Source organism: Cetorhinus maximus, chromosome 28 (assembly GCF_964194155.1).
Source record: "Cetorhinus maximus chromosome 28, sCetMax3.hap1.1, whole genome shotgun sequence".
Taxonomy (NCBI): Eukaryota; Metazoa; Chordata; class Chondrichthyes; order Lamniformes; family Cetorhinidae; genus Cetorhinus; species Cetorhinus maximus.
This window is the reverse complement of record NC_135906.1, coordinates 490,916-635,094: the sequence shown is the minus strand read 5'-3', so window position 1 is coordinate 635,094 and position 144,179 is coordinate 490,916. Positions and strand designations below refer to the sequence as shown.

General features: G+C 48.2%; 2 non-coding genes and 6 pseudogenes across 2 annotated transcripts; 5 read left to right on the top strand and 3 right to left on the bottom strand.

Annotated features, from left to right (window-relative positions):
• The first annotated feature begins 8,203 nt into the window (after nt 1-8,203).
• Nucleotides 8,204-8,374, top strand: LOC144669179 (U2 spliceosomal RNA; annotated as a pseudogene).
• Nucleotides 8,375-63,584: 55,210 nt separating this feature from the next.
• On the bottom strand, nt 63,585-63,755 carry LOC144669210 (U2 spliceosomal RNA; annotated as a pseudogene).
• A 19,730-nt stretch (nt 63,756-83,485) lies between these two features.
• LOC144669062 (U2 spliceosomal RNA) lies at nt 83,486-83,662 on the bottom strand (annotated as a pseudogene).
• Nucleotides 83,663-91,831: 8,169 nt separating this feature from the next.
• LOC144669139 (U1 spliceosomal RNA) lies at nt 91,832-91,975 on the bottom strand (annotated as a pseudogene).
• A 3,037-nt stretch (nt 91,976-95,012) lies between these two features.
• Nucleotides 95,013-95,200, top strand: LOC144669242 (U2 spliceosomal RNA). The gene has a single exon (XR_013573649.1). It is a non-coding gene; the product is annotated as a U2 spliceosomal RNA (small nuclear RNA).
• Nucleotides 95,201-102,029: 6,829 nt separating this feature from the next.
• On the top strand, nt 102,030-102,211 carry LOC144669057 (U2 spliceosomal RNA). Its single transcript, XR_013573591.1, has one exon. It is a non-coding gene; the product is annotated as a U2 spliceosomal RNA (small nuclear RNA).
• A 6,778-nt stretch (nt 102,212-108,989) lies between these two features.
• LOC144669250 (U2 spliceosomal RNA) lies at nt 108,990-109,164 on the top strand (annotated as a pseudogene).
• A 3,346-nt stretch (nt 109,165-112,510) lies between these two features.
• On the top strand, nt 112,511-112,685 carry LOC144669248 (U2 spliceosomal RNA; annotated as a pseudogene).
• The last annotated feature ends 31,494 nt before the right edge of the window (nt 112,686-144,179 follow it).

Sequence of the window (144,179 nt, the reverse complement as noted above, 5' to 3'; positions counted from 1 at the left end):
TCAGTAAAGTATAAATGTGCTGTACACTTGTAATTTAGCAGAGTGCGATCTCAAGCTGCCTTGAATTGGTTCTCTCCTTGCAATTGCTGGAATCAATGATCGTGACCTGTACCTGAGCCTCCTGTGGTCCGTTTGTCAATAGGTTTCGGGATTGTAATAACGTTAAGGCAGATGGGGCTACTTGGGAAAATTGGCATTGATTGGATGATCAGCCTTGCTCGGTTTGAATGGTGGAGCATGCTCAATGGGCCGAATGGCCTACTCTTGCTCCTGTTTCCTATGTTCGCCACAACAATCATCTCAGCAGGACGAGTTCTGTTTGCTGAAGGAAGAATTCCTGACAGATTAATATGTGGTCATGGAATGCAGTTCACATCCAGGGAAGTTTTGGAATTTGCTGAACAGTATGGGTTCAACATCATCAGCTCCCCAGCCCTACACTGCCTTCGAGGACATGGGTTTATAGAAAGACAAGCCCAGACAATCGAAGGAATGCTTGTGAAATGCTGGGGAACAAGCAAGACCCAAACCTTGCCTCATTGTCACTCCGATCCACACCTCATTAAATTGCCTGCAGTCTTGTTGAATGGAAGAAAATATAAGACTGCTCTGCCAAACAAAACACATCCTCTGAGTGACCAGGAGAACGTGAGGCAAAAACTCACTAAAGCACAGCAAAGGGGAGGTCACTTCAACAAACATATTAAATCCCCACCTGAGCTGCTGAAAGGACAAAGTACATATACAGGAGGCAATCATGAAAACCTGGAGCCCAGGTTGTAGCTGAAGCAGAGACACCAAGGTCATATGTAAGAAGACTGGAACTGGTAAGCAAATGAGAAGAAACAGGGTTGATTTTCGACCTACACCAGAGCTGGAAAAACAGAAAAGACCATCGACAACACCGGGAAAGATCAATATCCAGAGAGACAACATTGACAACATCAGCAGAAAATGACCCAACATTAGCAACAGCGATCATAACTGCTACAACGCCAGGAACAACACACACATCATGGCCTGTGCAGCATGCTGACTTACCACCAAGAGCAATGAATGGCAAATTTACATCATTGAAGCGATATTGTGAATAATATTTTTAGGAAAGAATACATGTTATCCAAGGCTTTAAGAAGGGTTCAGTTAATTTCCAAAAGTCGATTAATAATCTTCTTTAGTTTCGAAAAGACAATGATTAGAACAGTTACATTGATAGGGTCTGTAAGTTTTAAAGAAAGAAGGGTGTTCTATATTGTTGTATTATCTATAAATGTCTGTAAAGACCTGGGAACTAATTGTGAAGTATAAGTGTTCCAGGGGACCACATTTCACAGTTGCACTAAAGAGTTCCATGATGTGTAGCAGAACACGTTCAAACATACCAACAAGGAGCAGGAGGAGGCCATTCGGCCCCGTGAGCCTGCTCTGCTATTCAATAAGATCATGGCTGATCTGATAGTAACCTCAAATCTGCATCCTGTCTACTCCGATAGCCGATCACCCCCTTGCTTCCCAAGAATCTATCCAGCTCTGCCTTCAAAATATTCAGACTCTGGAACCTTCTCCCTGAAAAGATGCCAGAAGCAAAGACTCATGAACCTCAGAGAAAACATTTCACCTCATCTCTGTTTGAAATGGGCGACCCCTTATTTTTCAACAGTGACCCCTGGTTCTCGATTCTCCGGCATCCTCTCTATATCCACCCTGCCACTAGTGGCCAGATTCCAGTCGGGTTTCTTAGTCTGGAGTACAGAAAATAGATGTTTCAATTCTTGTGTTGCTGTTGCTGTTGTTTAAAAAGAATCACTGCAGTTGCAAGCTCTTTATTCTGAATGCAGCATTGTCAGGTTAGAACCATTCAAGATTAGCTTTGCATCCATATTGCTGCTACTTTGTAACTAAGCTTTGCTCTGTGCTTTAATGTACATTTGAACAAAAGGAATCAGGTTTGGAGGAGTTAGGGCTGCACTCCAAATCCAGCTGGGAATGGGCAGATAAGAACATAGGAACAGGAGGCCATTCAGCCCATCGAGCCTGCTCCACCATTCAATACCATCATGGCTGATCGAACACTTCAATGCCTTCTACCCACACTATTCCCATTGTTAATCAGAAATTTACCAATCTCTCCCTTCGTCATACTCATTGACTGAGCTTCCATGGCCCTCTGGGGTAGAGAATTCAAAAACATTCACAACCCTCTGAGTGAAGACATTTCTCCTCATCTCGGTCCTAAGTGGCTTCCCCCTTATTTTGAAATTGTGTCCTCTGGTTCTCGACTCCCCAACCAAGGGAAACATCTCACCTGCATCGACCCTGTCTATTCCTTTCAGTATTTTGTAATTTCAGTCAGGTCACCTCTCATTCTTTGAAACTAAAGAATACAGGCCCAATTTCTCCAATCCTCCAAGGTGATCAGGCACTCAAATCTCAAAACAATAACTGGGGTTTTCGCAGCTCTCTGGAGACAGGCTGGGAGGTGAGAGGGCTGGAAAAATTGCAACAGGTGTCAGGAGGTGGGAATGGCAATAGTTTGCATCTTAATCCAATGAACTGGCCCATTAACAGCCATTTTAGAGCCTCTCCAGCACTTTGGAATGGTCCCTCACCCCATGGAGAGGCCGCTGCCACGGACATTGAGGTGGCAGGTGGATGTGGAGAGAATGTTTCCTCTTGTGGGAGAATCTGGAACAAGGGGTCACTGTTTAAAAATAGGAGATCACCCATTTAAGACAGAGATGAGGAGACATTCTCTCTCAGTGGGTAGTGAGTCTCTGGAACTCTCTTCCTCTAAAGGCGGTGGAAGCAGAGTTTGGATGTTTTGAAGGCTGAGGGAGATCGGTTCTTGATTAAGAAGGGGGTGAAAGATTATTGGGAGGTGACAGGAATGTGGGGTTAAGGTTACATTCAGACCTGCCATGATCTTATTGAATGGGGGAGCAGGCTCGAGGGGCCGAGTGGCCTACTCCTGCTCCTCATTCGTATGTTTGTATCTATGTTGGTCTCACTGTAGGCGGTAGGCACTACAGGTAATTTCTTAGTCCTCTTCCTTCAGCTTATGGAAAGATGAATTGTATTTGCAGCAAGTATTCACACTGTGCAGCTGACATCAATTGTTCCGAAAATTAAATACCCAGCAGAACCAGCATCAGACCGTAGCTATTAGACTTACCTTTTATACATCTGTTTGTACCAGGGCTCACAGTCCATCCAGAGCGTACACAAATATTAGCTCTGAAAGCAAAATTTGTCTGTGTTAATTATGAAATTCTTCTTCAAACCACTATTCATTTCATTTGTTATACTTAGAAAAGGTGTTTGTTTATTTTCCTTTGGCTGTGTTATCTATTGGATCATTCACATCGCCATTATAAGTTATACATCAAGGTACGCCCTGATGTGTTAGCAAGTCTGTCCAGTGAGCAGCAATCCCTCCCAGGCCCCAGGTGCAGTTTCTGTGCTGTATGGGTTGGCTGATCTTCGTTGGGCTGGTAGTTGGAATAATGGAACTGGCCTCTGAGTCATCAGAAAAGGAGAATATTGGCCAACTTGCCATTCCTGCTTGGTATCGAGCTATTCCCTCCAGAATGTGAGAACAAGATTGGGCTCTGCTGTGATGCCTCAACAATCAACCAGGTGCTGCTTTCCATTGTCAATGTCCACATGTCATCGGGTGACTGAGAAGTTGAAGCTAAAGAATTCTTCAAAAATGCTAACTGTATAATCCTCAAAGCAGTTTGAGATGCCCTGGGCCTGTTTTGCCCCCAGCGTTCTAGTGTTCAACATGCTGATTTACTCAGGCTGATGAACAAGTACTTGCTTCTCCTTCTGTAGGTATTCATAGGAACATAGGAACAGATGAAGGCCATTCAACCCGCTCTGCCATTCAATAAGTTCATGGTTGATCGAACACTTAAATGCCTTTTACCCACACTATCCCCAGAACCCTTTACGTTATTGTTAATCAGAAAACTATCAATCTCTGCCTTAAATATACTCAATGACTGAGCGTCCATGGCCCTCTGGGGTAGAGAATTCCAAAGACTCACAACCCTCTGAGTGAAGACATTTCTCCTCATCTTGGTCCTAAGTGGTTTCCCCCTTATTCTGAAATTGTGTCCCCTGGTTCTAGACTTCCCAACCAGAGGAAATATCTTACCTGCATCTACCCTGTCTATTCCTTTAAGTATTTTGTAGGTTTCAATGAGATCACCCCTCATTCTTCAAAACTCGAGAAACCCAGTTATAAATTGGTTTAAGGTGGGTGGGGGGGGAAGAGACACATTGAGGGTGTGGTGTGAGCAGATAATAATCAAAAGATGTCACAGACAAAAGGGTCAAAGAGGTGTTGAAGGTGGTGGTCTTTGTCTGAGAAAAGTGCTAAAGCACCTTAAACCAATTTATATTTCTCCCTTGTTGAAACTATGCTGCAGTTCTGCCGAAGGGCCATGGGGGCTCGAAACGTTGACTGATTTCTTCTCCACCGATGCTGCCAGACTTGCTGAGTTTTTCCAGGTAATTCTGTTTTTGTCCTCTCAGGAGACAAATGGATTGGAAATCAAAACAGGGAATGCTGGAAAAACTCAGCTGGTCTCTCTCTGTGGAGAGAGAAACAGAGTTAACGCTTCCAGTCTGTCTGACTTCTTCAGAGCTGCATTTGCAATACTTTGTTGACTTTGACTCTATAACTTATTCTGGTAATGATTCCTTTTCTGACACTTACTCCTGGATTCCCATTTTTCGCAAAAGTGGGCTGAACTCAGCAGAATTTCTGTAGCAAAAACAAAAAGAACTGGAAAAGCTCAGCAGGTCCGACAACATCTGCGGAGAGGAACACTGGGAACCTTTCCAGTCCGTCTGACTCTCCATCAGAATTTCTGTAGACCTGTGCTCGATCTTTCTGACGATCTAACCCAACATTTCATTTGTTTTTCAGCATTGTATCAACATTAAAAGTGAACAAAAACTACTGATGATTTCAAACTAGTTTCTACATGAGCAACTGTTAATTCCACCCATTATATATCCATGTAACAATGTTTCCCCTCATATGCAATGTTCTGTTTACCAAAGTATATTGTCAGTCATTACTAACGCCTTGTCTGCCAACTGACCTGCCTGGTTCATGGATTGTATTCCCAAGGCTGCAAAAGGATTCACTAGGTTCTGAATTTCCATAAGCAGGTGTGTCTTTCTGAAGTCACGTCAACCTTAAAGGGACCCTGCTCACAAACTGCTTAAAGGGACCCTGCTCACAAACTGCTTAAAGGGACCCTGCTCACAAACTGCTTAAAGGGAACCTGCTCAAAAACTGCTTAAAGCAGTAAAGGTGATAGAATGGTTGCCTATAAAAAACATGCTTAATCACAGAGGGTTAAATAATGAATCTGTAAAAATCAAGATGTTTTTCATCCTCAAAGGCGTCCAGAAAGCTAGAAAGGAATGGAGGGAAATGTCTCGACTCCAGAAAAACATGCAGAATCTGCTCCGGCTGCAGTCGATGGGGGTCGATGTCAAGGAGGAGCTCCAAGAGGTGAAGAGCCAGCAAGCCTCGCACTTTGCCTAGGAGGCCTCCAAGATCGACTTCCGTTCCAGAGTCCGCTCCGTGGAGCAGGATGAGACGTGCTCACGTTTCTTCTTCCAAAAGGTACACAGAGAGAGCTCTGTGATCAGCAGCCTGAAGGAAGAAGACGGCTCAGTAAAGTCATCACGGTCGAACATTCTGAGGATCAGCAAATCCTTTTATGACAGATTGTATGACGTGAAGCCCACAGGCAGCAAGGCCTCCCAGTCCTTCCTGTCCTCTATCATGGAGGTCTTAGACGACAGTACACGGGAGAGCCTGGACAAACTGCTAACTCCTGACGAACTGACTAAGGCCCTTGAGTCCTTCGAGAAGAGTAAAACTCCCGGAAGCGATAAGCTTGCCGGCTGAGTTGTATTCGGCTCTGCGGGACTGGATGTGCCCAGGCCTGCTAGAAGTGTACGAGAGTATGCTCCTGGCCGGCAGCATGTCAGAATCCATGAGGAAAGGCATCATCACCCTCATCTACAAGCACAAGGGGGAAAGGGAGGAAATTAGAAATTGGCGACCCATTTCACTGTTGAATGTGGACTATAAGATTCTGTCCAAGGTCATCACCAATCGGGTCAAATCTACTCTGGAATTGGTGATTCACCCTGACCAGACCTGCACTGTGCCGGGCAGGAAGATCTCTGACAGCCTCGCGCTGCTCAGGGATACGATTGCCTATGTACAGGACAGGGGTGTGGATACCTGCCTCATCAGCCTGGATCAGGAGAAGGCCTTTGACAGAATATCGCACACCTACATGGTGGATGTGCTCTCCAAAATGGGGTTTGGGGAGGGAATTCGCAACTAGATCCAACTGCTCTACACTAACATCAGAAGCGCAGTCTCAATCAATGGGTGGGAATCAGATAGCTTTCCTATTAAATCTGGAGTCAAGCAGGGCTGTCCTCTCTCCCCTGTTCTTTTCGTGTGTTGCATAGAACCCTTTGCTAAGTCCATCAGGAAGGATCCTGGCATAAGAGGAGTGACGATCCCAGACAGTGGAGGCGCTCAGGTCAAAGCCTCCCTGTACATGGACGACGTCGCCGTCTTCTGCTCGGATCCGCTGTCGGTGCACAGACTGATCCACATCTGCGACCAGTTCGAACTGGACTCGGGAGCCAAGGAAAATCGTGGGAAGAGCGAGGCCATGTTCTTTGGGAACTGGGCTGACCGATCCTTTGGCCCCATCACCGTCAGGGCTAACGGCCTGAAGGTGCTGGGGATATGGTTCGGAGGGACCGGGGCAAGCGTTAGAAACTGGAAGGAGTGAGTGTCTGTGGTGGAAAGAAAACTGGGTATGTGGGAGCGACACTCCCTCTCCATTGCGGGTAAGAACATGGTCATCAGGTGTGAGGCACTCTCGCTGTTGCTGTACGTGGTGCTGGTCTGGCCCATTCCACACTCCTGCGCGATGGCGATCACTCGAGCCATCTTCCGCTTTATCTGGAGGTCAAAAATGGATCGTGTCTGCAGGGACGCGATGTACAAGCCTCTAGATAAAGGGAGAAAAAACGTGCCCAACATCGCCCTCATACTGATGGCCACCTTTGTGTGTGGCTGCATCAAGTGATGCGTAGACCCTCAGTACGCAAACACCAAGTGTCACTACGTGCTGAGGTTCTACCTGTCCCCGGTGTTGCGAAGGATGGGTCTGGCCACGCTGCCGCGGAACGCTCCAAGTAGTTGGACCGTGCCGTACCACCTGTCCCTGGTGGAAAAATTTATGCAGAGAAACACCTATGCCCACAAGTCCATCAGGCATTGGTCGGCACGTAACGTCTTAGAGGCCCTGTCGGGAAAGGAGAGGGTGAATCCTGTCGGATGGTTCCCGAGCAGACTGTCAAAGTCATTTGGCAGAATGCCTCATCGTCAGAACTTTCCAACAAGCACCAAGACGTAGCTTGGCTGGTGGTGAGAAAGGTCCTCCCCATCAGATCCTTCCTACACGCCAGGAGTCTCACCCCCTCAGCACGTTGCCCTCGAGGTGGCTGTGGTGGGGAAGAGACCGTTGTTTACCTCCTTGTAGACTGTGCCTTTGCAAAGAAGGTCTGGAGAGAGATGCAGTGGTTGCTGTCGAGGTTCGTCCCGAGCAGTTCTGTGACACAGGACTCTGTGCTCTACGGGCTGTTCCCAGGGACACACACCGAGACAAACATCAACTGCAGCTGGAGGATCGTCAACTCGGTGAAAGACGCTCTTTGGTCTGCCCGAAACTTGTTGGTCTTCCAGCACAAAGAGTTGTCCCCGAACGAGTGTTGCAGACTGGCACAATCCAAAGTCCAGGACTACGTGCTGAGGGACGCACTGGTCGCTGTCTAAGACCTTTCTGCCACAGTGCACCGAGGGGCTGGGAAATGTTGAGAGCCCCTCAGGCTGTACAGCTGAAAATGAATGTCTGCAGTGAATACTAATTGTATTGAAGCACCTCAGAGAGCAACATGATGTATGTTGATAACTCCGATACCTTTGTCTGATTGTCTGCATTGACCAGATTGAACTGATTGTAATTATCATTGATTGTATTGATGCATCTTGTGATCCATGTGTAAAAGTTGAATCTGATTGTAGTTTTGTGATGGTGATTTTGAAATGTTTGTAATGTTCTTCCAGATATTTTATGAATAAAGTATATTTTTCAAAAAATAATCTGTTCTTATCAGTTTAATATCTGATACGTCCCTTATCTGGGGACCATATATTAAATTGATTTTTGGAGCAGGGAGATGGATCAGGATCTTTCTCCGTCCATTCCACACATCGACCTGGTATTGCAGCGTCTTCAGGAATGGTGCAGTTTTGCCCTCTACAGGGTGAAAGGGAAACTGAAAAGAAGAAAAAGTCATTCAGAGCATTGTCCTGCTTTCCATCATTGATCTGGTTGAACTGAACTTGTGCTGAGTGGCAGGACAGGCTCATTGGTGCCAGACTGACTGATGCCCCCTGTTGGATTTTGGTGCAACTGCAGGGCTGCTGCTGGTGTGCACTTTTGCTGCTTGTCAGGGTGGAGCCCGGGACTGGACGATGCCCCCTGTTGGGTTTTGAGGCTGTTGCAGGCGCTGCTTCAGTGAGGCAGCATCAAGCAAGAAAGGTCCTGATGCTCAATGCTGGCTGTCGGGTCTTCAGCCCGTGTTCGGCCACACACAGCAAAACGGACGGTGAAGCCGGAGGCTGGGGAAGACGGGACGGGCGCATGGGTTGCTGGATTATCGCTTCTCGGCCTTTTGGCTGAGATCAGTTGCAGTGAAGCGATGGCTAAAACCAAAGGAGCCCCAAACCAGGGGGTACGTAACACCGTTCGGGTCACGGTGAAGGATAGTGAAGGAGGAGCACCCATGGATCGGGACTTCCTCATCAAGCGGATCCTGTTGAAGGCGTGTGGATTTGAAGCGTAGGAGCTCTACTCCCTGCAAAACATCCCCAGCGCTGGATATTTCGACGTGAACATCAGGAATGTTGCTGCCTGCGTCAAGTTCCTAAAGCTGTTCGAGGAGAAGAGAGACCAGCCGGAGATGAAGATCCTGACGGTGGAGCTGCTCTTTGTTCTGCTGTTGCAACGAGACCGTGTGGTGATGGTGCATCTCTACAACCCCCACGTCCCTGTTATCGACGTGTTCACCTTACTCACCAGGTACGTCGACAAGGTTGGGAGCTGCACCGAGGTTAGAGACGCCTTTGGGATTTGGACCAGCAAACGCCAGGTTAAGTTCACACTTAAGACCGACGGTAAGGGAGCCATCTTCCACCCTCCTTCCAGCTTCACTACCGGGGGAAGCCGTGGCAACTTTGTCGACGCTGGGAAGCCCAAACTTTGTCGCTCATGTGGCAAGTCTGGTCATGTGGCGGCCAACTGCAGCGCCGCCCTCTGCAAGAACTGCAAACAGGAAGGGCACCAGACAAAGGACTGCAAACAGACGAAGTCTGCAACCTGTGTGGCGAGGCAGGCCACCTCTACAGGACCTGCCCCAAACGCTGCCTCACTTATGCACAGGCAGCCAACGCCAACGAGGGGGAAGCAGAAGAAATGCTTCGTGTCAATAGTACAAAGGACACTCGGAACACTCCAACCACCATGGCCCCCAGTGAGAACAACGGGACAAAGGAGGACGCAGAGAGAGACAAGTTGGAGGAAAAGATTGAGGCAGCAGACAGCCAATCAACAGCACTGCCCCCTGAACCTCCCACTCCTCAGGAGAGCGAATCAATGGAGGAGGAGGAAGCAGCGGAAAATCAGCAGGGGGAGTGGCAGCTGGTGAAGAGAGCCAATAGGAAGAAGGGGCTAAGAAGGGACCAAGCTATTTCCCAGATAAGTGGCAAGAGGCGTCTCACATCCAACACGGATGACAAGCGCAGCTGCTCTTCGGACGAAGATGTGCCAGGGCGGCACCTACAGAAGAAACGGCAAAGCTCTAGGGAGTTGGAGGACGAGACAACCGAGCTCCAGAACATAGGAGACAATGAGGAGACCAGCGCTCCCCAACTGTGCCTACAACCCGAAGAGGCCAGCGCACCCCAACCCCAGCAATCTGGGAGCAGTGAAGCGCTCAGCGCACCCCAGCTCCGGGAAGCCGGGAGCAGCAATGCCCCAGAGTGGGAGAGGATTGGAGAAGCTTCTCCAACAGAGGACATTTCAAATCCCGTTCTCTACACGAATCCCCAGATGCCACCTGAGCAGAACATCTCCAATGGGGAGGTTCAGGACAGTTTCCTCAGCCCAACCAAAGTGAGGCAATTTGTGAACACTATGGGTATGCAGGAGCAGACCAAAGGTCTGGGACTCTCAGAGGCAACAGGTTTGGTAAGAGACTAAATGTTTTAAAATGGGGTAAAGATTGTATCCATAAATGTGCGCAGCATTAAATCTACTACGCGATGTGTTGCGACCTTGGACTACCTTGCCAAGGTCAAAGCTGACCCGTTGTTTCTGCAGGACTGTGCGATACCGCACCTCAGCTCCTACAGGGGTCCAAGTGAGGCCTCACCCTCCCACTTCAATCCAGCTTCACTCTCTTCAACATCAAACATTCCAGTTAGAAAAGGGAAAGGGGTACGTCCAACATCTAGAGGATCAATGTCCCACCAGCTTCAGGTACAAGATCTCTCCTTCCTCTGGGACCTAACCACAACTCCCTTGTGGCACCTCAGTTACCCACATGGCAACAGGCACAGATGTCAATGCTCGATTCCTCCAATGGGGTCCAGCTAAACAAGTGAAAGAGCCCATCAACCAGGTTGTGCATCACATCCCCACACAATGTCCCTGATGGAGAGAGAGGGAACTGACACATTCTGCACCTTCTGGAAAGTACAAGCTTTGTTCCTGGAATCCCTCTGATCCAATGGAGCAACTTTCAGGTGACAGGTGATGAAAATCTGAGGGACACATTCAACACACGTCATGATTCAGTGACTCCCTCCCAACATGGAGACCCCAATGATCAGCTTCCTCTTACCAAGGAACGGTCATCTCCAAGGAAACGGAACGCATCCAGGTCAAACCGGAGCTTGTCCAGCTCCCGCTCGTCTCTTGGCAACACAAAGGTTGAAAAGGAGTCCTCAGCTTTGCTGTCCAGGAGGCAACTGAAGAAAGATTAAAAAAGGGACAGGAAGTGAATCAAGTGAAGCCATTGAGATGGGACCAGCTGGAGAAAGCAGAGAGATCCTTACTCATTGTGGTCAATGAAGCTGTACCTCGGGGTGGGGTCCTTGTCTGGGCTCAATGTAGCTACACAGCGGTCAATGTGGAGCTTCAGGGGCATGTGGTTGGTCATTGAAACAGAGGCCTCAATGTGAATGAGCTCACCCAGGTAGTAGACAGTCGAAGTGCGCTCTGTAAGCCAGTCACCTGAAGTACAAGAGGACAAGGGTTAGAGACAGTGGCTGTAACTCCCAGTGAGTGACTACAGGAAATCACTCCCCATCCACCCATCACATACCATTCATTAGGCGCAGAGAGAATGACAGATTCCCTTCTCCAGACTTGGTGGAGCTGAATGGGATCCAGGTGGGCTTGATGGGGTCACTGCTCACATTGCCCTTCATGGAAAGGCAGGGAAGTCATTTTAGGACATCTTCAGAGACCACCAGCAGCTGTAGATCTTATTGACAAAGCGAGTAAAGATTCTCATCTAAAATAACGACACTCAATGGGAACGACAGCTCCATTCGTTCTCACAATGACAGATCCATGATACTCTGGGGTGTGGTTCAGGTGGGTGGTGTAGATGTGGAAATCTCCAGTCATCTGAAAGAATCAGATTAAGGAATGAAGAACTGATCTAAAATGAGAATGTTCTCCACAGGGGTTAACAATGAAGTCATCCCATCCCCTGAAAACAATTCTGAGGAGGATTGACAGGGTCAGTGTGAAGAGGCTGCTTCCCCCCAGCCGGAGGAGAGTTGATTATTAGGGGTAGGCATCTCAGGTCAGGGGGTCACTTAAGATTAATGTGACAGGGAATTACTTCATACAGCAGGTGGTGAACCGTTGGGGTTCTATCCCAGAGAGCTGTGAATGCTCAGTCACCGAGTACATTGGAGACAGATGGATTTTTTTGGGGAATGAAGGGAATGTTATGATGTGGCAGATGATGCTAGTCAGGTGGATCAAATCCACGAGGGAAACTTGATCTGGCACTCAACTGTTTTACAATTAGTATTTTATTTTGAGATCAGTGCCCGGAATTCAGGAACAGCAAAGACTGCCACAAATTCAGGAGGCTTAGATAAAAATGTAAACATTTAAAGAAAAGATTAAGCACATCCATTAGGTCTACAAATTAACATAAGAACTCCCAAAATTCTGATTAATCCGGCTCCCAGTGACACCTTCATTAAGGCAACAGTTAAAAAACAGATTTGTACAGACCCAGGCAAAGCAACACCACCTGGACAGGAGAATTCAATACGAGTTAACACATCCTTGGTTCCTTTAGACAGGAACTTGATGCAGAGGCTGGAGGCTTCTCACATTTGTGAAAGATCTTAGGATGACTTCCCCACTGACTCAGCCTCATCCCCTTTATAGGTAAATTCCATTGTTCCCATATCTTGTTGCAACTTCACTTTTCATAATCTAAAACTTTAGTATTAATTTATCAGTAACCTTTTGAAAAAATTAAAACTTCAGCTTAGTTTCTGAAAGCTGGGTGTCACATCCCACAATCGCTTGGAAATTCAAGCTATCCAAATTTATATGAAAAAGCAAATTTTCATCACATCTCATTCTAAACCTGGTTTGATTACACTGGACTGAAGCCTCCAGTTAGATTGATCTGAATGAGGGGAATGGAGCTGAAAATCCTCTAAACAACAAAAGGCAAAGCTTGGAGGATCCAAAGAGAAGGTTCAAGACCAATGGGGCTGATGTCATAGGTTGGAGAGACTCAGGGATCAGTTAAAGCAAAGTACAATACAAGATAGAAAGCTAATTTGTAGTTTTATAAAGCAGGAGACAGCTATCTCCTCAATATCATTGACATGTCACCCAGTGTTGGAATGAAGAGTGGGGAACAATCTACAGCACAAGCTTAGAGCAAGAGCTGAGGATTCCCATTACCTTCAACCTGCTGCCACACTCATGGAGTTCATAGTCAAAGAGGACAGTGTGGTTCTGAGAGTAGATCCTGGTTGGCCAACAACCTGCTGTCCCCAGGGTCAGGTCAGCAGCTTTGATCAGGTGCCTGGTCCCAAATAAATCCAGCTGGACCCTGAGCAGCAGCTTGTCCTCTCCACACTGCACCACCACAGTCTGCAGTGGAGACACACTCCCACCCTCAGACACACGGAAATGGGAACCAAAGGGAGGCTCAGGAGGAGAGACTGTCTGAGGCACAGGGGTGGCTTTGACTCTGGTCAATGGAAACCTCTGCCTAGAAACAGTTGCCAAGTATCAGAGCCACAAACAGCTCCAACTAACACCAGCACTGGGAACAAAGCCCTCACTACAAAATCCCCCATGATACCAAACAACTCAACCATCCCTTCAGCCACTGAGCAGCATCTTTTATACACACAAGCTGCACTCTCCTGACACCAATGAGACCAGAAGCAGCAACGTTGAACCAATTAACCAGCCCCAATCTCCACAATCTCCACCAATGACAGAACTCATGGATTTATTACCAGGAAGGCCGATTCTATTTGGACCAATGGGAATCGCTCTGAGTTGCTCTGGTGTCACCTGACTGAATTCAGCTCCACAAGTTCTCATGTTGAAGGCACCATTAATCCAATCATCTCACGTGGTTTTGTTCATTGATCCATGAGGATGACTGGTGGGCACTGCCCACACTGACCCAGGGAGCTTGGCGTGCAGACTGATAAATGGAGTGATGGGAAATGGAGACTCTCACACTGCTATAACAACAACAACAACTTGTAATAAATCCCAGGAAGTTTCGAAATGTCATAGGTTTTGAGCAAGTGGTCGGGGAGAGGTTTGGAAGAACAGGAGGGAAGGTGTGTGATAGGGAGGAGGGCAGGAGAGATTAAAGGGTAAAAGGTTTCATGGTACAAAAGCTAACAGCATTGGTAATGGGGAAAGGAAAGAAACAGAAGATGTGTCCAGATGAGGTGTGAATGGCTGCATAGCAACCGTCTGAATGTAAAATGAAGGAGTAAAGAAAGAAAAGAGTCTCAAACAAACCAGCAAAAAAAAACAAAATTAAGGCAGAGGGTCTGATCTAAAAGTGTTGGCCTCAGTGCTGAGTCCAGAAGGCTGTCGAGTGTCCAGTCGAAAGATGATGTGCTGTTCCTCGAGGTTGCATTGACCTTCATTGGAAAACTGTAGCAGGTCAAGGACAGTAAGGACAGAGTGGGAGCAAGGTGGAGAATTGAAATGACCAGCAACAGGAAGCTCAGGGTGATACTTGTGCACTGAACGGAGGTGTCCGCAAAGCGGTCACCCAGTCTGTATTTGAACTCCCCAATGTAGAGGAGACCACATCGGGAGCAGTGAATACCGTATACTAAATTGAAAGTAAAGGAAATCGGTGTCTGAAGCCTTTTCCACTTGAAAATCTGAACTTTTTCCTTATTCCTTCCTTATCACAGAAACGCAGAATCACAAAGTGCAGAAGAGGCCCTTCGGCCCATCGAGTCTGCACCGACACGTGAGAAACACCTGACCTACCAACCTAATCCGACTTACCAGCACTTGGCCCATAACCTTGAATGTTATGACATGCCAAATATTCATCCTTGTACTTTTTAAAGGATGTTAGGCAACCCGCATCCACCACCCTCCTAGGCAGCGCTTTCCAGACCGTCACCGCCCTCTGGGTAAAAAAGTTTTTCCTCACATCCCCCCGAAACCTGCTGCCTCTCATCTTGAACTTGTGCCCCCTCATGACAGACCCCTCAAATAAAGGAAACAGTTGCTCCCTATCCACCCTGTCCATGCCCCTCATAATCTTGTACACCTCGATCAGGTCGCCCCTCAGTCTTCTCTGCTCCAACGAAAACAACCCAAGTCTATCCAACGTCTCTTCATAGCTGAAATGTTTGATCCCAGGCAACATCCTGGTGAATCTCCTCTGTAACCCATCCAGTGCAATCACATCCTTCCAATAATGTGGCGACCAGAACTGCACACAGTACTCCAGCTGTGGCCTCACCAAGGTTCTATACAACTCCAACATGACCTCCCTACTTCTGTAATCTATGGCTTGATTGATAAAGGCAAGAGTCCCATATGCCTTTTTCACCACCCCACTAACATGCCTTCAGAGATCTATGCACACACACACCAAGGTCCCTTTGTTCCTCAGAATTTCCTAGTCTCATGCTGTTCATTGAATACTTCCTTGTCAAATTACTCCTTCTAAAGTGTATCACCTCACACTTTTCAGGGTTTAATTCCATCTGCCGCTTATCTGCCCATTTGACCATCCCGTCTATATATTCCTGTAGGCCAAGGCACTCAACCTCACTGTTAACCACCCAGCCAATCTTTGTGTCATCCACAAACTTACTAATCCTACCCCCATATAGTCAACTATGTCGTTTATATAAATGATTGATAATAGGGGGCCCAGCACAGATCCCTGTGGTACGCCACTGGATACTGGCTTCCAGTCACTAAAGCATCCTTCTGTCATCACGCTCTGTCTCCTACAACTAAGTCAATTTTGAATCCACCTTTTCAAATTACCCTGTATCCCATGTGCATTTACCTTCTTTACAAGTCTCCCATGTGGGACCTTGTCAAAGGCTTTGCTGAAATCCATATAAACTACATCAACTACACTACCCTCATCTACACACCTGGCCATCTCCTCAAAAAATTCAGTCAAATTTGTTCGGCATGACCTCCCTCTGACAAAGCCATGCTGACTATCTCTGATCAAACCTTGCCTCACCAACTGGAGATAGATTCTCTCCTTCAGAATTTTCTCCAATAATTTCCCTACCACTGACGTGAGACTCACTGGTCTGTTGTTCCCTGGCTTATCTCTACAACCCTTCTTAAATAGCAGAACCACATTAGCTGTTCTCCAGTCCTCTGGCACCTCCCCCGGGGCCAGATAGGAATTAAATATTTGGGTCAGAGCCCCTGCGATCTCCTCCCTTACCTCCCTCAGCAGTCTGGAACACAAATCATCTAGACCTGGAGATTTGTCCACTTTTTAAGCCTGCCAACACCTCCAATACCTTGTTGCTACCTATATCAATTTGCTCAAGAACCTCGCAGTCTCTCTCCCCGAGTTCGATACCTTCATCCTCATTCTCTTGGGTGAAGACGGATGTGAAGTATTCATTCAACACTGTACCGATGTCCTCTGGCTCTACCCATGGATTGCCCCCTTGGTCCCTTATGGACCCTACTCTTTTGCTGGTTATCCTCTTCCCTTTGGTATTATCTATAGTTATCCCATCTACTTACTCCTCTTGTACCTTTTCAATCCCATTCTCTGTGGAACTGAAACAAAATCCTCATTTTGCTTTTAATGTCTGTGCTTATCCACAAAACCTCAGGAGATCAAGGTGATCGAGACACATTTCATGTCAATTGATGAGTGCTGACTAATAGAAAAACAAAGTTAAACCATCGTTCTGCTGCAATGCTTCCCCTGTCTGAGGATGGACGGAAAAAGATCTCAGTCTTGTTATCTGCAGTTGTCCCAGCATCCACAGCCTTTTGGGGGTAAATTCCAGGTTTCTTTGTGTGAAAAGTTATTTCTTGATTTCCCTCCTAAATGACCGAGCTCAATATGTTCCCTCATTCTTCATTCCCCCAGCAGAGGAAATAGTTTCTCCGTATCGACCTCTTCAATCCTTTTAACATTCTAAACACCTCAATCTGATCATTGCTCAATCTTCTAAACTCAATGGAATTCAAGGCAGGCTTATACAACCTCTCCTCATAATTTAGCCCTCGAAGCACCGTTTTCATTCTGGTGAATCTACCCGGCACTTCCTGAGCTGGGTGCCCAGAACTGAATATAATATCCAGATGGGGTTTGACCAAGGTTCAATACAACTGAAGCAGAAATTCATTCCTTTTACAATCCAGCTTCCTTGAGGTAAGGGTCAACATTCCACTCATTGTTTTTTTATTGCTACCTTTACCTGACCACCAGCTTTTAATGATTTGTGTCTTTGGACTCTCAAACCACTTTGTTCCTCTCCAGTTCCTGGTTTCCAACCATTTAGAACATTTTGGAATTTATTTTTTCAATTCCAAAATGGATGACCTCACACTAACATCACAGTTACACAAGTTGTAAACACAAATATCTATTGCAAAGAATGTTTGGGTCTGTTTTTGCACCCTCAGTGGGAATGTTAACAGAGTGAACGCGGTCCTTACCATTGGCACTGAAGACTGCATTCTGAAATCCAGCTCTCATTGACACCATCAGGAGCCAGGGTGTGCCCATGCATGTCCAGCAGTGGAAGGCTGTTTCCTTCTCCAGACCTTCAGATAAGGCTGTAATAAGGGTTGTGGATTGAGATGCTCCTTGCAGCATTTCTTGTCCATCAATGATCAGACTCAAAGATCAGATGGAGTTTATCAGGTGCACTTCAACCATGAGTGCTGTGTTGAAGGCAGTCATCCACATGTGACTGTTACACACTGACAAAAGACGATCCCCACATGTCAAGATGCCGTGTATGTTCCAGGGAAAATGTTTGTGTGGTTTCTCCACTACACTTGAAGCCTTTGTCTTCTCGGTGGTAGAGGCTGTGGGTTCACAGGGAAGCCGAGGGGTTTGGCAGCACTGCATGTTGCAGATGTCACACACTCCTGACACTGGACACCGGTGCTGGATGGATCATGTGGAAGGTAGTTGGAGGAGTGGTGAATCAGTCTGTGTGACATCACCCTGCTCAATGTGTAGTCACTGCAGTTCTGTTCACATATACAATCATATTTTACTGATGAACATTCCCAGAGAGGAGTCACATCTGCTCAAAGTGCATGCTGAGAAATTACCATACATGTCTGTTTGTGCAAATGGTGGACTTTATAAGATTGTTATGTTTAAAGTTCCTCCTTTAATTCAAGATAAAATAGATTAATTTGGATAGGGGGATGTGACCTCCTGTGAAATCTGCCTGGAGACCTCGCTACGTGACTTCAATGAAATCTTGGGCAGGGAGAAATATCTTGTTAAAACCAGGAAGGATTTGGGCTTTTAAAAACAAGACTACGTTTTTGCTGAGAGATCCATGTAATGTATAAATGTGGTGTGGTGTTTTTGGCTGTGTTAAGAAGTTAATGGCGAATACCTTTTCTCTAGTTTGGAGTATTAGTTTCCTATTAAGTAGTGTTTAGTCTGGGTTGATTTTGGTGTTTTGTTACAGCAAAGGTTTTTAAACATGAACTCTTGTCATGTGATTCTTTGTGTTGGTTACTGGGAAGTTCATATCTTTTTTTAAAGTTATCAGTCTCTATGGGAATCATAAAACTATCCAATAAAATTAATGTTTTACATTCTTTAAGTGAATAAAATTTTTCAGCATTGCGTACAAGCCAACAATTAGAAACTGAGTTTACATTACAAAGCTCTGTCCAGTGGGGTTTTTACAGGTCACTTTGTACAAACTTGCTGCTTTGATTTTTTATTGGCGAGGGAGGGTCCTCCAGTCTCCTGAATTATACAGATATTTTTATATTGATTCATTCTAAAGTAGTGGAACTGCAGCTCATTATTGTAAAGAGCCATCGCAGACACAATGGGCCAAATGACTTCCTCCTGTGCTGTTTGATCCTATCTTGCTCTGTGGTCTGACATTGTGATTCTGACCATTAAAGGTGACCTTTCAGTCTCCAGCTATAGGTCAGTAATTGGCCTTTTGTCATTGTTAATCTGTACGGTCCTTCCCCAAACATCAGGCAAGGTCCACAACCAGAATCAGGAAGTCACCAATACAAATTTCAACTCCATTTAAAACAATTGTCAAAAATGCCGGGTGGAAGATGGGGAGAATTTTTTTTTTTTCACAGGGAGTTATGATGATTGTCTGAAAGGGGGATGGAAGAAGATTCAATATCAATTAATAATTCACTTTCAAATAGGACGTGGATATTTATTGAAAAAGGAAAAATTTGCAGGGCTACAGGGAAGGAGTGAGGGGATGGGATGAATTGGGTCCCACTTTCAAAGACCCTGAAAAGCTCAGTGGGCAAAATGGCCTCTTCCTGTGCTGGAAGATTCGATCAACATTTTATAATTAAAGACTTTACATAGCAGACCATCCATTCGGCCATGTTATTGTGCCTGGGATAGCGTGGGTGATGAGGTAATATGGTCAACTTCCCACTTTTCACACATCACCTTGAACGGTTTTCCAGAATATTGGGCTCCTTTGTCCGAAACAACTTCTTACGGTGCCTCAAATAGGCTGAAGATTGAACTCAATGGGCAGAATTTTACAGCCCTGTCATGGCCTGGGTGGGGCCTTAAAATGCCGGGAGCCTTTCAAAAGTCCCTTAGTTTTGGCGTGACTGTAAAATGCTGCCGGCATAAAATTCCACCCAATGCGTTGGCAGTGGCTGCGCTGGATGTATCGTGGAACTGATAGATAATGGGGAATTTGGCGAAATCATCAGCATCATGGATGCTGAAGAGATCAGTCAAAATTCTTATTATTGGATGTATTGCTGAAAAAAGAGACATTTATTTGTCAAAGCTTTTCGTCTTGCTCTCGTCAGGTCAATTTGCAAGAATGGCAATGAAAGGGAAACAACAAATTTATACTGTTTGAGAACAGAGTGCTTATTGTTTGTCAAGTGGACTCTGATTGGTTGAGGCATTGCCATGGAGAATGCACCAGTTGATGGTGATTGACATTAAACGGCCAAGCATTGTTTGAAATTTAAAATAGGGCCCAAGCCATTTGCTCATCATGCAAGCTTGATGCGTAAATATGGCTCATCAAAGGCATCCTGCAGGATAATGGCTACCCTGATCAGATTATTTCGCACTGTTTATCAGGCAAAATCAAGAACGGGCCTAAGACTGTCTCCTTTGGCTGTGAAAAGTGCCCAATCTACCTCACACTACTCTAGAAGGGCAAGGTATCTCAAAATTTGAGCAGCAGGTGAAGCTAGCTGTTTCACACTGCTACAATGCAATAGCAACACGAGTGCTATTGGCCACTAACAAGATGCTGCCATCAAGCCAAAAAGACGTTCTGCCTATCACACAAATGAGTAATGTGGTATATGAGTTTCAGTGCCAGAGCAATGCTAGGGATATAGGCCGTATGTCCCAAAACCTGGCGGATCATATCAAACATCATGTCCCATCCACTGTTCACAACGGGCAAGGTAAAGGTTGTATCCAACCAGCCCACAAACCATAATGTCCAACATTAGATATGATTCACGACTGGAGAACATTTGCTAAACAATCTTCAGTGTGCTAAGAATTATGCTGATGATCAATTTAAGATTGTCAGGCAGCCTCGCAGTGTGGCCCATTTATGTGTACTGGAAGCTACATATATTTATACACAGGGCCCTGTTCATTGCAGACAGAAAAAACATTTACACACGTTGCGCCTGTTTAACTGAACAAAATAAGTGACAGCCATTCACTCGTTTATTCCTCAGGGCAATGTCTTGATCAATCAGAGTCAAGCTGCCTGGTTTACATTTCAAACAATTCTTAGCAGTTAACTGTAAGTCACCATCAACTGGTGCATTCTCCATGGCAGCATCTCTACCGTCAGAGTCTACTTGACAACCAATCAGCACTCTCTGCTCACACAGTATAAATTTGTTGTTTCCCTTATATTGCCATTCTTGCAAATTGTCCTGACGAGTGCAAGATGAAAAGCTTTGACAAAATATGTCTCTTTTTTTCAGCAATACTCAAGTTCTGGACCATCAAATGGTTATTGGATATGTGGGTACCTTGTGAGGTAATAATGATACTTCTGATGTCAGGGCATGTTGACTTGGCATGCCTCACATTCCCTCTGGCAGGATGTGAACAAGTGGAGACCCACAGGGTCCTGTGCTGAGGCCTCAACTTTTTACAATTTACATCAATGACTTAGATGAGGGGAGTGAAGGCTGGTAGCTCAATTTGCAGATGACACAAAGATAGGTAGGAAAGTATTTTGTGAAGAAGACATAACGAGGTTCTATGTGTGAAGTTGTTCACTTTGGCAGGAAGAACAAAAAAGCAGAGTATGACTTAAATGGAAAATGGCTGCATAATTCTGAGGTGCAGAGGGATCCAGATGTTCTAGTACATGAGCCACAAAAACTTAGTGTACAGGTACTGCAAGTAATTAAGCGGGCTGATGGAATGCTATCCTTTATTATGGGGTGAACTGAACATAAAAGTAAGAATGTTTTGCTTCAGTTATATAGGGCATTGGTGAGACTGCACCTCGAATGCTCTGCGCAGTTTTGGTCTCCTGATTTAAGGAAGGATGTAAATGCATTGGGGGCAGTTGACAGGAGGTTTACTAGGTTGATACCTGGAATGAGTGGGTTGTCTTTTAAGGAAAGGTTGGACAGGCTGGGCTTGTTTCCACTGGAGTTTAGAAGAGTGAGGGGGGTGATTTGATTGAATTATACAAGATTCTGAACAGCCTTGACAAGGTGGGCCTGGAAAGGACGTTTCCTCTTGTGGGAGAGTCCAGAACTAGGGGGCACTGTTTTAAATTTAGGGGTCACCTTTTTAGGATGGAGATGAGGAGAACGTTTTTCTCTCAGAGGATAGTGCGACTTTGGGACTCTGCCTCAGAAGGTGGTGGAGGTGGGGTCATTGAATATTTTTAAGGCAGGGGTAGATAGATTCTTGTTAGGCTAGGGAATCAAAGGTTATCGGGAGTAGATGGGAATGTGGAAATCGAAACACAAGAAGATCAGCCATGATCTTATTGAATGGTGGAGCAGGCTCGAGGGGCTGAATGGCCAACTCCTGTTCCTATTTCTTATGTTCTTATCATTCGATGTCTAGATTCATCCCTGATCACTATACTGTTTCTGCAGCCTGTCTCCTGGTTAAGTCTATCCACATCTATGTCACAGTCGTAGCCTTGTATTTTGATGAGTAAATGATGGAATCTGGATGGTGCACTAGTTAACAGCCGAATGTCAATTGTACACATGAGGTGTGGACTCACTGGATTCTGTAATCACAGGTTCGGATAATCATACAGCCTGGATGGAATTCATTTGCTCCATTGTGTCTGTACCATCTTTGAAAGAGCGATTTTGCTTTGTCTCTCCTGCCTGCTCTTTCCCCATAACCCTGCAAATCCCCCCTATCGGTATTTATCCTGTTCCCTTTTGAAACTTACTATTGAATCTGTTTCCAGCATGTCTTCAGACAGTGCATTCCAGATTGGAACAACTCACTGGATAAAAGGAATTGTGTCGAATTCTGGGTGTTTCATATGAGAAAGCATGTGAGGGTCTTGCAGGGAGTGCAGCAGATATTTACTGGAATGGTACCAGGGATGAGGAATTCAGTAATATGGAGAGATCAGAGAAGCTGGGATTGTTCCCCTTAGAGCAGATAAAGTCAAGGGGAGATTGAATGGAGGTGTTCAAATTAATGTGGAAGATTGACAGAGTGAGGAGAAACTGTTCCCACTGGAACAACACTCAGTTACCAGATTTCAAATAATTGTCAAAAGAACCATAGGGGAGAGAAAGAGAACATTTTTATCCAATGAGTTGTTCCAATCTGGAATGCACAAATCTTTGAAGGTGGCAGGAGAAGTTGATCAAATTGTTAAAAATCCCTGCAGGATATTTGGTTTAGACAGAGACAGAGGCCAGGATTTTCCAGCCACGCCATGGTGGGACCTGCTGCGGGAGATTTGGTGGCCCATCCAAAAGCCCATTGACTTTCGATGGGAGCAGACGATCCCGGTGGTGGATGGGCCTGGAAATTCCCACCCATTGAGTGTAAAAGCCTTCGAGGATTTGCGTACATGTTCTCCACTGTCCCTGCACCTCATTTAAAATGACCTGATATTATTTATATCATCTGTCCTCATTCTTCCTTCCACATGAATCATTCACATTGCTCTGCATTAAATTTCATTTCTCAGGTATGTTTTATATTTTATATCTCAGATTGATGTTGATTTTCAACATGTCCAACAGATTTTATTCAGTGTTTTAAATGTCTGCTCCATGCTTCTGCTCCAGCTTCCAGCACTTTCTCCAGCTTTATTTACTTTTCTCTGAGTCCACACCCAGGCTTAATTAATCAAGCACCATGAGCGTAGGTCAGTCAACAGACAGACATAATCAAATGCAGAACAATTGAATCATTGCACACCACAAATTCTCTCTCCATTTCACCAATCTATGTCCTCCAAAAGCCTATTCCCCTCACTGTTTACATTCTGTATTCCTGTTATCTACAAACAACAAAATTATATCCTTTATATATAAGTCCAGGTCATTTAACGGTATCAGAAGGAGCAGTGGTCCTAATACTGACTCGTGACGAACATCACTGTGTACTCCTCTCCATCCTGAATTGTCACCGTTCGCCACTTCTGTCTGCTTTCTGTCCCATAGCCAGTGTCATATCCACAATGTCACTGCCCCTTTAATCAATGGGTTTCACTTTCCTAACATGTGACAATTGAAAGTCCATATACATAACATGAACCAGGCTGAGCTCATCAACCCTCTCCATTACTACATCAAAGAACTCCAAGTTGGTCAGACACGATTTCCCATGAACATACCGGTGCTGCTGCTCATTTATTAACTCATGTTTTCCAAGCCACGTTTTAAGATGTTGCAGATTTTAGAAGTTAGAAGTTTCCCCCAGTGTTTCACTGATGTGAGACTGGCTGGTTTGTAGTTACAGGGTTTATACCCCTCTCCTTTTTTAAACCGGGTGGAACATTTACAGCCCTCCAGTTCTCTGGCATCACCCCCATATGCAAGGAGGATTGAAAGGTTATGGTCAGTGTGCCCACTATTTCCACCTTTCCTTCCCTCAGTGACCCTCACACATCCCATCCAGACCGGGTAAATGTTCTACTTTATTGTGGTATAAAAAGTGTTGGATTGGAAGGGGTTAACTGAACTTGTTTGTTCAGTGACTGTAATTAATGTCACTCTCCATGGATCCTAATTGTGTCACTGGAGGGTTTCCCTCTTCTGTTAATAAGGGAATCCGTTCACTGTGTTATCCCATAATGTCAGCGGGAACATCACCACCTGCACTGACAGGGATCAGCAGCTCCAGAGAGAGGGAGAGGATGGATCGGAATCTGAGAACAATCGATCGGAATGTTACAACAATGGACAGAAGTTTCTCCTGGGATTTTTACTTTCTTTCCACATATTATGATCGTCTATCGTTAAAAAATCGGATCAAATATTCACTTTACATTGTTCAGTACTTTTACTATCCCATCCTGGCTATTGTTGGTGTCTCCGGTAAGTCTCTCTATTAACTCTGTCCACCATGTTTAACTGTATTACTGTTCCCATCATTTACTCTGCCCTCTTTGCTGTTGTTGCTGCTGGTGATTCTCTATAATCAGTTATTAACTCTATACCCCATTGCTAACTGCATTCCTGGTTTTGTAATTTTCTTTCACTTGTGTTGCAGTTGGTGTCCCTGATAATTCTGTAAACCATGATTCATTCTCTTATTCTTTCTCATTAAACTCTTGGGAAGACTGAAGTCAGTGTCATCGGTCCCCACTATAAACTCCAGTCCATACCCATGAACTGCATCCACTTCCCTGGCCAATGTCTGAGGCTGAACCAGGCTGATGCAACCTTTGATTTCTATTCGACCCTGAGCTGATTTCTGACCCCATACAAACTACTGCTCATCCCAAACTCTGCTTCCCATGTCCTACCTCACACCGAATCCCATTCACTCATCATCCCTGTGCTCACTGACCTCCACCGACTCCTGGTCTGGCAGCTCCTCAATTTTAATATTCCCATTCCTGTGTTCAAACCTCCCCATGCCTTTTCCCCTCCATTAAGTTTCATTCCCCTGTTAATTTCCCAAGTTCCTGCAATTCTTTCCCTTCAAGTGTTTATCCAAACCTCTTTATAAAATCAGTTTCTTTCCTTCTCTTTCTCTCTTGGTCGTGAATTTTGTCTCTCCAGCATCAACAGTGTTCCAGAAGCCTTGATTCTTAGAATATTGTAAACTGCACAGCCAGCCACTCCCAGGATGTGGACTTAGACAGCTTGAGTGAGTGGGCAAATACATTGACATGGTTTCACTGTCTCCAGCTCCTTCTCTTGGACCACTCAATTCTTGTACAAGACCAGAAAGCACCTCCTCCCTCACTTCCCAGAGTTCAGTTCTCAGCCTCACTCCATTCAGACAAAGTTTCACCTTTCTGCTACTTATTTCATAGGTCTGTTAAACCTCCGGTATTTATACCAGCTGAAATCCTAGTCAGCTGATTCAGTCACTTATGGCTAGGAAACCAGTTCTGACTAACTATCTAATTAACAAATTACAAACAAAGGCAAGTGGAGTGCAGCTGAGATAACTGAGTGAAGACTTGGAATTTGGTGGTTGGGCAGGCGGGGGTGTTAAAGTGTTAATTTTTACTCTTAAATTTTGTTCTTAAAAGCTAATCTAGTCTGTAATTAGCAGTAACTGGAAAGTACTGTGCAGGCAGGCTAAGTTCTTTCATTCTGGCAATTTAGACAAGGTAAACTCACTCTCAGCTGTAGGAGCTGAGTAGTTAACTAGCTAAGTGCCTGAACCTGGTTACTGAAGCCGCAGTTCAGTCTACAATGGATTCAGGATTCTTTAGTGCAGCCAAGGCAAACGTAGTTCAGCTGAGCTAACTGAGTGGAGACTTGGAGATTGGTGAGAGGGGAAGTTCAGTGAAGCAGGGAAGGAGGTGTTTATTTCCTCTTTCTATCTTTCTCACCCCATAGGAATTGGTTCTTGCTCCAGTCCAGGGAAAGGAGTGAGCAATTTGGTGAGTATCCGCCTAGTGAATAAGCTCCATTCTATCCCTAAGGCTTTAAAAGGTACACAAATTTGTGGTAAAGTTAATAAAATATACAAGGAAACGACATAGGTAAATGATTATTATAATTGAGTAATTATTTAAAACACGTTAAGGATGGCAGGGCAGGTGATGTGTCGAGGCTGCAGCATGTGGGAGCTCCTGCATAACATTGTGATCCAGGTCAAACACGTCTGCAGTAAGTGTTTGTAGCTTGAGGAGCTTTGGCTCAGAGTCATTGAGCTGGAGGCTGAACTGCAGACACTGCGGCACATCAGGGAGGGGGAAAGTTACCTGGATGCTTTATACCAGGAGGCAATCACACCTCTTAAGACAGGGTCTTCTGATTTGGTCAGTGGCCAGGGACAGGAGGGTATGACTGCGAGTGAGGAAGATAAGGGGACCCAGAGGGCAGGAGTGCAGGAGTGTGAGCCTCAGCAATTATTCAACAGGTTTGAGGTTCACTCAGCTTGTTTGGATGAGAGCAGAGACAGCAGTGTGGATGAGCAAACAGACCACGGCACCGTAGTACAGGAAGCCATTCAAATTGGGGGAGCAAAAGTGAACATAGTGGTAGTAGGGAACAGTATAGTGAGGGGGATTGACACTGTTCTCTGTAGCAAAGAGCGAGAGTGCAGATGGTTGTGTTGCCTTCCCGGTGCCAGGGTTCTGGCATCTGCTCAGGGTTGGAGAGGAACTTGCAGTGGGTGTGGTGGTTCCAGTGGTCGTGGTCCATGTGGGTACCAAGAAAAAGGCAGGATGAGGAGGGAGGCTCTGCATAGTCAGTATGAGTAACTAGTCACCAGACTAAGAAGCAGAACCTTAAAGGTAATAATCTCTCTGTGGTAATTATAGTTTAGATAAACTTAGGACTGTAGCTTTAAGAATGATCCTGTGTTGTAAGATCACATGATTTGTGTAAATCAACATCTCAGCAGCGCAGGGAACCTCTAGGGGAGAGTTCATCTTTAGTTATGGAGTATGATGCACATATGTAAGTTGCTGCTGCTGTCTTGTAAATAAAGTTCACTGTGTCCACTCAGAAAAGTTGTCTGGAAGATCAACTCTAACAAACTGGCGATGAGGAAACATCAGATGCGCTGCTGTAACTTGCCCAGAGATTGTCGGTATCTAAGTTCATTAAAAAGAAAAGAAGATATTCTGATCAGAAATGCCACAGTTTGGCAGAACCAAACCCTTTGAACCAATCACAAACGATTATTCTCAATATATAGATCAACTTGCGTTCTACTTTCAAGCCAACAAAATCACAGAGGTGGGAAGGAGGAGAGCGATTCTCTTGAGTATTTGTGGAGGCAAGACCTACAGTTTAATTTGAAGCATGAAGGCCCCCAGTGCCCTGGATTCATAGACTTTCATTCAATTAATAGACCTCATTCAGGGACATTTTCAACCCAAGCCCTCAGTCACAATGCAGAGATTCCGGTTTAATTGATGGAATGGAGTCCCAGGAGAGTCCATTGCTATCTACATGGTGAAATTAAAACAACTAACGGAAGAAGGTGAATTGGGTGAAACCCTGAATGACATGCTCAGAGATCATTTGGTATGTGGCGTGCAGGAGGATGCTATTCAGCGAAGATTGCTGGCTGAAGTGGATCTTGATTTTAGGAAAGCGTTAGAAATAGCGCTGGTGATGGAAAGCTCCGGAAGGGATTCACAAGCAATTCAAGGGGCACAAAATAGCGCTGTCCTCCTAGTTGGGCGGGAACAGTCAGCAGAAAGTGGCGTGAAAAGCCAGAACTCTGCTATGAAGTGGGAAACAGCCCCTGCAAACCAAAAAATGCGAGGAAATCGCTCAGCAACGAAATCAAAAACGAATTTGTCTCGACATGGAAACAATCATTCTTCTAGCGATTGGCAATTTAAAAGTAGAGTGTTATTTTTGTCACAGGAGTGGACACATATTGAAACATTGCAAAGTGAGATTTAAACAGGCCTCCAAACAACAATCGAAGTTCAATGAAGTCTGTAGTGTAGAAGAGCCGGAAAGAACCAATTCTGACATTTATTCATTATTCAACATGAAAGTTGGAAAGACAGAGCCAATTATTGTCACAGTGCAAATGAATGGTAAACAATTAAAAATGGAAGGAGACACAGGTATTTCTCCCACTGTAATAGGAGAACACACTTTCAGATATTTAAATAAAGGTGATCAACAATTAAATTTGGAACAGACATCTGCCAAGTTGAAAACATATGCAGATGAAGAAATCCAGGTAACAGGTATCACTAGAGCAACTGTTCATTCTAGACACCAATTGGCACAGCTACCAGTGATGGTGGTAGGAGGTGAAGAACCAAGCCTTCTAGGGTGTGATTGGTTGAAAGAGATTAAATTAAACTGGTCCGAAATCTTCCAGTTACGAGCAGGGAGACCACTCGAGCTGCTAATAGAATATGACACTGTCTTCAAGGATGAACTGGGAAAAATCCAAGGCCTACAGGCCAGGATTTATGTGGGCCCAGAAGCAACCCCTCGCTTCTTGAAAGCAAGACCGGTGCCATACGCCCTGAGAGAGAAGTTTGATGCTGTGTTCAATCGGCTAGAGTGGCTGGGTATCATAAGATTGGTCCAGTTCTCAGAGTGGGCAGCACCCAAGGTCCCTGTCCTTAAACCAAACCAGACCATCCGGATCTGCGGGGACTATAAACTAACAATCAACGGAGCAGCCAAACTGGACAGGTACCCCATTCCCAAGATTGAAGACCTATAGTAGGAAGTACAACGTATACAAAGCTTGACATGAGTCATGCATATCAGCAACTGGAGTTGGAAGATGCCTCCCGGGAATTTGTGACCATAAATACCCACAAAGGGTATCAACATACATGCCTGCCCTTCGGTGTCTCCTCGGCCTGTGCCATTTTCCAAAGGACAATTGAGAGCTTACTACAGGGCCTACCTCAAGTAATGGTCTACCTGGACAACGTACTGATAACTGGGTTCACAGAAAAGGAACACTTGGCGAACCTGGAGGAAGTTTGGGAACGATTTATGGAAGCAGGAGTGTTCCTGAAGAAGGAAAAATGCACTTTTCAGGCAAACAAAGTCATTTATTTGGGCCTTTGGGTAGATGCCCAAGGGTTACACCCTGTTGTGGAGAAAGGTAAAGCAACAAGAGAGGCACCTGCACCTAAGAACATCTCTGAACTTAAATCATTTTCAGGGATGGTAAATTATTATGGGCGATTTCTACCAAATTATTCCACAGTTCTAGCCCCTCTACATTCTCTGCTAGGAAAAAAACAGGGTTGGTTTTGGGAGTCACCCCAAGAAGAAGCCTTTGTGAAAGTAAAACAGCTCTTATACTCTTCAAATTTGTTAGTGCATTATGACCAGACAAAGGAATTGGTGCTAACCTGTGACGGGTCCCCCTATGGATTGGGAGCGGTCCTATCTCACAAAATGGATGACAGCACCGAGAGGCCATTAGGCTATGTATCCAGAACACTTATCACAGCTGAAAAAGGATATTCTCAGCTCCAAGAGGAAAGTGTGTTCATTATTTTTGGCGTAAAAAATTCCACCAATACGTGCACAGGCGACATTTCACGATCGTATTAGACCACAAACCACTTTTGGGTCTTTAGTGAGGAAAAGGCTATACCACTCATAGCGTCAGCACGAATATACAATGATGGGCCCTAATTTTGGCAGCATATGAATAACATTTGTACATAGACCAGGGATTCATATAGCAAATGCCGATGCCCTAAGTCGCCTTCCTTTACAAGAGAACAATGACCACATCCCAATTCCTCAAGCACTCATATTAGTGATGAATTTCCGAGATTCCTCGCCAGTCTGTGCCAGGCAGATAAGAAACTGGACGAATTGTGATCCAGTCCTGTCTCGAGTGAGAGACTAAGTGTTACATGGCTGGTCCCAGAAATCAGTCTCTGATGAATTGAAGCCATTTTGCAACCGAAGATACGAGATGAGCAGTCAAGATGGTATTCTATTATGGGGTGTACGAGTGGTAGTTCCTTCACAAGGAAGGGAACCACTCTTAGTAGAGCGACACATGCCCATCCAGGAATCTCACGTATGAAGACGATAGCGCAAATTTATCTTTGGTGGCCGGGGATGGACGGTGATATTGGACGGGGGGTAAAACACTGTGTGCAATGTCAACAGCTGCAAGAGTTACCAGTGGCAGTCCCGTTACACCCATGGGAGTGTCCTGGTAGACCTTGGGTGCAATTGCACAGAGATTACTTTGGTCATTGCCTCGGAATCATCTTTCATTCCAAGCACTTAGACGTATTGTCGGAAAGGCAGATGAGCTTAGGGCGTGGATTGGCACGTGGGATTACAACATTATTGCTATTAGTGAGACTTGGTTGCAGGTGGTGCGGGACTGGCAGCTCAATGTTCCGGGGTTCCGTTGTTTCAGACGTGATAGAGGGGGAGGGATGAAAGGGGGAGGAGTGGCATTACTAGTCAGGGAAAATATCACAGCTGTGCATAAGCAGGACAGCCCGGAGGGCTCGTCTACAGAGGCCATATGGGTGGAGCTGAGGAATGGGAAAGGTGTGACCACACTAATAGGGTTGTATTATAGACCGCCCAATAGTCAGAGAGAATTAGAGGAGCAAATCTGTAGAGAGATAGCAGACCGATGTAAGAAACAGAAAGTTGTGATAGTAGGAGATTTTAACTTTCCACATATTGACTGGGACTCCCATACTGTAAAAGGGCTGGATGGCTTGGAGCTTGTCAAATGTGTTCAGGACAGTTTTCTAAATCAATATGTAGAGGTACCAACGAGAGAGAATGCAATACTTGATCTCCTATTAGGGAACCAGACAGGTCAGGTGACAGAAGTATGTGTAGGCGAACATTTTGGGTCCAGTGACCACAATGTCATTAGTTTTAAGCTAATTATGGATAAGGATAGGTCTGGTCCTCGAGTTGAGATTCTAAATTGAAGAAAGGCCAATTTTGTGTAAATGAGAAAGGGTCTAGGAAGAGTGGCTTGGCATAAGTTGTTTTCTGGCAAGGATGTGTTCAGTAAGTGGAAGGCATTCAAAGGCAAAATTTTGAGAGTGCAGAGTTTGCATGTTCCTGTCAGGATTAAAGGCAAAGTTAACAGGCATAGGGAACCTTGGTTTTAAGGTAAAATGGCGATCTGGTTAAGAAGAAGAGAGAGGTGTATAGCAGGTATAGGCAACAAGAAGAAAATGAGTACTTGTAGAGTATAGAAAATGTTAGAAAATACTAAAAAAGAAAATCAGGAAGGCAAAAAGAAGACATAAGGTTGCTTTGGCAGATAATATGAAGGTAAACCCTAAGGGTTTCTACACGTATATTAAGAGTAAAAGGATAGTAAGGGACACAATTGGTCCCCTTGAAGATCAGAGTGGTCGTCTATGTGTGGAGCCTCACGAGATGGGGGAGATCTTAAACAGTTTTTTTGCATCAGTCTTTACTCAGGAAACTGGCATAGTGTATAAGGAAGGAAGGGAAATAAGCAGTAGTTTCATGGAACATTTAGAGATTAAAGAGGAGGAGATGCTTGCTGCTTTGCAGCGAATAAATGTAGATAAATCCCCCGGGCCTGTCATGATATTCCCTCGGACCTTGAGGGAGACTAGTGTAGAAATTGCAGGGGCCCTGGCAGAAATATTTAAAATGTCCTTAGCCACGGGTGAGGTGCCGGAGGATTGGAGGGTAGCTCATGTTATTCCGTTGTTTAAAAAAGGCTCCAAAAGTAAACCAGGTAATTACAAGCCAGTGAGCCTGACGTCAGTAGTAGGTAAATTATTGGAAGGTGTTCTGAGAGATCGGATATATAATTATTTGGACAGCCAAGGGCTGATTAAGAATAGTCAGCATGGCTTTGTGCGTGGTAGGTCGTGTTTAACGAACCTTGTAGAGTTTTTCGAGGAGGTGACCAAGAAAGTAGATGAAGGAAAGGCTGTGGATGTTGTCTACATGGACTTTAGTAAGTCCTTTGACAAGGTCCCACATGGGAGGTTAGTTCAGAAGGTTCAGACACTTGGTATCCATGGAGAGGTTGTAAACTGGATTTGAAATTGGCTGTGTGGGAGAAGACAGAGAGTGGTAGTGGATGATTGCTTCGCAGACTGGAGGTCTGTGACTAGTGGTGTGCCTCAGGGATCTGTACTGGGACCATTGTTGTTTGTTGTCTATATCAATGATCTGGATGATAATGTGGTGAATTGGATCAGCAAGTTTGCTGATGACACTAAGATTGGAGGAGTTGTGGACAGCGAGGAAGGCTTTCAAAGCTTGCAGAGAGATCTGGACCAATTGGAAAAATGGGCCAGAAAATGGCAGATGGAATTTAATGCGGAAAAGTGTGAGGTGTTACATTTTGGAAGGTCAAACCAAGGTAGGACATACACAGTAAATGGTAGGGCACTGACGAGTGCGGAGGAACAAAGGGATCTGGGAGTTCAGATACATAATTCCCTGAAAGTGGCGTCACAGGTAGACAAGGTTGTAAAGAAAGCTTTTGGCATACTGGCCTTCATAAATCAAAGTATTGAGTATAGGAGTTGGGATGGTGAGGTTGTATAAGACATTGGTGAGGCCAACTTTGGATTATTGTGTGCAGTTCTGGTCGCCTAACTACAGGAAGGATATCAGTAAGATTGAGAGAGTGCAGAGAAGATTTACTAGGATGTTGCCGGGTCTTAAGGAGTTGAGTTACAGGGAGAGATTAAACAGGTTAGGACTTTATTCCTTGGAGCATAGAAGAATGAGGGGAGATTTGATAGAAGTTTACAAAATTGTGAGGGGTGTAGACAGAGTAAATGCGAGTAGGCTCTTGCCACTTAGATTAGGAGAAATAAATACGAGAGGACATGGCTTTAGGGTGAAAGAGGAAAGGTTGAGGGGGAACATTAGGGGGAACTTCTTCATTCAGAGAGTGGTGAGAGTGTGGAACGAGCTACCATCTGATGTGGTAAATGCGGGCTCACTCTTAAGTTTGAAGAATAAATTAGATAGATACATGGATGGGAGAGGTCTGGAGGGTTATGGACTAGGTGCAGGTCAATGGGACTAGCGGAATAGTATTTCGGCACAAACTAGAAGGGCCGAATGGCCTGTTTTCTGTGCTGTAGTGTTCTATGGTTCTATGGTTTATGAGGTAAAATCACCAACGCCAGAACTTCGCCAACCATGGACTGCCAGAGGTAATTGTCTGAGATAATGGTACTACGTTTATGAGCGCTGAATTTCAATGATTTATCAACATCAATGATATCAACCACGTGAAGACTGCACTGGACCATCCGTCATCTAACGGACTGGCAGAAAGGGCAGTACAAACTTTTAAAGTGGGAATGAAAAAGTTAAAGTGAATCACTGAAAACTAGACTTGCTCATTTCCTATTTCACGACAGAACAACCCCCCCACCCCCACCACTACAACAGGAGCAACCCCTGAGAATTACTGATGAGGCGTTGTCTTCGAACAAGATTAAGCCTGATACTTCCCAATTTTGGAGGGGAGGGTGGAGAAAAGTCAAGGGATCCAAAAAGAGACTCATGATTTGCATAATCGTGAGCTACAATTTACTGTTGGAGAAGCAGTATATGTAAGGACTTTCGGTCGAGGACTGAAGTGGATAGCTGGTAGAGTGAGCTCCGTCACTGGTCCATTATTGTACCACGTGGAAGTGGAAGGCCGGATCAGCAGTAAACATGTGGATCATTTAAGAAAAAGAGAGATACCCCAAAAAAAAATGTTCCACATGTAACCATTACTGAACGAGTGGTTCCTGTTGAAGTCGCTCAACCAAGGACAGACATGACCAATGCCTCTGTTAGAGTGGAAGACACTGAACTGCATGTGCCTAATGAGGTATCTGATGTTAATGCAGTTCCAGAGAATGTGTTTCCTGCAAAAGAATTGAAGTCGTGAAGCTATGGATCAGAAAACCACCTGAAAGACTGAACTTGTAATTTCATGACCTGTGTAAGTATTCTAAGTTCATGAGATAAATATCCTTGTAAATGCAAAATGTACAGAAATGTTAAAGGGGGAGGAATGTAGCAATTATAGTTTGGATAAACATAGGACTGCAGCTTTAAGAATAATCCTGTTTTGTAAGATCACATGACCTGTGTAAACCAATGTGTGAGCAGCATGGGGAACCTCTAGTAGAGAGTTCTTCTTTAGTTATGGAGTTTGATACACATCTGTAAGTAGTTGCTGCTGTCTTATAAATAAAGTTAACTGTGTCCACAAAGAAAATTGTCTGAAAGGTCAACTCGATTACATGCTGGATTATTACCTAAGCACATGCAAATTGGCCTAGGACAAGTAAGATGAGAGAAATGAATATGTGGGACAAAGACTGGTGTGTGAGAAGTGGGTTCTGGTTTGTGGGGCACTGGCATCAGTATTGGGGAAAGTGTGATCTGTACCATTGGGACGGTCAACAGCTGAACTGTGCTGGGGCTGGTATCCTCACGAGCTGCATAACTATGGAAATAGAGACGGTTTTAAACTGAATAGTGGGGTCAAGGCATCAAATCTGGGAAAATGTGGTAAACCAAAGAGTACAGATAAGACAAGAGGGAAAGCTATTAATGTGGGAAATGATAAACCGTCCATGACAGAAAGGGACAAAGAGTGCACTCTGAGAGTAAATCAGCAGATAAGGCTATACACTACAAAAATAATAAATGGACAAAACTAAAGTCTCTGTATCTAAATGCACGTAGCATTCAAAACAATACGGATGAACTGATAGCGTAAATAGAAACAAATAAGTACGATCTGATAGCAATTACAGAAACATGGCTACAGGATGATGTAAGATTGGGATCTGAATATTTAACAGTGTGTGACATTTAGGAAGGACAGGAAGTTAGGAAAAGCTAGAGGGGTGGATCTGTTAATTAATGATGATATTAACACATTAGAGAGGGATGACCTAAGTTCAGGAAACCAGGATGTTGATGCAGTTTGGATTGAGAAGAGGAATGATAAGCGCGAGAAGTTACTTGTGGGAGTGGTTTGCAGGCCCCCCACACAGTAGGACAGAGTATAAAGGAAGAGATAATGGGAGCTTGTCAGAAAGGTACGGCAATAATCATGGGGGATTTTAATCTACATATAGACAGGAAAAGTCAAATGGGCAAAGGTATCATAGATGAGGAGTTCATAGAATGTTCTCGGGATAGTTTCTTAGAACAGCACGTTCTGGAACTAACCAGAGAACAGGCTATACTAGACCTGGTATTGAGCAATGAGATAGGATTAATTGATAACCTCTTAGTGAAGGCACCCCCTGGGTAACAGTGATCATAATATGATTGAATTTTATATCCATATTGAGGGAGAAATGAGTACGTCCAAGACTAATATTTTAAACTTAAATAAAGGCAATTATTAGGCCATGAAAGCAGAGCTAGTTAATGAGCTGGAAAATGAGGTTAAGGGATAGGTCAATAGAGGTTCAGTGGCAGACATTTAAAGGGATATTTCAGAATATACAGAATATATACATTCCAATGAGAAAGAAAAATTCCAAAGGGAGGGCCCACCATCCGTGGTTAATTAATAAAGTTAAAGACAGTATCAAACTTAAAGAAAAAGCATATAATTACGCAAAGATGGGTGGCAGCTTGAAGATTGGAAAGAATATAAAGAACAGCAAAGAATGACAAAAAGATTAATAAGGATGGAAAAATTTGAGTATGAGAGTAAGCTAGCTAGTAACATAAAGACAGATAGTAAGAGCTTCAATATGGATTTAAATAAGAAAAGAGTTAACAAAGTGAGCATTGGTCCTATAGAAAGTGTGTCTGAGGAATTGCTAATGGAAAATAATGGATGGTGGATTAATTAAACAGGCATTTTGCTTCGGTATTCACTTTAGATGAAACAAGTAACATCCCAGACATAGCTGTGAATCAGGAAGTGGAAGGGAGGGAGGAACTCGGGAAAATTACAATCACCAGGGAAGTGATATTAAGCAAATTGTTGGGATGCAGGATGACAAGTCCACATGTCCAGATGGACTTCAGCCTAAGGTCTTAAACGAAGTGGCTAGTGAGATAATTGATACATTGGTTTTAATTTTCCAAAATTCCCAAGATTTGGGGAAGGTTCCATTAGATTGGAAAATAACAAAGGTTATTTATTTATCTTATTCAAAAAGGGAGGGAGACAGAAGGCGGGAAACTACAGGCCAGTTAACATCTGTCATAGGGAAAATGTTAGAAGCTATTATTAAAGATGTTACAGCAGGGCACTTAGAAAAAAATCAAGGCAATCAGGCAGAGTCAACATGATTTTGTAAAGGGGAAATCATGTTTCACCAATTTATTGGAGCACTTTGGAGGAGTCACATATGCTGTGAATAAAGGGTAGCCAGTGGATGAACTTTACTTAGATTTCCAGAAGGCATTTGATAAAGTGCCACATCAAATGTTATTGTGGAAAATAAAAGCTCACGGTGTAGGGGGTAACATTTTGACATGGATAGAAGATTGGCTGACTAACAGGAAGCAGAGAGTAGGCATAAATGGGTCTTTTTGTGGTTGGCAGGATATGACGAGTGGTGTGCCAGCGATCAGTGCCGGGCCTCAACTTTTTACAATTTATATAAATGACTTGGATGAAAGGACCAAAGGAATGGTTGCTAAATTTACAGATGACACAAAGATAGGTAAGAATGTAAATTATGAAGAGGACATGAGGCTACAAAGTGACATAGATCGGTTATGTGGGTGGGAAAAGATCTGGCGAATGGGCTAGAATGTGAGCAAATGTGAAATTGTTCATTTTGGCAGGAAGAATAAAAAGGAAGCTTATTAATAAATGGCGAGAGATTGCAGAGCTCTGAGATTCAGAGGGATCTAGGTGTCCTAGCACATGGATCACAAAAGGTTAGTGTGCAGGTACAGCAGGTAATTAGGAAAGCTAATACTATGTTATCATTTATTGTGAGGGAAATTGATCACTAAAGTAGGGAGGTTATGCATCAGTTGTACAGGGCATTGGAGGGACCACATCTGGAGCATTGAGTACAGTACTGGTCTCCTTATCCAAAGAAAGATGTAAATGCATTAGGAGCAGTTCTGAGAAGGTTTACTAGATTAATACTGGGGATGGGTGGGTTGTCTTATGAGGAAAGGTTGGAATTTCGAAGAGTAAGAGGCGATTTGCTTGAAACCTTTAAGACCCTGATGGGTCTAGTCAGGGTGGATGTGGAGATGGTGTTTCCTCATGTGGGAGAATCTAGAACTAGGAGTCACTGTTTAAAAATAAGAGGTCGCTCATTTAAGATAGAGATGAGGAGAATGTTTTTCTGTCAGAGGGTAGGGAGTCTTTGGAACGCTCTTCTTCAAAAGGCGGTGGAAGAAGAGTCTGAATATTTTTAAGGCAGAGCTAGCTGGATTCTTGATTAACAAGGGGTGAAAGGTTATCAGGGGTAGGAAGGAATGTGGGGTTGAGGTTACAATCAGATCAGTCATGACCTTATTGAATGGTAGAGCAGGCTTGAGGGGCACACAAATGCCCACCATCTTCACCAAGAGAGAATCTAACCATCCCCCCTTGATATTCAATGGCATTACCGTCATTGCACCCCCTCCCCCCTGTCTATCAACATCATGGGTGGAATTTTCCCAGGTTGGCACTAAGTGCGGTAGCGGGTGGGTAAAATGATGTTTTACCCGTGGGCCTCGATGTCGGGTTTTCACACTGTATCATCCCAAACCCAGCACATTATTTCTGCATTCCTGGGAAACCCGCCGTTTCCATGGCGAACGGGCTCCCATTCACCCGCCTGCCACCACCCAGCCGCTGCATCTCGCCAGGCGCCATGTTTAAAGTCCAGCCACAAGCACATATCTCAGTTCATCCAGACCACCACTGCTGTATGGAAGACATGGCCCTGAAACTAAAGAGGACTGCAGCCCCAGATTCAGCCACACGTTCCTCGAGAATCTTTTGGATGCCGTAGAGACCTGCCAGGATGTCCTCTACGCCCACTGTGGCCGCAGGATGGACAGCAACAGAAACTGGTGCTGAAGGTGGATAAAGGATCAAATACTTTAACAGTTTTATGGCTGCGTCTCTATGATATGACCCTGATCACAGAGAACAAGTGAGCTGCCCTCAGCCAGACAGGAGTCAGACATTCTCAGAGGCTGTGTGAAGATTTATGGAGTGTGCGCAGTGCATGGCCATCATCATCTTGCTGCAATTGAGTGACCATTAGGGCCTCCCCTGCGTCTCCATGACAGGAGCATTCTCACATTCTGCCATAAGCCAGACGGGAGTCAAACGTTCACAAATGCGATGTGAGGGACTATGGTGTCTCCTCACTGCATGTCGTCATCATCCTCCACAAATCTAGCAACTATGAGGGCCTCCCAAGCGTGCCTGCCTCGTCTAGCCTGTGCGAGGTCCTCATCCCCGTCATTGTTGCTTCCGAGGACCTCCTCAGCCTCATCCCCTTCGGCGTCCTCCTCATCGGAGGAGATCTGCAGCTCCTCCAGCTCCTCCTCATCCAGCTCGGCTCCCTGTTGGAGCGCCAGGTTGTAAAGGGCACAGCAAACGATGACGATGTGTGACACCCTCTGTGGACTGCATTGCAGGGCTCCACCAGACCGGTCCAGGCACAGGAGCCTCATCTTCAGCATCCCGATGGTTACTTCCAGCAAGTTGCGAGCTGCAGCATGAGCCTCATTATACCGTCGCTCTGCTGCAGTCTGAGGCTGCCGCTCGGCATCATCAGACACAGACTCTGTGGGGAGCCCTTGTCCCCGAGGAGCCATCCCTGCAGCCTCTGTGGATCCTGGAAGACTCCAGGGATCTGTGACCGACTGAGGATGTAGGCATCATGCACACTCCCTGGAAACTGAGCACACAACTGCAGGATGTGTTTCTGGTGGTCGCACACCAGCTGCACATTCAGCGAATGGAACCCCTTGCGGTTGATGTAGTCCACCGTGTGTTGTGACGGATATCTGAGCACCACGAGTGCAGTCGATCGCATCCTGCACCAGTGGGAAAACCGAGGTCGGGGCAAATCCAATCGCTCTTGCATCCTGACTATCCTGGTCCCGGGCAAAATGCACAAAGTTGTGTGCCCTCAAGAAGATGGCATCCGTGACCTCATGGATGCATTTATGGGTCGAGGCTTGTGATGTCCCACAGAGGTCACCTGTGCAGCTCTTAAAGGAGCCACTGGCGTCGAAATTGAGCGCTGTGGTCACTTTCATGGCCACTGGCAGTGGGTGCCCTCCATGTCCCCGTGGTGCCAAATCCTGCAGTAGCTGGCAGATGTGACCAACCAGTTCCCTAGACATGCACAGTCTGTGGAGATACTGGTTCATGGTCATCTGCAGGAATGAAAGGCGGCGTCTATAGACCCTGGGTGTCGCTAGGCGCCAACCAGCCAGGGCTCGCTCTGGTTCTTGGGCTGCGTGTGCGGGAGCCACAGCCCCACTTCTTCCTGAGGTTGCTGGTCCCCTCCTCTGCGCAGCCAGGAGCCTCAGTCACTCTCTCCTCCGTCGTCTTCGCTCTCTGTAGGCCATCAGGCATACAGCTAGTTCACCAGGCTCCATGATCCTAATGTACTCCTCCTGCTGGGTTAAAGAGAGAGACACCTGGTTAGCATGGGTGTACTAAGAACCTGTCCTGGTTAAGTGTGACGGCCCCTTAACATTTCCCGGAGAGAGCTGATCCCCACTTGGATGGCCAGAGATTAGTGCGCTGCATGGCTGCCCTGTTAGCTTGAACCATGGGGGAGGCTGGTCCAAACCGGGATGTTTACATTGCAAGAGGCTGTGAACACCTCCAGCAGTGACTGCTCCATGGCCAGCTTTAGCGAGGAGATTGTACAACGTGTGCAGTCCAACTGCTCTGCAGTCCACTAAAGTGCTCCTGAATGTGCAGTCTGTGCTGGGGGGAGCTCTGGAGAACTTGGTGGCTCTTTGATGCCTCTGCGTTGCTTGAGTGGGCAGATAAGCTCGGAGCCTGACCCCAATCATATCAATGTGGCTGTGCCTGAACTGTCTGAATTTCAGAGGAATGGTCACTTCATACAGGTTTCCCTAATACGAGGTATTCAACTCCGAATTCCCCTCAAAGTGCAGCCGCCAAGTGCAGGTCGTTTCTGTGCTGTTGTGAAACACGTCGGCGTGCTTTCCCACCGACCTGGACGCACAATCCAGCGGGAGAGGCGGGGGGGGGAGGGTGATTCCGGCGACCTGGCCGGAAAATGATGGGCTGATGTATGACAATGAGGTTCCCGATGTCCGATGGCGGGAAACACGGCCGCTGTCGGCAGGCTGAGCGGACGATCGAGAACTGGTTTCCCGCCATCGTGGCCATTTTGTCCGCTCATGCCACCGATCACGCCCAGTGCCAGCGGGCATGGAAAATTCCACCCCATGGGCGGCAAGTCCGGAGTGTGATGGAATACTCTGCACTTCCCGAGGTGAGTGCAGCTCCAACAACACTCAAGAAGCTGGACACCATCCAGGACAAAGCAGCCGGCTTGATTGGCACCCCATTCACCACCATCAACATCCACTCCCCCCACCACCAACGCACAGTGCCCGCAGTGTGTACCATCTACAGGATGCACTGCACAAACTCACCAAGGCTCCTTCGACAGCACCTTCCAAACCCACAGCCACTCCCACCTTGACGGACAAGGGCAGTAAATGCATAGAAACACCACCATCTTCAAGTTCCCCTCTAAGCTACACACAATTCAGATTTGGAACTATATTGCTGTTCCTTCACTATTGCTGGGTCAAAATCCTGGAACTCCCTTCCTTATAGTACAGTGGGTGAAGCTACACCACATGGACTGCAGCGGTGCAAGAAGGCAGCTCAACACCACCTTCTCAAGGACAATTAGGGAAGGGCAATAAATGGTGGTCCAGCCAGTGAAAGAATAAATGACTAACACTGAAAGAAACTACAATATACTGTTACACTTAAGTTAAACATAAAATGCAAACTCAACTAGATTTTAGAAACGAATCAATCCTTAAAATTCTTTCACTTCCCAAATTCCCGGAGCTAAGCACTTGAGCTCGGTGCACTCAGACAAAGCTTAATGCTGTGGACTCCTTGTGTGGCTCCAGTGTCACCTTTTGTTTTATAATGCTCCTGTTAAGAGTCTTGGAATGTTTTAATACACTGAAAGTGCTGTGTAAAGATGTTATTGTTGTTGAAATAGTCAGCATGGCTGGAAGAATCTATGGAGCGAGAAACAGAGCTAATGTTTCCGGTCCATGGATCTACATCATTACTGGGGGCACTTGGGGAATTTTAATTATTTTAGCCAGACATTGAAAGGCTGGAGAGGAGCATTTGGATCAACACTGACATCATCAACAATTTCAGTATCATCCTTTTACCATTTAATCTGTCCTGCCTTCCATCATATCATAGACCTTCCCTTTGAAAGAACATTTGTTCTTTCAGGTAGAATCATTTCAATGAAATGACAGCAAAATGCTGCAGATGCTGGAAATCTGAAATAAAAACAAAAACTGCTGGAAAAGCTCCGCAGACCCGGCAGCGCCTGTGGAGCAAGGAGCAGAGTTAACGTTTCGAGTCCGTGTGACTCTTCTTCAGAGCTGCTTTTTTTGTGAGGACTAAAGGAGGTGCTGATAGCGGCAGAATGTGTTATAGCAGAACAAGGGTCAGCGCTCTGTGAAAGCACAACATAGAAACAAGTGACAGAAAGCCCTGTGGGAGCAGGGGTGGGGGGAAAAGAATTTAAAAATCAATGAATAAATATAAATAAATAAATAAAAATAAAAATGAAAATAAATAAGAAGAAAAATTTTCATTAAAATTGAAATAAAGAAAGTGGGATTAATAAAGGATTAGAGATGGTTGAGAGAGTTTATGGTCTGAAGCTATTGAACTCAATGTTCAGTCCGGAAGGCTGTAAAGTGCCTAATCAGAAGATGAGGTGATTTTCCTCCAGTTTGCGTTGAGCTTTACTGGAACATTGCAGCAGGCTAAGGAGAGACATGTGGGCATGAGAGCTGGATGGTGTGTTGAAATGGCAAGCGACAGGAAGGTCTGGGTCATAGAAACATTGAAAACAGGAGCAGGAGTAGGCCATTCGGCCCTTCGAGCCTGCCCCACCATTCATTATGATCATGGCTGATCATCCAACCCTGCTCCCGCTTTCTCCCCATATGCTTTGATCCCTTTCTCCCCAAGTGATAGATCTAACTCCTTCTTGAAAACATACAATATTTTGGCCTGAACTACTTTCTGTAGTAGCAAATTTCACAGGCTCACCAGTCTCTGGGTGAAGAAATTTCTCCTAGCCTCAGTCCTAAATGGTCTACCCCGTATCCTCAGACTGTGACCCCTGGTTCCGGACTCCCCCACCATCGGGAACATCCTTCCTGCATGCACCCTATCTAATCCTGTTAGAATTTTATAGGTTTCTTTGAGATCCCCCCTCATTCTTCTGAACTCCAGCGAATATAATCTTAATCGACTCAATCTCTCCTCATATGTCAGTCCCGCCATCCCAAGAATCAGTCTGGTAAACCTTCGCTGCACTCCCTCTATAGCAAGAACATCCTTCCTCTGATAAGGAGACCAAAACTGCACACAATATTCCAGGTATGGTCTCACCGAGGCCCAGTATAATTGCAGCCAGACATCCCTGCTCCTGTATTCGAATCCTCTCACTATGAAGGCCAACATACCATTTGCCTTCTTTACCGCCTGCTGCACCTGCATGCTTACCTTCAGTGACTGGTGTACAAGGACACGCCGGTCTCGTTGCACATTCCCCTCTCAGAATAAATAAAATTTATTAACTCATTCAACAGATTTATCTTTAAATCTGTCGCTAGGTTAAAATCCGGGTAGGGGGAGGGAAAGAGGATCTGATTCTCCCACTCAAACAACCTCCTATCCACCAGTCCTCCAATAGCCCAGCGTCCATCATGCTCCTCATCCTCCAGTCAATTTATCACCATTCAGGTAATAATCTTCCTTCCTGTTTTTGCTACCAAAGTGGATAACCTCTCATTCATCCACATGATACTGCATCTGCCATGTATCTGCCCACTCACTCAGCTTGTCCAAATCACACTGAAGCATCTCTGCATCCTCCTCACAGCTCACCCTCCCACCCAGCTTTGTGTCACCTGCAAATTTGGAGATATTACATTTAATTCCCTCATCTAAATCATTAATATATATAGTGAATAGCTGGGGTCCCAGCACCGATCCCTGCGGTATCCCACTAGTCACTGCCTGCCATTCGGAAAAAGACCCGTTTATTCTTACTCTTTGTTTCTGCCAACCAGTTTTCTATCCATCTCAATACACTACCCCCAATCCCACGCGCTTTCATTTTTCACGCTAATCTCTTATGTGGGACTTTGTCGAAAGCCTTCTGAAAGCCCAAATAAACCATATCCACTGGCTTCCCCTCATCAGCTCTGCTAGTTACATCCTCGAAAAATTCCAGTAGATTTGTCAAGCATGATTTCCCTTTCGTAAATCCATGCTGACTCTGTCCGATGCTTGTGGACAGGCCGAAGGTGTTCCGCAAAGCGGTCACCCAGTCTGCGTTTGGTGTCCCCAGTGTAGAGGAGACCGCGTTAGCAGCAGCGAATGCAGTCGACCAAATTGAAGGAGGTGCAAGTGAAGCACTGTTTCACCTGAAAGGAGCGTTTGGGCCCTTGGACGGTGAGGAGGGAGGAGGTAAAAGGGCAGGTGTTGCACCTTCTGTGATTGCATGGGAAGGTGCCGTGGGAAGGGGATGGAGGAGTGGATCAGGGTGTAGGGAGGGAACGGTCCCTACGGAATGCTGATAGGGGGGGTGGGTGAGGGGAAGATATGTTTTGTGTTGGCATCATGTTGGAGTTGGCGGTAATGGTGGAGGATGATCCTTTGAATGCGGAGGCTGGTGGAGTGAAAAGTGAGGACAAAGGGGACACGATCATGGTTCTGGGAGGGAGAGGAAGCGGTGAGGGCAGAGGTGTGGGAGAGGGGTCGGACATGGTTGAGGGCCGTGTCAAGGAAGGGAAGGGAAGTGTCAGAATGGACCATGTGAAGGTGAGAGAGGGGTGGAAATTGGATGCAAAATCGATAAATTTTCCAGGTACCGATGAGAGTACAAACCGACACCGATACAGTCATCAATGCATCGAAAATAGTGATGTGGGAGGGGGCCTGAGTAGGACTGGAACAAGGAACGTTCCACATATCCCACAAAAAGACAGGCATAACTGGGGCCCATGCGGGTACCCACAGTATCACAGTATCTTTACAGTGTAGAAGGAGGACATTCGGCCCATCAAGTCTGCACTGGCTCTCTGAAAGAACATTCTACCTCTTCCCTCTCCCCTGCATTATCCCCATAACCTTGTACATTCTCTCTTTTCCGTTAGCAATCCAATTGCCTTTTGAATACCTTGATCGAACCTGCCTCCACCACCCTCTGGGTGAAAAAAATTTTCCTCACATCACTTCTACTCCTCTTGCCCATTATTTTGAATCTGTGCCCTTTGGGTCTTGATGTTTTCTTGAGTGGGAAAGGTTTCTCACTATTTACCCTGTCCATATCCCTCAGGATCTTGAATACCTCTATCAAGTCTCCTCTCAGCCCTCTTTCTTCCAAGGAAAAGTGTCCCAACCACTCCAGTCTATCCTCATAGCTGCAGTTGTTCATCCCTGGAATCATTCTCATTAATCTCCTTTGTACTCTTTCCAATGCCTTTACATCCTTCCTCAAGTATGGTGTCTAGAATTGGTCCCAGTACTCCAGATGAGGCCTAACTAGTGTCTTATGCAAGTTCAGCATGATCACCTGTACTCAATGTCCCTATTAATAAAGCCCAAGATACTATATGCTTTATTAACTGCTTTCTCAACATGCCCTGCCATCTTCAATGACCTATGTACGCATACACCGAGGTCCCTCTGTTCCTGCAGCTCCTTTAGGTGCTCTCCATCTTTTTCCTGCCACTTCTCTCTTCTCTGCATTGAACTTCATCTGCCACTTGTCTGCCCAATCCACCAACATGTCTATGTCCTTTTGAAGTTCAAGACTATCCCCATCACAGTTGACAACATTTCCAATCTTCGTATCATCTGCAAATTTGGAAATCAAGCCCTGCACACAACAGTCTAGGTCCTTAATATATATCATGAAGGACAAGTGTCCCAACTCTGATCCTGGGAGACTTCACTACAAACCTTTCACAATCAGAAAAACCACCATTTAACACTACTCTCTGTTTCCCGTCACTCAGCCAATTTCTTATCCAAGTGCCTACTTTCCCTTTTATTCCATGACCTAGAATTTTTCTCACAAGTCTGTTGTGTGGCACTGTATCAAAAGCCTTTTTTAAAAATCCATATACACCACATCAACAGTGTTTCCCTTATCAACCTTCTCTGTTACTTCCTCAAAAAATTCTAGCAAGTTAGTTAAACATGATTTTCCCTTAATGAATCCATGCTGGCTTTCCCTCAATATCATGTACTTGTCTAAGTGACTATTGATTTTACCCCATACTGTAGTTTCCAGAAGTTTCCCTACCACTGAGGTCATTCTGACTGCTCTGTAGTTGCCGGCTTTATCCTTGCACCCCTTTTTGAACAAGGGTGTAACATTTGCAATTCTCCAGTTGTGTGGCACCTCCCCTGTGTCTAAGGAAGACTGGAAGATTATCATTATTTCCTCTGCAATTTCCACTCACTTCTCTCTGTACTCTTGGATGCATCTCATCCGGTTCTGGTACCTTATCTATTTTAAGTAAAGGTAGTCTTTCCAACACCTCCTTCCTCTTGATTGTAAGTTTTTCTAGTGTACCAGTTACCTCCTCTCTCACCTTGGCCTGGGTAGGATCCTCTTCCTTTGTAGAGACAGATGCAGAGTACTCGGACAACACCTGCACTCTTTCTCCAGCCTCCATATGCAAGTCCCTTTTTTGACCCTAATCAACCCTACTCTTTCTTTTACCACCCTTTTATTATTTACATGCTTGTAGAAGACCTTGGGATTTCCTTTTCTGTTCGCTGCCGGCCTCTTTTCATGCTCTCTCTTTGCTTTTCTTATTGATTTTTAAATTTCCCCCCGGTCCTGCTATATTGAGGCTGATTTTACATTGTATTTTCGACCTGACATCTGTTGTGTGCACACTTTCTCCTTTTCATCTTCTATCTCTCTCATCATCCATGGTTCTCTGGATTTATTTGTCCTAACTTTCCCCTTCAGGGAATATCCCTTGACATTTGCTGCAATACTTTTTCTTTAAAGGTGGCCCATTGTCGGCCACCGTCTTTTCTGCCAACATTTGATTCCCACTCAATCATCTCAGATGCCTTCTCATCCCACCGAACTTGGCTTTCCCACAATTAATTATCCCCGCTCTGGATTGTTCCCTGTCCTTTTCCATGATTAACCTAAACCTTATGATACAATGGCCACTGTCCCCTAGAGGCTCTCCCACTGATATTTGATCCACTTGGGCCAACTCATTCCCCAGAACCAGGTCCAAAAGTACATGTCCTCTAGTTGGACTGGAAACATACAGATGCAGAAAATTATCTTGAACACATTCCAGGAACTCTTGCCTACTTTTCCCTTTGTACTATTCCTATCCCAGTCCATATTCGGATAATTGAAGTCTCCCATTCTGATTACTCTATAACTCTTGCACCTCTCCATAATTCCTTTGCAAATTTGTTTCCCCATATCCCTTCCACTAGTTTGTGGTCTGTGTCGTATATAATCAATGTTACTGCACCTGTTTCATTCCTTACCTCCAGCCAGAGAGATTCTGTCCTTGACCCCTCTGGAACATCTTCTCTCTCCAATCCTGTAATGCCATCTTTAACCAGAATTGCCACTTCCCACTGCCACCCTAACCCCCACCACCACATTTTCTTCCTTTCCTGTCTCTCCTAAACACCTTGTACCAGGAATATTTAACCCAGTCCTGCCTTTCTTTGAGCCAGGTCTCTGTTATAACAATAGTATCATAATTCCATTTGTTAACCTGTGCCTGCAGTTCACCAATCTTATTAACCACACTCTGTGCTTTCACACACATGTACATTAGCCCTGATTTAGGCTTTTTATCCTCTCCCCCTCATTCTGGCCCCACCTAATGACTTGCTGTTGCCTACTCTAGTTCTAACAAACTCTCCAAGGTTCTATTAACCTTGATACAACTGGCTGATATATCCTTGGTATCAGTTGATGCTTCCCTACTCCCCACTGCCAGTTTTTCTCCTCTCCACTCTGAATTTACCCTCAGGGTCCCATCCCCATACCAATCTAGTTTAAACCCTCCCCAATAGCACTAGCAAAGCTCCCCGCGAGGACATTCGTCTCAGTCCTATTCAGGTGTAGATCGTCCAGCTTGTACAGGTCCCACCTCCCCCAGAACCTGACCCAATGCCTCAGAAATCTAAAGCCCTCCCTTCTCCTCCATTTCTCCAGCCATGTGTTGAACTGCTCGATCTTCCTATTCTTGTGCTCGCTGGCACGTGGCACTGGGAATAATCCTGTCATTACTGTTCTTGAGGTCCTGCTTTTTAATTATTTTCTTAACTCCCTAAAATCTGGTTTCAGGACCTCATCCCTTTTCCTACCTATATCATTGGTACCAATGGGGACCACAACCTCTGGCTGTTCACCCTCCCCCAAAAGCATGTTCTGCAGCTGCCCTGTGACATCCTTGACCCTGGCACCAGAGAGGCAACGTACCATCCTGGAGTCATGTCTATGGCCACAGAAATGCCTGTTTGCTCCTCTAACTATGGAATCCCCTACTACTATAGCACTCCCGCCCTTCCTCCTCCCCTCCTGTGCAGCTGAGCCACCTGTGGTGCCATGAACTTGGCTCTTGATATCGTCCTCCGAGGAACCATCTCGCTCACCAGTATCCAAAATGGAAAAGCAGTTAGAGAGTGAGGTAGCCTCAGCAGATTCCTGCACTACCTGCCTGCTTCTCCTAGATACTCTGCCGGTCACCCATTCCCTCTCTGTGTTCTTCGAACCTGCTGTGTGACTACCTCTCTAAAAGTGCTATCCACGTAATCCTCGGCCTTGTGGATGTACTGCAGTGACTCCAGCAGCCACTCAAGCTCCGCAAATCAGAGCTCAACTTTCTGCCACTAGTGACGCTTCCTGCAAATATGATCATTGAGTCCACTCTGTGCCTGCACGACTTCCCACATCCCACAGGATGTACATTCCACATGGCCGAGCTGCGCTGACATACCTTAAACTTTGTATGAAGCATTTACTACGGTATTTATTTCATAATTTATTCTAAATTACTCATTTAAAACAATTATTTTCTTAATTAATTTGGAATATTTCCCACGTATAGTACAGTACTGTGTTTATTAAAGGCTAGCATCACCCACAATTACAACTAAAAGTTACACATTCCTTAATTACACGGGAATGTGTTTTAAGTATTTATTTTAATTATTTTATTTTAGCTATTTTATTTTACTTATTTTGCTGTATATATATATTTTTTATTTTAAAGTTTTACTTCTTGTTATTTACAAGACCTACTTTAACTCCTGCATTCTAAGCTGGCTTTTAACACACTAACCCTTACACCAAGCTCTTACCAGCCAATCAGCTTACTGGTTTCATGCGATGTCACAGTTGCTTTTACCACTCAGCTTCTACAGAAGCTGAAATTCTCCTGGTTCCAGACTTGCCTCTGCTCCGCTCTCAGGCAGGAAAGGCTGTGCTCTGAGCCCAAGTATCTATTTATGCTGATCCTGGTTCCTGACCTGCCTCTGCTCCGCTCCCATAGCCACACCTTTTAGTTGGAGGAAGTGAGACAAGTTAAAGGAAAAGTTATTCAGTGGGAGAACAAGTTCAGCCAGACAGAGGAGAGTGGTGGTGGATGAGCATTGTTTGGGCCTCGTTTCAATATATGACTGAATTCAATAACAAATGTTAAAACCTTAATAAGTTCTCAATCAAGCTAGTAACTTTGTTCTCAACCTGATGTATTTTACCCCACTTTATTTTCCTTCTTCACAGTTAACTTAATGGCGATTAGAATACTGTCTCAGCAAAAGTGCGGTCTCTCCAAATGTGTTACTTGCTACCTGGTGGCCATGGCAGTGGCAGATCTACTGGTCATTATCTTGGACCTGATATTAAGACACATACCAATTGTTTATGTGGAGCAGTTCCGGTTCCTGTTTTCCATTCCCGTGTGTAACATACACGCTGTTTTCCTGTATGCAGCCACTGACTGTTCTGTCTGGTTCACTGTCACTTTCACCATTGACCGATTTGTGGCCATTTGTGTCCAGAAGCTGAAAAGTAAATATTGCACTGAGAAAACAGCGACTGTGGTTGTGGGAACAGTGACTGTGCTGAGCTGTTTAAAGAACATTTTCTGGTATTTTATGTTCATAGGTGAATATTTGCTGTTGAACGTCCCCTGGTTTTGTGATGTAACAGGGGGTATTCAGTATTCTCAAGTCTGGGGATCAATCGAGTTCCTCCATAATATTCTAAACCCAGCGGTCCCATTTGTTCTGATTTTGCTGCTCAACGTTTTCACTGTCAGACACATTTTAGTGAGCAGCAGAGCCCGCAGGAGACTCCGGGCTGACAGCAGTGGGGAGAGTCCCAGAGACCCAGAGATGGAGAGTCGAAGGAAATCCATCATTTTACTGTTTGTTATCTCGGCAAATTTCATCCTGTTATGGACGACGTTAATGGTTTATTCCGTGTGGTACCGGATGTGGGACTTGGGATATGGTTCTGTTTGGATTGATGAAGTTGTGCTGGAACTGGGCTTCATGCTGCAGCTCCTGAGTTGCTGCACAAACACTTGTATTTATGCCGTGACCCAGACTAAGTTTAGAGAACATCTGAAGGATATGCTGAAATATCCCTTCACCCAAATTGTTCGACTCATTCATTGATCAGAAAAACGGAATCACTGAGAGCTTCAGGCACCTTCTCATTTTATTTCACATTTCCAGCAGGGGCCATGTCCTGTTCCCCATGGTGATAGGGAATGGGGGTGGGTCCTGTTTCCCACAGTGACAGTGAAGTGAGGGTACAGCCTGCGGCCAATAGTGATGGGAGACTGAGGGTGGGGCCTGTTCCCATGGTGAAAAAGCATTAGGGGAGAGGCCTGTTGCCAAGGTGACATGGAACTGGGAATTGGGGGATTTCCACATGGTGACAGGACGTAGGGGAGGGTATTGGGTGATCTCTGGCACGGGATCAGCTCACTCAACGCAGGCCCGGGATGGAGCCAGGGCCCATCCTGCTCCGTGTGTGACTCAGTATCACACACAGGGGGATCAGCTCACTCAGCACAGGCCCGGGACGGAGCCAGGGCCCATCCTGCTCCGTGTGGCTCGCTATCACACCACGAGACTTCAGCTAACACAGCATAACCTGGAGCCTGGGCCTGTCCTGCTCTGGGGGCTCAGTAACAAACCCCATGAGATGAACTTTTAATAAACACTGCAGTGTATTTAACTCCTTGTCCAACACTGTGAGGCATCTTTCAGTTTTTAGGTTGATTTCACAGGCGATCTCCAGCTCTGAATTCCTCAGCAGAGAGCTTCTGATCTTCGGATAGTCGGAGTCCGGATGGATGTACCCCGGAAGATGCGCCATGGGACATTATCGGAAGTCCCAACGCACTGACTCTGCGGGAACTGCCAGGGAAGTTTGAACATCTGATGGGCAATTCACCTGCTCACTGGGACCCTCCGCAAAAGTCTCCAACTTCAGACAGTTCCCACGTACTTACCTGAATAGATACCCAGGAAATGTTAGACCGATGAAAACCTAGTCTAACTCCTGGGTAACTGCACAGCTGACCGACCAATCACTCACAATGTCCCCCCAACTTGACTGCCTCGTGACCCCCAACTACCCCCGACCCCTGACTCCTCATTGACCTCCCAAAACCCCCAACTCGACCTGACTAGCTGCTCCACCCGACTCCGCCGACGCACCCTATTCCCCCGACTCAACCTGACCACCCTTTGCCCCAGCTACCTGCTTACCCACCTGCCAAACTACCCACCTCACCCACCTGCCAACCTTCCCAGCTTCCACCTTACCTACCTGACACCCTATCCCCTTACCCATTTACCTCACACAACCTACCCCCTTGCCCGCCCACCCCTATTATTCACTTACCTTCTCTCCGTAGCTTTCCAAAGAAGCTTTGGGACATTTAAACTCTTTACTTACTGGTCAAAGTCCTGGAACTCCCTTCCTAACAGCGCTGTGCGTGTACCTACACCACGTGAACTGCAGTGGTTCAAGAAGGCAGCTCACCACCTCCCTCTCGAGGGCAACTAGGGATGGGCAATAAATGCTGCCCCGGCCAGTGAAGCCCACATCAAGTGAATGAATAAAAGAAAATCCGGCAGCTGGTGTTGTAAAAAGGGGGCGTGGCCTGTCCTCTCCCAACGATCCGACGCTAGGAAGAAGCAGTTCCATTTCAGACTCGCTCCGCATTTCTGGAGAAGCCGGGATGGGAAGACCTGGTCAGGAACGCCGCGCTCCTGTGTGCTGGAGGAAAGTAGGAGTGGGGTGGCAATCCGACAGTGATTGACATTCCTCGGAAGACTCCGGCCTCATCTTTCAATTCGATACTTTACAGCCTTCCAGACTCAACACTGAGTTCAACCATTACAGACTGGAATCTCTGTCTCCATTTCTTTTCATGCTTCACTCTTACTCTTGTTCTCACATTCGGAATGCAGCACAACTGCCCGAGGCACATCTTTTGTTTCTTTACTTGTCCCATTTCCACTCCCTTTGACTCCGCACGACTAGCTCTTCTGTCATTTAATCTCTCCCTGTCTTACACCCAATCACAGAGCTTCCCTATTGTCCTTTTTCTCACCCTCCTGTTGCTTAAAGTCGATGACATTTCAAACTTGTCCAGTTCTGATGCCTGAAATGTTAACTCGATTTCTCTCTGTACAGATGCTGTCAGACCTGATGAGTATATCCAAGGATTTCTGAATGTATTCAGAGGAATTCTCTGTTACTCCAGCCCGGGATCACGGATGCAATGGATGTTATTGAAAACAAGTTCCCTGGGCCATTTTGTTAGAGCTTGGTTGCTTCTAAAATTGTATTTTTACTCTTCTGACATTGTCTCAAATTAACCATTAAACTTCTGACATGGATCCATGCATCCATTTAGCATGGGTGGATGATTGGACAATGGAGAAGTAGCAGAGAGTAGGGATAAACGGGACATTTTCGCTTTCTCAGCCGCTAACTAGGGGATTTCTGCAAGGATCAGAGCTGGGGCCTCAACTATTTACAATCCCTGTTAATGATTTAGACAAAGAGATCAAGCTGAGAGAAGTAGGGAAAGCGGAGGGGTGAAATCAAAAAGGAAATTAGGACAGTAAAGAGAGGGCATGAAAGAATATTGGCAAGCAAAATCAACACAAAGATGGTTGATCAATTTAGAGTAAGAGGATCACGAAGGAAAGAGTGGTGCTCATAAAACACCGAAAAGGTAACCTGTGGGTGGAGGCGGAGGATGTGGGTTTGGGTCTGAATGAATACTTTGCGTCTGTCTTAACAAAAGAGGGGGAGAATGCTGACATTGTAGTTCAGGAGGAGGAGTGTGAAGTATTGGATGTGATAAACGTAGGGAGAGAGGAAGTATCAAGGGGATTAGCATCGCCAGAAGTGGATAAATCACCAGGGCTGGATGAAATGTACCCCGGGCTGTGTCCGCTCCAGTCAACAAGGATCTGACTACTCTAATCCCATTTTCCAATGCTTGGCACATAGCCCTGGAGGCTATGTCAACGCAAGTGAATATCTAAATACTTCTTAAATGTTACGAGAGTTTCTGACTCAATCACCCTTTCAGGCAGTGAGTTCTAGACTCCCACCACTGTCTGGGTGAAAAAAATATTTCTCAGCACCCCTCTTAGCCTTCTACCTCTTACCTTAAATCTATGCCCCCTGGTTATTGACCCCACTACTAATGGAAAAAGTGCCTTCATATCCACCCTATCTATGCTCCTCATAATCTCATACACCTCTATCAGGTCCCCTCTCAACCTTCATTGCTCCTAGGAAAACAACCCCAGCCTATCCAATCTTTCCTCATGGCTCAGACACACCAACACAGGCAGCATCCTGGTAAATCTCCTCTGCGCCCTCTCCAGTGCAATCACATCCTTCCTATAATGTGGTGACCAGAACCGCACACAGTACTCCAGTTGTGGCCTAACCAGCGTTTTATACAGTTCCAGCATAACCTCCCTGCTCTTGTATTCTATGCTTCAGCTAATAAAGGCAAGTATCCCTCATGCCTTCTTAACCACCTGATCTACATGCCCTGCTACCTTCAGGGATCTATAGATATGCTCACCAAGGTCCCTCTGATATTCAGTGCTTTTCAGGGTCCTACCATTCATAGTGTATTCCCTTGCCTTGTTAGCCATCCCCAAGTGCATTACCTCACATTTTTCTAGGTTGAATTCCATTCGCCACTGCTCTGCCCACCTGACCAGTCCATTGATATCCTCCTGCAGTTTACGGCTATCCTCCTCGCTATTTACCACTCTACCAATTTTCCTCTTATCTGCAAACTTCTTGATCATACCCCCTACATTTAAATCTAAATCATTTATGTACACCACAAACAGAAAGGGCCCCAGCACCGAGCTCTGCAGAACCCCACTAGAAATAGACTTCCAGTCACAGAAACATCCCTCTACCATCACCCTCTGCTTCCTGCCTCTCAGCCAATTTTGGATCCAACATGCCACTTTGCCATGGAACCCATGGGCTCTTACTTTCATGCCCAGTCTGCCATGAGGGACTTTATCAAAAGCCTTGCTAAAGTAAAATGCATTATCCTCATCAACACTCCTGGTTACCTCCTCAAAAAATTCGGACAAATTTTTCAAACACGACCTTCCCTTAACAAACCCATGCTGACTGTCCCCGATTAATCCTTGTCTCTCCAAGGCCAGATATATTCTGCCCCTCAGAATTCTTTCTAGTAACTTCCCCACCACTGAGGTTAGACTGACTGGCCTGTAATTTCCTGGTCTATCCCTTCCTCCCTTTCTTAATATTGGAACAATTTTAGCAGTCCTCCAGTCCTCTGGCATCACACCTGTGGCCAGAGAGGATTTGAAAATTATTGCCAGGGCCCCTGAAATCTCTTCCCTAGGCTCCCTCAACAGCCTGGGATATATCTCATCCGGGCCTGTGGATTTATCCATTTCTAAGGCCGCTAGACCTGCAAGTGCCCCCTCGCTCTCTATGTTAATTTCCTCTAATATTTCACAGTCCTCCACCCTGATATCTGTATCTGCGTCGTCCTTTTCCATTGTGAAGACCGACGTAAAGGATTCATTGAGGACTGCACCCATGTCTTCCGGGTCCACACACAGATGTTATCCCAAATTGGCCCTACTCTTTCCCTAGTTATTCTCTTACTCTATATATATTTAAATAACCCCTTTGAGTTTTCCTTTATTCTATCCACCAATGCTTTCTCATGCACTCTCTTAGCTTTCCTAATTTCCTTTCTAAGTTCCCTCTACACTTTTTACATTCCAGGAAGGACTCAGCTGTATTGAGCCCTCGGTATCTGCCATAAGCTTCTCTTGTTTTCTTCATCCTAACCTTTATGCCCCTTGACATCTAGGATTCTCCAGGATTGGTTCCCCCCACCCGTTGCCTTTATGGGAACATAATTGCCCTGTGCTTTTGCTATTACCTCCTTGAAGACCCCCCACTGCTCTGACAGTTTTATCTGCAAGTAGCTGCTCCCAGTCCACTTGTGCCAAATCGCATCTCATCTTAGTAAAATTAGCCTTTCCCCAGTTTAGAACTTTTATTCCTGGCCCAACCTTATTCTTTTCCATAACTATCCGAAATCTAACTGAGTTATGGTCACTATCTCCAAAATGTTCCCCTACTGATATGCCTTCCACCTGCCCGGACTCATTTCAGAATATTAGGTCCAGAACTGCCCCTTCCCTTGCTGGGCTTTCTATGCACTGTCTAAGAAAGTTCTCCTGGATGCAACTTCAGAATTTTACTCCCTCCCTACCTTGCACACTGAAACTATCCCAGTTAATATTTGGGTAGTTAAAATCCCCTACCATTACTGCCCTATTATTCTTACACTTCTCTGAAATTTGTCTACATATTTGATCCTCTATCTCTCCCTGACTGTTTGGGGGCCTATAGTACACAGGTCATATCTGACTAATTAGATTGAAGTTTTTGAGGAAGTAACAAGTAGGATTGATGAGGGTGGTGTAGTTGATGTGATACACATTGATTATAACAAGGCTTTCGACAAGGTTCCACATGGCAGACTGCTTAAAAAAATAACAGCCCATAGGATCCAGGGGAACGTAGCGAGCTGGATACAAAATTGGTTCAGTGGCAGGAAGCAAAGGATGGATGTTTTTGTGACTGGAAGGCTGTTTCCAGTGGGGTTCTGCCGGGCTCAGTACTGGGCCCCCTGCTTTTTGTGGTCTATATTAATGATTTGGGCATAAAAGTAGAATGATCAAGAAGTTTGCAGACAGCAGAAAAATTGGTTGATAGCGAGGAGAGTTGCTGTGGACTGGAGGAAGATATCAATACACTGGTCAAGTGGGCAGAAAAGTGGCAAATGGAATTCAACCCAGAGAAGTGTGAGGTGGTGCATTTGGGGAGGTCAAACAAGGCAAAGGATTACACAATAAATGGGTGGAGACTGAGAGGTGTAGAGGAAGTGAGGTGTCTTAGAGTGAATGTCCACAGATCCCAGAAGGTAGCAGGACAGGTTGAGAAGGTGGTTAAGAAGGCAGATGGAATCCTTTCATTTCTTAGCTGAGGCATAGAATATAAGAACAGGGAGGTTATGCTGGAACTATATAAAACATTAGTTAGGCCACGACTTGAGTACTGTGTGCTGTTCTGGTCACCTTGTTACAGAAAGGATGTAATTGCATTCGAGAGGGAACAGAGGAGATTTACCAGGATGTAGCCTGGGCTGGAAAATTGCAAATATGAGGAAAGATTGGAGAGGCTGGGGTTGTTCTCCTTAGAACAGAGGAGGCTGAGGGGAGATTTGATTGAGATGTACAAAATTGTGAAGGGCCTGGATAGACTGGATGGGAAGGGCCTATTTACTTTAGCAGAGAGCACATTGACGAGGGGATATAGATTTTAAGAGATTGATAGAAAGATTAGAGGGGAGATGAGGAAAACCTTTTCTCACCCAGAGGATTGTGTGGGTCTGGAACTCACTGCCTGAAAGGGGAGTAGAGGCCGGAACCCTCAACTCATTGAAAAGGTGTCTGGATATGCACCTCAACTGCCGGAACCTGCAGGGCTACGGACCAAGTGCTGGAAAGTGGGATTTGGCTGGGGGGGTGGGGGTTCGTTCTTCAGCCGGGGCAGACACGATGGGCCGAGTGGCCTCTTTCTGTGCTGTAAACATTCTACGATTCTACGGTACATTCAGACGGTTGCTATGCAGCCATTCACACCTCATCTGGACACATCTTTTGTTTCTTTACTTTACCCATTACCACTGCCTCTGGCTTTTGTACCATGAAACCTTTTATCCTTTAATGTCTCCTGCCCTCCACCCTATCACACACCTTCCCTTTTGTTCATCGACATCATTCCCTCCCCAGACCAACTCCTATTGGTCCAAATAAAATCGGCCTTCCTGGTAATAAATCCATGAGTTCTGTCATTGGTGGAGATTGTGGAGATTGGGGCTGGTTAATTGGTTCAATGTTGCTGCTTCTGGTCTCATTGGTGTCAGGTGAGTGCAGCTGGTGTGTATAAAAGGTGCTGCTCGGTGGCTGAAGGGATGGTGAGTTGTTTGGTATCATGGGGGATTTTGTAGTGAGGTCTTTGTTCCCAGGGCTGGTGTTAGCTGGAGCTATTTGTGGCTCTGATACTTGGCAACTGTTTCTAGGCCAGAGGTTTCCATGGAGCAGAGTCAAAGCCACCCCTGTGCCTCAGACATTCTCTCCGCCTGGGCCTCCCTTTGGTTCCCATTTCCGTGTGTCTGCGGGTGGAAGTGTGTCTCCACTGCAGACTGTGATGGTGCAGTGTGGAGAGGACAAGCTGTTGCTCAGGGTCCAGCTGGATTTATTTGGAACCAGGCACCTGATCAAAGCTGCTGACCTGACCCTGGGGACAGCAGGTTGTCGGCCAACCAGGATCTACTCTCAGAACCACACTGTCCTCTTTGACTATGGACTCCATGAGTGTGGCAGCAGGTTGCAGGTAATGGGAATCCTCAGCTCTTGCTCTAAGCTTGGGCTGTAGGTTGTTCCCCACTCTTCATTCCAACACTGGGTGAGATGTCAATGATATTGAGGAGATAGCTGTCTCCTGCTTTATAAAACTACAAATTAGCTTTCTATCTTGTATTGTACTTTACTTTAACTGATCCCTGAGTCTCTCCAACCTATGACATCAGCCCCATTGGTCTTGAACCTTCTCTTTGGATCCTCCAAGCTTTTCCTTTTGTTGTTTTGAGGATTTTCAGCTCTATTCCCCTCATTCAGATCAATCCAACTGGAGGTTTCAGTCCAGTTTAATCGAACCAGGTTTAGAATGAGATGTGATGAAAATTTGCTTTTTCATATAAATTTGGATAGCTTGAATTTCCAAGCAATGGTGGGATGTGACACCCAGCTTTCAGAAACTAAGCTGAAGTGTTAATTTTTTTCAAAAGGTTACTGATAAATTAGTACTAAAGTTTTATATTATGAAAAGTGAAGTTGCAACAAGATATGGGAACAATGGAATTTACCTGTAGAGAGGATGAGGCTGAGTCAGTATTGAAGACATCCTAAGATCTTTCATAAATGTGAGAAGCCTCCAGCCTCTGCATCAAGTTCCTGTCTAAAGGAACCAAGGATGTGTCAACTCGTATTGAATTCTCCTGTCCAGGTGGTGTTGCTTTGCCTGGGTCTGTACAAATCTGTTTTTTAACTGTTGCCTTAATGAAGGTGTCACTGGGAGCCAGATTAATCAGAATTTTGGGAGTTCTTATAGTAATTTGTAGACATAATGGATGTGCTTAATCTTTTCTTTAAATGTTTACATTTTTATCTAAACCTCCTGAATTTGTGGCAGTCTTTGCTGTTCCTGAATTCCGGGCACTGATCTCAAAATAAAATACTAATTGCAAAACAGTTGAGTGCCTGATCAAGTTTCCCTTGTGGATTTGATCCACCTGACTAGCATCATCTGCCACATCATAACATTCCCTTCATTCCCCAGAATAAATCCATCTGTCTCCAATGTACTCGGTGACTGAGCATTCACAGCTCTCTGGGATAGAATCCCAAACATTCACCACCTGCTGTATGAAGTAATTCCCTGTCACATTAATCTTAAGTGACCCCCTGACCTGAGATGCCTACCCCTAATAATCAACTCTCTTCTGGCTCGGGGGAAGCAGCCTCTTCACACTGATCCTGTCCATCCCCCTCAGAATTGTTTTCAGGGGATGGGATGACTTCATTGTTAACCCCTGTGGAGAACATTCTCATTTCAGATCAGTTCTTCATTCCTTCACCTGATTCTTTCAGATGATTGAAGATTTCCTCATCTACACCACCCACCTGAACCACACCCCAGAGTATCATGGATCTGTCATTGTGAGAACAAATGGAGCTGTCGTTCCCATTGAGTGTCGTTATTTGAGGTGAGAATCTTTATTCGCTTTGTCAATAAGATCTACAGCTGCTGGTGGTCTCTGAAGATGTCCTAAAATGACTCCCCTGCCTTTCCAGGAAGGGCAATGTGAGCAGTGACCCCATCAAGCCCACCTGGATCCCATTCAGCTCCACCAAGTCTGGAGAAGGGCATCTGTCATTCTCTCTGCGCCTAATGAATGGTATGTGATGGGTGGATGGGGAGTGATTTCCTGTAGTCACTCACTGGGAGTTACAGCCACTGTCTCTAACCCTTGTCCTCAGGTACTTCAGGTGACTGGCTTACAGAGCGCACTTCGACTGTCTACTACCTGGGTGAGCTCATTCACATTGAGGCCTCTGTTTCAATGATCAACCACATGCCCCTGAAGCTCTACATTGACCGCTGTGTAGCTACACTGAGCCCAGACAAGGACTCCACCCGGAGATACAGCTTCATTGACCACAATGGGTAAGGATCTCTCTGCTTTCTCCAGCTGGTCCCATCTCAATGGCTTCACTTGATTCACTTCCTGTCCCTTTTTAATCTTTCTTCAGTTGCCTCCTGGACAGCAAAGCTGAGGACTCCTTTTCAACCTTTGTGTTGCCAAGAGGCGAGCGGGAGCTGGACAAGCTCCGTTTTGACCTGGATGCGTTCCGTTTCCTTGGAGATGACCGTTCCTTGGTAAGAGGAAGCTGATCATTGGGGTCTCCATGTTGGGAGGGAGTCACTGAATCATGACGTGTGTTGAATATGTCCCTCAGATTTTCATCACCTGTCACCTGAAAGTTGCTCCATTGGATCAGAGGGATTCCAGGAACAAAGCTTGTACTTTCCAGAAGGTGCAGAATGTGTCAGTTCCCTCTCTCTCCCTCAGGGATGTTGTGTGGGGATGTGATGCACAACCTGGTTGATGGGCTCTTTCTCTTGTTTAGCTGGACCCCATTGGAGGAATCGAGCATTGACATTTGTGCCTGTTGCCATGTGGGTAACTGTGGTGCCACAAGGGAGTTGTGGTTAGGTCCCAGAGGAAGGAGAGATCTTGTACCTGAAGCTGGTGGGACATTGATCCTCTAGATGTTGGACGTCCCCCTTTCCCCTCTCTAACTGGAATGTTTGATGTTGCAGAGAGTGAAGCTGGATTGAAGTGGGAGGGTGAGGCCTCACTTGGACCCCTGTAGGAGCTGAGGTGCGGTATCGCACACTCCTGCAGAAACAACAGGTCAGCTTTGACCTTGGCAAGGTAGTCCAAGGTCGCAACACATCGCGTAGTAGATTTAATTCTACGCACATTCATGGATACAATCTTTACACCATTTTAAGGCATTTAGTCTCTTACCAAACCTGTTTCCTCTGAGAGTCCCAGACCTTTGGTTTGCTCCTTCACACCCATAGTGTTCACAAATTGCCTCACTTTGGATGGGCTGAGGAAACTGTCCTGAACTTCCCCATTGGAGATGTTCTGCTCAGGTGGCATCTGGGGGTCCGTGCAGAGAACGGGATTTGAAATGTCCTCTGTTGGAGAAGCTTCTCCAATCCTCTCCCCCTCTGGGGCGTTGCTGCTCCCGGCTTCCCGGAGCTGGGGTGCGCTGAGCGCTTCACTGCTCCCAGATTGCTGGGGCTGGGGTGCACTGGCCTCTTCAGGTTGTGGGCAAAGTCGGGGTGCGCTGGTCTCCTCATTGTCGCCAATGTTCTGGAGCTCGGGTGTCTCGTCCTCCAACTCCCTAGAGCTTTTCCGCTTCTTCTGTAGGTGCCGCCCTTACCTTTCTTCGTCTGAAGAGCAGCTGTCCTTGTCATCCGTGTCGGATGGGAGACGCCTCTTGCCACTTGTCTGGGAAGTGGCTTGGTCCCTTCTTAGCCCCTTCTTCCTTTTGGCTCTCTTCACCAGCTGCCACTCCCCCTGCTGATTTTCCGCTGCTTCCTCCTCCATTGATTCGCTCTCCTGAGGAGTGGGAGGTTCAGGGGGCAGTGCTGTTGATTGGCTGTCTGCTGCCTCAATCTTATCCTCCACCTTGTCTCTCTCTGTGTCCTCCTTTGTCCCGTTGTTCTCACTGGGGGCCATGGTGTTTGGAGTGTTACAAGAGTCCTTGGTAGTAGTGACACGAAGCATTTCTTCTGCTTCCCCCTCATTGGCGTTGGCTGCCCGTGCATAAGTGAGACAGCGTTTGGGGCAGGTCCTGTAGAGGTGACCTGCCTCGCCACACAGGTTGCAGCACTTAGTCTGTTTTCAGTCCTTTGTCTGGTGCCCTTCCTGTTTGCAGTTCTTGCAGAGGGCGGCGCTGCAGTTGGCCACCACATGACCAGACTTGCCGCATGAGTGACAAAGTTTGGGTTGTCCAGCGTAGACCAGGTAGCCACGGCTTCTCCCGATAGCAAATCTGGAAGGAGGGTGGAAGAAGGCTCCCTTACCATCGGTCTTGAGCGTGACCTTAACCTGGCGTTTGCTGGTCCAAATCCCGAAGGCGTCTCTAACCTCGGTGCAGCTCCCAACCTTGTCGACGTACCTGGCGAGGAAGGTGAACACGTCGGCGACAGCGACGTGGGGGTTGTAGAGATGCACCGTCACCACACGGTCCCGTTGCAACGGCAGAGCAAAGAGCGGCTCCACCGTCAGGATCTTCATCTCCGGCTGGTGTCTCTTCTTCTCGAACACCTTCAGGAACTTGACGCAGGCAGCAACATTCCTGAAGGTCACGTCGAAATATCCAGCGCTGGGGAAGTCTCGCAGGGAGTAGATCTCCTCCGCTTCCAATCCAAACGCCTTCAACAGGATCCGCTTGATGAAGAAGGCCCGATCCATGGGTGCTCCTCCTTCACTGTCCTTCACTGTCACCCGAACGGTGTTACGTACCCCCTGGTTTGGGGCTCCTTTGGTTTTAGCCGTCGCTTCACTACAACTGATCTTAGCCAAAAGGCCGAGAAGCGATAACCCAGAAACCCATGCGCCCGTCCCGTCTTCCTCGGCCTCCGGCTTCACCGTCCGTTTTGCTGCGTGTGGCCGAACACGCTCCGCCCTGACAAGCAGCACAAGTGCACACCAGCAGCAGCCCTGCAGTTGCACCAAAATCCAACAGGGGGCTTTGTCCAGTCCCGGGCTCCACCCTGACAAGCAGCACAAGTGCACACCAGCAGCAGCCCTGCAGTTGCACCAATATCCAACGGGGGGCATCATTCAGATATAAAAACAAAGAACTGCGGATGCTGGAAATCCAAAACAAAAACAGAATTACCTGGAAAAACTCAGCAGGTCTGGCAGCATCGGTGGAGAAGAATAAAGTTGACGTTTCGAGTCCTCATAACCCTTCAACAGAACTGAGTAAAACTAGGAGAGGGGTGAAATATAAGCTGGTTTAAGGTGGGGGGGTGGGGGGAGAGAAGTCGGGCGGGGGGGGGTGTGGTTGTAGGGACAAGCAAGCAGTGATAGGATCAGATAACCAAAAGATGTCAGAGACAAAAGAACAAAGAGGTGTTGAAGGTGGTGGTATTATCTAAACGAATGTGCTAATTAAGAATGGATGGGAGGACACACAAGGTACAGCTCTAGTGGGGGTGGGGTGGGGTGATATAAGACTAACAGGGCATAAAAGGTATAAATTTAAAAATAATGGAAATAGGTGGGAAAAGAAAAATCTATATAAATTATTGGAAAAAATAAAAGGGAGGGGGAAGAAACGGAAATGGGGGTGGGGATGGGGGAGGGAGTTCAAGATCTAAAGTTGTTGAATTCAATATTCAGTCCGGAAGGCTGTAAAGTGCCTAGTTGAAAGATGAGGTGCTGTTCCTCCAGTTTGAGTTGGGCTTCACTGGAACAATGCAGCAAGCCAAGGACAGACATGTGGGCAAGAGAGCAGGGTGGAGTGTTAAAATGGCAAGCGACAGGGAGGTTTGGGTCATTCTTGCGGACAGACCGCAGGTGTTCTGCAAAGCGGTCGCCCAGTTTACGTTTGGTCTCTCCAATGTAGAGGAGACCGCATTGGGAGCAACGAATGCAGTAGACTAAGTCAGAGGAAATGCAAGTGAAATGCTGCTTCACTTGAAACGGGTGTTTGGGCCTTTGGACGGTGAGGAGAGAGGAAGTGAAGGGGCAGGTGTTGCATCTTTTGCGTGTGCATGGGGAGGTGCCATAGGTGGGGGTTGAGGAGTAGGGGTGATGGAGTGGACCAGGGTGTCCCGGAGGGAACGATCCCTACGGAATGCCGCCAAGGGGGGTGAAGGGAAGGTGTGTTTGGTGGTGGCAGAACTGTTTTTGAAGGTAGCAGCATCAGAACAGATGCGACGGACGCAAAAGAACTGAGAGAATGGGATGGAGTCCTTACAGGAAGCAGGGTGTGAGGAGCTGTAGTCAAGGTAGCTGTGGGAGTCGGTAGGCTTGTAATGGATATTGGTGGACAGTCTATCACCAGAAATTGAGACAGAGAGGTCAAGGAAGGGAAGGGAAGTGTCAGAGATGGACCATGTGAGAATGATGGAGGGGTGGAGATTGGAAGCAAAATTAATAAATTTTTCCAGTTCCCGACGAGAGCATGAAGCAGCACCGAAGTAATCATCGATGTACCGGAGAAAGAGTTGTGGGAGGGGGCCGGAGTAGGACTGGAACAAGGAATGTTCCACATACCCCATAAAGAGACAGGCATAGCGGGGGCCTGTGCGGGTACCCATGGCCACACCTTTTATTTGGAGGAATTGAGAGGAGTTAAAGGAGAAATTAAAGGTAAAGGGGGCATCACTCAGTCTGGCACCAATGAGCCTGTCCTGCCACTCAGCACAAGTTCAGTTCAGCCAGATCAATGATGGAAAGCAGGACAATGCTCTGAATGACTTTTTCTTCTTTTCAGTTTCCCTTTCACCCTGTAGAGGGCAAAACTGCACCATTCCTGAAGACGCTGCAATACCAGGTCGATGTGTGGAATGGACGGAGAAAGATCCTGTTCCATCTCCCTGCTCCAAAAATAAATTTAATATTTGGTCCCCAGATGAAGGACGTATCGGATATTAAACTGATAAGAACAGATTTTTTTTTGAAAAATATACTTTATTCATAAAATATCTGGAGGAACATTCCAAAACATTTCAAAATCACCATCACAAAACTACAATCAGATTCAACTTTTACACATTGATCACAAGGTGCATCGATACAATCAATGAATATTACAATCATTTCAATATGGTCAATGCAGACAATCAGACAAAAGTATTGGAGTTATCAACATACATCATGTTGCTCTCTGAGGTGCTTCAATATAATTAGTATTCACTGCAGACATTCATTTGGAGCTGTACAGCCCGAGGGGCTCTCAACATTTCCCAGTCCCTGGGTGCACTGTGGCAGAAAGGTCTTAGACAGCGACCCTTCCCCATTGCGCCTTTGCGGTGGCTGCCCCAAGCTTTAGTGCGTCCCTCAGCACGTAGTCCTGGACCTTGGAACGTGCCAGTCTGCAACACTCGGTCGGGGACAACTCTTTGCGCTGGAAGTCCAACAAGTTTCAGGCAGACCAAAGAGCGTCGATCACCGACGTCCAGACCTTCTTTGCAAAGGCACAACCACAAGGAGGTGAACAACGGTCTTGTCCCCACCACAGCCACCTCAAGGGGAACGTGCAGAGGGGGTGAGACTCCTGCCGTGTTGCGGAATCCCTCCCCAAATCTCATTTTGAGAGCACATCCACCATGTTTGTCCAGACTCTCCCATGTACTGTCATCAAAGCCCTTTGTAATGGAGGACAGGAAGGACTGGGACTCCGTACTGTCTGTGGGCTTCACGTCATACAATCCGACATAAAAGGATTTGCTGATCCTCAAAATGTCGGACTGCGATGACTTTACTGAGCCGTCTTCTTCCTTCAGGCTGCTGATCACAGAGCTCTCTCTGTGTACCTTTTGGAAGAAGAAACGTGAGCACGTCTCATCCTGCTCCACGGAGCGGACTCTGGAACGGAAGATGATCTTGGAGGCCTCCGAGGCAAAGAGCGAGGCTTGCTGGCCCTTCACCTATTGGAGTTCCTCCTTGACATCGACCCCCATCGACTGCAGCTGGAGCAGGTTTTTCTGGAGACAGGAAACGTTCCCCCAGCCTCTCCCTCTCTCTCTTGCCTTCTGAATACCTTTGAGGGTGAAAACCTCTTCATGTTACTAACAAAAACACATGAACATATGAATTAGCAACAGGAGTCGGCCTCTCAGCCCTTCAAGCCCACTTTGCCACTCAATAAGCTCCCGGCTGATCTGATCGTAACCTCATTTCCACATTACCCCCTACCCTCAATAACCTTTCACCCACTTACTTCTCAATAATTAAAAATATTCAACGATTCTGCTTCCATCGCCTGTTGAGGAAGAGAATTCCAAAGTCTCACGACCCTCTGAGAGAAAAGAATTTCCCCTCACCTCTGTCTTAAACAGTGGCCCCAAATACAAGATTCTCCCACAAGAGGAAACATCCTCTCCACATCCACCCTCTCAAGGCCCCTCAACTTCTTGTATGTTTTAATCAAGTCGCCCCTTACTCTTCTGAACTACAGCAGATACAGGCCTAGCCTGTCCAATCCTTCCTCATAAGGCAATCCGCCCAATCCAGGTACTAGTTGGGTAAACCGTATCTGAATGGCTTCCAACGCATTGACATTCTTCCTCAAATAAGGAGACCAATAGTGTACACAGTGCTCCAGATGGGGTCACACCAATGCCCTGAATAACTGAAGCATCAGCTCTCTACTTTTCTATTCAACAGTGAGGCCCGAGTGCGCAGGCGCAACTGTTGCTGACGCCTTTCCAGTCAGCGGAAGGAGTTACAGTATTTTCAGTGGTAGCAATAGAATCAACATCAGTGCTGCCTCTATTAAATAGCTCAAGGAACGCTGCTTATGGAAAACAAAGAAAAGATTGCTTTCTATTATTCTGCCTGATTGCGTTGGTTGATCTTAGATTTTTCCTTTCTGATTGTGCAATTTAATTAACGGTAACTCGAAGCATAACCATACCAGTGCACTTTCAAACGCTATTTGGGCCCAATTTCCAGATGACAGTCGAACCGGAATTGTCCCGGCCTGTTTCTGTGCTGTAAACTTGTGTGCAGACGACTGAGATGATATTTACACCAGGGAATGGAAAGAAACATTAAAGATTTTCAAGACATCAGCAAAAAAAAGTCAATGTGAAAAGCTAAGACACTGATGTGAGGGGGGCAGTGAGACAACTGAAAACAAAGAGGACATGTCGCTAAAGTCTGAATTTAAAATAGAAAATTCTGGTCAAACAGGTTAGGGACAGTTGCAAAAAACAACACAGCTTCCCCCCCTCCCCCACCCACCCAGCCAAAAGCTGTTTACAGAATGTCTGTGAAAAGAGCTACGCAGAGATTTAAAGAGACACTCCATTCAGCTGACTAAAAGTATCTTCACTTACATCAGTATAGCTCCAAACTCACGATCCAGCTCCATTTTCTCCTGTGCTTCACTTGCTGACTCTGTAGCCTCTCAAGCAGAAGGTTGTGGGTTCAAATCTCACTCCAGAGATTTGTGCACTTAATCCAAGCTGACAGTCCTGTTGGAGGAGATCGGAAATCAAGGCTTTAACAAGTAGCTGAAAAAGATCCCAGGTACGATTCAAGCTGGGGAATTCTCCCTGGTTTCCTGCTGAACATTTATTCTTCAACCAACATCAGTTAAAAGAGGTTATTTGTCATTATCCCGTTGTTGTATATGGGTCCTTGCTGGGTACAAAATAACTGCCACACTTACAACAGCAAAACACATTTCAACACTTCAAAAGTGCTTCATGGAGTAAAGTGTTTGGAATATTCAGTAATGAGCAGAAACAGAATATCTCTGTGATAATACACACAGAAAATGATGGAAATACACAGCAGGTTTTCAGCCTCTGTGTGGAGTAACAGAGTTAACGTTTCAGGTTGTGATGAAAGGTCATTCACCTGAAAAGTTCACTCAGTTTCTCTCTCCAAAGTGATCAAGGTAAGCATCAAGAGGTTTTTCATCCTCAAAGGCACCCAGAAAGCTAGAAAGGAACAGAGGGAAATGTCCCGACTCCAGAAAAACATGCAGAATCTGCTCTGGCTGCAGTCGATGGGGGTCGATGTCAAGGAGGAGCTCCAAGAGGTGAAGAGCCAGCAAGCCTCGCTCTTTGCCTCGGAGGCCTCCAAGATCATCTTCTGTTCCAGGGACTAAGGCCCTTGAGTCCTTCGAGAAGAGTAAAACTCCTGGAAGCGACGGCTTGCTGGCGGAGTTGTATTCGGCTCTGTGGGACTGGATCGGCCCATACCTGCTAGAAGTGTACGAGAGTATGCTCCTGGCCGGCAGTATGTCAGAATCCATGAGGAAAGGCATCATCACCCTCATCTACAAGCACAAGGGGGGAAAGGGAGGAAATTAGAAATTGGTGACCCATTTCACTGTTGAATGTGGACTATAAGCTTCTGTCCAAGGTCATCGTCAATCGGGTCAAATCCGCTCTGGAATTGGTGATCCACCCTGACCAGACCTGCACTGTGCCAGGCAGGTAGATCTTTGACAGCCTGGCGCTGCTCAGGGATACGATTGCCTATGTACAGGACAGGGGTGTGGATACCTGCCTCATCAGCTTGGATCAGGAGAAGGCCTTTGACAGAATATCGCACACCTACATGGTGGATGTGCTCTCCAAAATGGGGTTTGGGGACGAAATTCGCAACTGGATCCAACTGCTCTACACTAACATCAGTAGCGCAGTCTCAATCAATGGGTGGGAAACAGATAGCTTTCCGATGAAATCTGGAGTCAGGCAGGGCTGTCCTCTCTCGCCTGTCCTTTTCGTGTGTTGCATAGAACCCTTTGCCGAGTCCATCAGGAAGGATCCGGGCATAAGAGGAGTGACGATCCCAGGCAGTGGAGGCACTCAGGTAAAAGCCTCCCTGTACATGGACGACGTCGCCGTCTTCTGCTCGGATCCGCTGTCGGTGCGCAGACTGATCCACATCTGCGACCAGTTTGAACTAGCCTCGGGAGCCAAGGTAAATCGTGGGAAGAGCGAGGCCATGTTCTTTGGGAACTGGGCTGACCGATCCTTTGTCCCCTTCACCGTCAGGGCTGACGGCCTGAAGGTGCTGGGGATATGGTTCGGAGGGTCCGGGGCATGTGTTAGAAACTGGAAGGAATGAGTGGCAATGGTAATAAGAGCACTGGGCATGCACCCAAACCCATTCTTAGGAAGGATGAGTGCCCATGAGTAGCATGTTGGCATGGGTCAGTGTGGAGAACAGTTAGGGGCTGGCCATCCCCCATGGACCTCAGGGGTGTTACAGTCAGTGGCAGCTGCCAATGATGCCGAAGTTCGCCAAGGGGGTGAGCCCTGGCTGCATGGACTGAGTGCCTTGCGGGTCGAGTGCCACGAATCGGATGTGCCCTGCGAGATGGTCCTCAGCTGGGGTTGGACTGGCTGCAATGGCGCTGCAGGTAGAGAGTGGACTCACTGCTCCTCTATACTTTCAGGAGAAGACATCCCATAACAATATTGAGAGGTCACAGACTGGCGGGGAACCCCACACCTCCTCATCCTCATTCACTATAAGCAGAAGGCCTTGGAACTCGAGGGGCAGCAAGTACCTCGGTCAACCAGCCATGGTGAGGTTGGGGTATCAGACGAAGGTCAGAGTGCAGCGCACTGAGGTGAGAACTTCAGCTTGTGCAACCATTCTAGTGTAGCCTCTTCATTGATGTGCGCCTCGAACCTGGAGTCCCCATTGACAATCAAAAGACGAGGGCACCATGAAGCAGATCTCCGTTGTCTCACCAGGGTGCCTGGCATGTACAGTGAGAGTCTGATGACTTTCACTAACGACATGTTCATCTTCTCCCTTTTGGGTTCAGCAGCAGGCGCTCGCACTCAGGACCCTGAAGGGCCACCCCTGACCCCGGAAGATCACCATGTTCCCCACGCGCCTGCCTCACACCCGCTCTGTCAAGCAGGCACCAGCGCAGATACCAGCATTAGATGGCCGTCCAGTATCTCAGTGCACATTGGTGAGGGCACTTCACACTCGTTTGAGGTGCAGGCGGAGGCAGAGAGTGCCCAGGGTGCTGGCAGTCGGAGGACTGCTGGAGACCAGGACGATGCTCAGTCGAAGGCTGATGATGAGCCTCTGGAGTCGTCCATTAGGAAGCAGATGCTGGACGTCCAGCGGGGTGTGCGGGAGGATCTAGCGGAGATCTATGAGGGTATGTGCGCCATGGTCTCCGTTATGGAGGAGTCCATGCGGAGCATGACCACTGAGCGCACTGCCTCAGCCAAGGAGAGAGTGGTGACTGTCAGGGAGAGGCTGCCCCAGGGACAGGATCAGGGGTCCCTGGGGATACACTCGGACCTGCAAGCGCTCACACCGGCAATGACCTCAGGTGGTCAGTGTCCGTGTGTGAGATGGATGGGGTACCCAGTATACCAGCTAGGTGCCCGTCCATCAATGGTGAGCAGGGAGGTCCTGAGTGACCTCACGTTGGCGCACGAGCTGCCTGTTGTCTCTGCGGGCTCCTCTCAGGGCTCTACGGATGATGGCAGCAGCCCCTCTGCCCCTCTGCCAGTGACCGTGGCATCTGATGAGGCTGCGGCGACTGGGGAGATGGCAGCCATGGCACTGGCCGCTCCCTCCCAGGTGGGGACAGCACAGGCTCCACTGGCCAGAGGACGACCGCCAAGGTCACCCAGGCCAACAAGGCAGCAGAGTCAGCAGGCTGCCTCCAATGCCAGTGCCAGCGAGGGGGCAGCACCTAGACATAGCACCCACAAATGTAAATTTAAAGCACCTTAAGCACAAGATGGTCTTGTCACGGGTGATGTTTTGTTCCCCCATTTTGCTTTGAGTTTTTTAATGGTGTGACAAACAACACCGGTTAATGTTCAGTTCAGGAATCTGTCACCTGCAACATTAAATGACATTTGATTTTGTGTTATTGGCCTGAGTTTGCTTCATTTGTTCTGCAGGTGCAGCGTAGGCCAATATTTAATGATGCACCGAAATATCGCGAGAGTGCGCGTTGACGTTGGGACGCTCGGCTGATGTCAACATGTTTCATTTCAGGCTCGAGCGAATCGGACACGCGCCCGCCCACCAAGCCAAAAATTCTGCCCATTGAGTTCAGTCTTTAGCCTATTTTGGGCAGTGAAAGAAGTTGTTTTGGACAATGGAGCCCCAAATCCTGGAAAACCGTTCATACAAAAGCACCATTCACTTGCAAATACACCTCTCCACCACTCTCTCTCTCTCTCTCTCACTCCACTGCAGCTTTTACCTCACAACATTTTAAACCAGTTCTCTGCTGCCGCTGCTGATACCGCTCTTAAAAGTACAGCAAGCTCCCAGCTCAAAGCTCATAGACTTTACACAGCTGCTGACAAGCGTCTAAATTCACGATCACACAATGGTTACGGTGCATAAGCAGGCCAATCGGCCCATCGTGTCTGTACTGGCTCTCTGAATGAGCATCTCAATACCCAGTGCCATTCTCCTGCCCTCACCCAATAACCCTACAGATTGTTTCTTTTCAACTAATTATCTAATTCCCTCTTGAATGCTTTGATTGAACCACACTCTCAGTCAGTGCATTCCGGACCCTAGCCACTCACGGTGTGAAATCGGTTTCTCTTATGTCACTTCTGCTTCTTTTACCCGTTGCTTTAAATCTGTATCCCCTCATTTTCGATCATTTCACAAGTGGGGACAATTTCTCCCTATCTACTCTCTCCAGACCTCTCATGACTTTCAATACCTCTATCAACTCTCTTCTCAGCCTTCTTTTCTCTCAGGAAAACAGTCTCAACGTCTCCAATCTTACTCCGTAACTGATCTTCCACATCCCTCTTCGGCACTCTCTCCAATGCCTTCACATCCTCCCTAAAATGTGGTGCCCAGAACTGTACGCAGTACTCCAGCTGTGGTCTAACTCGTGTCTTATACAAGCCCCTATTAATAAAGCCTAGGATACTGAATGCTGTGTTAACTGCTCTCTCAACTTGTCCTGCCACCTTTAATGACTTATGCAAATACACACCCAGGTCCATCTGTGTCGACGCCCCCTTTATTTTGTGCTGTCTCTCTATGTTCTTCCTACCAAAATGCATCAGCTCATATTTCTCCACACTGAACTTCATCTGCCACATATCCGCCCATTCGACCAACTAGTCTGTGTCCTTTTCAAGTTCTCCACTGCCCTCTTCACGGTTCACAGTTGCTTCCAAGTTTTGTATCGTCTGCAAATTTTGAAAAATTTTCCTCTACTCTAAGGTCTAAACCATTCATATATATCAGGAAAAGCAAGGGTCCAATACTGACCCCTGGGGAACTCCACTACAAACCCGCCTCCAGCCCTAAAATCATCCATTAACTATTACTCTCTGTTTCTTGTCACTCAGTCAATTTTCTATCCACATTGCTACTGTCTGTTTTATTCCATGAGATATAACTTTTCTCACAAGTCTGTGTGGCACTGTATCAAATGCCTTTTGGAAGTCCATGTACACCACATCAACAGCATCACCTTCACCAACCCTCTCTGTTACCTCTTCAGAAAATTTCAGCAAGTTAGGGAAACGCCATTTTCCCTTAAGAAATCCATGCTGGCTCTTCTTAATTAACCCGCATTTGTCCCTGAATTTTCCGTGCCCGCTGGTGGTGGGCATGATAGGTGGCGCGATCGGTTTCACGATGGTGGGAAGGCAGGTTGTGATTGTCCGCTCAGCCCGCCAACGACAGGCCGCGTTTCCCACCATCGGTCATCGGGAACCTCATTGTAATACACCAGCATATCATTATCAGGCCATCCCGCCAGGCTCTTGCACCCCCGCTGGATCATCCGTCCAGGTCAGCGGGAAAGCACGCTGACGTGTTTCACAACAGCACAGAGGTGACGTGCACTTGGCGGCTGCACTTTGGGTAAACTGGAGGTGAGTGAACAGCTCACTGGGGTTGCCTGTTGCTTTCCAGGCTTCAGGGGCACAGGGGGGGTCGGGGGTATGTGCTGCCCTGCCTCGGAGGCGACTTTTGTGGGTGAGGGGGAGTGGGGGGCAAGTGCAGCCTTGCCGTTGAGGTGACTGGTGGCTGAGGGTCATCGTTTGCTGTGCCCTTTACAACCTGGCGCTCCAACAGGGAGACGAGCTGGCTGAGGAGGAGCTGGAGGAGCTGCAGACCTCCTCCGATGAGGAGGACGCCGAAGGGGATGAGGCTGAGGAGGTCCTCGGAGGCGGCGATGACGGGGATGAGGACCTCGCACAGGCTAGACGAGGCAGGCACGCTCGGGAGGCCCTCATAGTTGCTAGATTTGTGGAGGATGATGATGACATGCAGTGAGGAGACACCATAGTCCCTCACATCACATTTGTGAACGTTTGGCTCCCGTCTGGCTTATGGCAGAATGTGAGAATGCTTCTGTCATGGAGACGCAGGGGAGGCCCTAATAGTCACTCAATTGCAGGAAGATGATGATGACCATGCACTGCGCACACTCCATAAATCTTCACACAGCTTCTGAGAATGTTGCTCCAGCAACTGTGACATGAACGAGTCCTTTGCAGCCCCTGCCCTGAGCTTTAGTGCGTCCCTCAGCACATATTCCTAGACCTTGGAATGTGCCAGTCTGCAACAATCCGTCGGGGACAACTCTTTGCACTGGAAGACCAATAGGTTTCAGGCCAAAGAGCATCCTTCACCGAGTTGATGATCCTCCAGCTGCAGTTGATGTTTGTCTCAGTGTGTGTCCCTGGGAACAGCCCGTAGAGCACAGAGTCCTGTGTCACAGAACTGCTCGGCATGAACCTCGACAGAAACCACTGCATCTCTCTCCAGACCTTCTTTGCAAAGGCACAATCCACAAGGAGGTGAACAACGGTCTCTTCCCCACCACAGCCACCTCGAGGGCAACGTGCAGAGGGGGTGAGAATGCAGGCGTTTGGGAAGGATGTGACTTGGGGGAGGTTGTGACAAAGCGGTATTGTCACTGGACTAGTTATCCAGCGACTCAGCAAAGTGCTCTGGGGAGCCGGGATCAAATCCCATCACGGTAAATGGTGGAATTTGAATTCAATAAAAATCTGGAATTATAATTCTAATGATGACCATGAAACCATTGTTGATTGTTGTAAAAACCCACCTGGTTCACTAATGTCCTTCAGGGAATGAAACCCGCTCTCCTTAGTGCTCTGGCCTACATGTCACGCCAGATCCACAGCAATGTGACTCTTAAATACCCTCTGAAATGGCCCAGCAAGACACTCATTGTATCAAACCGCTAAAATGTCAAAACAGAATGAAGCGGGACTGACCACCCGGCATGGACCTAGACACCGGAAATGACAATGGCAATCTCAGCGCTGTCGACCTGGCAAAGTTCCCCTTAGTAACCTGCGGGGGCTGGTGCCAAGATTGGGATAGCTGCCTCACAGACGAGTCAAGCAACAATCTGACATGGTCATACTCTGAATCATAGCTTACAGGTAATGTCCCAGACACCAGCATCACCATCCCTGGTTATGTCCTGTCCCACTGGCAGGATTATACCCAGTAGAGGCAGTAGCACAGTGGTATACAGTCAGGATGGAGTTGGTCTGGGAGTTCTCAACATTGACTCTGGACTCTGAAGTCTTATGGCATCAGGTCAAACATGGACAAGGAAACCTCCTGCTGATTAGCACCTACCACCCCTCTCAGCTGAAGAATCAGTGTTCACCAATGTTCAGCACCACTTGGAAGAAGCACTGAGGGTGGCAAGGGTGCAGAATGTACTCTGGGTAGGAGACGGCAATGTCCATTTCGCCAAGAGTGGCTCGGTAGCACCACTACTGACCGAGCTGGCCGAGTCCTAAAGGACATAGCTGCTAGACTGGGTCTGTGGCAGGTGGTGAGGGAACCAACAAGAGGGGAAAGCATACTTGACCTCATCCTCACCAACCTACCTGCTGCAGAAGCATCTGTCCATGACAGTATCAGTAGGAGTGAGCACCACACGGTCCTTGTTGAGACAAAGTCCCATCTTCACATTGAGGATACCCTCTATTGTGTTGTGTAGCACTACCACTGTGCTAAATGGGATGGATTTCAAACAGACCTAGCAACTCAAGACTGCATCCATGAGGCTCTGTGGGCCATCAGCAGCAGTAGAATTGTACTCGAAACAATCTCTAACCTCATAAACCGGCAAGTTCCCTGCTCTGCCATTACCATCAAACCAGGGGTTCAACCCAGGTTCATTGAAGAGTGCAGGGGGGCATGTCAGGAGCAGCTCCAGACATACCTAAAAATGAGGTATCAACCTGGTGAAGCTACATCACAGGACGACTTGCGAGCCAAACAGCATAAGCAGCAAATGACAGACAGAGTCAAGTGACTGACCTTGATATCAAGACAGCATTTGACCAAGTGTGGAGCGGAGCACATCAGTGTAAAAGATAAGGCTGAAGCACTTGCAATAATCTTCAGCCAGAAATGCCGAGTGGATGATCCATCTCGACCTCCTTCTGAGGTCCTCAGCATCACAGATGCCAGTTTTCAGCCAAAGCGATTCACTCCACTTGATATCAAGAAATGGCTGAAGACACTGGATACTGCAAAGGCTATGGGCCCTGACAATATTGCGGTAATGGTACTGAAACTTGTGCTCCGGAACATGCCGTGCCCCTAGCCAAGCTGTTCTAGTACAGCTACCACACTGGCATCTACCCGTCAATGTGGAAAATTGCCCAGGTATGTCTTGTACAGACAAATCAGGGCAAACGCAACCCAGCCAGTTACCGCCCCATCACTCTACTCTCGTTCATCAGTAAAGTCATGGAAGGGGGTCATCAACTGCGCAATCAAGCGGCCATTGCTTAGCAATAACCTGCTCACTGACAGGTTTGGGTTTGGCCAGGGTCACTCAGCTCCTGGCCTCATTACAGCCTTGGTTCGAGCATGGACAAAAAAGCTGAACTCCTGAGGTGACGTGAGAGTGACTGACCTTGATATCAAGACAGCATTTGACCGAGTGTGGAATCAAGGAGCCCGATCAAATCTGGAGACGATGGGAAATGGGGGGAAGCTCTCCGCTGGTTGGAGTCATACCCAGCACTAGGGAAGATGGTTGTGGTTGTTGGAGGTCAATCATCTCAGTTCCAGGACAACAGTGCAGGAGTTCCTCAGGGTAGTATCCTCAGCTCAACCATCTTCAGCTGCTTCATCAATGACCTTCCGTCCATCAAAAGGTCAGAAGCGGGGACGTTCGCTGATGATTTCACAATGTTCAGGACCGTTCGTGTCTCCTCAGTTACTGAAGCAGCCCATGTCCAAATGCAGCAAGACCTGGACAATATCCAGGCTTGGGCTGACAAGTGGCTAGTAACATTTACGCCACATAAGTGCCAAGAAATTACCACCTCCAACAAGAGAGAATCTAACCATCACCCCTTGACATTCAATGGCATTGCCATCGCTGAATCACCCACTATCAATGTGCTGGGGGTTACCATTGACCAGAAAATGAACTGGACTACCATCTCAATACTGTGGCTGCAAGAGCAGGTCAGAGGCCAGAAATCCTGCGCCGAGTAACTCACCTTCTGACTCCCCAAAGTCTGTCCACTACCTACAAGGCATAAGTCAGGAGTGTGATGGAATACTCTCCAATTGCCTGGGTGAGTGCCGCTCCAACAACACTCCAGAAGTTTGACACCATCCAGGACAAAGCAGACCGCTTAATTGGCACCCCATCCACAAACATTCACTCCCAACACCACCAACGCACAGCGGCACCAGTGTGTACCTTCTGCTAGATGCACAGCAGGAACTCCCCAAAGTTTCTTAGGCAGCACCTTGCAAACCCACGACCACTACCATCTGAAGGACAAGGACAACGGACACATGGGAACACCCCCACCTACAGATTCCCCTCCAATCCACTCACCATCCTGGCTTGGAAATATGTCACCGTTCCTTCACTGTCGCTGGATCCAAATCCTGGAAGCGCTCCCTAACACAATGTGGGTGTACCCACAGCACATGGACTGCAGCGGTTCAAGAAGGCAGCTCAGCACCACCTTCTCAAGGGCAATTAGGGATGGGCAATAAATGCTGGTCTAGCCAGTGATACCCACGTCCTGTGTAAATGAATGAAAAAAGACTGGAAGAGCCTTTCTCACCACCGGCCAAGCCAAGTCTTGCTGGAAGCTGTGTAAAACCCCTCGGGCTGTATGTTTAACATGAAATGAATGCTGTAATGTAACCTGTAACTCTAAGTGTAGTGAGGCACCCTGTATGGAATGAAACTGATGTGTTAAATTTGAACTGTTCTGGAATGTAGCTTTACACATTTTATGAAACAAAATGTACTTTTTCACAAGCTTAGAGATCAACAGCAAATCAAGTACAGTGACTGTTGTTTACTGGGCTGAGGGGAGGAGTCAAGGTGTTGGGCTTCTCTCTGTCCCTGATATCTGATCGATTCAGCAGCCTGGAATGTTTATTCGAATTCAGTGTGAGGAAAAGACCAGACTAGGAGCAGTGAGCGAAGAGAGTAGCGGCATTTTAATTTCCGCATGGATGTTACTGATACAAGCCTTGATTGAAACAATCAAAGGTTAGCAGCCACTGCTGAGGACAGAAATACCGAGTGTTGATCTATCACGGAGCACTCACAAGAATTGACCAGCCCAGTGCATTGCCAGGAGGAACCTGAAAACTGTGCTAAGCACAAGAGACCAAGACAAATTCAATTGAAAAGAGGAAAGCTGAGATCTGGGAGAATTGAGCAGCAAAGACACTCAGGTAAGCATGCTAGTTTGAAGATCAAGTTCAAAATGTTGTGCAAGATGTATTTACAGCGCAGATAATTTTCACTTTCCTAGAACAAGCCTTTTCCTTTCTGCAAGTTGCTCAATCTGCACGGTTGTTCTTTTCTGCTGCCCCTTCCCACTCACCTTGCCTGTCGCACAGGGGCTTCATGAAATGATGGGGAGATGATTAAAAGTAAAGTGAGAGGAAATTGGTGCAACCTGGCAGATATTGTTCTGTGCTCACAAGTGATTTTGTTCCCAAGTTTGCCTTGCATTCAAATGCAGGTTGAGGTTGAAAAATTCCTAAAATGTTGTAGAAAATAACCTTGGAGAAGGACGGATAAACATTGTAAAAATGGAATCTCAAGTGATTGTGAAGGAAATAATGGTGTGACGGCAAAAGTTGATAATTTGTCTCATTGTATTGCACGGCCTCAATTGGGCTGAGCTGTGTCATGTTGCAGCTTCTGTAATTTTGAGATTGTTTTCCGAATGTCCGGCAGTAAAGCTTTTTTTAATAGTTTACTGTCGGCCCCACATGAAGCGTCTGGGTCCTGATTTGCACATGTAAGGGAGCCATCCACTCCAACAGGTCTTGTCTTGCTTTAGCTGTTGCCCCCATCCCCCACCAGGTTCCACCTCATGGCTAGGGGAGGGGTGCTGCTGAGGTGGGATTCTTTTGAAGAACCGAAACGTTTTTTGTGAAAAATATACTTTATTCATAAAATATCTGGAAGAACATTCCAAAATATTTCAAATTCACCATCACAAAAAGTACAGTCAGATTCAACTTTTACACATGGATCACCAGGTGCATCAATACGATCAATGAATATTACAATCATTTCAATCTGGTCATTACAGACAATCAGACAATGGGGTTGGAGTTATCAACATCCATCAAGTTGCTCTCTGAGGTGCTTCAATACAATTATAATACAATTAGCATTCAATGCATTCAATGCATTGTGAGCTGGACAGCCCGAGGGGCTCTGATTTAAAGCAACTGGCAGAAGAAGCAAAAACGATTTGAGAGAAAGCTTTTTCACACAGAGTGGCTAGGGTCCAGAACGCACTGACTGAGAGTGTGGTTCAATCAAAGCATTCAAGAGGGAATTAGATAATTAGTTGAAAAGAAACAATCTGTAGGGTTACTGGGAGAAGGTAGGAGAATGACACTCGGTATTGAGATGCTCATTCAGAGAGCCAGTACAGACACGATGGGCCGATTGGCCTGCTTATGCACCGTAACAATTGTGTGATCGTGAATTTAGACGCTTGTCAGCAGCTGTGTAAAGTCTATGAGCTTTGAGCTGGGAGCTTGCTGTACTTTTAAGAGCGGTATCAGCAGCGGCAGCAGAGAACTGGTTTAAAATGTTGTGAGGTAAAAGCTGCAGTGGAGTGAGGGAGAGAGAGAGAGAGAGAGAGAGTGTGGTGGAGAGGTGTATTTGCAAGTGAATGGTGCTTTTGTTTGAACGGTTTTCCAGTATTTGGGGCTCCATTGTCCAAAACAACTTCTTTCACTGCCCAAATCAGGCTAAAGACTGAACTCAATGGGCAGAATTTTTCGCTTGGCGGGCGGACGCGTGTCCCATTCACTCGAGCCTGAAATGACACATGTTGACATCAGCCGAGCGTCCCAACGTCAACGCGCACTCTCGCGATATTTCGGTGCATCATTAAACATTGGCCTACGCTGCACCTGCAGAACAAATGAAGCAAACTCAGGCCAATAACACAAAATCAAATGTCATTTAATGTTGCAGGTGACAGATCCCTGAACTGAACATTAATTACCGTTAATTAAATTGCACAATCAGAAAAGTAAAATCTAAAATAAACCAACGCAATCAGGCAGAATAATAGAAAGCAATCTTTTCTTTGTTTTCCATAAGCAGCGTTCCTTGAGCTATTTAATAGAGGCAGCACTGATGTTGATTCTATTGCTACCACTGAAAATACTGTAACTCCTTCCGCTGACTGGAAAGGCGTCAGCAACAGTTGCGCCTGCGCACTCGGGCCTCACTGTTGAATAGAAAAGTAGAGAGCTGATGCTTCAGTTATTCAGGGCATTGGTGTGACCCCATCTGGAGCACTGTGTACACTATTGGTCTCCTTATTTGAGGAAGAATGTCAATGCGTTGGAAGCCATTCAGATACGGTTTACCCAGCTAGTACCTGGATTGGGCGGATTGCCTTATGAGGAAGGATTGGACAGGCTAGGCCTGTATCCGCTGTAGTTCAGAAGAGTAAGGGGCGACCTGATTAAAACATACAAGAAGCTGAGGGGCCTTGAGAGGGTGGATGTGGAGAGGATGTTTCCTCTTGTGGGAGAATCTTGTATTTGGGGCCACTGTTTAAGACAGAGGTGAGGGGAAATTCTTTTCTCTCAGAGAGTCGTGAAACTTTGGAATTCTCTTCCTCAACAGGCGATGGAAGCAGAATCGTTGAATATTTTTAATTATTGAGAAGTAAGTGGGTGAAAGGTTATCGAGGGTAGGGGGTAATGTGGAAATGAGGTTACGATCAGATCAGCCGGGAGCTTATTGAGTGGCGAAGTGGGCTTGAAAGGCTGAGAGGCCGACTCCTGTTACTAATTCATATGTTCATGTGTTTTTGTTAGTAACATGAAGAGGTTTTCACCCTCAAAGGTATTCAGAAGGCAAGAGAGAGAGGGAGAGGCTGGGGGAACGTTTCCCGTCTCCAGAAAAACCTGAACAAAAACAAAAATACCTGGAAAAACACAGCAGGTCTGACAGCATCTGCGGAGAGGGACACAGTTAATGTTTCGAGTCCGAATGACCCGTCAACAGAACTTCTCTGTTGAAGGGTCATTCGGACTTGAAACGTTAACTGTGTCCCTCTCCGCAGATGCTGCCAGAACTGCTGAGTTTTTCCGGTATTTTTGTTTTAGTTTTGGATATCCAGCGTCCGCAGTTTTTTGCTTTTATCCAGAAAAACCTGCTCCGGCTGCAGTCAATGGGGGTCGATATCAAGGAGGAACTCCAAGAGGTGAAGAGCCAGCAAGCCTCGCTCTTTGCCTCGGAGGCCTCTCAAGATGATCTTCCGGTCCAGAGTCCGCTCCGTGGAGCAGGATGAGACGTGCTCACGTTTCTTCTTCCAAAAGGTACACAGAGAGAGCTCTGTGATCAGCAGCCTGAAGGGAGAAGACAGCTCAGTAAAGTCATCGCAGTCCGACATTTTGAGGATCAGCAAATCCTTTTATGTCGGATTGTATGATGTGATGCCCACAGACAGTACGGAGTCCCAGTCCTTCCTGTCCACCATTACAAAGGGCTTTGATAACAGTACATGGGAGAGTCTGGACAAACATGGTGGATGTGCTCTCCAAAATGGGATTTGGGGAGGGAATCCGCAACACGCCTGGAGTCTCACCCCCTCTGCATGTTGCCCTCGAGGTGGCTGTGGTGGGGACAAGATCGTTGTTCACATCCTTGTGGATTGTGCCTTTGCAAAGAAGGTCTGGAGAGAGATTTTTTTTGCAAAAATATACTTTATTCATAAAATATCTTCAATCACATTCCAAACCATTTCAAAAACACCATTACAAGGGTACAATCCAGGTTAAACTTTTACAAAATGTATCACCAGGTGCATCAGTACAAACAATATTACAATCATTTACAGCCTTTCATTTTGAGCTGTACAGCCCGAGGGGCTCTAAACAGTTCCCAGTCTCTCGGTGCGCTGTAGCACAAAAGGTCTTAGACAGCGACCCTTCCCCATTGTGCCTTTGCGGCGGCTGCCCCAAGCTTTAGTGCGTCCCTCAGCACGTAGTCCTGGACTTTGGAATGTGCCAGTCTGCAACACTCAGTCGGGGACAACTCTTTGCGCTGGAAGACCAACAAGTTTCGGGCAGACCAAAGCGCCTCTTTCACCGAGTTGATGATCCTCCAGCTGCAGTTGATGTTCCTCTCGGTGTGTGTCCCTGGGAACAGCCAGTAGAGCACAGAGTCCTGTGTCACAGAACTGATCGGGATGAACCTCGACAGCAACCACTGCATCTCTCTCCAGACCTTCTTTGCAAAGGCACAATCCACAAGGAGGTGAACAACGGTCTCGTGCCCAACACAGCCACCTCGAGGGCAACATGCAGAGGGGGTGAGACTCCTGGCGTGTAGGAAGGATCTGACCGGGAGGGCGTTTCTCACCACCAGCCAAGCTACGTCTTGGTGCTTGTTGGAAAGTTCTGGCGATGAGGCATTTTGCCAAATGACTTTCACAGTCTGCTGGGGAACCATCCGACAGGATTCTCCCTTTCTTTTTCCCGCAGGGCCTCTAAGACGATATGTGCCGACCACTGCCTGATGGACTTGTGGTCAAAGGTGTTTCTCTGCATACATTTTTCCACCAGGGACGGGTGGTACGGCACGGTCCAACTACTTGGAGCGTTCCGCGGCAGCGTGGCCAGACCCATCCTTCGCAACACTGAGGACAAGTAGAACCTCAACACATAGTTACACTTGGTGTTTGCGTACCAAGGGTCTACGCACAGCGTGATGCAGCCGCACACAGTTTGAGGGCATGTTGGGAACGTATTCTCCCCCTTTATCCAGAGGCTTGTACATCGCGTTCCTGCGGACACGATCCATTTTCGACCTCCAGATAAAGCTAAAGATGGCTCGGGTGATCGCCATCGCGCAAGAGTCTGGAATGGGCCAGACGTGCGCCACGTACAGGAACAGCGAGAGTGCCTCACACCTGATGACCAGGTTCTTACCCGCAAATGAGAGGGAGCGTCGCTCCCACATGCCCACTTTTCTTTCCACTATTGATACTCGCTCTTTCAAGTTTCTAACACATGCCTCGGTCCCTCTGAACCATATCCCCAGCACCTTCAGGCCGACAGCCCTGACGGTGAAGGGGACAAAGGATCGGTCAGCCCAGTTCCCAAAGAACATGGCCTCGCTCTTCCCACGATTTACTTTGGCTCCCGAGGCCAGATCGAACAGGTCGCAGACCTGGATCAGTCTGCGCACCGACAGCGGATCCGAGCAGAAGACAGCGACATCGTCCATGTACAGGGAGGCGTTGACCTGAGTGCCTCCACTGCCTGGGATTGTCACTCCTCATATGCCCGGATCCTTCCTGATGGACACAGCAAAGGGTTCTATGCAACTCACAAACAGGACAGGGGAGAGAGGGAAGCCCTGCCTGACTCCAGATTTAATCGGAAAGCTATCTGATTCCCAGCCATTGATTGAGACTGCGCTGTTAGTGTACAGCAGTTGGATCCAATTGGGTTTTGAAACATGTACATGTTGGAAAGTAAAGAAAGCTTCGCTGTCCTTCACCGTCACCCGAACGGTGTTACGTACCCCATGATATGGGGCTCGACTGGTTATAGCCATTGCTTCACGACTACACTTGATCTTTGCCAAAAGGCCGAGAAGCGATTCCATTTGCCTTCCTTGTTACCTGCTGTACCTGCATACTAGCTTACAGCGATTCATGCGCGAGGACACCCAGATCCCTCTGTGCTGAAGCATTTCTGAAGTTTCTCTCCATTTAAATAATAAGTCACCTTTTTATTCTTCTGACCAAAATGGATAACCTCACACTTATCCACGTTAAACTCCATCTGCCAAATTTTGCCCCATTCACCTAACCTGTCCAAATCCATTTGTAAATTTCTTATTTCTTCATTGCAACTTACTTTCCCACCTATTTTGGTGTCATCTGCAAAGTTAGCTATAGTACCTTCTACCCCTGAATCCAAGTAAATAGTTGGGGCCAAAGGACCGAGCCCTGTGGCACCCCACTAGTTACAGCTTGCCATCCACAAAAGACCCATTAATCCTGACTCTCTGCTTTCTGTTGGTTAGCCAATCCTCTAGCCAAGCTAATATATTACCCTTAGCTGCGTGTGATCTTATCTTGTGTATTAATCTTTTGTGCGGCACCTTATCAAATGCCTTCTGGAAGTCCAGACATACTACATCTACAGGATCCCCATTATCCACTTTGCTTGTCACATCTTCAAAGAACTCCAGCAAATTAGTCAAACACGATTTACTCTTCATAAAGCCATGCCGACTCTGAGGGATTGCAATTTGACTTGCATTGTAGGAAGGTAGTGAAGGCATTGGAGAGAGTGCAGAAGAGGTTTACGAGTTTGGTTCCAGGGGCGAGGAAGTTGAGTTATGAAGTAAGATTGGGGAAGCTGGGAATGTATTCCTTGGGGAAAAGAAGTCCGAGAGGAGACTTGATAGAGGTATTGAAAATCATGAGGGGTCTGGAGAGAGTAGATAGGGAGAAACTGTTTGCACCGGGGCAAGGATCGAGAAGGAGAGGGCACAGGTTTAAAGTAACTGGCAAAAGAAGCAAAAGTGACAGGAGCAGCGAGTGGCCAGGGTCTGGAATGCACCGCCTGATAGCGCGGCGGAGGCAGGTTCAATTGAAGAGGGAATGAGATGATTATTTGAAAAGAAAGCATGTGCCGGGTTACGTGGAGAAGGCAGGAGAAAGGCACGAGGTGAAATGTTCATTGGGAGAACTGGTGCAGGCACGACGGGGGGAATGGGCTCCTTGTGCAATGTAAGGATTGTGTGAATGTGGATGTAGAGGTTTCGGAGTAGCTGTGTAAAGTGTGTGAGGTTTGAGGTGTGAGTTTTGATTGTTGCTGTATCAGCAGCAGCGGCAGCGGCAGCAGAGAGCTGGTTTAAAATGTTGTGAGGCGAAAGGTGCAGCTGAGAGAGTGTTTGAGAGGTGTATTTGCAAGTGAAAGATGTTTTTATATGAGTGAGGTAGAGTGTTTGTGAGATGAGAGTGCTGTCTGTGAGTGTTGGGTGAGCGTGCATGTTTTTTGTGTGTAGCTGCTGCGGGTGAGTGAGTGAGTGAGAGAGAGAGAGAGAGAAAGAAAGAAAGTTGGATTTTGGAACATGTACATGTTGAGAAGTAAAGAAAGCAGATGTTTGTAAGAAAACTATTTTTAGCATTGAAAATCCCCTGGAAAGGGGAGGGTGCACCGTTCCCAGAGATACTGCAATACCGGGTCGATGCGTGGAGTGGACGGAGCAAGCCCCTATTCCATCTCCCTGCTCCAAAAATCAATTTAATATATGGTCCCCAGATAAAGGACGTATCAGATATTAAACTGATAAGAACAGATTTTTTTTTTTTTTGTAAAAATATACTTTATTCATAAAATATCTTCAATCACATTCAAAACCATTTCAAAAACAACATTACAAGGGTACAATCCAGGTTAAACTTTTACAAAATGTATCACCAGGTGCATCAGTACAAACAATATTACAATCATTTACAGCCTTTCATTTTGATCTGTACAGCCCGAGGGGCTCTAAACAGTTCCCAGTCTCTCGGTGCGCTGTGGTAGAACGGTCTTAGACAGCGACCCTTCCCCATTGCGCCTTTGCGGCAGCTGCCCCAAGCTTTAGTGCGTCCCTCAGCACGTAGTCCTGGACTTTGGATTGTGCCAGTCCGCAACAATCGGTCGGGGACAACTCTTTGTGCTGGAAGACCAACAAGTTTCGGGCAGACCAAAGCGCCTCTTTCACCGAGTTGATGATCCTCCAGCTGCAGTTGATGTTTGTCTCGGTGTGTGTCCCTGGGAACAGCCCGTAGAGCACAGAGTCCTGTGTCACAGAACTGCTCGGGATGAACCTCGACAGCAACCACTGCATCTCTCTCCAGACTTTCTTTGCAAAGGCACAATCCACAAGGAGGTGGACAACGGTCTCTTCCCCACCACAGCCACCTCGAGGGCAACGTGCAGAGGGGGTGAGCTTCCTGGCGTGTAGGAAGGATCTGACGGGGAGGGCCTTTCTCACCACCAGCCAAGCTACGTCTTGGTGCTTGTTGGAAAGTTCTGGCGATGAGGCATTCTGCCAAATGACTTTGACAGTCTGCTCGGGGAACCATCCCACAGGGTCCACCCTCTCCTTATCCCTCAGGGCCTCTAGGACGTTACGTGCTGACCACTGCCTGATGGACTTGTGGTCAAAGGTGTTTTTCTGCATCAATTTTTCCACCAGGGACAGGTGGTACGGCACGGTCCAACTACTTGGAGCGTTCCGCGGCAGCGTGGCCAGACCCATCCTTCGCAACACCGGGGACAGGTAGAACCTCAGCACGTAGTGACACTTGGTGTTTGCGTACTGAGGGTCTACGCACCGCTTGATGCAGCCACACACAAAGGTGGCCATCAGTATGAGGGCGATGTTGGGCACGTTTTTTCCCCCTTTATCTAGAGGCTTGTACATCGCGTCCCTGCGGACACGATCCATTTTCGACCTCCAGATAAAGCGGAAGATGGCTCGAGTGATCGCCGTCGCGCAGGAGTCTGGAATGGGCCAGACCTGCGCCACGTACAGCAACAGCGAGAGTACCTCACACCTGATGACCAGGTTCTTTCCCGCAATGGAGAGGGAGCGTCGCTCCCACATGCCCAGTTTCCTTTTCACCATAGCCGCTCGCTCCTTCCAGTTTCTAACGCATGCCCCGGTCCCTCCGAACCATATCCCCAGCACCTTCAGGCCGTCAGCCCTGACAGTGAAGGGGACAAAGGATCGGTCAGCCCAGTTCCCAAAGAACATGGCCTCGCTCTTCCCACGATTTACCTTGGCTCCCGAGGCCAGTTCGAACTGGTCGCAGATGTGCATCAGTCTGCGCACCGACAGCGGATCCGAGCAGAAGACGGCGACGTCGTCCATGTACAGGGAGGCTTTTACCTGAGTGCCTCCACTGCCTGGGATCGTCACTCCTCTTATGCCCGGATCCTTCCTGATGGACTCGGCAAAGGGTTCTATGCAACACACGAAAAGGACAGGCGAGAGAGGACAGCCCTGCCTGACTCCAGATTTCATCGGAAAGCTATCTGTTTCCCACCCATTGATTGAGACTGCGCTACTGATGTTAGTGTAGAGCAGTTGGATCCAATTTCGAATTCCCTCCCCAAACCCCATTTTGGAGAGCACATCCCCCATGTAGGTGTGCGATATTCTGTCAAAGGCCTTCTCCTGATCCAAGCTGATGAGGCAGGTATCCACACCCTTGTCCTGTACATAGGCAATCGTATCCCTGAGCAGCGCCAGGCTGTCAGAGATCTTCCTGCCTGGCACAGAGCAGGTCTGGTCAGGGTGAATCACCAATTCCAGAGCGGATTTGACCCGATTGGCGATGACCTTGGACTGAATCTTATAGTCCATATTCAACAGTGAAATGGGTCGCCAATTTCTAATTTCCTCCCTTCCCCCCTTGTGCTTGTAGATGAGGGTGATGATGCCTTTCCTCATGGATTCTGACATGCTGCCGGCCAGGAGCATACTCTCGTACACTCCTAGCAGGTCTGGGCCGATCAAGTCCCACAGAGCCGAATACAACTCCGCCGGCAAGCCGTCGCTTCCGGGAGTTTTACTCTTCTCCAAGGACTCAAGGGCCTTAGTCAGTTCATCAGGAGTTAGCGGTTTGTCCAGGCTCTCCCGCGTACTGTGGTCTAAGACCTCCGTGGTAGAGGACAGGAAGGACTGGGAGGCCGTGCTGTCCGTGGGCTTCACGTCATACAATCCGGCATAAAAGGATTTGCTGATCCTCAGAATGTCGGACCGTGATGACTTTACTGAGCCGTCTTCTTCCTTCAGGCTGCTGATCACAGAGCTCTCTCTGTGTACCTTTTGGAAGAAGAAACGTGAGCACGTCTCATCCTGCTCCACGGAGCGGACTCTGGAACGGAAGATGATCTTGGAGGCCTCCGAGGCAAAGAGCGAGGCTTGCTGGCTCTTCACCTCTTGGAGTTCCTCCTTGACACTGACCCCCATCGACTGCAGCCGGAGCAGATTCTGCATCTTTTTCTGGAGTCGGGACATTTCCCTCTGTTCCTTTCTAGCTTTCTGGGTGTCTTTGAGGATGAAAAACCTCTTGATGTTTCCCTTGATCGCTTCCCACCAGTGTGTCAGGGACTCAAAGAGGGGTTTCACAGTTCTCCAACCTTTGTAATCCCTCTTGAGTTCCTTAATGTTCTCTGGGGTCAGCAGTTGCACATTTAGCTTCCATGCCCCACTGCCCACCCTCAGGTCTTCCTCTAAGTGGCACTCAGCCAGTAGGAGGCAGTGGTCAGAGAAGAACACTGGCTTAACGTTGGTGGATCTGACTGCGAGTGCTCGGGACACAAACAGGAAGTCTATCCTGGAACGGATGGACCCCTCTGGCCGCGACCAGGTGTATCTACGCTGCGCTCCGTCTGCAGTGTTGCTGAAGACGTCGTGCAGCTTGGCATCCTTAACTGTTTCCATCAGGGATCTGGACGTAGCGTCCAATCTGCTTCCGGCCCTGCCGGATCGTCCAGCCGCATCGATGATGCAGTTGAAGTCACCGCCCAGAATGACCGGCCTGGAGGTCGCCAGCAGCAGTGGGAGCTGCTGAAAAACCTCCAGCCGCTCAGCCCCTTGTGCCGGGCCGTACACGTTAATTAACCGGAGTGGAGCGTTCTTGTACATTGCGTCTGCTACCAGGAGGCGCCCGCCCACCACCTCCTTAACCTCGGAGACGGTGAAGTTGCCTCCCCGCAGCAGAATACCCAGACCGGAGGAACGAGAGTCGTTTCCTCCCGACCAGATCGATGGCCCGTGGGACCACCATCGTGACCGTTGCCTGTAGGAGCTGAGGTGCGGTATCGCACACTCCTGCAGAAACAACAGGTCAGCTTTGACCTTGGCTAGGTAGTCCAAGGTCGCAGCACATCGTGTAGTAGATTTAATGCTACGCACATTTATGGATACAATCTTTACACCCATTTTAAAGCATTTAGTCTCTTACCAAACCCATTGTCTCTGAGAGTCCCAGACCTTTGGTCTGCTCCTGCATACCCATGGTGTTCATAAATTGCCTCACTTTGGATGGGCTGAGGAAACTGTCCTGAACCTCCCCATTGGAGATGTTCTGCTCAGGTGGCATCTGGGGATTCGTGTAGAGGACGGGATTTGAAATGTCCTCTGTTGGAGAAGCTTCCCCAATCCTCTCCCCCTCTTTGGCGTCGCTGCTCCCGTCTTCCCGGAGCTGGGGTGCGCTGAGCGCTTCACTGCTCCCAGATTGCTGGGGCTGGGGTGAGCTGGCCTCTTCGGGTTGTAGGCAAAGTCGGGGTGCGCTGGTCTCCTCATTGTCTCCAATGTTCTGGAGCTCGGGTGTCTCGTCTTCCAAATCCCTAGAGCTTTTGCGCTTCTTCTGTAGGTGCCGCCCCGGCACATCTTCGTCCGAAGAGCAGCTGCCCTTTTCATCCGTGTCGGATGGGAGACGCCTCTTGCCTCTTGTCTGGGAAGTGGCTTGGTCCCTTCTTAGCCCCTTCTTCCTTTTGGCTCTCTTCACCAGCTGCCACTCCCCCTACTGATTTTCCGCTGCTGCCTCCTCCTCCATTGATTCGCTCTCCTGAGGAGTGGGAGGTTCAGGGGCAGTGCTGTTGATTGGCTATCTGCTGCCTCAATCTTTTCCTCCACCTTGTCTCTCCCTGTGTCCTCCTTTGTCCCGTTGTTCTCACTGGGGGCCATGTTGCTTGGAGTGTTGCAAGTGTCTTTGGTAGTAGTGACACGAAGCATTTCTTCTGCTTCCCCCTCATTGGCTTTGGCTGCCCGTGCATAAGTGAGACAGCGTTTGGGGCAGGTCCTGTAGAGTTGACCTGCCTCGCCACACAGGTTACAGTACTTAGTCTGTTTGCAGTCCTTTGTCCGGTGCCCTTCCTGTTTGCAGTTCTTGCAGAGGGCGGCGCTGCAGTTGGCCGCCACATGACCAGACTTGCCGCATGAGCGACAAAGTTTGGGTTGCCCAGCGTAGACAAGGAAGCCACGGCTTGGAAGATGGCTCCCTTACCGTCGGTCTTGACCGTGACCTTAACCTGGCGTTTGCATGTCCAAATCCCGAAGGCGTCTCTAACCTCGGTGCAGCTCCCAACCTTGTCGACGTACCTGGCGAGGAAGGTGAGCATGTCGGCGACAGGGACGTAGGGGATGTAGAGATGCACCGTCACCACACGGTCCCGTTGCAACGGCAGAGCAAAGAGCGGCTCCACCGTCAGGATCTTCATCTCCGGCTGGTCTCTCTTCTCCTCGAACACCTTCAGGAACTTGACTCAAGCTGCCCCTCGCTTGAAAGTCACGTCGAAATATCCAGCGCTGGGGAAGTCTCGCAGGGAGTAGATCTCCTCCGCTTCAAATCCACACGCCTTCAACAGGATCCGCTTGATGATGAAGGCCCGAACCATGGGTGCTCTTCCTTCGCTGTCCTTCACCGTCACCCGAACGGTGTTACGTACCCCATCATATGGGGCTCGGCTGGTTATAACCATCGCTTAACGACCTTGTCCTGGGAGAACGGCTTTTTTTGGAAAAATTTACTTTATTCGTAAAATATCTGGAAGAACATTCCAAACCATTTCAAAATCACCATCAGAAAAGTACAATCAGATTCAACTTTTACACATGGATCACAAGGTGCATCGATACAATCAATGAATATTACAATCATTTGCAGACATACATTTTGCGCTGTACAGCCCGAGGGGCTCTAAACAGTTCCCAGTCTCTCGCTGCACTGTGGCAGAAAGGTCTTAGACAGCGACCCTTCTCCATTGCGCCTTTGCGGCGGCTGCCCCAAGCTTTAGTGCGTCCCTCATCACGTAGTCCTGGACTTTGGAATGTGCCAGTCTGCAACACTCGGTCGGGGACAACTCTTTGCACTGGAAGACCAACCAGTTTCGGGCAGGCCAAAGAGCGTCTTTCACCGAGTTGATGATCCTCCAGCTGCAATTGATGTTTGTCTCGGTGTGTGTCCCTGGGAACAGCCCGTAGAGCACAGAGTCCTGTGTCACAGAACTGCTCGGGACGAACCTCGACAGAAACCACTGCATCTCTCTCCGGACTTTCTTTGCAAAGGCACAATCTACAAGGAGGTGAACAACGGTCTCGTCCCTACCACAGCCACCTCGAGGGCAACGTGCCGAGGGGGAGAGACTCCTGGCGTGTAGGAAGGATCTGACGGGGAGGGCCTTTCTCACCACCAGCCAAGCTACGTTTTGGTGCTTGTTGGAAAGTTCTGGCGATGAGGCATTCTGCCAAATGGCTTTGACAGTCTGCTGGGGGAACCATCCCACAGGATCCACCCTCTCCTTTTCCCGCAGGGCCTCTAAGACGTTACGTGCCGACCACTGCCTGGTGGACTTGTGGTCAAAGGTGTTTTTCTGCATCAATTTTTCCACCAGGGACAGGTGGTACGGCACGGTCCAACTACTTGGAGCGTTCCGCGGCAGCGTGGCCAGACCCATCCTTCGCAACACCGGGGACAGGTAGAACCTCAGCACGTAGTGACACTTGATGTTTGCGTACTGAGGGTCTACGCACCGCTTGATGCAGCCACACACAAAGGTGGCCATCAGTATGAGGGCGATGTTGGGCATGTTTTTCCCCCCTTTATCTAGAGGCTTGTACATCGCGTCCCTGCGGACACGATCCATTTTCGACCTCCAGATAAAGCGGAAGATGGCTCGAGTGATCACCATCGCGCAGGAGTCTGGAATGGGCCAGACCTGCGCCACGTACAGCAACAGCGAGAGTGCCTCACACCTGATGACCAGGTTCTTACCCGCAAAGGAGAGGGAGCATCGCTCCCACATGCCCACTTTTCTTTCCACCATAGACACTCGCTCCTTCCAGTTTCTAACACATGTCCCGGTCCCTCCGAACCCTATCCCCAGCACCTTCAGGCCATCAGCCCTGACGGTGAAGGGGACAAAGGATCGGTCAGCCCAGTTCCCGAAGAACATGGCCTTGTCTGAACATATCAACGGACAGGCCTCCTGGGGAGCAGATTGAAAGACCTCCCAACATGCCAGGGGTGGAGTCTGCAAACTGCTCGTTCAGGGTATACCTGTCTAGGAACCCAATCCGAAGACCGCCTCCAGAGTGCGGAGCTAGTCCCCACTCTGGCTTAATGTGTGTGTGTTCCCTCTGTCTCAATCTGCTTTATAACTTTTTGACTTGTTTGTATTTGAATGTTGCTGAGTTGCAACTGAGAGTGAATCATTGGCTCTTGTGCTATTTTGTTTGAAAATGATCTTTGCTTTCTGTTTTAATGAAATTAATTTTCTCCCCCACCCCTCAAGGAATTTTTATTTTGAAACTTGCAATCTGAAGATCCAGATCGGGACAAGGACTCTTCCTCTTCAGGAGCTTCCTCCAGAGGGGACGGACTGAGACCTTCTCCAAGGCTGCGCCCCATGGGCCCACGTGAGTTTGTGTCGGTTTCTTACCCTGAGATTTCATTTCCTCTCCGGGACCCTGGTTTTCGGTGGCTCCGGTTAACCAGTTCCTGTTGGACTGCGGGCCTGGAGTTTCAAAAAGATAATCCTGGGGTTAAAGTAGCCCGGCCTTGCAATCTAAAACTTACATGTTAGCCTCTGGTGCGTGAGGAACAGGAGCCCCACAAGAGGAAATGAAAAGTCCTAATGTGAAGCTGCCTAAAATCTTGTTATAATTCAGGGATAATGCGTGTATTTTGGGCTGTGCGATCATTCTGACGGTTAAACGGGATTGCCGGTGGTCATTTTACTGAGGGTTTAGATTTCTATCTGCCTTTCTCCAGTTTTCTTTCTGTTTATTTCTTCGCTTTGCGCTATTTAAGTCTTCAAGGAATAATCACAGGTGAATTGATGGACCCACAGCAGGGGAAGTGAGCTGCAGAAGGGGCAGGGAAAGACTTTACACATGGGGAGAGGGGGCAGGAGTTTCAGAAGGTAGGAGTGACAGAGGGGGCTGATCAAGGGGGAGGGAGGCAGCTGTTCGTTTCGGAGGGGGGTAATTAGAATGAACATGGGGACAGGGTGCTTGTTCATGTTTGAAGTAGTGAGGGGTCGCTGCTACATGTTTTAAATGGTGAATGCATATGAGTTAATAGCTGACTGATATGAGTTTGTATTTACACAAAAGTCCAGAGAGGTAGGGGGTGGAGGGCGGTGCTGGGAGTCGGGGGACTGTTGTGATGGTGGGTTGGGTGTTACATGGGGGTTTGAGAGAGATTTTTGAGTGGGCAAATGCGGGGTTAAAAATGGCGCGAGTAATTTGGTGGCGACAAAACAAATGGTCGGGCGAAAATGACGTGGAGATGGAATAATTGCCGGCTGATAATGACAGGGAGGAAAAGGAAGGGGGTTGGATAATATTTGCGAGGCGGAAAGAAAAAATGAATAACCAACCAGTGTGGTATAGATTTTGAAGAGCACACACCGGGGGTTTTTATATGAAAGGAAGTAGAAGACAAAATGAAAGATATGATGTGAAGTCTATTTTTTGAATCGTGAATCAGGGGAGAGCGCGAACGCAGTCCCCCACTACCACAAATTTTGCAGTCGAGTATCCCGCATTTGGGGACATCGCAGGCGTCAGCACACCCGAAGTGCAATGGGCTAGCCTCGTCCTGGGAGAACCTTTTTTTTTGCAAAAATATACTTTATTCATAAAATATCTTCAATCACATTCCAAACCATTTCAAAAACACCATTACAAGGGTACAATCCAGGTTAAACTTTTACAAAATGTATCACCAGGTGCATCAGTACAAACAATATTATAATCATTTACAGCCTTTCATTTTGAGCTGTACAGCCCGAGAGGCTCTAAACAGTTCCCAGTCTCTCGGTGCGCTGTGGCAGAAAGGTCTTAGACAGCGACCCTTCCCCATTGCGCCTTTGCGGCAGCTGCCTCAAGCTTTAGTGCGTCCCTCAGCATGTAGTCCTGGACTTTGGATTGTGCCAGTCCGCAACAATCGGTCGGGGACAACTCTTTGTGCTGGAAGACCAACAAGTTTCGGGCAGGCCAAAGCGCGTCTTTCACCGAGTTGATGATCCTCCAGCTGCAGTTGATGTTTGTCTCGGTGTGTGTCCCTGGGAACAGCCCGTAGAGCACAGAGTCCTGTGTCACAGAACTGCTCGGGATGAACCTCGACAGAAACCACTGCATCTCTCTCCAGACCTTCTTTGCAAAGACACAATCCACAAGGAGGTGAACAACGGTCTCTTCCCCACCACAGCCACCTCGAGGGCAACGTGCAGAGGGGATGAGACTCCTGGCGTGTAGGAAGGATCTGACGGGGAGGGCCTTTCTCACCACCAGCCAAGCCACGTCTTGGTGCTTGTTGGAAAGTTCTGGCGATGAGGCATTCTGCCAAATGACTTTGACAGTCTGCTGGGGGAACCATCCCACAGGGTCCACCCTCTCCTTTTTCCTCAGGGCCTCTAGGACGTTACGTGCTGACCACTGCCTGATGGACTCGTGGTCAAAGGTGTTTTTCTGCATAAATTTTTCCACCAGGGACAGGTGGTACGGCACGGTCCAACTACTCGGAGCGTTCCGCGGCAGCGTGGCCAGACCCATCCGTCGCAACACCGGGGACAGGTAGAACCTCAGCACGTAGTGACACTTGGTGTTTGCGTACTGAGGGTCTACGCACCGCTTGATGCAGCCACACACAAAGGTGGCCATCAGTATGAGGGCGACGTTGGGCACGTTTTTTCCCCCTTTATCTAGAGGCTTGTACATCGCGTCCCTGCGGACACGATCCATTTTCGACCTCCAGATAAAGCGGAAGATGGCTCGAGTGATCGCCATCGCGCAGGAGTCTGGAATGGGCCAGACCTGCGCCACGTACAGCAACAGCGAGAGTGCCTCGCACCTGATGACCAGGTTCTTACCCGCAAAGGAGAGGGAGCGTCGCTCCCACATGCCCAGTTTCCTTTTCACCATAGCCACTCGCTCCTTCCAGTTTCTAACGCATGCCCCGGTCCCTCCGAACCATATCCCCAGCACCTTCAGGCCGTCAGCCCTGACAGTGAAGGGGACAAAGGATCGGTCAGCCCAGTTCCCAAAGAACATGGCCTCGCTCTTCCCACGATTTACCTTGGCTCCCGAGGCCAGTTCGAACTGGTCGCAGATGTGCATCAGTCTGCGCACCGACAGCGGATCCGAGCAGAAGACGGCGACGTCGTCCATGTACAGGGAGGCTTTTACCTGAGTGCCTCCACTGCCTGGGATCGTCACTCCTCTTATGCCCGGATCCTTCCTGATGGACTCGGCAACTCGGCTGACCGATCCTTTGTCCCCTTCACTGTCAGGGCTGACGGCCTGAAGGTGCTGGGGATATGGTTCGGAGGGACCGGGGCATGCGTTAGAAACTGGAAGGAGCGAGTGGCTATGGTGAAAAGGAAACTGGGCATGTGGGAGCGACGCTCCCTCTCCATTGCGGGAAAGAACCTGGTCATCAGGTGTGAGGTACTCTCACTGTTGCTGTACGTGGCGCAGGTCTGGCCCATTCCAGACTCCTGCGCGATGGCGATCACTCGAGCCATCTTCCGCTTTATCTGGAGGTCGAAAATGGATCGTGTCCGCAGGGACGCGATGTACAAGCCTCTAGATAAAGGGGGAAAAAACGTGCCCAACATCGCCCTCATACTGATGGCCACCTTTGTGTGCGGCTGCATCAAGCGGTGCGTAGACCCTCACTACGCAAACACCAAGTGTCACTACGTGCTGAGGTTCTACCTGTCCCCGGTGTTGCGAAGGATGGGTCTGGCCACGCTGCCGCGGAACGCTCCAAGTAGTTGGACCGTGCCGTACCACCTGTCCCTGGTGGAAAAATTGATGCAGAAAAACACCTTTGACCACAAGTCCATCAGGCAGTGGTCAGCACGTAACGTCCTAGAGGCCCTGAGGGATAAGGAGAGGGTGGACCCTGTGGGATGGTTCCCCGAGCAGACTGTCAAAGTCATTTGGCAGAATGCCTCATCGCCAGAACTTTCCAACAAGCACCAAGACGAAGCTTGGCTGGTGGTGAGAAAGGCCCTCCCCGTCAGATCCTTCCTACACGCCAGGAAGCTCACCCCCTCTGCACGTTGCCCTCGAGGTGGCTGTGGTGGGGAAGAGACCGTTGTCCACCTCCTTGTGGATTGTGCCTTTGCAAAGAAAGTCTGGAGAGAGATGCAGTGGTTGCTGTCGAGGTTCATCCCGAGCAGTTCTGTGACACAGGACTCTGTGCTCTACGGGCTGTTCCCAGGGACACACACCGAGACAAACATCAACTGCAGCTGGAGGATCATCAACTCGGTGAAAGAGGCGCTTTGGTCTGCCCGAAACTTGTTGGTCTTCCAGCACAAAGAGTTGTCCCCGACCGATTGTTGCGGACTGGCACAATCCAAAGTCCAGGACTACGTGCTGAGGGACGCACTAAAGCTTGGGGCAGCTGCCGCAAAGGCGCAATGGGGAAGGGTCGCTGTCTAAGACCTTTCTACCACAGCGCACCGAGGGGCTGGGAACTGTTTAGAGCCCCTCGGGCTGTACAGATCAAAATGAAAGGCTGTAAATGATTGTAATATTGTTTGTACTGATGCACCTGGTGATACATTTTGTAAAAGTTTAACCTGGATTGTACCCTTGTAATGTTGTTTTTGAAATGGTTTGGAATGTGATTGAAGATATTTTATGAATAAAGTATATTTTTACAAAAACAAAAAAAAAAAATAAAAAATCTGTTCTTATCAGTTTAATATCTGATACGTCCCTTATCTGGGGACCATATATTAAATTGATTTTTGGAGCAGGGAGATGGAATAGGGGCTTGCTCCGTCCACTCCACGCATCGACCCGGTATTGCAGTATCTCTGGGAACGGTGCACCCTCCCCTTTCCAGGGGATTTTCAATGCTAAAAATAGTTTTCTTACAAACATCTGCTTTCTTTACTTCTCAACATGTACATGTTCCAAAATCCAACTTTCTTTCTTTCTCTCTCTCTCTCTCTCACTCTCTCTCTCTCACTCACTCACTCACCCGCAGCAGCTACACACAAAAAACACGCACGCTCACCCAACACTCACAGACAGCACTCTCATCTCACAAACACTCTACCTCACTTATACAAAAACAGATTTCACTTGCAAATACACCTCTCAAACACTCTCTCAGCTGCACCTTTCGCCTCACAACATTTTAAACCAGCTCTCTGCTGCCGCTGCCGCTGCCGCTGCTGACACAGCAACAATCAAAACTCACACCTCAAAGCTCACACACTTTACACAGCTACTCCGAAACCTCTACATCCACATTCACACAATCCTTACATTGCACAAGGAGCCCATTCCGCCCGTCGTGCCTGCACCAGCTCTCCCGGTGAACATTTCACCTCGTGCCTTTCTCCTGCCTTCTCCACGTAACCCGGCACATGCTTTCTTTTCAAATAATCATCTGATTCCCTCTTCAATTGAACCTGCCTCCGCCGCGCTATCAAGCGGTGCATTCCAGACCCTGACCGCTCGCTGCTCCTATCGCTTTTGCTTCTTTTGCCAGTTACTTTAAACCTGTGCCCTCTCCTTCTCGATCCTTGCCCCGGTGCAAACAGTTTCTCCCTATCTACTCTCTCCAGACCCCTCATGATTTTCAATACCTCTATCAAGTCTCCTCTCAGACTTCTTTTCCCCAAGGAATACAGTCCCAACTTCTCCAATCTTACTTCATAACTCAACTTCCTCGCCCCTGGAACCAAACTCGTAAACCTCTTCTGCACTCTCTCCAATGCCTCCACTACCTTCCTAAAATGCAAGTCAAAATGCAATCCCTCAGAGTCGGCATGGCTTTACGAAGAGTAAATCGTGTTTGACTAATTTGCTAGAGTTCTTTGAAGATGTGACAAGCAAAGTGGATAACGGGGATCCTGTAGATGTAGTATGTCTGGACTTCCAGAAGGCATTTGATAAGGTGCCGCACAAAAGATTAATACACAAGATAAGATCACACGCAGCTAAGGGTAATATATTAGCTTGGATAGAGGATTGGCTAACCAACAGAAAGCAGAGAGTCAAGATAAATGGGTCTTTTGTGGATGGCAAGCTGTAACTAGTGGGGTGCCACAGGGTTCGGTCCTCGGGCCCCAACTATTTACTTGGATTCAGGAGTAGAAGGTACTATAGCTAAATTTGCAGATGACACCAAAATAGGTGGGAAAGTAAGTTGCAATGAAGAAATGAGAAATTTACAAATGGATATGGACAGGTTAGGTGAATGGGCCAAAATTTGGCAGATGGAGTTTAATTAAGTTAAATAAGTTTAATAAGTGTGCGGTTATCCATTTTGGTCAGAAGAATAAAAAGGCGACTTATTATTCAAATGGAGAGAAACTTCAGAAATGCTTCAGCACAGAGGGATCTGGGTGTCCTCGCGCACGAATCGCTGAAAGCTAGTATGCAGGTACAGCAGGTAACAAGGAAGGCAAATGGAATCGCTTCTCGGCCTTTTGGCTAAGATCAAGTGTTGCAGGGGCGACACCATGGTCCTGCCAAGGCAAGGTCGGGATGGAAGGGCGATAACCAATCGCAATCCAAATCCATACCGTGGGCTACCTATCACCGTCCGAGTCACGGTGAACCACAGCGAAGGAGGATCACCTATGGATCGGGGCTTCTTCACCAGGAGGATCCTGTTGAAGGCGTGCGGCTTCCAAGCTCCGGAGATCTTCACCCTGCACGACTCCCGCAAAGGCGGTTACTTTGACGTGACGTTCAAGCGGGTGGCAGACTGCGTCCGGCTCCTGAGGGTGTTCGAGGAGAAGAGAGACCTGCCGGAGATGAAGATCCTGACGGCGGAGCCGCACTTTTCTCTGCCGTTGCAACGGGAACGTGTGGTGATGGTGCATGTGTACAACCCCTTCGTCCCTGTCGCCGACGTGGTCACCTTCCTCACCAGGTACTTCGATAAGGTGGGGAGCGGCACCGAGATTCGAGACGACTTGGGGATCTGGACAGGCAAACGCCTGTTTAAGGTCACGCTAAAGACCGATGGTAAGGGAGCCATTTTCCACCCTCCCTCCAGTTTCGCTATCGGGGGAAACCGTGGCTACCTGGTCTACGCTGGGCAACCCAAGCTTTGTCGCTCATGCGGCAAGTCTGGTCATGTGGCGGCCAACTGCAGCGCCTCCCTCTGCAATATCTGCAAACAGGAAGGGCACCAGACAAAAGACTGCAAACAGGCCAAGTGCTGCAACCTGTGTGGCGAGGCAAGTCACCTCTACAGGACCTGCCCCAAACGCTGCCGTACTTACGCACAGGCAGCCAAAGCCGACCAGGGGGAAGCAGAAGAAATGTTTCGTGTCACTCCAACCACCAAGGCCCCCAGGGAGCTCAACGGGACAAAGGAGGACACAGAGAGAGACAAGGTGGAGAAAGAGATTGAGGCAACAGAGAGCCAATCAACAGCACTACCCCCTGAACCTCCCAGTCCTCAGGACAGCGAATCAATGGAGGAGGAGGCAGCAGTGGAAAAGCAGCAGGGGGAGTGGCGGACGGTGAAGAACAAGAAAAGTAAGAGGGAGCGAAGAAGAAGCAAAGGCGTTTCCCAGAGAAGCGGCAAGAGGCGTCTCCCATCCGACACGGATGACAAGGGCAGCAGCTCTTCGGATGATGAAGTGCCAGAGCGGCACCGACAGATGAGGCGGCAAAGCTCCAGGGCGTTGGAGGACGAGACACCCGAGCTCCAGAAAATTGGAGACAACAAGGAGACCACCGCACCCCAACTTTGCCTGCAACCTGAGGAGGCCAGTGCACCACAGCCCCTGGAATCTGGGAGCAGTGAGGCAATCATCGCACCCCAGCTCCAGGAAGCCGGGAACAGCAACACCCCAGAGGGGGTGAGTTTTGGAGAAGCTTCTCCAGCAAAGGTCATCTCAAAACCCGCTCTCTACGTGAACCTCCAGATGCCACTGGAGCAGAACACGGCCAAGGAGATCTACCTCAGCCCATCCAAAGTGAAGGAATTTGAGCTCACTACGGGTATGAAGGAGCAGACTAAAGGTCTGGGACTCTCAGAGACAGTGGGTTTGGTAGGAGAATAAATGCTTTAAAATGGGTTTAAAGATTGTATCCATAAATGTGCGTAGCATTAAATCTACTACGCGATGTGTTGCGACCTTGGACTACCTAGCCAAGGTCAAAGCTGACCTGTTGTTTCTGCAGGAGTGTGCGATACCGCACCTCAGCTCCTACAGGCAATGGTCACGATGGTGGTCCCACGGGCCATCGATCTGGTCGGGCGGAAACGACTCTCGTTCCTCCGGCCTGGGTATTCTGCTGCGGGGAGGCAACTTCACCGTCTCCGAGGTCAAGGAGGTGGTGGGCGGGCGACTCCTCGTAGCAGACGTAATGTACAAGAACGCTCCACTCCGGTTAATTAACGTGTATGGCCCGGCACAAGGGGCTGAGCGGCTGGAGGTTTTTCAGCAGCTCCCACTGCTGCTGGCGACCTCCAGGCCGGTCATTCTGGGCGGTGACTTCAACTGCATCATCGATGCGGCTGGACGATCCGACAGGGCCGGCAGCAGATTGGACGCTACGTCCAGATCCCTGATGGAAACAGTTAAGGATGCCAAGCTGCACGACGTCTTCAGCAACCCTGCAGACGGAGCGCAGCGTAGATACACCTGGTCGCGGCCAGACGGGTCCATTCGTTCCAGGATAGACTTCCTGTTTGTGTCCCGTGCATTCACAGTCAGATCCACCGAGGTCAAGCCGGTGTTCTTCTCTGACCACTGCCTCCTACTGGCGGACTGCCACTTGGAGGAAGACCTGAGGGTGGGCAGGGGGGCATGGAAGCTAAATGTGCAACTGCTGACCCCAGAGAACATTGAGGAGCTCAAGAGGGATTACAAAGGTTGGAGAACCGTGAAACCCCTCTTTGAGTCCCTGACACACTGGTGGGAAGCGATCAAGGGAAGCATCAAGAGGTTCTTCATCCTCAAAGGCACCCAGAAAGCTAGAAAGGAACAGAGGGAAATGTCCCGACTCCAGAAAAAGATGCAGAATCTGCTCCGGCTGCAGTCGATGGGGGTCGATGTCAAGGAGGAGCTCCAAGAAGTGAAGGGCCAGCAAGCCTCGCACTTTGCCTCGGAGGCCTCCAAGATCATCTTCCGTTCCAGAGTCCGCTCCGTGGAGCAGGATGAGACGTGCTCACGTTTCTTCTTCCAAAAGGTACACAGAGAGCGCTCTGTGATCAGCAGCCTGAAGGAAGAAGACGGCTCAGTAAAGTCATCACGGTCCAACATTCTGAGGATCAGCAAATCCTTTTATGCCGGACTGTATGACGTGAAGCCCACGGACAGCACGGCCTCCCAGTCCTTCCTGTCCTCTATCACGGAGGTCTTAGACCACAGTACGCGGGAGAGCCTAGACAAACCGCTAACTCCTGATGAACTGACTAAGGCCCTCGAGTCCTTCGAGAAGAGTAAAACTCCCGGAAGCGACGGCTTGCCGGCGGAGTTGTATTCGGCTCTGTGGGACTTGATCGGCCCAGACCTGCTAGGAGTGTACGAGAGTATGCTCCTGGCCGGTAGTATGTCAGAATCCATGAGGAAAGGCATCATCACCCTCATCTACAAGCACAAGGGGGAAAGGGAGGAAATTAGAAATTGGCGACCCATTTCACTGTTGAATATGGACTATAAGATTCTGTCCAAGGTCATTGCCAATCGGGTCAAATCCGCTCTGGAATTGGTGATTCACCCTGACCAGACCTGCTCTGTGCCAGGCAGGAAGATCTCTGACAGCCTGGCGCTGCTCAGGGATACGATTGCCTATGTACAGGACAGGGGTGTGGATACCTGCCTCATCAGCTTGGATCAGGAGAAGGCCTTTGACAGAATATCGCACACCTACATGGGGGATGTGCTCTCCAAAATGGGCTTTGGGGAGGGAATTCGAAATTGGATCCAACTGCTCTACACTAACATCAGTAGCGCAGTCTCAATCAATGGGTGGGAAACAGATAGCTTTCCGATGAAATCTGGAGTCAGGCAGGGCTGTCCTCTCTCGCCTGTCCTTTTCGTGTGCTGCATAGAACCCTTTGCCGAGTCCATCAGGAAGGATCCGGGCATAAGAGGAGTGACGATCCCAGGCAGTGGAGGCACTCAGGTAAAAGCCTCCCTGTACATGGACGACGTCGCCGTCTTCTGCTCGGATCCGCTGTCGGTGCGCAGACTGATGCACATCTGCGACCAGTTCGAACTGGCCTCGGGAGCCAAGGTAAATCGTGGGAAGAGCGAGGCCATGTTCTTTGGGAACTGGGCTGACCGATCCTTTGTCCCCTTCACTGTCAGGGCTGACGGCCTGAAGGTGCTGGGGATATGGTTCGGAGGGACCGGGGCATGCGTTAGAAACTGGAAGGAGCGAGTGGCTATGGTGAAAAGGAAACTGGGCATGTGGGAGCGACGCTCCCTCTCCATTGCGGGTAAGAACCTGGTCATCAGGTGTGAGGTACTCTCGCTGTTGCTGTACGTGGCGCAGGTCTGGCCCATTCCAGACTCCTGCGCGACGGCGATCACTCGAGCCATCTTCCGCTTTATCTGGAGGTCGAAAATGGATCGTGTCCGCAGGGACGCGATGTACAAGCCTCTAGATAAAGGGGGAAAAAACGTGCCCAACATCGCCCTCATACTGATGGCCACCTTTGTGTGTGGCTGCATCAAGCGGTGCGTAGACCCTCAGTACGCAAACACCAAGTGTCACTACGTGCTGAGGTTCTACCTGTCCCCGGTGTTGTGAAGGATGGGTCTGGCCACGCTGCCGCGGAACGCTCCAAGTAGTTGGACCGTGCCGTACCACCTGTCCCTGGTGGAAAAATTGATGCAGAAAAACACCTTTGACCACAAGTCCATCAGGCAGTGGTCAGCACGTAACGTCCTAGAGGCCCTGAGGGATAAGGAGAGGGTGGACCCTGTGGGATGGTTCCCCGAGCAGACTGTCAAAGTCATTTGGCAGAATGCCTCATCGCCAGAACTTTCCAACAAGCACCAAGACGTAGCTTGGCTGGTGGTGAGAAAGGCCCTCCCCGTCAGATCCTTCCTACACGCAAGGAAGCTCACCCCCTCTGCACGTTGCCCTCGAGGTGGCTGTGGTGGGGAAGAGACCGTTGTTCACCTCCTTGTGGATTGTGCCTTTGCAAAGAAAGTCTGGAGAGAGATGCAGTGGTTGCTGTCGAGGTTCATCCCGAGCAGCTCTGTGACACAGGACTCTTTGCTCTACGGGCTGTTCCCAGGGACACACACCGAGACAAACATCAACTGCAGCTGGAGGATCATCAACTCGGTGAAAGAGGCGCTTTGGTCTGCCCGAAACTTGTTGGTCTTCCAGCACAAAGAGTTGTCCCCGACCGATTGTTGCGGACTGGCACAATCCAAAGTCCAGGACTACGTGCTGAGGGACGCACTAAAGCTTGGGGCAGCTGCCGCAAAGGCGCAATGGGGAAGGGTCGCTGTCTAAGACCTTTCTACCACAGCGCACCGAGAGACTGGGAACTGTTTAGAGCCCCTCGGGCTGTACAGATCAAAATGAAAGGCTGTAAATGACTGTAATATTGTTTGTACTGATGCACCTGGTGATACATTTTGTAAAAGTTTAACCTGGATTGTACCCTTGTAATGTTGTTTTTGAAATGGTTTTGAATGTGATTGAAGATAATTTATGAATAAAGTATATTTTTACAAAAAAAAAAAAAAAAAAATCTGTTCTTATCAGTTTAATATCTGATACGTCCCTTATCTGGGGACCATATATTAAATTGATTTTTGGAGCAGGGAGATGGAATAGGGGCTTGCTCCGTCCACTCCACGCATCGACCTGGTATTGCAGTATCTCTGGGAACGGTGCACCCTCCCCTTTCCAGGGGATTTTCAATGCTAAAAATAGTTTTCTTACAAACATCTGCTTTCTTTACTTCTCAACATGTACATGTTCCAAAATCCAACTTTCTTTCTTTCTCTCTCTCTCTCTCTCTCTCTCACTCACTCACTCACCCGCAGCAGCTACACACAAAAAACATGCACGCTCACCCAACACTCACAGACAGCACTCTCATCTCACAAACACTCTACCTCACTTATACAAAAACAGCTTTCACTTGCAAATACACCTCTCAAACACTCTCTCAGCTGCACCTTTCGCCTCACAACATTTTAAACCAGCTCTCTGCTGCCGCTGCCGCTGCTGACACAGCAACAATCAAAACTCACACCTCAATGCTCACACACTTTACACAGCTACTCCGAAACCTCTACATCCACATTCACACAATCCTTACATTGCACAAGGAGCCCATTCCGCCCGTCGTGCCTGCACCAGCTCTCCCGGTGAACATTTCACCTCGTGCCTTTCTCCTGCCTTCTCCACGTAACCCGGCACATGCTTTCTTTTCAAATAATCATCTCATTCCCTCTTCAATTGAACCTGCCTCCGCCGCGCTATCAGGCGGTGCATTCCAGACCCTGACCGCTCGCTGCTCCTATCGCTTTTGCTTCTTTTGCCAGTTACTTTAAACCTGTGCCCTCTCCTTCTCGATCCTTGCCCCGGTGCAAACAGTTTCTCCCTATCTACTCTCTCCAGACCCCTCATGATTTTCAATACCTCTATCAAGTCTCCTCTCAGACTTCTTTTCCCCAAGGAATACAGTCCCAACTTCTCCAATCTTACTTCATAACTCAACTTCCTCGCCCCTGGAACCAAACTCGTAAACCTCTTCTGCACTCTCTCCAATGCCTCCACTACCTTCCTAAAATGCAAGTCAAAATGCAATCCCTCAGAGTCGGCATGGCTTTACGAAGAGTAAATCGTGTTTGACTAATTTGCTGGAGTTCTTTGAAGATGTGACAAGCAAAGTGGATAACGGGGATCCTGTAGATGTAGTATGTCTGGACTTCCAGAAGGCATTTGATAAGGTGCCGCACAAAAGATTAATACACAAGATAAGATCACACGCAGCTAAGGGTAATATATTAGCTTGGATAGAGGATTGGCTAACCAACAGAAAGCAGAGAGTCAAGATAAATGGGTCTTTTGTGGATGGCAAGCTGTAACTAGTGGGGTGCCACAGGGTTCGGTCCTCGGGCCCCAACTATTTACTTGGATTCAGGAGTAGAAGGTACTATAGCTAAATTTGCAGATGACACCAAAATAGGTGGGAAAGTAAGTTGCAATGAAGAAATGAGAAATTTACAAATGGATATGGACAGGTTAGGTGAATGGGCCAAAATTTGGCAGATGGAGTTTAATTAAGTTAAATAAGTTTAATAAGTGTGCGGTTATCCATTTTGGTCAGAAGAATAAAAAGGCGACTTATTATTCAAATGGAGAGAAACTTCAGAAATGCTTCAGCACAGAGGGATCTGGGTGTCCTCGCGCACGAATCGCTGAAAGCTAGTATGCAGGTACAGCAGGTAACAAGGAAGGCAAATGGAATCGCTTCTCGGCCTTTTGGCTAAGATCAAGTGTAGTCGTGAAGCAATGGCTATAACCAGTCGAGCCCCATATGATGGGGTACGTAACACCGTTCGGGTGACGGTGAAGGACAGCGAAGGAGGAGCACTCATGGATCGGGCCTTCTTCATCAAGCGGATCCTGTTGAAGGCGTGTGGATTTGAAGCGGATGAGATCTACTCCCTGCGAGACTTCCCCAGCGCTGGATGTTGCGACGTGACTTTCAAGCGTGTGGCAGCTTGCGTCAAGTTCCTGAAGGTGTTCGAGGAGAAGAGACACCAGCCGGAGATGAAGATCCTGACGGTGGAGCCGCTCTTTGCTCTGCCGTTGCAACGGGACCGTGTGGTGACGGTGCATCTCTACAACCCCTACGTCCCTGTCGCCGACGTGCTCACCTTCCTTTCCAGGTACGTCGACAAGGTTGGGAGCTGCACCGAGGTTAGAGACGCCTTCGGGATTTGGACATGCAAACGCCAGGTTAAGGTCACGGTCAAGACCGACGGTAAGGGAGCCATCTTCCAAGCCGTGGCTTCCTTGTCTACGCTGGGCAACCCAAACTTTGTCGCTCATGCGGCAAGTCTGGTCATGTGGCGGCCAACTGCAGCGCCGCCCTCTGCAAGAACTGCAAACAGGAACCGGACAAAGGACTGCAAACAGACTAAGTACTGTAACCTGTGTGGCGAGGCAGGTCAACTCTACAGGACCTGCCCCAAACGCTGTCTCACTTATGCACGGGCAGCCAAAGCCAATGAGGGGGAAGCAGAAGAAATGCTTCGTGTCACTACTACCAAAGACACTTGCAACACTCCAAGCAACATGGCCCCCAGTGAGAACAACGGGACAAAGGAGGACACAGAGAGAGACAAGGTGGAGGAAAAGATTGAGGCAGCAGATAGCCAATCAACAGCACTGCCCCTGAACCTCCCACTCCTCAGGAGAGCGAATCAATGGAGGAGGAGGCAGCAGCGGAAAATCAGTAGGGGGAGTGGCAGCTGGTGAAGAGAGCCAAAAGGAAGAAGGGGCTAAGAAGGGACCAAGCCACTTCCCAGACAAGAGGCAAGAGGCGTCTCCCATCCGACACGGATGAAAAGGGCAGCTGCTCTTCGGACGAAGATGTGCCGGGGCGGCACCTACAGAAGAAGCGCAAAAGCTCTAGGGATTTGGAAGACGAGACACCCGAGCTCCAGAACATTGGAGACAATGAGGAGACCAGCGCACCCCGACTTTGCCTACAACCCGAAGAGGCCAGCTCACCCCAGCCCCAGCAATCTGGGAGCAGTGAAGCGCTCAGCGCACCCCAGCTCCGGGAAGCCGGGAGCAGCGACGCCAAAGAGGGGGAGAGGATTGGGGAAGCTTCTCCAACAGAGGACATTTCAAATCCCGTCCTCTACACGAACCCCCAGATGCCACCTGAGCAGAACATCTCCAATGGGGAGGTTCAGGACAGTTTCCTCAGCCCATCCAAAGTGAGGCAATTTGTGAACACCATGGGTATGCAGGAGCAGACCAAAGTTCTGGGACTCTCGGAGACAACAGGTTTGGTAAGAGACTAAATGCTTTAAAATGGGTGTAAAGATTGTATCCATAAATGTGCGTAGCATTAAATCTACTACACGATGTGCTGCGACCTTGGACTACCTTGCCAAGGTCAAAGCTGACCTGTTGTTTCTGCAGGAGTGTGCGATACCGCACCTCAGCTCCTACAGGCAACGGTCACGATGGTGGTCCCATGGGCCATCGATCTGGTCGGGAGGAAACGACTCTCGTTCCTCCGGCCTGGGTATTCTGCTGCAGGGAGGCAACTTCGCCGTCTCCGAGGTTAAGGAGGTGGTGGGCGGGCACCTCCTGGTAGCAGACGCAATGTACAAGAATGCTCCACTCCGGTTAATTAACATGTACCCCCCGGCACAAAAGGGCAAGCGGCTCGCGGTTTTTCAGCAGCTCCCATTGCTGCTGGCGACCTCCAGGCCGGTCATTCTGGGCGGTGACTTCAACTGCATCATCGATGCGGCTGGACGATCCGGCAGGGCCCGAAGCAGATTGGACGCTACATCCAGATCCCTGATGGAAACAGTTAAGGATGCCAAGCTGCACGACGTCTTCAGCAACCCTGCAGACGGAGCGCAGCGTAGATACACCTGGTCGCGGCCAGAGGGGTCCATTCGTTCCAGGATAGACTTCCTGTTTGTGTCCCGTGCATTCACAGTCAGATCCACCGAGGTCAAGCCGGTGTTCTTCTCTGACCACTGCCTCCTACTGGCGGACTGCCACTTGGAGAAGGACCTGAGGGTGGGCAGGGGGGCATGGAAGCTAAATGTGCAACTGCTGACCCCAGAGAACATTGAGGAGCTCAAGAGGGATTACAAAGGTTGGAGAACCGTGAAACCCCTCTTTGAGTCCCTGACACACTGGTGGGAAGTGATCAAGGGAAGCATCAAGAGGTTTTTCATCCGCAAAGGCACCCAGAAAGCTAGAAAGGAACGGAGGGAAATGTCCCGACTCCAGGAAAAGATGCAGAATCTGCTCCGGCTGCAGTCGATGGGGGTCGATGTCAAGGAGGAGCTCCAAGAGGTGAAGGGCCAGCAAGCCTCGCACTTTGCCTCGGAGGCCTCCAAGATCATCTTCCGTTCCAGAGTCCGCTCCGTGGAGCAGGATGAGACGTGCTCACGTTTCTTCTTCCAAAAGGTACACAGAGAGCGCTCTGTGATCAGCAGCCTGAAGGAAGAAGACGGCTCAGTAAAGTCATCACGGTCCGACATTCTGAGGATCAGCAAATCCTTTTATGCCGGACTGTATGACGTGAAGCCCACGGACAGCACGGCCTCCCAGTCCTTCCTGTCCTCTATCACGGAGGTCTTAGACCACAGTACGCGGGAGAGCCTAGACAAACCGCTAACTCCTGATGAACTGACTAAGGCCCTCGAGTCCTTCGAGAAGAGTAAAACTCCCGGAAGCGACGGCTTGCCGGCGGAGTTGTATTCGGCTCTGTGGGACTTGATCGGCCCAGACCTGCTAGGGGTGTACGAGAGTATGCTCCTGGCCGGTAGTATGTCAGAATCCATGAGGAAAGGCATCATCACCCTCATCTACAAGAACAAGGGGGAAAGGGAGGAAATTAGAAATTGGCGACCCATTTCACTGTTGAATATGGACTATAAGATTCTGTCCAAGGTCATCGCCAATCGGGTCAAATCCGCTCTGGAATTGGTGATTCACCCTGACCAGACCTGCTCTGTGCCAGGCAGGAAGATCTCTGACAGCCTGGCGCTGCTCAGGGATACGATTGCCTATGTACAGGACAGGGGTGTGGATACCTGCCTCATCAGCTTGGATCAGGAGAAGGCCTTTGACAGAATATCGCACACCTACATGGGGGATGTGCTCTCCAAAATGGGCTTTGGGGAGGGAATTCGAAATTGGATCCAACTGCTCTACACTAACATCAGTAGCGCAGTCTCAATCAATGGGTGGGAAACAGATAGCTTTCCGATGAAATCTGGAGTCAGGCAGGGCTGTCCTCTCTCGCCTGTCCTTTTCGTGTGCTGCATAGAACCCTTTGCCGAGTCCATCAGGAAGGATCCGGGCATAAGAGGAGTGACGATCCCAGGCAGTGGAGGCACTCAGGTAAAAGCCTCCCTGTACATGGACGACGTCGCCGTCTTCTGCTCGGATCCGCTGTCGGTGCGCAGACTGATGCACATCTGCGACCAGTTCGAACTGGCCTCGGGAGCCAAGGTAAATCGTGGGAAGAGCGAGGCCATGTTCTTTGGGAACTGGGCTGACCGATCCTTTGTCCCCTTCACTGTCAGGGCTGACGGCCTGAAGGTGCTGGGGATATGGTTCGGAGGGACCGGGGCATGCGTTAGAAACTGGAAGGAGCGAGTGGCTATGGTGAAAAGGAAACTGGGCATGTGGGAGCGACGCTCCCTCTCCATTGCGGGTAAGAACCTGGTCATCAGGTGTGAGGTACTCTCGCTGTTGCTGTACGTGGCGCAGGTCTGGCCCATTCCAGACTCCTGCGCGACGGCGATCACTCGAGCCATCTTCCGCTTTATCTGGAGGTCGAAAATGGATCGTGTCCGCAGGGACGCGATGTACAAGCCTCTAGATAAAGGGGGAAAAAACGTGCCCAACATCGCCCTCATACTGATGGCCACCTTTGTGTGTGGCTGCATCAAGCGGTGCGTAGACCCTCAGTACGCAAACACCAAGTGTCACTACGTGCTGAGGTTCTACCTGTCCCCGGTGTTGTGAAGGATGGGTCTGGCCACGCTGCCGCGGAACGCTCCAAGTAGTTGGACCGTGCCGTACCACCTGTCCCTGGTGGAAAAATTTATGCAGAAAAACACCTTTGACCACAAGTCCATCAGGCAGTGGTCAGCACGTAACGTCCTAGAGGCCCTGAGGGATAAGGAGAGGGTGGACCCTGTGGGATGGTTCCCCGAGCAGACTGTCAAAGTCATTTGGCAGAATGCCTCATCGCCAGAACTTTCCAACAAGCACCAAGACGTAGCTTGGCTGGTGGTGAGAAAGGCCCTCCCCGTCAGATCCTTCCTACACGCCAGGAAGCTCACCCCCTCTGCACGTTGCCCTCGAGGTGGCTGTGGTGGGGAAGAGACCGTTGTCCACCTCCTTGTGGATTGTGCCTTTGCAAAGAAAGTCTGGAGAGAGATGCAGTGGTTGCTGTCGAGATTCATCCCGAGCAGTTCTGTGACACAGGACTCTGTGCTCTACGGGCTGTTCCCAGGGACACACACCGAGACAAACATCAACTGCAGCTGGAGGATCATCAACTCGGTGAAAGAGGCGCTTTGGTCTGCCCGAAACTTGTTGGTCTTCCAGCACAAAGAGTTGTCCCCGACCGATTGTTGCGGACTGGCACAATCCAAAGTCCAGGACTACGTGCTGAGGGACGCACTAAAGCTTGGGGCAGCTGCCGCAAAGGCGCAATGGGGAAGGGTCGCTGTCTAAGACCTTTCTACCACAGCGCACCGAGAGACTGGGAACTGTTTAGAGCCCCTCGGGCTGTACAGATCAAAATGAAAGGCTGTAAATGACTGTAATATTGTTTGTACTGATGCACCTGGTGATACATTTTGTAAAAGTTTAACCTGGATTGTACCCTTGTAATGTTGTTTTTGAAATGGTTTTGAATGTGATTGAAGATAATTTATGAATAAAGTATATTTTTACAAAAAAAAAAAATCTGTTCTTATCAGTTTAATATCTGATACGTCCCTTATCTGGGGACCATATATTAAATTGATTTTTGGAGCAGGGAGATGGAATAGGGGCTTGCTCCGTCCACTCCACGCATCGACCCGGTATTGCATTATCTCTGGGAACGGTGCACCCTCCCCTTTCCAGGGGATTTTCAATGCTAAAAATAGTTTTCTTACAAACATCTGCTTTCTTTACTTCTCAACATGTACATGTTCCAAAATCCAACTTTCTTTCTTTCTCTCTCTCTCTCTCTCTCTCTCTCACTCCCTCACCCGCAGCAGCTACACACAAAAAACACGCACGCTCACCCAACACTCGCCGGCAGGGCCGGCAGCAGATTGGACGCTACGTCCAGATCCCTGATGGAAACAGTTAAGGATGCCAAGCTGCACGACGTCTTCAGCAACCCTGCAGAGGGAGCGCAGCGTAGATACACCTGGTCGCGGCCAGACGGGTCCATTCGTTCCAGGATAGACTTCCTGTTTGTGTCCCGTGCATTCACAGTCAGATCCACCGAGGTCAAGCCGGTGTTCTTCTCTGACCACTGCCTCCTACTGGCGGACTGCCACTTGGAGAAGGACCTGAGGGTGGGCAGGGGGGCATGGAAGCTAAATGTGCAACTGCTGACCCCAGAGAACATTGAGGAGCTCAAGAGGGATTACAAAGGTTGGAGAACCGTGAAACCCCTCTTTGAGTCCCTGACACACTGGTGGGAAGTGATCAAGGGAAGCATCAAGAGGTTTTTCATCCGCAAAGGCACCCAGAAAGCTAGAAAGGAACAGAGGGAAATGTCCCGACTCCAGAAAAAGATGCAGAATCTGCTCCGGCTGCAGTCGATGGGGGTCGATGTCAAGGAGGAGCTCCAAGAGGTGAAGGGCCATCAAGCCTCGCACTTTGCCTCGGAGGCCTCCAAGATCATCTTCCGTTCCAGGGTCCGCTCCGTGGAGCAGGATGAGACGTGCTCACGTTTCTTCTTCCAAAAGGTACACAGAGAGAGCTCTGTGATCAGCAGCCTGAAGGAAGAAGACGGCTCAGTAAAGTCATCACGGTCCGACATTCTGAGGATCAGCAAATCCTTTTATGCCGGACTGTATGACGTGAAGCCCACGGACAGCACGGCCTCCCAGTCCTTCCTGTCCTCTATCACGGAGGTCTTAGACCACAGTACGCGGGAGAGCCTGGACAAACCGCTAACTCCTGATGAACTGACTAAGGCCCTCGAGTCCTTCGAGAAGAATAAAACCCCCGGAAGCGACGGCTTGCCGGCGGAGTTGTATTCGGCTCTGTGGGACTTGATCGGCCCAGACCTGCTAGAAGTGTACGAGAGTATGCTCCTGGCCGGCAGCATGTCAGAATCCATGAGGAAAGGCATCATCACCCTCATCTACAAGCACAAGGGGGAAAGGGAGGAAATTAGAAATTGGCGACCCATTTCACTGTTGAATGTGGACTATAAGATTCTGTCCAAGGTCATCGCCAACCGGGTCAAATCCGCTCTGGAATTGGTGATTCACCCTGACCAGACCTGCTCTGTGCCAGGCAGGAAGATCTCTGACAGCCTGGCGCTGCTCAGGGATACGATTGCCTATGTACAGGACAGGGGTGTGGATACCTGCCTCATCAGCTTGGATCAGGAGAAGGCCTTTGACAGAATATCGCACACCTACATGGGGGATGTGCTCTCCAAAATGGGCTTTGGGGAGGGAATTCGAAATTGGATCCAACTGCTCTACACTAACATCAGTAGCGCAGTCTCAATCAATGGGTGGGAAACAGATAGCTTTCCGATGAAATCTGGAGTCAGGCAGGGCTGTCCTCTCTCGCCTGTCCTTTTCGTGTGCTGCATAGAACCCTTTGCCGAGTCCATCAGGAAGGATCCGGGCATAAGAGGAGTGACGATCCCAGGCAGTGGAGGCACTCAGGTAAAAGCCTCCCTGTACATGGACGACGTCGCCGTCTTCTGCTCGGATCCGCTGTCGGTGCGCAGACTGATGCACATCTGCGACCAGTTCGAACTGGCCTCGGGAGCCAAGGTAAATCGTGGGAAGAGCGAGGCCATGTTCTTTGGGAACTGGGCTGACCGATCCTTTGTCCCCTTCACTGTCAGGGCTGACGGCCTGAAGGTGCTGGGGATATGGTTCGGAGGGACCGGGGCATGCGTTAGAAACTGGAAGGAGCGAGTGGCTATGGTGAAAAGGAAACTGGGCATGTGGGAGCGACGCTCCCTCTCCATTGTGGGTAAGAACCTGGTCATCAGGTGTGAGGTACTCTCGCTGTTGCTGTACGTGGCGCAGGTCTGGCCCATTCCAGACTCCTGCGCGACGGCGATCACTCGAGCCATCTTCCGCTTTATCTGGAGGTCGAAAATGGATCGTGTCCGCAGGGACGCGATGTACAAGCCTCTAGATAAAGGGGGAAAAAACGTGCCCAACATCGCCCTCATACTGATGGCCACCTTTGTGTGAGGCTGCATCAAGCGGTGCGTAGACCCTCAGTACGCAAACACCAAGTGTCACTACGTGCTGAGGTTCTACCTGTCCCCGGTGTTGCGAAGGATGGGTCTGGCCACGCTGCCGCGGAACGCTCCAAGTAGTTGGACCGTGCCGTACCACCTGTCCCTGGTGGAAAAATTTATGCAGAAAAACACCTTTGACCACAAGTCCATCAGGCAGTGGTCAGCACGTAACGTCCTAGAGGCCCTGAGGGAAAAGGAGAGGGTGGACCCTGTGGGATGGTTCCCCGAGCAGACTGTCAAAGTCATTTGGCAGAATGCCTCATCGCCAGAACTTTCCAACAAGCACCAAGACGTAGCTTGGCTGGTGGTGAGAAAGGCCCTCCCCGTCAGATCCTTCCTACACGCCAGGAGGCTCACCCCCTCTGCACGTTGCCCTCGAGGTGGCTGTGGTGGGGAAGAGACCGTTGTTCACCTCCTTGTGGATTGTGCCTTTGCAAAGAAAGTCTGGAGAGAGATGCAGTGGTTGCTGTCGAGGTTCATCCCGAGCAGTTCTGTGACACAGGACTCTGTGCTCTACGGGCTGTTCCCAGGGACACACACCGAGACAAACATCAACTGCAGCTGGAGGATCATCAACTCGGTGAAAGACGCGCTTTGGTCTGCCCGAAACTTGTTGGTCTTCCAGCACAAAGAGTTGTCCCCGACCGATTGTTGCGGACTGGCACAATCCAAAGTCCAGGACTACGTGCTGAGGGACGCACTAAAGCTTGGGGCAGCTGCCGCAAAGGCGCAATGGGGAAGGGTCGCTGTCTAAGACCTTTCTACCACAGCGCACCGAGAGACTGGGAACTGTTTAGAGCCCCTCGGGCTGTACAGATCAAAATGAAAGGCTGTAAATGACTGTAATATTGTTTGTACTGATGCACCTGGTGATACATTTTGTAAAAGTTTAACCTGGATTGTACCCTTGTAATGTTGTTTTTGAAATGGTTTTGAATGTGATTGAAGATAATTTATGAATAAAGTATATTTTTACAAAAAAAAAAAATCTGTTCTTATCAGTTTAATATCTGATACGTCCCTTATCTGGGGACCATATATTAAATTGATTTTTGGAGCAGGGAGATGGAATAGGGGCTTGCTCCGTCCACTCCACGCATCGACCCGGTATTGCATTATCTCTGGGAACGGTGCACCCTCCCCTTTCCAGGGGATTTTCAATGCTAAAAATAGTTTTCTTACAAACATCTGCTTTCTTTACTTCTCAACATGTACATGTTCCAAAATCCAACTTTCTTTCTTTCTCTCTCTCTCTCTCTCTCTCTCACTCACTCACCCGCAGCAGCTACACACAAAAAACACGCACGCTCACCCAACACTCACAGACAGCACTCTCATCTCACAAACACTCTACCTCACTTATACAAAAACAGCTTTCACTTGCAAATACACCTCTCAAACACTCTCTCAGCTGCACCTTTCGCCTCACAACATTTTAAACCAGCTCTCTGCTGCCGCTGCCGCTGCTGCTGATACAGCAACAATCAAAACTCACACCTCAAACCTCACACACTTTACACAGCTACTCCGAAACCTCTACATCCACATTCACACAATCCTTACATTGCACAAGGAGCCCATTCCGCCCGTCGTGCCTGCACCAGTTCTCCCAATGAACATTTCACCTCGTGCCTTTCTCCTGCCTTCTCCACGTAACCCGGCACATGCTTTCTTTTCAAATAATCATCTCATTCCCTCTTCAATTGAACCTGCCTCCGCCGCGCTATCAGGCGGTGCATTCCAGACCCTGGCCACTCGCTGCTCCTGTCACTTTTGCTTCTTTTGCCAGTTACTTTAAACCTGTGCCCTCTCCTTCTCGATCCTTTCCCCGGTGCAAACAGTTTCTCCCTATCTACTCTCTCCCGACCCCTCATGATTTTCAATACCTCTATCAAGTCTCCTCTCGGACTTCTTTTCCCCAAGGAATACATTCCCAGCTTCCCCAATCTTACTTCATAACTCAACTTCCTCGCCCCTGGAACCAAACTCGTAAACCTCTTCTGCACTCTCTCCAATGCCTTCACTACCTTCCTAAAATGCAAGTCAAATTGCAATCCGTCAGAGTCGGCATGGCTTTACGAAGAGTAAATCGTGTTTGACTAATTTGCTGGAGTTCTTTGAAGATGTGACAAGCAAAGTGGATAATGGGGATCCTGTAGATGTAGCATGTCTGGACTTCCAGAAGGCATTTGATAAGGTGCCGCACAAAAGATTAATACACAAGATAAGATCACACGCAGCTAGGGTAATATATTAGCTTGGCTAGAGGATTGGCTAACCAACAGAAAGCAGAGAGTCAGGATTAATGGGTCTTTTGTGGATGGCAAGCTGTAACTAGTGGGGTGCCACAGGGCTCGGTCCTTTGGCCCCAACTATTTACTTGGATTCAGGGGTAGAAGGTACTATAGCTAACTTTGCAGATGACACCAAAATAGGTGGGAAAGTAAGTTGCAATGAAGAAATAAGAAATTTACAAATGGATTTGGACAGGTTAGGTGAATGGGGCAAAATTTGGCAGATGGAGTTTAACGTGGATAAGTGTGAGGTTATCCATTTTGGTCAGAAGAATAAAAAGGTGACTTATTATTTAAATGGAGAGAAACTTCAGAAATGCTTCAGCACAGAGGGATCTGGGTGTCCTCGCGCATGAATCGCTGTAAGCTAGTATGCAGGTACAGCAGGTAACAAGGAAGGCAAATGGAATCGCTTCTCGGCCTTTTGGCAAAGATCAAGTGTAGTCGTGAAGCAATGGCTATAACCAGTCGAGCCCCATATCATGGGGTACGTAACACCGTTCGGGTGACGGTGAAGGACAGCGAAGCTTTCTTTACTTTCCAACATGTACATGTTTCAAAACCCAATTGGATCCAACTGCTGTACACTAACAGCGCAGTCTCAATCAATGGCTGGGAATCAGATAGCTTTCCGATTAAATCTGGAGTCAGGCAGGGCTTCCCTCTCTCCCCTGTCCTGTTTGTGAGTTGCATAGAACCCTTTGCTGTGTCCATCAGGAAGGATCCGGGCATATGAGGAGTGACAATCCCAGGCAGTGGAGGCACTCAGGTCAACGCCTCCCTGTACATGGACGATGTCGCTGTCTTCTGCTCGGATCCGCTGTCGGTGCGCAGACTGATCCAGGTCTGCGACCTGTTCGATCTGGCCTCGGGAGCCAAAGTAAATCGTGGGAAGAGCGAGGCCATGTTCTTTGGGAACTGGGCTGACCGATCCTTTGTCCCCTTCACCGTCAGGGCTGTCGGCCTGAAGGTGCTGGGGATATGGTTCAGAGGGACCGAGGCATGTGTTAGAAACTTGAAAGAGCGAGTATCAATAGTGGAAAGAAAAGTGGGCATGTGGGAGCGACGCTCCCTCTCATTTGCGGGTAAGAACCTGGTCATCAGGTGTGAGGCACTCTCGCTGTTCCTGTACGTGGCGCACGTCTGGCCCATTCCAGACTCTTGCGCGATGGCGATCACCCGAGCCATCTTTAGCTTTATCTGGAGGTCTAAAATGGATCGTGTCCGCAGGAACGCGATGTACAAGCCTCTGGATAAAGGGGGAGAATACGTTCCCAACATGCCCTCAAACTGTGTGCGGCTGCATCACGCTGTGCGTAGACCCTTGGTACGCAAACACCAAGTGTAACTATGTGTTGAGGTTCTACTTGTCCTCAGTGTTGCGAAGGATGGGTCTGGCCACGCTGCCGCGGAACGCTCCAAGTAGTTGGACCGTGCCGTACCACCCGTCCCTGGTGGAAAAATGTATGCAGAGAAACACCTTTGACCACAAGTCCATCAGGCAGTGGTCGGCACATATCGTCTTAGAGGCCCTGCGGGAAAAAGAAAGGGAGAATCCTGTCGGATGGTTCCCCAGCAGACTGTGAAAGTCATTTGGCAAAATGCCTCATCGCCAGAACTTTCCAACAAGCACCAAGACGTAGCTTGGCTGGTGGTGAGAAACGCCCTCCCGGTCAGATCCTTCCTACACGCCAGGAGTCTCACCCCCTCTGCATGTTGCCCTCGAGGTGGCTGTGTTGGGCACGAGACCGTTGTTCACCTCCTTGTGGATTGTGCCTTTGCAAAGAAGGTCTGGAGAGAGATGCAGTGGTTGCTGTCGAGGTTCATCCCGATCAGTTCTGTGACACAGGACTCTGTGCTCTACTGGCTGTTCCCAGGGACGCACACCGAGAGGAACATCAACTGCAGCTGGAGGATCATCAACTCGGTGAAAGACGCGCTTTGGTCTGCCCGAAACTTGTTGGTCTTCCAGCGCAAAGAGTTGTCCCCGACTGAGTGTTGCAGACTGGCACATTCCAAAGTCCAGGACTACGTGCTGAGGGACGCACTAAAGCTTGGGGCAGCCGCCGCAAAGGCACAATGGGGAAGGGTCGCTGTCTAAGACCTTTTGTGCTACAGCGCACCGAGAGACTGGGAACTGTTTAGAGCCCCTCGGGCTGTACAGCTCAAAATGAAAGGCTGTAAATGATTGTAATATTGTTTGTACTGATGCACCTGGTGATACATTTTGTAAAAGTTTAACCTGGATTGTACCCTTGTAATGGTGTTTTTGAAATGGTTTGGAATGTGATTGAAGATATTTTATGAATAAAGTATATTTTTGCAAAAAAAATCTCTCTCCAGACCTTCTTTGCAAAGGCACAATCCACAAGGATGTGAACAACGATCTTGTCCCCACCACAGCCACCTCGAGGGCAACATGCAGAGGGGGTGAGACTCCAGGCGTGTTGCGGATTCCCTCCCCAAATCCCATTTTGGAGAGCACATCCACCATGTTTGTCCAGACTCTCCCATGTACTGTTATCAAAGCCCTTTGTAATGGTGGACAGGAAGGACTGGGACTCCGTACTGTCTGTGGGCATCACATCATACAATCCGACATAAAAGGATTTGCTGATCCTCAAAATGTCGGACTGCGATGACTTTACTGAGCTGTCTTCTCCCTTCAGGCTGCTGATCACAGAGCTCTCTCTGTGTACCTTTTGGAAGAAGAAACGTGAGCACGTCTCATCCTGCTCCACGGAGCGGACTCTGGACCGGAAGATCATCTTGAGAGGCCTCCGAGGCAAAGAGCGAGGCTTGCTGGCTCTTCACCTCTTGGAGATCCTCCTTGATATCGACCCCCATCGACTGCAGCCGGAGCAGGTTTTTCTGGATAAAAGCAAAAAACTGCGGACGCTGGATATCCAAAACTAAAACAAAAATACCGGAAAAACTCAGCAGTTCTGGCAGCATCTGCGGAGAGGGACACAGTTAACGTTTCAAGTCCGAATGACCCTTCAACAGAGAAGTTCTGTTGACGGGTCATTCGGACTCGAAACATTAACTGTGTCCCTCTCCGCAGATGCTGTCAGACCTGCTGTGTTTTTCCAGGTATTTTTGTTTTTGTTCAGGTTTTTCTGGAGACGGGAAACGTTCCCCCAGCCTCTCCCTCTCTCTCTTGCCTTCTGAATACCTTTGAGGGTGAAAACCTCTTCATGTTACTAACAAAAACACATGAACATATGAATTAGCAACAGGAGTCGGCCTCTCAGCCTTTCAAGCCCACTTCGCCACTCAATAAGCTCCCGGCTGATCTGATCGTAACCTCATTTCCACATTACCCCCTACCCTCGATAACCTTTCACCCACTTACTTCTCAATAATTAAAAATATTCAACGATTCTGCTTCCATCGCCTGTTGAGGAAGAGAATTCCAAAGTTTCACGACTCTCTGAGAGAAAAGAATTTCCCCTCACCTCTGTCTTAAACAGTGGCCCCAAATACAAGATTCTCCCACAAGAGGAAACATCCTCTCCACATCCACCCTCTCAAGGCCCCTCAGCTTCTTGTATGTTTTAATCAAGTCGCCCCTTACTCTTCTGAACTACAGCGGATACAGGCCTAGCCTGTCCAATCCTTCCTCATAAGGCAATCCGCCCAATCCAGGTACTAGCTGGGTAAACCGTATCTGAATGGCTTCCAACGCATTGACATTCTTCCTCAAATAAGGAGACCAATAGTGTACACAGTGCTCCAGATGGGGTCACACCAATGCCCTGAATAACTGAAGCATCAGCTCTCTACTTTTCTATTCAACAGTGAGGCCCGAGTGCGCAGGCGCAACTGTTGCTGACGCCTTTCCAGTCAGCGGAAGGAGTTACAGTATTTTCAGTGGTAGCAATAGAATCAACATCAGTGCTGCCTCTATTAAATAGCTCAAGGAACGCTGCTTATGGAAAACAAAGAAAAGATTGCTTTCTATTATTCTGCCTGATTGCGTTGGTTTATTTTAGATTTTACTTTTCTGATTGTGCAATTTAATTAACGGTAATTAATGTTCAGTTCAGGGATCTGTCACCTGCAACATTAAATGACATTTGATTTTGTGTTATTGGCCTGAGTTTGCTTCATTTGTTCTGCAGGTGCAGCGTAGGCCAATGTTTAATGATGTACCGAAATATCGCGAGAGTGCGCGTTGACGTTGGGACGCTCGGCTGATGTCAACATGTGTCATTTCAGGCTCGAGTGAATGGGACACGCGTCCGCCCGCCAAGCGAAAAATTCTGCCCATTGAGTTCAGTCTTTAGCCTGATTTGGGCAGTGAAAGAAGTTGTTTTGGACAATGGAGCCCCAAATACTGGAAAACCGTTCAAACAAAAGCACCATTCACTTGCAAATACACCTCTCCACCACACTCTCTCTCTCTCTCTCCCTCACTCCACTGCAGCTTTTACCTCACAACATTTTAAACCAGTTCTCTGCTGCCGCTGCTGATACCGCTCTTAAAAGTACAGCAAGCTCCCAGCTCAAAGCTCATAGACTTTACACAGCTGCTGACAAGCGTCTAAATTCACGATCACACAATTGTTACGGTGCATAAGCAGGCCAATCGGCCCATCGTGTCTGTACTGGCTCTCTGAATGAGCATCTCAATACCGAGTGTCATTCTCCTACCTTCTCCCAGTAACCCTACAGATTGTTTCTTTTCAACTAATTATCTAATTCCCTCTTGAATGCTTTGATTGAACCACACTCTCAGTCAGTGCGTTCTGGACCCTAGCCACTCTGTGTGAAAAAGCTTTCTCTCAAATCGTTTTTGCTTCTTCTGCCAGTTGCTTTAAATCAGAGCCCCTCGGGCTGTCCAGCTCACAATGCATTGAATGCATTGAATGCTAATTGTATTATAATTGTATTGAAGCACCTCAGAGAGCAACTTGATGGATGTTGATAACTCCAACCCCATTGTCTGATTGTCTGTAATGACCAGATTGAAATGATTGTAATATTCATTGATCGTATTGATGCACCTGGTGATCCATGTGTAAAAGTTGAATCTGACTGTACTTTTTGTGATGGTGAATTTGAAATATTTTGGAATGTTCTTCCAGATATTTTATGAATAAAGTATATTTTTCACAAAAAACGTTTCGGTTCTTCAAAAGAATCCCACCTCAGCAGCACCCCTCCCCTAGCCATGAGGTGGAACCTGGTGGGGGATGGGGGCAACAGCTAAAGCGAGACAAGACCTGTTGGAGTGGATGGCTCCCTTACATGTGCAAATCAGGACCCAGACGCTTCATGTGGGGCCGACAGTAAACTATTAAAAAAAGCTTTACTGCCGGACATTCGGAAAACAATCTCAAAATTACAGAAGCTGCAACATGACACAGCTCAGCCCAATTGAGGCCGTGCAATACAATGAGACAAATTATCAACTTTTGCCGTCACACCATTATTTCCTTCACAATCACTTGAGATTCCATTTTTACAATGTTTATCCGTCCTTCTCCAAGGTTATTTTCTACAACATTTTAGGAATTTTTCAACCTCAACCTGCATTTGAATGCAAGGCAAACTTGGGAACAAAATCACTTGTGAGCACAGAACAATATCTGCCAGGTTGCACCAATTTCCTCTCACTTTACTTTTAATCATCTCCCCATCATTTCATGAAGCCCCTGTGCGACAGGCAAGGTGAGTGGGAAGGGGCAGCAGAAAAGAACAACCGTGCAGATTGAGCAACTTGCAGAAAGGAAAAGGCTTGTTCTAGGAAAGTGAAAATTATCTGCGCTGTAAATACATCTTGCACAACATTTTGAACTTGATCTTCAAACTAGCATGCTTACCTGAGTGTCTTTGCTGCTCAATTCTCCCAGATCTCAGCTTTCCTCTTTTCAATTGAATTTGTCTTGGTCTCTTGTGCTTAGCACAGTTTTCAGGTTCCTCCTGGCAATGCACTGGGCTGGTCAATTCTTGTGAGTGCTCCGTGATAGATCAACACTCGGTATTTCTGTCCTCAGCAGTGGCTGCTAACCTTTGATTGTTTCAATCAAGGCTTGTATCAGTAACATCCATGCGGAAATTAAAATGCCGCTACTCTCTTCGCTCACTGCTCCTAGTCTGGTCTTTTCCTCACACTGAATTCGAATAAACATTCCAGGCTGCTGAATCGATCAGATATCAGGGACAGAGAGAAGCCCAACACCTTGACTCCTCCCCTCAGCCCAGTAAACAACAGTCACTGTACTTGATTTGCTGTTGATCTCTAAGCTTGTGAAAAAGTACATTTTGTTTCATAAAATGTGTAAAGCTACATTCCAGAACAGTTCAAATTTAACACATCAGTTTCATTCCATACAGGGTGCCTCACTACACTTAGAGTTACAGGTTACATTACAGCATTCATTTCATGTTAAACATACAGCCCGAGGGGTTTTACACAGCTTCCAGCAAGACTTGGCTTGGCCGGTGGTGAGAAAGGCTCTTCCAGTCTTTTTTCATTCATTTACACAGGACGTGGGTATCACTGGCTAGACCAGCATTTATTGCCCATCCCTAATTGCCCTTGAGAAGGTGGTGCTGAGCTGCCTTCTTGAACCGCTGCAGTCCATGTGCTGTGGGTACACCCACATTGTGTTAGGGAGCGCTTCCAGGATTTGGATCCAGCGACAGTGAAGGAACGGTGACATATTTCCAAGCCAGGATGGTGAGTGGATTGGAGGGGAATCTGTAGGTGGGGGTGTTCCCATGTGTCCGTTGTCCTTGTCCTTCAGATGGTAGTGGTCGTGGGTTTGCAAGGTGCTGCCTAAGAAACTTTGGGGAGTTCCTGCTGTGCATCTAGCAGAAGGTACACACTGGTGCCGCTGTGCGTTGGTGGTGTTGGGAGTGAATGTTTGTGGATGGGGTGCCAATTAAGCGGTCTGCTTTGTCCTGGATGGTGTCAAACTTCTGGAGTGTTGTTGGAGCGGCACTCACCCAGGCAATTGGAGAGTATTCCATCACACTCCTGACTTATGCCTTGTAGGTAGTGGACAGACTTTGGGGAGTCAGAAGGTGAGTTACTCGGCGCAGGATTTCTGGCCTCTGACCTGCTCTTGCAGCCACAGTATTGAGATGGTAGTCCAGTTCATTTTCTGGTCAATGGTAACCCCCAGCACATTGATAGTGGGTGATTCAGCGATGGCAATGCCATTGAATGTCAAGGGGTGATGGTTAGATTCTCTCTTGTTGGAGGTGGTAATTTCTTGGCACTTATGTGGCGTAAATGTTACTAGCCACTTGTCAGCCCAAGCCTGGATATTGTCCAGGTCTTGCTGCATTTGGACATGGGCTGCTTCAGTAACTGAGGAGACACGAACGGTCCTGAACATTGTGAAATCATCAGCGAACGTCCCCGCTTCTGACCTTTTGATGGACGGAAGGTCATTGATGAAGCAGCTGAAGATGGTTGAGCTGAGGATACTACCCTGAGGAACTCCTGCACTGTTGTCCTGGAACTGAGATGATTGACCTCCAACAACCACAACCATCTTCCCTAGTGCTGGGTATGACTCCAACCAGCGGAGAGCTTCCCCCCATTTCCCATCGTCTCCAGATTTGATCGGGCTCCTTGATTCCACACTCGGTCAAATGCTGTCTTGATATCAAGGTCAGTCACTCTCACGTCACCTCAGGAGTTCAGCTTTTTTGTCCATGCTCGAACCAAGGCTGTAATGAGGCCAGGAGCTGAGTGACCCTGGCCAAACCCAAACCTGTCAGTGAGCAGGTTATTGCTAAGCAGTTGATGACCCCCTTCCATGACTTTACTGATGAACGAGAGTAGAGTGATGGGGCGGTAACTGGCTGGGTTGCGTTTGCCCTGATTTGTCTGTACAAGACATACCTGGGCAATTTTCCACATTGACGGGTAGATGCCAGTGTGGTAGCTGTACTAGAACAGCTTGGCTAGGGGCACGGCATGTTCCGGAGCACAAGTTTCAGTACCATTACCGCAATATTGTCAGGGCCCATAGCCTTTGCAGTATCCAGTGTCTTCAGCCATTTCTTGATATCAAGTGGAGTGAATCGCTTTGGCTGAAAACTGGCATCTGTGATGCTGAGGACCTCAGAAGGAGGTCGAGATGGATCATCCACTCGGCATTTCTGGCTGAAGATTATTGCAAGTGCTTCAGCCTTATCTTTTACACTGATGTGCTCCGCTCCACACTTGGTCAAATGCTGTCTTGATATCAAGGTCAGTCACTTGACTCTGTCTGTCATTTGCTGCTTATGCTGTTTGGCTCGCAAGTCGTCCTGTGATGTAGCTTCACCAGGTTGATACCTCATTTTTAGGTATGCCTGGAGCTGCTCCTGACATGCCCCCCTGCACTCTTCAATGAACCTGGGTTGAACCCCTGGCTTGATGGTAATGGCAGAGCAGGGAACTTGCCGGTTTATGAGGTTAGAGATTGTTTCGGGTACAATTCTACTGCTGCTGATGGCCCACAGAGCCTCATGGATGCAGTCTTGAGTTGCTAGGTCTGTTTGAAATCCATCCCATTTAGCACAGTGGTAGTGCTACACAACACAATAGAGGGTATCCTCAATGTGAAGATGGGACTTTGTCTCAACAAGGACCGTGTGGTGCTCACTCCTACTGATACTGTCATGGACAGATGCTTCTGCAGCAGGTAGGTTGGTGAGGATGAGGTCAAGTATGCTTTCCCCTCTTGTTGGTTCCCTCACCACCTGCCACAGACCCAGTCTAGCAGCTATGTCCTTTAGGACTCGGCCAGCTCGGTCAGTAGTGGTGCTACCGAGCCACTCTTGGCGAAATGGACATTGCCGTCTCCTACCCAGAGTACATTCTGCACCCTTGCCACCCTCAGTGCTTCTTCCAAGTGGTGCTGAACATTGGTGAACACTGATTCTTCAGCTGAGAGGGGTGGTAGGTGCTAATCAGCAGGAGGTTTCCTTGTCCATGTTTGACCTGATGCCATAAGACTTCAGAGTCCAGAGTCAATGTTGAGAACTCCCAGACCAACTCCATCCTGACTGTATACCACTGTGCTACTGCCTCTACTGGGTATAATCCTGCCAGTGGGACAGGACATAACCAGGGATGGTGATGCTGGTGTCTGGGACATTACCTGTAAGCTATGATTCAGAGTATGACCATGTCAGATTGTTGCTTGACTCGTCTGTGAGGCAGCTATCCCAATCTTGGCACCAGCCCCCGCAGGTTACTAAGGGGAACTTTGCCAGGTCGACAGCGCTGAGATTGCCATTGTCATTTCCGGTGTCTAGGTCCATGCCGGGTGGTCAGTCCCGCTTCATTCTGTTTTGACATTTTAGCGGTTTGATACAATGAGTGTCTTGCTGGGCCATTTCAGAGGGTATTTAAGAGTCACATTGCTGTGGATCTGGCGTGACATGTAGGCCAGAGCACTAAGGAGAGCGGGTTTCATTCCCTGAAGGACATTAGTGAACCAGGTGGGTTTTTACAACAATCAACAATGGTTTCATGGTCATCATTAGAATTATAATTCCAGATTTTTATTGAATTCAAATTCCACCATTTACCGTGATGGGATTTGATCCCGGCTCCCCAGAGCACTATGCTGAGTCGCTGGATAACTAGTCCAGTGACAATACCGCTTTGTCACAACCTCCCCCAAGTCACATCCTTCCCAAACGCCTGCATTCTCACCCCCTCTGCACGTTGCCCTCGAGGTGGCTGTGGTGGGGAAGAGACCGTTGTTCACCTCCTTGTGGATTGTGCCTTTGCAAAGAAGGTCTGGAGAGAGATGCAGTGGTTTCTGTCGAGGTTCATGCCGAGCAGTTCTGTGACACAGGACTCTGTGCTCTACGGGCTGTTCCCAGGGACACACACTGAGACAAACATCAACTGCAGCTGGAGGATCATCAACTCGGTGAAGGATGCTCTTTGGCCTGAAACCTATTGGTCTTCCAGTGCAAAGAGTTGTCCCCGACGGATTGTTGCAGACTGGCACATTCCAAGGTCTAGGAATATGTGCTGAGGGACGCACTAAAGCTCAGGGCAGGGGCTGCAAAGGACTCGTTCATGTCACAGTTGCTGGAGCAACATTCTCAGAAGCTGTGTGAAGATTTATGGAGTGTGCGCAGTGCATGGTCATCATCATCTTCCTGCAACTGAGTGACTATTAGGGCCTCCCCTGCGTCTCCATGACAGAAGCATTCTCACATTCTGCCATAAGCCAGACGGAAGCCAAACGTTCACAAATGTGATGTGAGGGACTATGGTGTCTCCTCACTGCAAGTCATCATCATCCTCCACAAATCTAGCAACTATGAGGGCCTCCCGAGCGTGCCTGCCTCGTCTAGCCTGTGCGAGGTCCTCATCCCCGTCATCGCCGCCTCCGAGGACCTCCTCAGCCTCATCCCCTTCGGCGTCCTCCTCATCGGAGGAGGTCTGCAGCTCCTCCAGCTCCTCCTCAGCCAGCTCGTCTCCCTGTTGGAGCGCCAGGTTGTAAAGGGCACAGCAAACGATGACCCTCAGCCACCAGTCACCTCAACGGCAAGGCTGCACTTGCCCCCCACTCCCCCTCACCCACAAAAGTCGCCTCCGAGGCAGGGCAGCACATACCCCCGACCCCCCCTGTGCCCCTGAAGCCTGGAAAGCAACAGGCAACCCCAGTGAGCTGTTCACTCACCTCCAGTTTACCCAAAGTGCAGCCGCCAAGTGCACGTCACCTCTGTGCTGTTGTGAAACACGTCAGCGTGCTTTCCCGCTGACCTGGACGGATGATCCAGCGGGGGTGCAAGAGCCTGGCGGGATGGCCTGATAATGATATGCTGGTGTATTACAATGAGGTTCCCGATGACCGATGGTGGGAAACGCGGCCTGTCGTTGGCGGGCTGAGCGGACAATCACAACCTGCCTTCCCACCATCGTGAAACCGATCGCGCCACCTATCATGCCCACCACCAGCGGGCACGGAAAATTCAGGGACAAATGCGGGTTAATTAAGAAGAGCCAGCATGGATTTCTTAAGGGAAAATGGCGTTTCCCTAACTTGCTGAAATTTTCTGAAGAGGTAACAGAGAGGGTTGGTGAAGGTGATGCTGTTGATGTGGTGTACATGGACTTCCAAAAGGCATTTGATACAGTGCCACACAGACTTGTGAGAAAAGTTATATCTCATGGAATAAAACAGACAGTAGCAATGTGGATAGAAAATTGACTGAGTGACAAGAAACAGAGAGTAATAGTTAATGGATGATTTTAGGGCTGGAGGCGGGTTTGTAGTGGAGTTCCCCAGGGGTCAGTATTGGACCCTTGCTTTTCCTGATATATATGAATGGTTTAGACCTTAGAGTAGAGGAAAATTTTTCAAAATTTGCAGACGATACAAAACTTGGAAGCAACTGTGAACCGTGAAGAGGGCAGTGGAGAACTTGAAAAGGACATAGACTAGTTGGTCGAATGGGCGGATATGTGGCAGATGAAGTTCAGTGTGGAGAAATATGAGCTGATGCATTTTGGTAGGAAGAACATAGAGAGACAGCACAAAATAAAGGGGGCGTCGACACAGATGGACCTGGGTGTGTATTTGCATAAGTCATTAAAGGTGGCAGGACAAGTTGAGAGAGCAGTTAACACAGCATTCAGTATCCTAGGCTTTATTAATAGGGGCTTGTATAAGACACGAGTTAGACCACAGCTGGAGTACTGCGTACAGTTCTGGGCACCACATTTTAGGGAGGATGTGAAGGCATTGGAGAGAGTGCCGAAGAGGGATGTGGAAGATCAGTTACGGAGTAAGATTGGAGACGTTGAGACTGTTTTCCTGAGAGAAAAGAAGGCTGAGAAGAGAGTTGATAGAGGTATTGAAAGTCATGAGAGGTCTGGAGAGAGTAGATAGGGAGAAATTGTCCCCACTTGTGAAATGATCGAAAATGAGGGGATACAGATTTAAAGCAATGGGTCAAAGAAGCAGAAGTGACATAAGAGAAACCGATTTCACACCGTGAGTGGCTAGGGTCCGGAATGCACTGACTGAGAGTGTGGTTCAATCAAAGCATTCAAGAGGGAATTAGATAATTAGTTGAAAAGAAACAATCTGTAGGGTTATTGGGTGAGGGCAGGAGAATGGCACTGGGTATTGAGATGCTCATTCAGAGAGCCAGTACAGACACGATGGGCCGATTGGCCTGCTTACGCACCGTAACCATTGTGTGATCGTGAATTTAGACGCTTGTCAGCAGCTGTGTAAAGTCTATGAGCTTTGAGCTGGGAGCTTGCTGTACTTTTAAGAGCGGTATCAGCAGCGGCAGCAGAGAACTGGTTTAAAATGTTGTGAGGTAAAAGCTGCAGTGGAGTGAGAGAGAGAGAGAGAGAGTGGTGGAGAGGTGTATTTGCAAGTGAATGGTGCTTTTGTATGAACGGTTTTCCAGGATTTGGGGCTCCATTGTCCAAAACAACTTCTTTCACTGCCCAAAATAGGCTAAAGACTGAACTCAATGGGCAGAATTTTTGGCTTGGTGGGCGGGCGCGTGTCCGATTCGCTCGAGCCTGAAATGAAACATGTTGACATCAGCCGAGCGTCCCAACGTCAACGCGCACTCTCGCGATATTTCGGTGCATCATTAAATATTGGCCTACGCTGCACCTGCAGAACAAATGAAGCAAACTCAGGCCAATAACACAAAATCAAATGTCATTTAATGTTGCAGGTGACAGATTCCTGAACTGAACATTAACCGGTGTTGTTTGTCACACCATTAAAAAACTCAAAGCAAAATGGGGGAACAAAACATCACCCGTGACAAGACCATCTTGTGCTTAAGGTGCTTTAAATTTACATTTGTGGGTGCTATGTCTAGGTGCTGCCCCCTCGCTGGCACTGGCATTGGAGGCAGCCTGCTGACTCTGCTGTCTTGTTGGCCTGGGTGACCTTGGCGGTCGTCCTCTGGCCAGTGGAGCCTGTGCTGTCCCCACCTGGGAGGGAGCGGCCAGTGCCATGGCTGCCATCTCCCCAGTCGCCGCAGCCTCATCAGATGCCACGGTCACTGGCAGAGGGGCAGAGGGGCTGCTGCCATCATCCGTAGGGCCCTGAGAGGAGCCCGCAGAGACAACAGGCAGCTCGTGCGCCAACGTGAGGTCACTCAGGACCTCCCTGCTCGCCATTGATGGACGGGCACCTAGCTGGTATATTGGGTACCCCATCCATCTCACACACGGACACTGACCACCTGAGGTCATTGCCGGTGTGAGCGCTTGCAGGTCCGAGTGCATCCCCAGGGACCCCTGATCCTGTCCCTGGGGCAGCCTCTCCCTGACAGTCACCACTCTCTCCTTGGCTGAGGCAGTGCGCTCAGTGGTCATGCTCCGCATGGACTCCTCCATAATGGAGACCATGGCGCACATACCCTCATAGATCTCCGCTAGATCCTCCCGCACACCCCGCTGGACGTCCAGCATCTGCTTCCTAATGGACGACTCCAGAGGCTCATCATCAGCCTTCGACTGAGCATCGTCCTGGTCTCCAGCAGTCCTCCGACTGCCAGCACCCTGGGCACTCTCTGCCTCCGCCTGCACCTCAAACGAGTGTGAAGTGCCCTCACCAATGTGCACTGAGATACTGGACGGCCATCTAATGCTGGTATCTGCGCTGGTGCCTGCTTGACAGAGCGGGTGTGAGGCAGGTGCGTGGGGAACATAGTGATATTCCGGGGTCAGGGGTGGCCCTTCAGGGTCCTGAGTGCGAGCGCCTGCTGCTGAACCCAAAAGGGAGAAGATGAACATGTCATTAGTGAAAACAAAAACAGAAATACCTCGAAAAACTCAGCAGGTCTGGCAGCATCGGTGGAGAAGAGCACAGTTGACGTTTTGAGTCCTCATGACCCTTCAACAGAACTAAGTAAAAATAGAAAAGGGATGAAATATAAGCTGGTTTAAGGAGGGGGGGAGGAGTTGGTTGGGACAAGAAGAGCTAGGTAGAGGGCCAGTATAGGTGGAGATAACCAAAAGATGTCGCAGACAAAAGGTCAAAGAGGTGTTGAAGGTGGTGATATTATATAAAGGAATGTGCTAATTAAGGGTAGAAAGCAGGACAGGCAAGGTACAGATAGCCCTAGTAGGGGTGGGGTGGGAGCAGGAATTTTTTTTAAAAAGCTAAAAGGTAGAGATAAAACAACGGAATGAAATACATTTAAAAATAATGGAAATAGGTAGGAATAGAAAAATCTATATAAATTATTGGAAGAAACAAAAAGGAGGGGGAAAAAACGGAAAGGGGGTGGGGATGGAGGAGAGAGTTCATGCTCTAAAATTGTTGAACTCAATATTCGGTCCGGAAGGCTGTAAAGTGCCTAGTCGGAAGATGAAGTGCTGTTCCTTCAGTTTGCGTTGAGCTTCACTGGAACAATGCAGCAAGCCAAGGACGGACATATGGGCAAGAGAGCAGGGTGGAGTGTTAATGGCAAGCAACAGGGAGGTCTGGGTAATGCTTGCGGACAGACCGAAGGTGTTCTGCAAAGCGATCACCCAGTCTGCGTTTGGTCTCTCTAATGTAGAGGAAACCGCATTGGGAGCAACGAATGCAGTAGACTAAATTGAGGGAAGTACAAGTGAAATGCTGCTTCACTTGAAAAGAGTGTTTGGGCCCTTGGACGGTGAGGAGAGGGTAAGTGAAGGGGCAGGTGTTGCATCTTCTGCAATTGCATGGGAAAGTACCTTGGGAGGGGGTTGAGGAGTAGGGGGTGATGGAGGAGTGGACCAGGGTGTCACGGAGGGAACGATTCCTACGGAATGCCGCCAGGGGGGGTGAAGGGAAGATGTGTTTGGTGGTGGCATCATGCTGGAGTTGGCGGAAATGGCGGACGATGATCCTTTGAATGCGGAGGCTGGTGGGGTGATAAGTGAGGACAAGGGGGACCCTATCATGTTTCTGGGAGAAAGGAGAAGGTGTGAGGGCAGATGCGCGGGTGATGGGCCGGACACTGTTGAGGGCCCTGTCAACCACTGTGGGTGGAAAACCTCGGTTAAGGAAGAAGGAAGACATGTCAGAGGAACTGTTTTTGAAAGTGGCATCATCAGAACAGATGCGATGGAGGTGAAGGAATTGAGAGAATGGGATCAGTATTAGTAAGGAAATGGTGTTGGGGAAATTGATGGGACTGAAGGCTGATAAATCCCCAGGGCCTGATAATCTACATCCCAGAGTACTTAAGGAAGTGGCCCTAGAAATAGTGGATGCATTGGTGTTCACCTTTCGAGATTCTATAGACTCTGGAACAGTTCCTACAGATTGGAGGGTAGTTAATGTAACCCCACTATCTAAAAAGGGAGGTAGAGAGAAAACAGGGAATTATAGAACAGTCAGCCTGACGTCGGTAGTGGGGAAAATTCTAAAGTCCATTATAAAAGATTTAATAGCTGAGCACGTGGAAAACAGTGGCAGAATCGGACAGAGTCAGCATGGATTTACGAAAGGGAAATCATGCTTGACAAATCTACTGGAATTTTTCGAGGATGTAACTAGCAGAGCTGATGAGGGGAAGCCAGTGGATGTGGTTTATTTGGGCTTTCAGAAGGCTTTCGACAAAGTCCCACATAAGGGATTAGCATGAAAAATGAAAGCGCGTGGGATTGGGGGTAGTGTATTGAGGTGGATAGAAAACTGGTTGGCAGACAGGGAACAAAGAGTAAGAATAAACGAGTCTTTTTCCGAATGGCAGGCAGTGACTAGTGGGATACCGCAGGGATCGGTGCTGGGACCCCAGCTATTCACTATATATATTAATGATTTAGATGAGGGAATTAAATGTAATATCTCCAAATTTGCAGGTGACACAAAGCTGGGTGGGAGGGTGAGCTGTGAGGAGGATGCAGAGTTGCTTCAGTGTGATTTGGACAAGCTGAGTGAGTGGGCAGATGCATGGTAGATGCAGTATCATGTGGATAAATGAGAGGTTATCCACTTTGGTAGCAAAAACAGGAAGGAAGATTATTACCCGAATGGCTACAAATTGAGAGAGGGGAATGTGCAATGAGACCTGGGTGTCCTCATACACTAGTCGCTGAAGGTAAGCATGCAGGTGCAGCAGGCGGTAAAGAAGGCAAATGGTATGTTGGCCTTCATAGTGAGAGGATTTGAGTACAAGGAGCAGGGATGTCTTGCTGCAATTATACAGGGCCTCGGTGAGACCATACCTGGAATATTGTGTGCAGTTTTGGTCTCCTTATCTGAGGAAGGATGTTCTTGCTATAGAGGGAGTGCAGCGAAGGTTTACCAGACCGATTCCTGGGATGGCGGGACTGACATATGAGGAGAGATTGAGTCGGTTAGGATTATATTCGCTGGAGTTCAGAAGAATGAGGTGGGACCTCATAGAAACCTGTAAAATTCTAACAGGTCTAGACAGGTCGCATGCAGGAAGGATGTTCCCGATTGTGGGGGAGTCCGGAACCAGGGGTCACAGTCTGAGGATACGGGGTGGACCATTTAGGACTGAGGTGAGGAGAAATTTCTTCACCCAGAGAGTGGTGAGTCTGTGGAATTCGCTACCACAGAAAGTAGTTGAGGCCAAAACATTGTAAGTTTTGAAGAAGGAATTAGATATGGCTCTTAGGGTGAAAGCGATCAAAGGATATGGGGAGAAAGCGGGAGCAGGCTATTGAGTTGGATGATCAGCCATGATCATAATGAATGACGGAGCAGGCTTGAAGGGCCGAATGACCTACTCCTGCTCCTGTTTTCTAAGGAGTCCTTACAGGAGTCAGGGTGTGAGGAGCTGTAGTCGAGGTAGCTGTGGGAGTCGGTGGGCTTGTAATAAATATTGGTGGACGGTCTATCACCAGAAATTGAGACAGAGAGGTCAAGGAAAGGAGGGGAAGTGTCGGAGATGGATCATGTGAAAGTGATGGAGGGGTGGAAATTGGAAGCAAAATTGATAAATTTTTCCAGGCCCAGGCGAGTGAATGAAGCGGCATTGAAACAGTCATCGATGTACTGGAAGAAGAGTTGTGGGAGGGGGCCTGAGTAGGACTGGAACAAGGAATGTTCCACATACCCCATAAAGAGACAGGCATAACTGGGGACCATGTGAGTACCCATAGCCACACCTTCTTCCTCCAAATTTCGACTTCTCTTTAGCTTTGAAGAAGATTCATATGGACTCAAAATGTTAACTCTGTTTCTCTCTCCACAGATGCTGTTAGATTTGCTGAGCTTTTCCAGCATTTTCTGTCTTAATTTTAGAAGTGGGGATGTTTGCTGATGATTGCACAATGTTCAGCACTATTTGTATCTCCTTGGATACTGAAGCAGCCCAAGTCCAAATGCAGCAAAATCTGGACAAGATCCAGGCTTGGGCTGACAAGTGGCAAGTAACATTCGTGCCACACAAGTGCCAGGCAATGACCCATCTACAACAAGAGAGAATCTAACCATCAACCCTTGACACTCAATGGGTTTGCCATCGCTGAATCCCCCACTATCAACATCCTGAGGGTTACCATTGGCCAGAAAATGAACTGGTCTACCATATCAATACTGTGGCTGCAAGAGCAGGTCAGAGGCCAGAAATCCTGTGCCGAGTAACTCACCTCCTGACTCCCCAAAGTCTGTCCACTACCTACAAGGTATAAGTCAGGAGTGTGATGGAATACTCTCCAATTGCCTGGGTGAGTGCCGCTCCAACAACACTCCAGAAGTTTGACACCATCCAGGACAAAGCAGCCCACTTTGCTTTCAGTTATCTCATCCTCTCACATCAGTGTCCTAGTTTTTCACATCCACTTTCTTCTGCTAATGTCTTTCAGCTCTTTGATGCTTCTTTCCATTATATTTACAAAGTTCTGACATGATGGGATGCTGCAAATGTTGTTACACTCAGTGCAAACGGTACCTTCATGTTACAATAAATGTTATAATATCTATTCAACAACTGTCATCCCACAGGGAAAACATTTCACTGCATCAACATTCTCACCAAACACTGAAACATTCCACAAAGCAAGGCTGACAAATTCAACACAAGTTTCTCTTTTTGAGTCTGGTTGGTTTGTCCGGATTCTCTGATCGATTCCTGGTGTTTATCCCCCACATGAGCAGTCATCCTAATCCCATGTCCCTGTGCTGTTCCCATCTCCCTTTCCTGTAAGCACCATCCAGTTACAAACTGCTGATATATGTTGGTAAACACTCTCCTTGTTCGATTAAACCATGTCTGTGATTGCAATGGAAATCGCCAACAGGAGAAGCTGTCATTGGCACCTTTAACTCTGCAGCCAGTGACCAGGAGAATTCTTACTCCTGAGTGAGGACTTTGTCCATTTCTTTTTCGAAGATCCCATCATCACATGAAGGAGGTAAAGTATTTTTCCATCACAGTGACCACAGGGAAGCTTGTAAACAGACTATTTGATGATTAATTCCCATTTTCTTTTCAATCCTGTTTTGAAGGTGAATTCCTCGGACATTCCTGCATTTTACCGTTTGCCTGAAATGGGTGAGATTGTGAATTGGGTCGAGCCCTCCTTATAGGAGTCACCAGGAGAAAGGAAATGTTTACTCAGTAGCATCTTGCTGGCTGCAGTATTTTGGGAGCTAACACTTGGACTAACTCCCTCTCCCAACACTGATCAGGAGTAAACAAACCATTGCTGAGGATTTGGAGAGTTATTTAAAGGGAAATCACCTTTTACTGTTCAATTCCTGCTGGAGATTTGAAGAGGAATTTCGAAACACGTCGGGAGACTCAGAGAATTTGTCAAGATTTCACCAACACTCTCAGCATTATTCTGGAAATTCTCGGAGGAGTTCACCTATAAAGAGTAAGTGCAGTGTTCCTCCACCTTATTGGACACCTTATAGGAGTCACCAGGAGAAAGGGAATGATTGGTCATTGACATCTTGCTGTGTCTGCAGGAGGGATGGGAGGAGAACCTGGGCCCCCTCTCACTCAGTCCCTGAGTGATCCTGAACATGTCACTGTGTGTCAGACAGCACACTCCACACCTTCAGTGGAAGTGGCTGTGCGGAGCCCACATACACTGCTCCAGGAGAATTGCTTCAAACCAGTTCTGGAGTCTTCAAGCTGCCGGTGTCAGTTTTAGTGTCTCCCGGCAAGTTCAAACTCTGGGCATCAGAATGGTGAGTGAAAAACGGAGTTTCAAACAGGCGGGTCTGATTAACACAGCATCCATTCAGCAAAATAACCAACTGGACTTTGGTTCTGAAAACCAGCCACTTCTGGCTGCTGCTCTGGCAGCTGAAGTGGGACAGGGTCCCTCAGTAACACTCCACACCAGAAGTGACCACCTGGATTTCCACCATGATTTCCCTCCCCTGAACCCTCTGTAACTTGGATCATTTTGTGACTGTCAACCTCCCAGAATCTAATGAATGGGGCGGTGGGTGGGGAGGTAAATGGTTCAATGTGAGCTCACAGGGGGTGATTCTGGAGCACAGATTTCCCACATGTTATGGCGATGATGATGAAACTGCAGTTTCTGAGCAGTCAAGGCTACTTTATCAGAATGTCATTGATGGAAGCAGTAACTGTTCCCACTTCAGGAGTGACCAGAGCTCTTCTGGCCTCCTCCTAATGTCTGACTGGCAGCTACATTGATCTCCTGGACTGTCAGTGCCCAGGGGCTTCCTCACTTCATGTCCTGCCTCCCTCACTGTGTTCTCCATGTGGGTTCTGGGCTCCTCCAATTGTCCCCTCATCAGCACCATGAGTGAAGAGACTGTGTCCACTGCCTGCATGTCAGACCAATGTTCATCAATCCTTGGTCTTTACCAGCCGAGGCCTCGGAGATCTGGGTCTTGGAATCCTCAGCTGAGGCCTCCTGCTTATGTCACCTTGGGGGAGAGGCAGATATCTCCTCAAAGTTGTCCCCACTTCTTCCTGCTCACTGCTGCTCTGTGTCAGTAATACTGCCTCCCTGAATGGGTTTGAAGATTCACTGTGACTGTGTTATGTTCTTAGACGGGCACGACAGCACCTCAAGCGTTAACACCTCCTGGTTCTGCTTATTCCCCAACAGGATAATGATTGTGTCCAACACCCCACAACACCCGAGTACCCCCCACCCAACTCCCGGGAAGCGGGTCAAACCCCCAACAACCCGACTACTACACCCCGCACACTCCCCGTCCCCCTCCGCCCACCGACCCAACTACTACACCCCCCACACTCCCGCTCCCCTTCCCCCCACTGACCGGACCACTAAACCCCCCACACTCCCCCTCCCCCCACCCACCACCGACCCGACTACTACACCCCCCACGCTTCCCGTCCCCCTCCCCCCACCGACCTGACTACTACACCCCCCACACTCCCCCTCCCCTTCCCCCCACTGACCGGACCACTAAACCCCCCACACTCCCCCTCCCCCACCCACCACCGACCCGACTACTACACCCCCACGCTCCCCGTCCCCCTCCCCCCACCGACCAGACCACTAAACCCCCCACACTCCCCCTCCCCCACCCACCACCGACCCGACTACTACACCCCCCACACTCCCCCTCCCCTTCCCCCCACTGACCGGACCACTAAACCCCCCACACTCCCCCTCCCCCCACCCACCACCGACCCGACTACTACACCCCCCACGCTCCCCGTCCCCCTCCCCCCACCGACCTGACTACTACACCCCCCACACTCCCCCTCCCCTTCCCCCCACTGACCGGACCACTAAACCCCCCACACTCCCCCTCCCCCACCCACCACCGACCCGACTACTACACCCCCCACGCTCCCCGTCCCCCTCCCCCCACCGACCTGACTACTACACCCCCCACACTACCCCTCCCCCACCCACCACCGACCTGACTACTACACTCCCCCTCCCCTTCCCCCCACCGACCGGACTACTACACCCCCCACACTCCCCCTCCCCCCACCCACCACCGACCCGACTACTACACCCCCCACACTCCCCCTCCCCCAACCCACCACCGACCCGACTACTACACCCCCACACTCCCCCTCCCCTTCCCCCCACCGACCGGACTACTAAACCCCCCCACATTCCCCCTCCCCACACCAACCCAACTACTACACCCCTCACACTCCCCCTCCCCTTCCCCCCACTGACCGGACTACTAAATCCCCCACACTCCCCCTCCCCCCACCCACCACCGACCCGACTACTACACCCCCCACACTCCCCCTCCCCTTCCCCCCACCGACCCGACTACTACACCCCCCACACTCCCCCTCCCCTTCCCCCCACCGACCCGACTACTACACCCCCCACACTCCCCCTCCCCTTCCCCCCACCGACTGGACTACTACACCCCCCACACTCCCCCTCCCCTTCCCCCCACCGACTGGACTACTACAACCCCCACACTCCCCATCCCCCCCTTCCCCCCACCGACCCGACTACTACACCCCCGACACACCCCCTCCCTCCACCCCCACCGACCCGACTACTAAACTTATCTAATAATGATTAACCTTTTACACCAATGTCTCTGCCAAGCTGTTGTATTTAGCTGTGTCTGACCAGGTTTCATTGGTGACACCAACTGCTTGTCAGTCTCCAAACAAACCTTTGCTGATCTCACCAATGAACCATGTGTGAGTCATGGGGAAAAACAGCAACAATCCGATCGATTCCTTTCTTCATTCATCAGATGAAAAGCTTTTGTTCATTAAGTAAGTTAATTGATAAGTCTTTAGTTAATTGATAAATGTATTGTTGCTTTATTTTGCTTATGTTCAATGAACTTTGATATTATTTGCTAATTGAGTGTCTGAGTCTTTGCCTCATGGTTATATCTCTGCTGAGCTAAATCAGTTTAAAGGGGTCATTTGGGATGCAGTAATTAGGCTGCATGCAACTAAATTAAATCAAGTCTAAATTTATTAAAGATCCTTTAAAAACTTAAACCCTCCTCCAGAGAAATTATTTGTTCAGCTGCACAGTGTAGATTAACCAGCCAGTCCGACATTACAGGGAATGTTCAGCTGCACAGTGTAGATTAACCAGCCAGTCCGACATTACAGGGAATGTTCAGCTGCACAGTGTACATTAACCAGCCAGTCCGACATTACAGGGAATGTTCAGCTGCACAGTGTAGATTAACCAGCCAGTCCGACATTACAGGGAATGTTCAGCTGCACAGTGTAGATTAACCAGCCAGTCCGACATTACAGGGAATGTTCAGCTGCACAGTGTAGATTAACCAGCCAGTCCGACATTACAGGGAATGTTCAGCTGCACAGTGTACATTAACCAGCCAGTCCGACATTACAGGGAATGTTCAGCTGCACAGTGTACATTAACCAGCCAGTCCAACATTACAGGGACTGTTCAGCTGCACAGTGTACATTAACCAGCCAGTCCGACGTTACTGGGAATGTTCAGCTGCACAGTGTACATTAACCAGCCAGTCTGACATTACAGGGAATGTTCAGCTGCACAGTGTACATTAACCAGCCAGTCCGACGTTACTGGGAATGTTCAGCTGCACAGTGTACATTAGCCAGCCAGTCCGACGTTACTGGGAATGTTCAGCTGCACAGTGTACATTAACCAGCCAGTCCGACATTACAGGGAATGTTCAGCTGCACAGTGTACATTAACCAGCCAGTCTGACATTACAGGGACTGTTCAGCTGCACAGTGTACATTAACCAGCCAGTCCGACATTACAGGAAATGTTCAGCTGCACAGTGTACATTAACCAGCCAGTCTGACATTACTGGGACTGTTCAGCTGCACAGTGTACATTAACCAGCCAGTCCGACATTACAGGGAATGTTCAGCTGCACAGTGTACATTAACCAGCCAGTCCGACATTACAGGGACTGTTCAGCTGCACAGTGTACATTAACCAGCCAGTCTGACATTACAGGGACTGTTCAGCTGCACAGTGTACATTAACCAGCCAGTCCGACATTACTGGGAATGTTCAGCTGCACAGTGTACATTAACCAGCCAGTCCGACATTACAGGGAATGTTCAGCTTGTTACAAAGAACATGCTCCAGTTCCACATCATCAAAGACAAACTGTGCACTATATGATTGTGCTGTTGGGCTGGAGCAGTTTCAGTGAATTCTGAAGACTGCTAGCTATAAAGACGCTAACATTTATTTTCACATATTCACAGATTAAGGAGAACATTCTTACAAGCTTCTGACCATACTTGCTTTCCTTTCACTTCAGATTGTCCCAGAATCTCACATCACATGAGAAAGTCACTTCCTTCTCTGACATCACAGACTATTACAGTTAACCCTTTATGGGACTGAGTCTAACATACTCCATTGTACCACATACACTCCAAGATGCAAAGACTGAGGACACCTGAAAAGATGGACAAGACTCCTGAATAAAAGGAATAGGGGCAGAGTGTAATATTAATACAAGCTCCCTGCTTACAGCAGCCATTTGGGATGATGATCCCTCAAATGAAACTACTACGAGGTTAAGAAGCACACAATATAAGGCCAGTGGAAATCACTGGACATTGTTGCACTTTGGGTGGGATTTATACCTTTTCTTTCAAGTCAGCGACGCCCCCCTGCAAATCGCCCACCTTCTGAGACACCTCCTTCTTTGCATGTAGTTCAGATTGGAAAGAGCTGGGCAGTTCCATGTTCTTGTTGCTGTGTGAAAATCATTTAAACTAAAAGTCACGAAATAGCTAACCCCAGAATTTCTTTGTGCTTCTTGTCTTGAAATGTATTCGCTGGAACATTTTCTCCAGAACAATCTTATGAGAGTGAGAGATTTGAAATTACAAAACAAATTCTTTCACCAATGACACACCATAAACCTCACTACTCAGTGAAATCAAACGGAGGGAGCTCGGGCTGTGACTTGGTTGGAGTTCCCGAGTCTTGGTGAATATACAATTTAGAATTTCGAAACAATCTGGAGACAAAGTTAATGAGGCAACTTTTAAACGAGGCTAAAATTGAATTTTCAGGTTCCCAAAACTTCTTCCTGAAGCTTCGTCCTGATCTGGTTCAGTTCTTCAGTCGTTCTGGTGATCGCTGTCTTCAGCCTTTGGTTTTCCTCACTTACCTGATCCAGTCGTTCCTGCAGATGGACACATTTCATTATTAAAAGTAACTGTGGATACACAACAGGAAACAGAGCTCTGCTTCAGGTAGGTGCATAATTCCAAGCAGTCAGGCCCGGCAGTCAGAGAGGCTGATGGGTGAAAACCAGAAACACGAGTCCTGGCAGGAACCAAACAGGCTGTCTTTAATTTAACCGAGGACGGTTTGGAGAAAGTTCTCACACATCCAGGTTCTGATGTCAGTAATTGTTGCTGTCACACTAGCTGTTCTCTGTGACTTTGATGAATGGGGTCCCGGTGCTGTGAGAGACAGGGCGGGAGATTAGAGGGTTTCAAATAAGGATCAGTGGGAGGGGTGACAGCATAGGTGAGAGACAGCAATATCTTCCAAGATTGGAGAAAAATCTGGAGATTGGGCAGCAGCTGCAGAGAGAGTGTGAACGGGTTAAGTGTGCATTTCTTAAGGAGTGGCAGTCTGGACAATGATCAAATGGCAAATCCTAGTCACGATGACAAGTGGCTTGTTCTCAAGGTTTCTGTGAATGCTGCTCCGGAACTAATACCTAGTGGAAGAGTTTGAGGAGTGAAAGAGAGTGGACGGTCTATACACTGGATCTTGACCTCCGATCCCACTGAGTGACCACCTCCTCCTGACACTGTGACCCTTGCCTCCTCAGTTCACCCTTCACCTCCCTCTCACCTTCTTCTTCACAGCCGCCAGTTGGGTTTGTTTTTTGTGCCAACCTTGGTGTTCGGTCCAAGTTCCACCGATCTGGTAACTGGTGCCTTTTCTCTGTTACCGTCTCCAGCAGCTGAATCTTTCTGTTGTTTCTTAGCAACCGGAACTGGAGACAGGACTTGGGTCTGGTTTGAGTGGGACGCCTCGGGATGTATAAAAGTTTCTTTGTCTCTGTGGTGTACAATTTCCCTGACTTCTTCCATTGTTCGTCCAATGAGGCAGGATAGGATATTTGGTGCACCATACTGAGCCGGTAGTGTAGACATTGTTCATCATCATCATTTACAACACTATTCCTGATGTTCATATGCTGTCTAGCTTTCTTTTCCATTGCTGACTTATGAACATACGAAATAGGAGCAGATGTAGGCCATTCGGCCCCTCGAGTCTGCTCTGCCATTCAATAACAGTAGGGCTGATCTGTTTGTGTTTCGACTTCTACGTTCCCACCTACCGCTGATAACCTTTGATTCTGTTGCCTGACAAGAATCTTTCTTAAAAATATTCAATGACCCCACTTCCACCACTTTCTGACGCAGAGTTCCAAAGTCGCACAACTCTCATCTCTGTCTGATAAGGGTGACCCCTCATTTTAAAACAGTTGCCGCTAGTTCTGACTCACCCACTAGAGGAAACATGCTTTCTAATTCCATCTTGTCAAGACCATTCAGGATCTTATAGACTTCAATCAGGTCACCCCTCACTCCTCTAAACTCCAGTGGAAACAAGCCCAGCCTGTCCAGCCTATCCTCATAAGACAATCTGCTCATTCCAGGTATCAATCTAGTAAACCTCCTCTGAAACACCTCCAACATACTTAATTCTTCCTTAAATAAGGAGACCAAAACTGCACACAGTATTCGAGATGTGGTCTCACCAATGCCCTGTCCTGTATTTCAATTACAAATCCTTAAGCAAAGGGCTTGCTGCCGTCTCAAACAAAACTCTCTCCGCTACCAAGGCTCTGCTGTAATTTATTTATCTTCATGACATCATAACACGAGGACTGTATGACATCAGAAGAGTCCATTGTTTCGAAATGATCCACATCAAAGCTACAGGAAAAACATTGAAACGTAGCAACATGAGTTTCACTATTCAATGAGATTATGGCTGATGTGAATCCTAACACTATTTACCTGCCTTGTCCCCATCTCCCTGAGTTCCCTGGTCCACCAAAGCTCCTTCAATCTCAGGTTTTAAATGATTAATTGAGCTTGTCTCTGTGATTGTATAGTGGGATCGAGTTCTACCCTTCTCCCACCCTTTGTGTGATGAAGTGTTTCCTAACTTCTCTCCTCAATGACCTGGCTCTGATTTTCAGGTTTTGTCTCTTTGTCCTGGGCCTGGATTTCCCCCACTATCCTGCCCCAAATCGAGTGGGATAGCTCAAACACAAACAGCTCGGGAGGAAGACTAGTGTAGGGAGAGATTGAGGCAATCCCAGCCTGTGAAGTCAAACATTTCCAAGTTTACATCAATAATTCCAACCTTTCAAAGCGCTAGATCGGAGATTACACTCTGGGAGCTTTCTGATATGGTGGCCAAGTGTGTCTGTATGATGTCATCACCCTCTGCCTAATTTAAAGGCCCATGGCAACAATTAACAGCAGCAGATTAATAGTGAAATGTCTGTGAACTGATCGTCCATCCGTGCTAAATGGATGCATGGGTCCATGTCAGGAGTTTGTGTGTTTAATTTGAGACAATTTCAGAAGAATAAAAATGCAAAGTTTTAAAGCAAACAAGTTGAGAGGGAATGTGAGAGGGAACTTATTTTGCATAATGTCCATTGTGTTTCTGATATGGAGTAAGAGAGAATTGTTTTTAATGAAGAGAGAAGATGTTGGAAATGCTCAGCGGGTGTGACAGCGGGTGTGTAGAGAGAAAGAGAGTTGCAGTTTCAGGCAGATAAGTTTTGATGAGGAGTGGGAAAAGTTTGAAATGTGATGGGCTTTAGGCGAGGGGAGGGTGATAAAATGAAGAAAAGGGAAGGTGTGTGATTGGGTGTAAGAGAGGAGAGATGAAACGCCCTGGTCAGGTTGCAGTGCCACGAAATGAGGAATGAGCAGGAGGGAGAATTCCAGCAGGTGGGGTTATATTTTCTTCTAAAAGAATGGCACAAAAACACAGCAAAATGGTGGCTGAAATAGCTCAGTTGGGACAGTGTTAGATTGAGGATCTGAAGCTCCCTGGTTCAATCCTATGTTTCAGCAGCTCTCATTCTGGGAGCTCTTTGCTGCTCTCACTCCACATATCCCCCGATTCCCTGAGATCCAAAATCTGTTCTTTCTCAGCGTTAACTATATTCAATGATGGAGCATCCACTCCCCCTCTGGGGTAGAGAATTCCACAGATTCACAACTCTCAGTGAAGAAATGTCTCCATATTTCAGTTGTAAATGATGGGCCCCTTATCCTGAGTCAGTGCCCCCATGTTTCAAGATTTCCCAGCCAGGGGAAACAACTGCTCAATATTTACCCTGTCAATCTTCCTCAGTATCTTATATGTTTCAATGCGGTCAGCTCACATTCTTCAAAACTTCAATGTTTATACCCTCAATCTGCCCAAACTTTTCTTATAAACAATCCCCTTCACCCCAGGGGTCAACCTGGTGAACCTTCTCTGAATTGGCTGCAATGTAAGTGTATTTGTCATTGAGTAAGGTGCCTAAATCTGTCCGCGGTGCAGTCGGAGTGGTCTCACCAAAGCCCTGTACAATTGTAACAAGACGTCCCTATTTTTACACTCTGTCCCCCTTGTAATGAAGCCCAGCATTCAACTTGCCTTCCTAATTCCTGCCTGGACTTGCATGCTAACTTTTGGAGTTTCATGTATGAGGGACACCCAGTTCCCTCTGTACTGCAGCATTCTGCAGTCTCTCTGCATTTCAATAATATTCTGCTATTCTGTTCTTCCTGCCAAAGTGGATAACCTCACGTTTTCCCACATTTTTATCCATCTCTGAAATATTGGCCGTCTCCCTTAACCCATCGATATCCCTTTGCCGTGATTTTCCAGCCCCATGTGGCAGTGCCCATCACAGGGGATGGGGCAGGTCAGCCAAAGTTCCATTAACTTTTGGCGGGACCGGAAGATCCTGGTGACAGGTGGTGCTGGAAAATCCCGACCTGTGTGTCCTGGCAATTTGCTTTCCCACCTATCCTTGTATTGGATGAAAATTTGTCAATAATCTCGGTCCCTTCATCCAAGTTGCTCATATGGATTGTAAATAGTTGAGATTCCAGCACGGGTCCCTGGGACACTCCTCTAGTGACCGTTAGCCAACTTGAAAATGAACTAATTCTGCTGACCACCCAGCATTCTCCATGGCACCGGAAAAGACAACGGCAAACTCAGCCTTGTCAACACTGCAAAGTCCTCCTAACTATCATCTGGGGGCTAGTGCCAAAAGCTGTCTCACAGACTAGTGAAGCAATGGAATCATACCTCACAGATCAGGTCCCAGAAACCACCGTCATCATCCCAGCAAAGGTGGCCGCACAGTGCTATACTGTCGGGAGGGAGTGTCGACTCTGGACCCCATGAAGTCTCATGGTATCAGGTCAAACAAGAAGGAAACCTCCTTCTGATTACCACGTACCGTCCTCCCTCAGCTGAAGAATTAGCGCTCCTCCATACCGAACACCAATTGACGGAAGCACTAAGGGTGACAAGGGCGCAGAATGTACTCTGGGTAGGGACTTCAATGTCCATCACTAAGAGTGGCTCGGTTGCACAACTACTGACTGAGCTGGCTGAGTCCTAATTGACATAGCTTCTAGACTGGGTCTGGGGCAGGTGGTGAGGGAAAAAAAATGATTGACTTCATCCTCACCCACCTGCCTGTCGCAGATGCATCTGTCCATGACAGTATCGGTAGGAGTGACCATTGCACAATCATTGTGGAGACCAAGTCCTGCCTTCACATTAAGGATACCCTCCATCGTGGTGTGGGGCGCGACCACTGTGCTAAATGGGATAGATTTCAAACAGATCTAACAAATCAAGACTGGGCTTCCATAAGGCGCTGAGCGCCATCAGAAGCTGCAGAATTGTACTCGAACACAACCTGTAACCTCATGGCCCTGCATATCCCCCACTCTACCATCATCACCAAGCCAGGCGATTGACCCTGGTTCAATGAAGAGTGCAGGAGGGCATGCCAGGAGCAGCACCAGGTATACCTAAAAATGAGGTGTCAACTTGGTAAAGCTATAACACAGGACTATTTGCGTACCAACCAGAATCAGCAACAAGTGATAGACAGAGCTAAGCAATCCCACAACCAACGGATGAGATCTAAGCTCTGCAGTCCTGCCACATCTAGTTGTGAATGGTGGTGGACAATTAAACAACTCACTGGAGGAGGCAGCTCCATAAATATCCCCATCCTCAATGATGGGGGAGCCCAGCACATCAGTGAAAAAGATAAGGCTGAAGCATTTGCAACAACTTTCAGCCACAAGTGCTGAGTGGATGATCCACCTCAGCCTCCTCCGGAAGTCCCCAGCATCACAGATGCCCGTCTCCAGCCAATTTGATTCACTCCACGTGATATGATGAAACAGATGAAGACCCTGGATACTGCAAAGGCTATGGGCCCTGACAATATTTCAGCAATAGTACTGAAGACTTGTGCTCCTGAACTTGCCATGCCCCTAGCCAAGCTGTTCCAGTACAGCTCAACACTGGCATCTACCCGGCTATGTGGAAAATTGCCCATGTATTTCCTGTACGCAAAAAGCAGGGCAATCCAACCCAGCCAATTACCGCCCCATCAGTCTACTCTCGATCATCAGTAAAGCAATGGAAGGAGTCATCAACAGTGCTATCAAGCAGCACTTGCTGAGCAATAACCTGCTCATTGATGCCCAGTATGGATTTCGCCAGGGACTCTCAGCTCCTGACTTCATTACATCTCCAGAACCTGTGGAATTTTGTAAGATGACAGCCCATGCATAAACTCTCTCTGCAGCCACTTCTTATAGGACCCTAGAATGCAGGCCATCAGGTCCAGGGGACTTGTCAGCTTTAAGTCCCATTAGTATTCCCATTACTCTTTCTCTCGTGATAGTGGTTGTTTTAAGACCCCTGCTCCCTGTAGCCCCTTGACCTTCCACTATTATTGGGATGTTGTTCGTGTCGTATACCATGAAAACAGATTCAAAATAATTTTTGTTCATTCATGAGGTTTGGGCATCACTGGCTCAGCCAGCGTTTATGGCCCGTCCCTCATTGCCCTTGTGAAGGTGGTGGTGAGCTGCCTTCTTGAACCACTGCAGTCCCTGTGGTGTAGTTACACCCACACTGCTGTTAGGGAGGGAGGTCCAGGAATTGGACCCAGCGACAGTGAAGGAACAGCGATATATTTCCAAGTCAGATGGTGAGTGGCGTGGAGAGGATCTTCCAGGTGGTTGTGTTCCTATTTATCTGCTGCCCTTGTCCTTCTAGATGGTAGTGGTCGTGGATTTGCAAGGTGCTGTTATAGGAGCCTTGGTGAGTTTCTGCAGAGCATCTTGTGCACTGTGCATTGGTGATGCAGCGAGTGAATGATTGTGAATGGGGTGCCAGTCAAGTGGGCTGATTTGCCTTGGGTGGT